General features: G+C 39.7%; 9 protein-coding genes across 19 annotated transcripts; 5 read left to right on the top strand and 4 right to left on the bottom strand.

The window, feature by feature from the left end:
- Positions 1-8,078: 8,078 nt before the first annotated feature.
- safb (scaffold attachment factor B) lies at positions 8,079-17,773 on the bottom strand. The gene is made up of 21 exons (XM_020638915.3): positions 17,496-17,773; positions 17,122-17,212; positions 15,145-15,209; positions 14,477-14,677; positions 14,320-14,379; positions 14,188-14,227; positions 13,007-13,430; positions 12,606-12,649; positions 12,405-12,514; positions 12,160-12,309; positions 11,716-11,804; positions 11,394-11,443; positions 11,211-11,290; positions 10,898-11,040; positions 10,496-10,625; positions 9,926-10,122; positions 9,554-9,731; positions 9,308-9,390; positions 9,124-9,182; positions 8,944-8,998; positions 8,079-8,815 (listed from the first exon to the last, which is right to left on the bottom strand). The coding sequence occupies exons 1-21, from the start codon at positions 17,646-17,648 to the stop codon at positions 8,698-8,700; spliced, it is 2,520 nt and encodes an 839-aa protein (XP_020494571.2). The 5' UTR covers positions 17,649-17,773; the 3' UTR covers positions 8,079-8,697.
- Positions 17,774-18,095: 322 nt separating this feature from the next.
- Positions 18,096-25,479, bottom strand: malt2 (MALT paracaspase 2). 2 transcript variants are annotated; one of them, XM_020638916.3, is made up of 17 exons: positions 25,324-25,479; positions 24,869-25,066; positions 24,456-24,622; positions 23,584-23,711; positions 23,281-23,425; positions 23,014-23,198; positions 22,519-22,615; positions 22,347-22,397; positions 21,894-21,977; positions 21,573-21,776; positions 21,146-21,323; positions 20,979-21,053; positions 20,709-20,836; positions 19,701-19,850; positions 19,411-19,568; positions 18,884-19,021; positions 18,096-18,609 (listed from the first exon to the last, which is right to left on the bottom strand). In XM_020638916.3, exons 2-17 carry the CDS (start codon positions 25,003-25,005, stop codon positions 18,172-18,174), a joined length of 2,463 nt encoding a protein of 820 aa, XP_020494572.1. In that variant the 5' UTR covers positions 25,006-25,066; positions 25,324-25,479; the 3' UTR covers positions 18,096-18,171. The 2 variants fall into 2 exon arrangements, with proteins under 2 accessions (XP_020494572.1, XP_020494573.1); XM_020638917.3 differs by lacking the exon at positions 25,324-25,479 and having other exon boundaries at positions 24,869-25,287.
- A 398-nt stretch (positions 25,480-25,877) lies between these two features.
- mrpl54 (mitochondrial ribosomal protein L54) lies at positions 25,878-27,417 on the bottom strand. Its single transcript, XM_020638997.3, has 3 exons — positions 27,201-27,417; positions 26,808-26,964; positions 25,878-26,438 (listed from the first exon to the last, which is right to left on the bottom strand). Exons 1-3 carry the CDS (start codon positions 27,322-27,324, stop codon positions 26,306-26,308), a joined length of 414 nt encoding a protein of 137 aa, XP_020494653.1. The 5' UTR covers positions 27,325-27,417; the 3' UTR covers positions 25,878-26,305.
- A 2,037-nt stretch (positions 27,418-29,454) lies between these two features.
- Positions 29,455-32,766, top strand: fam32a (family with sequence similarity 32 member A). Its single transcript, XM_020638983.3, has 4 exons — positions 29,455-29,645; positions 30,002-30,146; positions 32,307-32,360; positions 32,572-32,766. Exons 1-4 carry the CDS (start codon positions 29,572-29,574, stop codon positions 32,638-32,640), a joined length of 342 nt encoding a protein of 113 aa, XP_020494639.1. The 5' UTR covers positions 29,455-29,571; the 3' UTR covers positions 32,641-32,766.
- A 117-nt stretch (positions 32,767-32,883) lies between these two features.
- fh (fumarate hydratase) lies at positions 32,884-34,921 on the bottom strand. The gene has a single exon (XM_020638982.3). It carries the CDS (start codon positions 34,839-34,841, stop codon positions 33,342-33,344), a length of 1,500 nt encoding a protein of 499 aa, XP_020494638.1. The 5' UTR covers positions 34,842-34,921; the 3' UTR covers positions 32,884-33,341.
- Positions 34,922-35,841: 920 nt separating this feature from the next.
- On the top strand, positions 35,842-43,633 carry hdgfl2 (HDGF like 2). Of its 3 annotated transcripts, none has more exons than XM_020639015.3 (16): positions 35,842-36,091; positions 36,599-36,675; positions 37,207-37,348; positions 37,551-37,730; positions 38,028-38,147; positions 38,256-38,324; positions 38,434-38,611; positions 38,738-38,822; positions 39,439-39,736; positions 39,883-40,016; positions 40,131-40,198; positions 41,323-41,393; positions 41,487-41,588; positions 41,890-42,046; positions 42,142-42,259; positions 42,472-43,633. In XM_020639015.3, exons 1-16 carry the CDS (start codon positions 36,020-36,022, stop codon positions 42,566-42,568), a joined length of 1,968 nt encoding a protein of 655 aa, XP_020494671.2. In that variant the 5' UTR covers positions 35,842-36,019; the 3' UTR covers positions 42,569-43,633. The 3 variants fall into 3 exon arrangements, with proteins under 3 accessions (XP_020494671.2, XP_029134116.2, XP_020494670.2); XM_029278283.2 differs by having other exon boundaries at positions 38,431-38,602; XM_020639014.3 differs by having other exon boundaries at positions 35,843-36,091; positions 38,431-38,611.
- Positions 43,634-47,222: 3,589 nt separating this feature from the next.
- ap3d1 (adaptor related protein complex 3 subunit delta 1) lies at positions 47,223-75,028 on the top strand. Of its 7 annotated transcripts, none has more exons than XM_065955877.1 (35): positions 47,223-47,590; positions 50,761-50,856; positions 51,671-51,751; positions 52,091-52,171; positions 52,273-52,380; positions 53,232-53,361; positions 53,857-53,996; positions 54,294-54,367; positions 54,499-54,548; positions 54,766-54,815; positions 55,154-55,202; positions 56,709-56,854; positions 57,051-57,199; positions 57,326-57,556; positions 58,282-58,513; positions 58,669-58,814; positions 59,009-59,150; positions 59,591-59,662; positions 59,792-59,867; positions 61,234-61,433; positions 61,922-61,995; positions 62,369-62,392; positions 63,783-63,951; positions 64,202-64,345; positions 64,779-64,832; positions 66,131-66,235; positions 66,514-66,666; positions 67,113-67,160; positions 68,855-68,875; positions 69,233-69,422; positions 69,973-70,061; positions 70,759-70,844; positions 71,286-71,407; positions 71,926-72,005; positions 72,137-75,028. In XM_065955877.1, exons 1-35 carry the CDS (start codon positions 47,495-47,497, stop codon positions 72,230-72,232), a joined length of 3,804 nt encoding a protein of 1,267 aa, XP_065811949.1. In that variant the 5' UTR covers positions 47,223-47,494; the 3' UTR covers positions 72,233-75,028. The 7 variants fall into 7 exon arrangements, with proteins under 7 accessions (XP_065811949.1, XP_065811952.1, XP_065811948.1 ...); XM_065955876.1 differs by having other exon boundaries at positions 47,224-47,590; positions 66,511-66,666; XM_065955880.1 differs by lacking the exon at positions 64,779-64,832.
- Positions 75,029-76,204: 1,176 nt separating this feature from the next.
- Positions 76,205-89,821, top strand: cdc34a (cell division cycle 34 homolog (S. cerevisiae) a). Its single transcript, XM_020639002.3, has 5 exons — positions 76,205-76,636; positions 85,056-85,142; positions 85,379-85,476; positions 86,774-86,908; positions 87,069-89,821. Exons 1-5 carry the CDS (start codon positions 76,454-76,456, stop codon positions 87,292-87,294), a joined length of 729 nt encoding a protein of 242 aa, XP_020494658.1. The 5' UTR covers positions 76,205-76,453; the 3' UTR covers positions 87,295-89,821.
- A 6,604-nt stretch (positions 89,822-96,425) lies between these two features.
- LOC109987738 (C2 calcium-dependent domain-containing protein 4C) lies at positions 96,426-101,844 on the top strand. 2 transcript variants are annotated; one of them, XM_020638925.3, is made up of 2 exons: positions 96,426-96,581; positions 97,427-101,844. In XM_020638925.3, exon 2 carries the CDS (start codon positions 97,483-97,485, stop codon positions 98,740-98,742), a length of 1,260 nt encoding a protein of 419 aa, XP_020494581.2. In that variant the 5' UTR covers positions 96,426-96,581; positions 97,427-97,482; the 3' UTR covers positions 98,743-101,844. The 2 variants fall into 2 exon arrangements, with proteins under 2 accessions (XP_020494581.2, XP_020494582.2); XM_020638926.3 differs by having other exon boundaries at positions 96,434-96,585.
- The last annotated feature ends 5,742 nt before the right edge of the window (positions 101,845-107,586 follow it).

The raw sequence follows: 107,586 nt of genomic DNA, 5'->3' as shown, positions 1-107,586 counted from the left end.
TTATGAGATTTAGATTAAGAGATCACAAGGGGAGCAGGAATCTCAAAGAAGGCCATACTGTTTCCTTTGTTGCTATACTTTTCTTGCCTTGAAAAAACAAGGCACAAGAGCAGTGTGTTTCATCTGTAGCTTCCAAGGGTTCGCCCATGCTTAATCACATGGACATATACAGGTGTGTTATATACGTATCAGTTCAGGTGACTGATCATCACAATATACGCTATTCAGTGTCATAACCTCGAACAAAAACTATAGCGTGTATCAAAACAACGTGATGTGATAAGTAATTTTTTTTTTTTTTTATAAATTGTTTTACATGTTTTTTTTAAATACATAGTTACAAGAATAACAGCAATTCGTGTCATTTAAACAGAGTGATCAATGTCCTCTCCAATGGGGATAACTGAATAGAATTTGCTGAATACAGTAAATAGTTCAACTCGGTGCTGCAGCTGTCTCTCTGCCACTAAATTTGGAATGTGGGGGACCTTTAAGTGCCCCACTCTCCCTACACATTACCTGTAGGGAGACACAAGTTATCATTTTAAGTCTTAGAAAATCAAGTGCTTCACTGAGTCCATATGGTTAATTGTATTCAGTTCATAAATCCCTCCCTTCTTAAGAGCTTGTTAATCAAGTTGCCCCATCTATTTTTAGGTCAATAAATGGGAAGGAAGTGGCCGACCCACGGTTTGCTCTTTGTTTTAGACAAATATAAATGTAAAGTAAGTTGTGCGAAATGATGAGGGCTACCAGAGTACCTCAGCACATCTTTTATTAAACTCCAGTCACAGAACTCCAAACATACATCATTACTGATACTAAAAGACATGGTGTGTGCTATGGTTTTAGTTTATGTAGCCTTCAAAATTGGAAGGAACTGCCTGACTTCCCAAAAGTAGAAACATGAACTCCATTGAACCGTCTTCACAAATCAACTGCTGCTTTATAATTGCCTTCTCTAAATACAGCCTGCTGTGTCTTTTATCCTATATTCTCAAGTACATGTATACGTATGTATGTTTAGATGTGTGTGTGTGTGTTTTTCTGCCAGTGATTGTTAGGAAGGTGCTGCTTACTTGCCGACCAGAGGGACCAACCCAGTGATTAGAGAGAAGAGCCACGCCTCTCCTTGAGCCTCTGATCTCTGTGTTCCTCTTAAGAGGATCCTGTTTTTGATGGAGAGAGACACAGAGATAACACAGATATGTCATTTCCTTAATGGGGGTACACCCAGGCGTCGGCAGAATAAGTGAGACATTTCATTAAAAGCTTGAATAGTTGGTACAATCTATGTTACTTTCTGCAAAAAGGTTGGAGATAAAAAAAGCAGAGCAATAAAGATATTGAAAAAGGAAGACTCACAGATATATAGCACAGTGTTGTTATGTCACAGTGTTATGTCTTTTAGTATTTGAGCTTCAATTTGTTTCGAATTGACCTCTGAGACCTACAGAGGAAATTAAAGATCACTGCAGAAATAAAAAAATTTCCTGCAGGGGAGAAATTCCTTCTCTTTCCCCCCAAAGCTTCATCTTCTTCTTCTCTTGGAGCGTTGCAAACTTAAAAGGCTGCACATTCATTTCACATTCCTCTGCAGAACTGACAGTTTACGTAGGCTACAGCCTGCCTCTTACAGATGTGTTTTAAACTGAATTCAAATATTCAAATGGTTTAAAAAAGTTCTGTTGCCTTGTATGTCTCCGTTTCACAGTTTTTCTTGTGTCGTCTACACAGGTGCAACTCAAGTCACATATAATAACAAACTTGCAGTCAACTGCGCTCTCTCCAAATATCTGAAAGTGAGACGTAAACATGTGTTTAAACAGCCATGTAAGGACGCACAATCAAACAACAATCCTCAAAGTAAAAGACCTTTTTGATGACTCATTGGGAAGGAAAAAGAAAGCAGCATATATTCTCCAGGGGCCCCACGATGTGTTTGTGTGTGTGTGTGTGTGTGTGTGTGGGGGGGGGGGGGGGGGGCACCATATGTCTAGAGTATGTGGGGTTTACCCTACAAGGCCAGAAACAGGAGATGTGGCTGCTGAATTTCATGTTCACTGAGTGTTCTTGTTTAGATGTATATCATCCTTTCTTAAAGCATTTTCCTTGCACATTGTTACTTATGCAAGTAGGCCATAGTTTCATTGTTTTTTTTATTAACACATCACACTGTGTTCTTTCTTTATCTGTGTGTTTCCACTTTGTTTTATTGTCCTACATGTCCAGACACATCAGGAGATGGAAAGACCTTCAGAAAGTGTCCCCAAAGCCAGCCGGAGAGTAAAAAAATGTCGAAGACAGAAGAACAAGTCCTGAATCATGGTTTCACCAACTGTACAGGGTTCATTTCACTTGCGGCATTAAAGCCAAAGAGAGAGCTCTAATTAGGCAACAGCAGAGAAATGTAATCGCTCATTCGGTAACAAATTAGATGAGGGAAAGGATTTGGTGAAAGAAACAAACAAACAAAAGCTCCCCAATAAGAGCTCTGTCTTTTACAAGTCTCAAGACACAGTAAGGTGATAAAAGAGCCACAGAAAGGCTTGAGAAAGGGGTCGTGTGTGTATTAGTGGCCAGGGTTTGATTCTTTTATTCAAGGCTGAACAGTTTGTGTTCAACTTTTAACAAGAAAACTCAGTGATGCATGAACTGAGTGCAAGTGTAAGCATGTGTTAAGTGTATTTATGTGCACATGTTTGTGTGTTTATATGCAGCCTACACTGAGCCTGTCTTCTGTTTGTATTCACTGTAACAGTAAACTTAGTGTGCCCCTTTTATGAACCTTTTAAGTCTGAACTTTCCAGTAAAGGAAGAAGGAAGACATCAGATAGAGAGCAGGAGGGAAATCATCTGTAAAACGTTTTCCGTGGAAAAACAACCTGAAACAAAGTATAGAATTTAGATGAGCATAGATTATATTTATCAGCCGAGTCTGCTGTGTGTACATAATGCAACATGCGCAGAAAACATCCACAATAACCAGCATTTTACATTAACTGGATGTGTAGAAGTTTGTGTATAGTATTGCAAATGAAAAGCAGATACAATCTCTTTAGTCTGATCTGCTGATATATGAGAGCTGGATGTACGTCAGCTCTGGTATAATGTTGGCTGCATGAGGTATTAAAGCTCCTGTGGGGAGATTTCACTGTAAGGAAACTCACTGAATTTAAAACTGGTGTCTCTAAATGGCCTACAAATGTAAACAAGATCATCAAGGAAAAGATTGATTCATTCTATATAGTTATTATTCATGCCTGAAACCAATACTGCAGGGCAGGTGACAGACGATGTGATTAACAGCCTTTTTTTCCATCTTTTTCAACTGCAAAGATTTCAATGAATGAAACATTTGACTGTTAAAAGAAAGCAGGATGAGACACAACTTACACATTTACTGAACAAAATCAGCCAAGAGATAAGAGGTACTACCTTTTACACAGGGGGCGCCAAAATCCATATGAATCGAAAGCTCTGCAGAGGCCCTAAAGAAACAGATAATGTAAGATCAGCAGCAACAGTAAACATTAACCTTAATGTTGTATAATGCCAGACATATGAAATACATTTAGAAAACCTTAGTCCATACAGATGAACCCCAAGAGGGCACTGTCACAAAGAATTAGGTATGCAAATACTTTGCGTGTTTGCAAACACAGAGGGATATGCATAAAGTATGCATTCAACATCGTTTGAACAAACACACACGCACATGCATTCACACGGGAACATATGGGTAAGCAGCTGTACATCTGTTGCTGGATGTCTGTTGTAAGTCAGCTCCCACAGAGATCCACTCTCCTTTACACTCTGCATCCAGCTTGCAAATGCCCACACACATTTGTCAAGGATGAATGTAAATCCAACAGCGAGATTACCACATTTATCACGATATGGCACACATATTTTTCTACTGCAGAGTAGTAAACCTTTGCAATATTTACATTTCATTTCAATATATATCTATATATATATATATATATATATATTCTTTGCTCGTGGCAAACTACTTTTTTACTGTCATATACATTATCTGCTGTAAATATTTTTCTACATACGTATCTCTTAGTGGAATGCAAGTCTTTTGTTGTTTGTAGCTGTGGATGCCTGTATGTTTGCGCACTTTAAGGTGAAGCATTTCTATTATATTCTATTTCTATTTTAAAGTGTAGGCTGAGATGCACACAACATTATGCTCATTTGAGTTTCCATACATTACGCCAGCTCTTTTCCACATGTTTGTAGCTGGTTTTATCTGAATGATATGGGAGGAATGCAGCAGACTTGAGGGCTGCTGAATGAGCCCTATGTTCAGTCCATAAAGACAGCTGCTCATGCCACAGAGTGAGAGGAGACGCAGGTCGCTGTGCATGCAGCAGTCAGCAACAGTCTGCTCAGACAGGGCTTTCTCAACTCCCTGATGTCAGGCCAGGAGAAAGGAGAGATTTCATAACTATTTGATTTCAAATACTCCAGAGGGTGCATGAGTCTGGGCATGGGGCGGGAACAAGATCCCAAATGTGGAGTGAGACAGTGAGACACACAGTGCAATGGTCAGACTGACTGTTCTTTTTGTTTAATTATGCAATCTAGTCTTATCAGAGAATAATCGAAATACATGTACAATTTTACATCAGATGGTATTTAATGAATAATATACTGACACAGTTATTTAATATACGATTTTATATAAGATTGTTTACTGACTAAACTGATTCATAAAAGGGTTATTTTGAAAAGTTAGACATTAAAAAAGAAACAAGCTAAGGTCTGTGAGGATCATTAAAAGATTATTTTTAGATGATAAACAGAAGAACAGTTGATGAGAGACTTTGCTAACAGTGATTAGTATCTGTCAATATAGCCAAAGATGACAGAAAAGTCTTCAAACCTCACAGCTAGGTCTTGGACTGTGATGACTCCACCTGGCCCAGGTTAAGCCTTCACCCTCCTTTCATAAGTCTCACTTCTCTGAGCTGGATTTTAATTAAAGCCTGGGTGTTCAACATGAATGGTTGTAAGGAGCTCGGGATCAGAGTTCTGGCAGCTAACATTCATCTTTTGGTGTTTGTTGAGCATTACATATCTTTTTGAACCCTCCAGGGATTCAAGTGAAGTCTGAGACATTTCCTCAAGTGATGTAATTTAAGTCAGTATGGGTTTTGGCTCAAGAGTTTTAGAGTTTATCAATGAAAAAACAAATGTTCTAAATGGAACTGATGTTAGACGATGAAAGAAAATGTCATTTTTCCATAATAAGTCTAAAATTGTGGGCGGCTGTGGCTCAGTTGGTAGAGTCGTCACCTCTCCACCGGAAAGTCGAGGGTTTGATCCCCAGATGAGCAACATGCCCGATGTGTCCTTGGGCAAGACACTTAACCCTGCATTGCTCCCGCTGCTTCGGTGGCGGTGTATGAATGGATTAGTGTTGTACTTACATGAACGCTTGCTCTCTGATGTACATCGCTTAAAAGCGTTTGCTAAGTGAATTGTAACATTGTAGCAAAACATTTTCGGAATTGAGTTCATTTAGACTGAAGGTGTTTTTTTTTCATGACATATTGCATTTTTAAAATTTCAAATGGAGGGGGGGGGGGGGGGGTGCTCAGTTCTCTGGAAACATAGAGTTTTCTCAGCTTTGTTTTCCTTTAGCTGTCTAAGAAAGCCTCTGATGGATCTAGTTGTACTGGACCTGAGATGATGAGATCAGGTTCAGTACCTTGCAGGCTTACATAGTGACGAGAGTAGCACATGAGCATACCATTTAATGCAAACATGCTAAACAAAACAAAACAAAACAAATACAAACCTGCACTGGCTCCCCTGCCCTGCTGCAGCCTCTCACATTGACATACCACAGCTGATTCACAGGTGTGAACTATTCAAATCCATGAAATACTGCACTGACAACCTGCTGTGGGATATGATGTGAATTCCACAAAATATACGTTTGTGTATTTCTCACGTGCTTAGCACAGGTGGAGCTCTGGCACCTTCACAGATCTTCTCATCCACATAGGAGAGATAAAAAAGTGTTTTTGTGTTATTTAAAAAATGCAGGTTTGACCTGAATAACAGTACTGTGACTGACAGCCAATAAAAACTTAAATATTCCATATGTTGCCTGAATATTTTGACACGGTACAGAAAAAATGAGGGCAGGAGAGGAGAGACAGAAACAAAAACATAAACTTGGAGGACACCTCAGAGAGACAATTCATGAGAGAGCAGACAGAGAAAATAAACTCAGGCAGGAATCTGGGTAAATGATGTCAAGCAGCAAGGGGAGACACAGAGGATCAGTGATGCATTGTGCTTGTGTGTGTACCATGCATGAGTGTCGTTGACATTGACCTCAGTGTGGGTGCTTGCATTCACATATTCTTGCCTTTAAATGTGTATGTTCAGAATCAGAATCAGCTTTATTGGCCAGGTATGCTTAAACACACAAGGAATTTTACTTTGGTAAACTGAAGTGAGAACAGTTCTTGCTCTAACCGAATGAGTTTCCTTCCCATGGCCATGTTGACTGAAGCTGTTTATTTGACATCTGGCGAACTTTGTATGTTGGTCATTTTGGGCCACAACAGCAACGATACTAGTACAGTGCATGTCCTGGTTTCATCCCAAAACAAGTCGTGTTTCTTAAGATTTGCCATGAAGCACTGCCTTCAGACACAAATACAATGAGAATATTAATGCAGAAGCAGCAAAGCCCAAGACATTGCAGTTCTTTTTAATTTTGTAAATGTTGGTAATTTAGCTAATTATCCAATTGCACTGTTCTAAAACCTTTCAAAAATGTTTATTTATGGTCTCTATTGATGGTTATATATCTACCTCTAGTGGACAAAATGAGAAGTGCAGTAAACATACTGATACACAAAAAAATGGATAGCTATTTTCATGTAGTGCTTTTTTTAAAATTAGAGTGATTTTTTAATTTTCTTTTCTACTCAGTAGAATTAGTAGTTTTATTATTGTATTGTTCTATTTCTTTATTCTTTTGCTTTCACTATAACCAGGATCTGGGTATTGGAGGTTTTTGATCCCTTTCATGTTCTTACATGTTCTGTAAAGACAAATCTCCCTGAAACCCTCAGATATGAAATGGGTCACCTGTAATTCACAAAATTATAATAAACTAACAATTGGCTTAAAGATGTGCAACATTTTTGGATGACTCTGCAAAGAAGGCGTGCAATAACTTTTTAGTTTTTCGGTTGCATCTTGCAATGGATAATAGGAAATTGCCAAATATGCTCAAACTTGTGTTACTTATAAAGTACAGTTAATATGAAGCTCTAATGAACATTTCAACAGTTTACAGCCAGATGTGTACTCCTCCAGAAATACGAATACAAATTGGGTCATCATTTGTACTACATGACCTATGAGCTGTAATGTTAAAAAAAGAATCTATGAAAAGAGAGGAAATTCATTTTTAAAAAAGGAACTTCAGAGTCAGTAATAGATAAGGATCAAGGAAGTTAAGAGTAGAGCAGCAGCTGCCCAACACTTTGTGACATACATGAGAATGGAGCAGAGGTCAATGTGACATTTATAATCAAGATCACTTCTTGTTCTGGTTCGCATGCACATTATGCTATAATTAATGACTCATTGTTCAAGTCACAAGAAAAGAATGTTTTGATATCAATGTATCAGCTGTATTATTATTAGCAGGGAAACCTTTGACAGAGTGCTCTCGTAGAAGGGTTGGGATTTAAATAGTTCCTTTAATGTGTCAGGCCAGCTTCTATGTTTTGCCAATATAATAAATGTTTTAAGAAACTTAGTAGGAGAAAGAGTAAGGGAATGTTTGAGTAATCGCTCTTTTTAAAGATGACTTCTTTAATTGTCTAAAGACTTTTAACTGTGAATTTCACAACTGCCTTCCACATAACAACCAGCAGGTATTATTCTCAGGGATTAATCTGGGCATGGAAAATAAATCAAACCACATCCTGGAGTCAATAAAGGGCAAGTTAACATGTGTAAAAGAAACTTAACGAATATATGAAATAAATAAAACTTGGGGTGGAATGGAATCGATGCAATGTGAACACAAACAGGCTTCAGGGGAATTTATTATCATAATTCATTATCACACAAATCAATTACTATTTACAAAAGTCAAAGTTTGAAACTTACAAAAAAAAAAGGTAAATGAGAATGTGACACTTAGTTTAAAAAACCTTTTCTTCAGCAGCACAACTTCACCAACTGTCTGTGTAAGAAGAAATCATCCCAAAACTCTTTAAGCTCTGAACAAATTAACTGTAACAGACTCATTTACAAGAATGGAGAAACTTGTCAGACTCAAACTAACAGAGAGAAGACTGGTGAGGTTAGGTCCATCATCCAGGTGTTTATAAAAAACATCTGAATTCACAACACAGAGCTTGAAATGACTCTCCACCATAGAAATACTGGTGTGACATACATGTCATTGTTTGCAGATGGTTGTGTTATACAAACAATTCAGATTTGACTGAATGAGAATACGAGGGAGGGGATCACTGCCACACATACAGAGAGAAAAATGGAAGCAACCAAAAAGATTCAAATTGTGTCAAAAAACAAAACCTAGATCCAATTTAAAAACATGTACAAGACCAAGATGGTCACATCCTTCATGACATGACCTCTTGAAAGGGTCCCACTTTAGTTTTATTTTTTAGACACACATCAGTAGCGTCGACCAAAAGCTCCACCCTGCAGGCCGCTGCCTTGCATCAGCTGGTTCTGTCTGTTCAGAGCTCCAGAGAGGGACTGTGATGTTCCTGTGTTCATGTAGCCTCCACGGCTGGTGACAAAAAAAGAAAAGAAAAAGAGAGACGTACAATAACTGGTTACAAATAGTGCTTGCATCTAGAATCTGTCCTAAACATGAGTGAAATGGTGTCCTCAATCTGTGTGATATTCTCTCCTCACCCTGTCATTCCTCCTCGTGCGATGTGACTTTGGCCTGGGATGGCACCGTCTCTACCTGGAACAAAAAGCACAAACGTCAAACACACACAGAGGCTATAAGTCTGAAATATGCATCATGGTATCATAAAAGCATTCAGTCAAGCTAGCAGAACAGACAACACACAATAAAACTATGCGTACTTTGCCATGATCTGTCTCCATCCACCTTACGGCTGGAGTCCCAGTCTCGACTTCCTTCCCTAAAAGGTAAAAAAAACAAAAACATTTGGATTTAGTGTTAAGGAAAATGTAAATAGTAGAATCCATAGAGGTTGTTCTTATATTGCTTTAACTAAAGCTAGTTCTAGCTCAGTGTCGAGCTCACCTGGCATTCATGCGTTTGTCATATCCTCCACTCCAGGAGTCTCTGCCACCATCTCTGCTGTGTCTGTCTGACCTGTCGAAGTGCTGCAAGTAGAGGAACCGGACAGTTCAATATCTCACACTTAACCAAAGTGACTTTCACACAAGTGCAGGTCATACATCTAGACCATAGAGAGATGTTTTAACATCAGTGATCAAAACTCATCTGATGTGTTTAACTTGTGCGTGGAGGAATATTGTTTCTTACCTGGCCATCTCTGTCTGCACCAATACCTCGAGCGTTGTCCCGCCTGTCAGCCACCACGTTGTCTTGGTAACGGCCCCTGTCCCTGTGATCAAAGTCCTGATAACGATCCTGTCGACCTAAGTCTGAGCGGCCGTAACGGTCATCCATGGTCATGCGCTTCTCGGGCCAGTCGTCTTTCCTAAACAAGGAGCAGAGACATCAGAGTGATGAGTCGCTCTCTAATCAGTCGATTTACATCAAAGGACCACTGGAGCTCTCACTCTTGTTATGAATATTAATAACCACATTTGAAATGTGACTTAGAATGATGTGAACGACACAAATAGAATCATTAATTATCACTCTCAGGATCACACTGTTTCTGTCATTTACCTGCCATCCATGTCATAAGGCCTCTTAACAGGCCGCCGCTCCTGCTCGTAGCGCAGTTGCTCCTGCTGTCGTCGCAGCTCCTCGCGCTCCCGGAGGATTCTCTCCTGCTCACGTCGTCGCTCATACTCAATACGCAGTCTCTCCCGCTCCAAGATCTGACGCTCCAACCGGTCTGCATCGAGGCGCTCCTTTTCAGCCTGCGATTTATAAACAGTTACGGGTTCAGAATCAGAATCCGCTTTATTGGCCATGTTTGCTTACACACAGAAGGAATTTGTCTTCAGTGAACTGTGCTCTCAATGTACTAAAGTATAACATTACATATAAATATAAATAAGCTAAGAATTATATAGGCTAGATAGTGCAATGGTGACTACAACTTTTTCTAAAGAAAGGATGGCAAGGAGGAATATGAGGAACTTTAAATTAATCTAGATTTATGAGAAAAAAAATCTCAATGTAAGTTAACTTCTATCCCAGTATATGTTTAACGAGCACAAACATTGACAGCAATAAAGTGAGAGAGAGAGAAAAAAAAAACATTGTTCAAAAGTATTTATCCAACAGTACCTCCAGCCAGTTTCTCTTCCGGATCAGGTGGTTCCTCTCCTCTCTCTCTCGAAACAGACGGATACGCTCACGCTCACGACGGTCAGGACGATTGTCACGATCGCCAGGACGATTGTCACGATCGCGGTCCCTGTCATTAAAGAAGGACGGCACAAAAAATGAACCTCTCCACTACAAATGTGGTGTTTTTTTTAGGAGGAAAATCAGATTTGACTTTGGACACTTTCATGGTTAATTATTTAGCAGCTATCAAAAGCTGCAGAATATTTCAAATGTCTGGAAAAGAGCAGTGGTGTGGGAAAAGACAAAGTAAACAATTGTAACAAACATCTTAATTCTGTTTTATTTAGTTCAATGTCTGGCTTTTAGTGTACTTTTGAGCAACTTGAACATATTCCTTACGTTACTCTGCGTCTCTCCACTTCTCTGATCTCCCTCTCTCGTTGTCTCTGCCTCTCTCGCTCTCTCTGCTCTTTGATTTGGTCAAATGACAGAATGTCTTTCTTCTCCTTACTGGGAGACTTGCGGTCCCGACTCTTTGTGCTCTGGACCAGGAAACGGGATAAAAAAAGATTTAAGATAAACAAGTGAAAAAAAAAACAGTGTTTACAAGGTGAGAAGCTGTGAATGACAAATCTCAAACAGCAGCTTCCGGATGAGTCCATCAATGTTTGATTCAAACAACACCTTGGTGTAAGAGTTAATATTTACTAACCCGTTCCTTGCTTTTGGTTTTGACGCTGATGACAGGCTCTCCTTTGGACTTGTCCATGACTACGGTCCTCTCATTTCGTCCTGACAAACAAATAAATAAACTTGTTTAGAGAAAAAGAAAATATTTTTGTTTTTTTAATACTTTTACAAGAAACCAAGTCGGACATTATCCCACATTAATCACCTTTTCCATCTTTTCCTTCTCCCTCAGACTTCTCATCCTTTCCATCGGCTCTAAAAGAAAAGTTAAACAGAGTGAGCTCTACATAAATTCAATCAACACCCCCCTTCAGTTGCTGCTTTACTAGTTGATGGCTTCTCTAGTCTTGAGTCATACAACTCAGGGGCGCTAACTGCTACAGTAAAAGCTAACAACTGGTACATGCCATGCTAAAAATGATTCACACAAGACAGTCAAGAGGAAACTGGACCAAAATACTAAGCTGGTGTGGAGTTTATAGTGAGAGACGTCACTCAAACATGCAGAAGCTTGTAAGCAGTCCTACTTGGAGTCAGTGGAGTGTCTCCGGTCACTGCCGGGCTTCTTGGCTTCGCTCTTCTCGGCAGGCTTCTTCCCCACAGGCTCATTCTTAGCCTGCAATGTTCACATGTAAACAAGTTTATTAAAAAAGCTGGATGATAAGATAACATTTTACGCCGACCAAACCAAATATTGTAGTTTCTGGTAACATATGTTATATGTTACATTTGATTACTGTGCTGTAATATATATTTTTTAATTACAAAAGATACTCCGATCTTTAAAATAAGAAGATACATTATCATAAATAAAACCATGTTAGAATGCCAATAACTTTTCCCTTGCATTTCTTCTTCAAAGTTCAGGCTTCAATAATAGCCTTTAGCAACGACTTCTGAAAATTCCCAAGGTTCAATAATACCCATTTAGGTTTGTCAGTGAATGATCTCGATATTGCCCTGAGCCTTACCCGCTCCACCGAGATCATCTTGCCGTGCAGCTCCGTCCTGTGAAGGTGGCTGATGCACTTGGTGGCCTCCTCTGTGGTCGACATGGTGACAAACCCGTAGCAGCGAGCCCCGGGGCTCTTGGCGTTGGTAACCACCTTGGCTCCAACAACCTGCAGGAAGCAAGCACAATGATTTAGGGATAGAAAATAAATGTGTATATTCTACACCTAATGACAATAGTAAAGGATAGTCTGAATTGTATGACCTTGCCATATTTGCTGAACAGTGTCTTCAGATCAGTCGCCCTGGTCGTGGAGGAGAGACCACTGACCCACAGATTCCTGCTACTGCCTGCTGCAGCACCACCTCCAGCAGCTACACATAAATAGACAAAAAAGGAATGAGCATTTTCCCACTGATGGACAAGGAAATGAGAAGAAAAAACAACAGCAACTTAGTCACTCACTCTTTTCATCTTTTGACTCAGTCTTGCCATCGTTTTCCTCAGAGCTAGAGAAAAAGAAAAAACGCCATAAACACACAGCCGTGAGAATAACTGATGCACATGTTTATCCTTGTGTTGTTTATGACGTAATACATAACTGACAGTGATCAGCCCATCATGTACCAAAGTGCAGTGAGTCTACAGTGAATCAATGGGTTTATATGCTTTGGAAATACCAATAGGTTTCTCATTAATGGGTAATAAAGTGGGACAGGTGGGTGTAAGGAATGACAAATGAAAAACAGACATATGCACAGAACGCTTTTACCTCCAAAAGAGCATCCAAATTTGTTTTCTAGCACTAAGGAGCCAATGCAACAGAGATAGCCATTTTGGTTTCTAGAAGACAGAAAGCAACAAACCTCTTTTTCTGATCATCGCCCTCTACAGAAGAGGACTCTTTCACAGTCGAGGCTGAATCCGCAGCAGCTTTCTCTTCTGTCTTCTCATCCTCCTCACCCTTAGACCCCATTTCTGAATCAACAGTTTCACCCACAGCCCCCTGTTCGCTTACACTAACAGCCTGAGAGCTTTTGTTTTCAGTGTCTAATGTCTCTTCTGGGACGTTGTCTGTGTCCCCAACCTCTTTGGCGTCAGGGTCCACAACATCCCTTTCACTCTCCACGTCTGCAGATGCGGCCTCCTCGGAATTGGCGCCGGTGTCGGACACATTTTCTTCCGTTGTGGCGATGGCAGCTTGCTCTTCTTCATGGCTCGTCTCGTGGCTCTGGGGCTGATCTTCTTTAAGCGGCTCAGATAAACAAGACCCGGCTACTTTGTCATTTTCTACGGATTTAACAGGAATAGAATGGCACAGAGTTTAATCACTTCTGAAACACAGCAATGGTTAACGAGGAACTGGCAAGGCCTGGATTAGGAACGTCATGACCACTGGCCTGTGTTTTAGATCTATGTATTAAAACGATGAAGTAGACCCTAACGAGAGACTGGAAGAGAACCCAAAAGGCTGAAGGACAACTTAGCCACTAAGGCTCATTTCTCAAGTTGAACCACTGTTCACCTGATCCAAAGCAGACAAATATTCAGTGCTGAAGAGAGTCACAAGATCTGCAGTGCAGCAGGAGATTCTTGCAGCAGTTCGTCTTCTTTGAGCTTTCGACTTTCTCAGAGTCCAGCAGCGATTGAAAACAAGTCCAGGAATTTCACATCCAGCAAAGTCCATGAGTTTAAAAACTTGTAATACGTCTTGATGGATCTCGTCTTTCTTGGATCTTCATGTGGCAACCTAGAAACACTGCATTCACCTACAACAGCTCACACCTCCCTGACCTTGACATTTCATTGCTGTCAATGTGAATCACATCGTTAACCACTGCAGATTTACTACTCGAAGAACATAACTGGACGCTAAATATGATCGCCAGTCAGTTATCGATTGTGGTTCGCCAAATATCAACACATAGGCAGCAATTCCCTTTGGGCTTCCAGTCTCTCCACCTGATAGAAACTAAACAAAGTGTCTGCAAGCTCAACACTGTCAAAAGATGCCTCCACCTTGTGAATCAACCTTTTCCTACAGTACCTGTTTCTTCTTTGACGTCGTCGGCATCTTGATCCCGGGGCTAAAAGAAAGGCGGGACATTCAGGTTAATGCGACCATTTGTGACATCTCTGTGCCGCAATTTAACATGGAAACATCTGTACGGGAGCATACCGTATTAATTGGCGAGCATGTCGTATGTTCATCTTTTTCTATCACCTCTGGCTCCTCCATCTGGTTAATAGATACAAAAACAATGACGTTAAAAAACAGCCAGCAGAATGGATGAAAGTTTCACATGTAGAGACACATTCCCAGACTGGTTTCTCACCTCTGGACCTCTGGCTTCGTCTTCTGACTCAAAGGCCCTGTTGTCCTGTTCTTCATTCAACAATGCATCTTCGTCTAAATTCTCAGTCTCAAACTCATTGTCCTCAGCTGGTATTCCGTTGTCATTCTCCGTGTCATCGAGGACGTTCATGTCCAGGATGTCCATTTCCTGCATGTTCTCATGATCATCTAGATGCTCCTCCTGCAAAGAGAGAGAGAAAGGAGGGGGGGGGTGTGGTTAAACAAAGGTTCAGCAGCACTTCTTGAGCCAAACAACTTAAGTTCTGCCAATACCGGTATCCAAAGTATACTGCCAAGTAGTCTGAGCATTTACCTTATACTGTAATTTGAAAAGCCCAGGATGAAATTAACTCATATCAGCTGATCTTCAAACATGTTTCACTTTTGTTTTAGAGAAGCAAAGAAAAATGTTTCTTCAGTTATTTATCTTCTTAGATTTTCTGCCAGCACTGCATTGTTGTTTGCTTAATCATGTTATTTATCTGATCAAGCAAACAGACACTTCTGCATACATGGTGAGTTTATCAGAAAGGATGAACTATCAGAACAACTCTGCCAAAGAGGGCTGCTAACATCAGCAGCTCGACATGTTACAGCAGTTCTTAAACATGCAGACCGAACTAAATCTCAGAGCAAACTGTTACTCACGTGGCCATCATGGGAATCTTCCTCCATAGTGCTGTCCTCTGGTTCATCAGCCTCTTGTTTTGAATCTGAAAACATATGCTTGAGTTAAGAGTCTTGAAGTCTACCTTTAGGTGTCTTACAGGTTTCAGAGTAGACTTTTTGGCGTCAGAGTTAACTACAGGTGAACAATCCGGATGTAATCAAACACATCAACGTGGCAGACTCCTCCCAGCATTGTTTCTTAACCTCACAGGATACACCCAGAGCTAGCGTCACCTGATTGCATAGGGTAATCATGATTGGTCTATAATCAGGCAGGGAACACAAAAATCAGGTGTACAAGTCCCCAATTGGGTTTCAGGCATGGATTACATTTGTAGCACCTGTTTGCCTGTACATCCTTCAACATTTCTCTATAAGGACGCTTAATAACAATAAGTTGAGTACATTTACTCGCAATAAACAGAGCAAATGTCCCCCTCTTTGTGTTCTTGTACACATACTTTTACTGTATGGTAATCACTGTTATGATTGTTCGACTTCTATCCTTTACATCTTACTATTAGTACAAAAATCACTTTATCTGATGTAGACTTAGAATACCAAACTGTAAAAAGGAGAGGGAAACGCACAGTTTCTCATCACACATTTGATTCTCATTATGATTCAGTTTTAGAGGAGGGACCAGAATTTCCCTGTAACATTTTTTTTAATCCCCTTTTCAATTCATCCATCAAAGTTAATGGCTCTAAACAAATTTAAGGTATGCATATCTAAAACTATCAGTTCAACACAAGACATGCGTTCAGTATTAGTGAGGTTTAGTAAAGATATCGTGGTCTTTGTTTGCCTGTTTATGTACATCGTGCAATGACGGATGCTATTAAACAACAATTAAAAATACAATCATGTTAAGCAGCCTTCGTGGAGATTAATTGATAATTAAATTCAAGTGAAGTGGCAGAAACCATGTGTCACTTTGCAAACAGAGGTCCGAACACCATGCAGTGTTTTGTTGTGTACAGCAGTATGTTGTGTCCTCTTAACATCTCAACTTTACCTTTGACATGTTGTGTCCTCTTAACATCTTAACTTTACCTTTGACATGTTGTGTCCTCTTAACATCTAAACTTTACCTTTGACATGTTGTGTCCTCTTAACATCTTAACTTTACCTTTGACATGTTGTGTCCTCTTAACATCTAAACTTTACCTTTAACATGTTGTGTCCTCTTAACATCTTAACTTTACCTTTGACATGTTGTGTCCTCTTAACATCTAAACTTTACCTTTAACATGTTGTGTCCTCTTAACATCTTAACTTTACCTTTGACATGTTGTGTCCTCTTAACATCTAAACTTTACCTTTGACATGTTGTGTCCTCTTAACTTTACCTTTGACATGTTGTGTCATCTTAACATCTTAACTTTGACATGTTGTGTCATCTTAACATCTTAACTTTGACATGTTGTGTCCTCTTAACACCTTAACTTTACCTTTAACATGTTGTGTCCTCTTAACTTTACCTTTGACATGTTGTGTCCTCTTAACATCTTAACTTTGACATGTTGTGTCATCTTAACATCTTAACTTTGACATGTTGTGTCATCTTAACATCTTAACTTTGACATGTTGTGTCCTCTTAACATCTCAACTTTACCTTTAACATGTTGTGTCCTCTTAACATCTCAACTTTACCTTTGACATGTTGTGTCCTCTTAACATCTTAACTTTACCTTTGACATGTTGTGTCCCCTTAACATCTCAACTTTACCTTTGACATGTTGTGTCCTCTTAACATCTTAACTTTACCTTTGACATGTTGTGTCCCCTTAACATCTTAACATCTCAACTTTACCTTTGACATGTTGTGTCCTCTTAACATCTTAACTTTGACATGTTGTGTCCTCTTAACATCTTAACTTTGACATGTTGTGTCCTCTTAACATCTTAACTTTACCTTTGACATGTTGTGTCCTCTTAACATCTTAACTTTACCTTTGACAGTCCGTTTGGGAGCAGACTTCTTTGGGGCTATTTCGGGAATGAGTTTAATCTCATCGGGATTTCCCCCCTCTTCCTCGATCGCCTGTTTTGAGGAGAGCAACACCAAAAAACGGAAACTTTTAAAAGCAAATCTTGAGTCAAATCATTTTAATGTGTGTAAAAGACACTGAACCAAAAAAAAAAAAAAAGCCAAGGTTAGCTGGCTGGTAAAAGCTAACAGCATCTGTCTCATGCTAAACGTGGCTCTGACTTGATATTTGCCCCCCCCGACACGATGCACATAACGTGTCGAAGACGTTCCCTTCTGCAATTATCGTGTAAAAGAAAAGTATGTGCCTATTTGGGGTTTTTTTAAGTTAAAGGACCTTTTTCAGACGCTCCGATAGCACGCTCTTGACGCCTGTGGTGTCCAGGTTTCGTTTCTTCAGCTCGGCCTTCAGATCAATAACCCTCAGCTCGGACAATCTGCGGACCTCTGCCCCCTCCAGGATCTCTATGTCTGCTGATGGGTCAGCCATCGTTTTAGTCGTAAATATTTCGCCTCAGCTTGAAATAATTCAAATGTACACCCTTTTTTTAACTGATGCTACTCCTCGAATGGAAACACACGATCAGCTAACCAGCCGCAAAATGGAGGCCGCGTGAAGGCGCATGCGCAGTTCACGTCTAGTGCAGGGACTGCGAGTGGAGTCTGCAGGAGACCATTTTTGGTTTGAGTGACCATTATTCTGAGCAGTTTGTGTGAGATGCAAGAGAAAGATAAAATAATATATATATTTATATACTTAATATTGTTTAATATATGTTCTTTATGGCAAGCACAGCATATAACACGCGATCAGCAGTGTATAACTTCAAATGCATTATAATATAAAACAAAAATAATACAAAATTGATAAGAAAACCTTAAAAAAACGTTATTAAGATAAATTGACTATTTACAATAGCAAGTGTCCTGAGTCAGCTTAGTAGTAGTAGTAATCATTTATTTCACTAAAACACAAATCCACATGCTTGATCAGAAATGGGGTGTCATTATCCTTAGTTAGAATGAAAGTTGTACATGTCGCTGAATTTGTAGTTTGTCTCATTCACTTGGCTGATGGGCAAACTTTTGCTGGCGACAAGAGGTTTAGGCCCATCAACAAAATCAGAGCTGTCAGTCTCCTCTGGTACATTAGCATTTCTAAGTGAAGGTGAAGAGCCAATGGCATTGGACTGTGTGGCAGTGTCTTCATCATATGACCACGCATTTGATGAACTAACTGAGGCAAAGGCCTCTGTCAGGGAAGAGCACTCAGGAAAGTTGAAGGAGTCAGAGCTGGAGGACGAGGGGTAAGAAGCCTGAGGTGGTCGGGGTTCATGCAGGTTGAGTTTGGAGACCAGTGGTTTACCAACTGTCACTGTTTGCCTTTCCTGCACTTCCTCATCCATGTTGGAATAGATGTAAAGGAGGCAGATGGTGAATTTGAACTCCTTCTGTAAAGACAGTGGAAGTTCAAGTGAGTTTTAAGCATAGGAGAAAAATAGTAAGGATGCACTGTTCTCAGCTGTGATGTCTTTATCTAAGACTAAGTAATACTGTTTAAATGAGCTCAAACTTTTATGTTACGTCCTTTTTAAAAGGCATTTCACTCAAATATTTAGCGGGCATATCCTTTTTGACAGTGCCAAATATATATCTCCAGAAGGCACATAGACATTTATCAGGGTTTTCATTTGACAAATTATAAGACAATGACAAGTTTCTGACCCTGAGTCTCTGCAGGCTTCGGACGCGGGTATAGAGACTAGGGACCTCCGGTGAAAGAAGATTTTCATTAATTAGTATTAAACTGCCGGCTTCAAGAAGAGTTTCCTGGTTACTCTTCTTCAGATCAACGTCAACACCCTGCCAAAGAAACATAAATACAGTGAAAACGTTTCCACAATAACAATGCCAAAAACTGCTTTAAAAAGAATAATACTTGTTATGTGTTTATAGACTTGTATTGTTACTTTTCTTTAGCTTTCATTCTGAGTCTTCTCATGACAGGTCTCTCAAGTTTGTGGGTTGTCAATTACTTTAGCAATTCTCTATATGCCTGTAAAATTGTTTTCCCCGTTTGTCCTTTGTGTCACTGTTTCACTTGTTCTGTTATCTCACAAATAAAAAATAAAAAAGGATAGGAAACTGTGAGCTGCCATGTCACAAGTATGTTAAGTCTTTAGGGGTAGAGTGAATGTGCTATTGTGTCTCTAAAATCTAATTTCTATCAGTTATTTTCTGCATACACACACCTCAGGGAAGTCAGTAAGCTGAGCAGAGCAGGAAACAATCTCTTTGGGCTGCTCAAGAATCCGCGTGTAGATGACCATGACGTTGGAGAACTCTGCCGCAAACCCAAGCTGCACCTTGACCCCACAGTCAAACTGCAGGCAGTCACTGTTTGGTAGGTCTATGGAAAAACAAAAAAGACTAGTTATACTTTACTCTTTCATGCCAAAATTGAAAAACAAAAATCCACAAAAATGACAAACACTTCAGAGGTAAGGGCTAATTTAGGCTTATGTTTTTACAAAGAGAGTACCATGAGCTACAGCCCATTGCAGGTTTCGAGCTGATTGGGAGGCAGAACAGTCAGGTGTCTGTATCCGGTCGGTGAGGCAACGTCGATCTGAAAGGTTACTTCGCAGCTCCAGAGCCTGCCTCCCTCTGGTGATCGCACAACGACCCATATCTGTTAAGAAGTATGAATATTTAAATAGTTCGGGCTGAAACCTATAAAGTGCTGTCTCTGACAGGTTTGTTCCATCACACGTCAGTGCTGTAACAGGGCATGACTGGTTTGTGGTCTGTTCAATACCTATCTCATTAACAACAGCCAACATTTTGGTTGTCACAACATGAAAAGCTCAGACAGAACAAATAACAATAATGATGTCTCTAGGTGTGTCAGTAATACATGTTGAGGCAACAGACGCAAAAGAAACATCCTGGAGCTACAAGAGAGAATTTCATTTAAACTATAAAGAATGATGACACAGACAAGTTATGATAGCATGTGTTGTTCATAGCAGTTTAAATTCCCATTCAGATGGGCTTACAACAACTATCTGATACAGCATGGGTTCCCAAACATTTTTTTTTTTGGAGCCCACCCTACTTTTATTTAAGAAAAGCTTAAAAAAAAAAAAAAATTGGGGGGGGAGGGGGTGGGGTGGGCCGTTGGGGGGGCAGGCCGCCCCCCTAATATATTGTTAGGGGAAACACTGCAATGCAAATATAAATTTGACCCCCCCCCCCCCCAGGAGATCTTTGGTGCCGGACCCCAGGTTAGGAACCACTGAGATGAGATATAGTATAGTATATAAGTGTAAGCTGATCATAAACAAATGTGCAAATGCAGATACATACACTTTTACAATAAATAAATAAAATCAGCTGGAAACAACTTCTTTGCATACTATAATATTCAAATGTCTGATCTAATCAGAACTGCTTGACAACAAAGATGGCTTTATGCATTAACCAGTTGTAAGAAACAATAGTAAGCCTATATGAGAGATGTCATGAGTCACATTTGTGCTCTACATACCTTCAGCCACTCTGTCGAGCATGAACGTGACCTTCTCTTCTTCACAAACTCTGCGTTTGAGGAAGCTGATGAAGATGCCATTTGACACATCTTCCCTTTTCACTTCATATGCCTCAGCGTCTACACATCTAGACACAAGACGCATGGGGATTTATTTAGACATGTATGTTTCATCCATCAGACTCCAACAGTGGATGTGTTTCAAGAAAAACATAAAAATCAGACACCATGTTAGCTTGAGACTGAATGCGTCAGATGATGAGAACTTACGTGGCATATCCAAACACTATATTTGCCGTCACTTTGAGCAGTCCTGGTTGTACAATGACATCATCATGTGGGTTCCTATAAGAAACAAGACACATAAATATGCACACATATGGTACAATAAAGCTCTTACATTAATTCATCAATTAAAAAAAAAAAATCCTCCACACCTTTTGCGGCACATGTCCAGAAGGAATACGTTGAGTCCAGTCTCTTTCTGTTGCATCCTGGTGAGAATGTTCTGGACACACAAACAGTGCTCTGATGTGTAGGAGGCTGGAGCGTCGATGGGTACCATGAAACTGTTGCCAAAATTCTCATAACCATGACCAGCGAAGTAAAGCAAGCCTGTGGTAGAAGGACAAAGAAGTGTCATTAGCTTAGGATCAAAATCTTTCATTGAACTGTTTGGTTAAAAGGGATCTAACTAGATTTTATACTTTAATTGGACTTTTTTTTTAAAGATTTTTGGAGAAAAAATGGTTTAGTCCACATTTATTTGGATTGATTAAAGGGCTGAGCAGTTTACATGATTTGATAAAGATTTACATATGTAACAAGTTTTGTACATATGTTGTAAATAGAAAGGAGACAAACCATAGACTCCCTTATCAAGCAGCAGGAGGAACTCAGTGACAGCGCTGTGCATCTCCTGCCAGTTGAGGTCAATCAGGGAAACCACCTTGAAGTCCATTTGTCTGAGGAAGTTGGTCAACTCGTGGACGTCAGCAATTGGAGCACACAGCTGAGTGTGGTGGACGTAGTTCATGTTGCCAATCAGGAGAGCAACTTTGTCAGTTGCTGTGGAAGGTGAAGATACATTTAAAAAAAAAAATGCTCAACGGAGAAAGATGATGTGTCTGTTTAAAGTGTATATTTTTGTATTGAGACTTAATTTGTTTCTGGGTAAAAGCTCACCATAGAACTGTTTGGCTGATGATGGCGGTTTGGCCATCTGTTGTAAATGATGAATTCCATATTTCCTGGGGACTTTCTGTGAGTCTGTCAACGCAGTACATAAAAAAGAAAAAATAATAATAATCCAATGCAGTTTGATCTTTCATTATAGTGGTTTTTGTCTATTCTTTTTTCTGTGGTTCTTGGTTACCACACATACTGTGCACAATGCTGTCTATTAATAAGATGATCCCACTACAAAACCTAACAACAACAGCAGCAGATTAGCTGCTTTGACACATACAATGTAGGCCTACAAGAAACTCCAATGTTTACATTAATGTACATAAAAAAATAGAACAGAGCAGTTTGATCTCATGCTGCAAATATATCGAAAAAATACCAGGAACTACAATTCTAGACAAGTTCTTCTTTTTCCTCTGGAACACTTTAAAGAACATTTAATAAAAATACCTGACCCACGATCAACTTCCTCCCAGTCGGCCTCAGTGATGGAACTGGGGCCTACATAAACGAGCAAAGCAGGAAGTTATTCACTTATAACTGTGCAATGTCGTCAGTTACCATTTTTTAAGTCCTACATTAAGTTCTGAAGAGAGGTAAAAGAAATATGTGTGAGTCTCACCAACACTGACTGTTGCTGTGTCACTCCACACCTCGTGATACAAGTTGAACACCTTGCATCTGTACGGTCCTCTGTTTGCTGTGGTCACACATGGGATCTACGGAAGAATAGAACATAAGCATGTATTGGTTTCTTCATTCAAATTATTCATTTTCATTTCAATCAATGCCTTTGACTTTTCCTTATATCAATATTGGTACTTGATCCAATGTATAACTAATGCATTACCCTTTTTAAATCACCTTTACACTCACTCACATTCAACACTGTTTTTTATTTCATCCATCTCTGCTGACACATATGTGGATTTAAAACATATCTATTGTATAAAAAAAAGACACAGGTTTCAAAGATGTAACAAAAAGAAAATATGAGGAAATTATTACAGTGAGTAAAATAGAGGGGCTCTTTTTCAATATGTAATTGAAGACATCTCTGCTAAATTATTGTTATATACTTAATAAAGTAAGCCAGCAGACTTCGTGAAACACCTACCTTCAGCGAACATGTCTTGGGTTGTTTCAGTGCCACTGTGTTGTGGTACCACTCATACTGGGCAGGTGGGTTGGCCTCTGCTTTACACTGCAGGAAAAGAGTGTCGCCCTCAGACACAGTTTGAGACTGAGGCTGGTGGATGATATGCAGCCCACTCGATGAGCCTTGAAACGTGCTGCTGCATCCTAAGGACACAAGATTGAATTCATGTGAGATCAGATAAAATGAGGGAAATAAGGAGAACAGAAAGAAGGAGAGGGGAGATACCTGCAGAGAGGATGCAGCGAACTTGAGCCCACTGGGAGAAGACAAAGTTTTCTCTGTGGTTGACTCGACAGATGTAGTTACCCTGGTGGACCGGACCTAAAGGACACAGAACCAGCTCTGGTGTGCGTCCTGTCTCATCCAATATCTTAAACAAGAAACAAACAACCAATAGCAACTTAATAGTTGACATTTAGTAATACATGTAAGGACAATAATTTATAGATCAATATCAGAGAGCAGATTAGACCAAAACTTGACATGGGATCTAATAGTTGCTCTTTAATCAGAAAATGGTGGACTGACCTCTTCTTTGTCTCTGAACCACTGGTAGCTAAGTCCAGGAGGTCCAGAGGCTCTGCAGGTCAACACCAGCCTACCCCCCACTGTGGCCTGCTGGGACCGAGGCTGCTCTGTAATCTGTGTCAGCTCCACTACACACACACACACACACACACACACACACACACACACACACACACACACACACACACACACACACACACACACACACAGGGTTCTTTAACAAACTTGCACATGTGATTAATGATCAAAATATTAAGGAAATAAACAACTATATCTTCCTCCATCTTTCCTCCTGTTTGAAAGTTGTATGGTTCGCAGAGCAAAGACTATCCTGGTGCTTCCTGGTGTGATCACAGAAATAAACTGGAAGTCTTTAAACACTAAAAACTAATTCATGAAATCATAATTAATAAGTGCTATTTAGAGCATATCTGAATCTGGGAATGTACATATTATGGCCTTTAACCCCCTGTTCATCATAGGAATGTTTGAAACCTTTTTAACCAGGATCAGGGTTAGACACAATGTGATTAACAGCAGAGACGGTCCTGTGCATGGGTCTAAAACCAAACTGTTGATCACTTAGGATGGGATCATTTGAGAGAAACATTTATAGTTGCTGGTTAAAACTCCTGACTTGCTTATGACTTTTTTAGGCCTGGTTTCTGATATTCCAGTGAATTTGAGAAAAGTGTGGGGATTGTCAAGGGGAGGTAAAGTTACAGATAAAGAAGAGACAGTAGGCTGATGTGGAATTGTTTTTCGGTTAAAAACAATGTCCCAGGTATAAATTTGTTATATATAAAGAAGTATTTCTTGAGACACCTCCCATTCAATTTGCACATGTATGGCACAAATCACTTCTGCTTTACCCATGGAGGAGAGGTACTGCACAGCTTCCAGGTGGTTGATTTTTCCCAGGGAGTGGAGCAGGAAGTCCAGGGAGCAGAAGCGATCAGCGAGCCAGGCCAGGAGGGTACGTCCTGGGCTGCCTGCAGGACTCAGCACCTGAAGTGAGCAGTTGGTCAGCTCTCTGTCACTGCAGGAAGGAAGGGTAAAGAGGGAAGTCAGGAAGGGTGGTATAAGGCTGCTTATGGAGGAGAGGGCTAAAAAAAAAAAAAAAAAAAGTACAGAAATTTGGAGGGGCAAAGTTGTTTACCATACATAAAAAAAAAATAAAAAAAAAAGCATCCCTATACCAAGATGTCCAATTAACACAGCATGTGTGAAACCGGCTTGAATATTGTCCTGCTACGTTCTTTGTGTGATGCCTTCAATGTCTCACCTGCAGCGGAATTTCGGATGCTCGGACACAGCGTTCGCTAGTTGCCTCCATCCGCAAGTTGAATTGTCCAACATCTTTGACAGTCTCTTGAGGACTTCTTCATTCAAAGTACCCACACTTGTTTTCAGCATCTCCATCGTCCTCTGTGTGTCGCCCTCCAAATGGGATAATCCAAAGAAACCGGCTGTTAAACGTCACCTGTAGGGGTAAACTTAAATCTGATCCACACCTTTCACTTTCAACATCACCACGTAGCTTAAACAGTGAGTCTGGTCCACAAATGATGTACTGTATAAGCACACGTACAGCACGAGGTAGTCCTCATTCATGAAATCATTCGAGCAACTACGAAGCTACAAAATGAAACGAATTGTAAAACCAGAGTAATCTCCGCGACGTCGATGAGTAATGCACTACCACTTCCGCAAAGTTGATTAAAACAAGTTTGAACTTACCATCCAAATAAAGGAAACGTATTATAATATGAGGCAGTAGTGGAAAGGGGAACGAGTGCGTTTCGCGGTAAGAGTTGCCTGGGGCATTCTGGTGTGGCAGTCGTCTCCCAGAGAAATTGCTTTTCATTTCGCTTCCTCATTTCGGCAGGCTCGGATCATTTGCATGACTCGTTGTCATAGCAACGACATTGGCTGAAACCAACTTTCGCAGAGAAATGATGAGTGAGAACTGTGAGGTCATCAACCTGGCAACACCTGTGGATTTCTGACTACATTGTAACTACAGTTCATAATGTAGGACTATTATAGAGCCATAATGAAGGAAAAGGCCATCTCCAAAAAAAAAAAAGAACAGGGAAAGTTTGGAAGATATTTACATTTCCTTATTCATTATGAAACTGCCTTATTCCCATAAAAGTAAAAAGTGGAAGTACTTTGTGGAACGATATCGAAGAGATTTGGCTTCAGGCATAAACAAACAAATCATGAATTCAAAGTAGAATGCAGTGTTCTCAAATACTGTTCAACATCACCTCCTACAATTGACAAAACAATCACAGCACAAGTATCATTTATTTGTATTCATTTATTTTTATTACAAGCTTTTTAATTTTAATGTCATTAACTTCAGGACCACTACTGTTTGCTGTAGAAGAAAATGAATATACAGTATGTGATACTATTGAAAACTCCAACAACTACCTGTAATTATGTTTCCAAGTCTAGAATTTTTAGTCTTCCCGTCTTGAGCATATAATGTTTACTTGGTTTTCAGGAATTCACCACATCGACAGTGTGAGAGGGTCACTGAATATGCTGCAGAATTAAAACTAACACAATTGGTGATGTGGCAAAAAGTTGATATGATATTTCATAGAAATAGAAGCTGAATTTTGCATCTGAACGTAAACCATGTAAGGCAGTTAAGTCCTCAGAGTCCATAGAAATCCAACATACAGAAAGAAAAGAGTCCAGTGAAGTCCTAAAACTTTTTCCCTTTATGAAGTCTGTTGTGACGCCAAATGTTTTCCTTCCTCAAACGCTTCCAGTACTCCCAGGTGTCCGAATCGAGCTCATTCAGCTTCTTGGGTGTTCCCAGGTTCAACTGGAACAACCTGATTGGAAGATGAAAGAACAGGGCAGTCAGATCATAGAAGGAACATTTGAAGACATATGAAGAAACTATTGGCCAACACCAGCTTCAACTCAAGCTTTCAAAGACTGAGCTCCTTGTCATCCCAGCAAACAATGGGGAAGTTTTTCACATGTAGGTATAGCATAGTATGACTGAAAAGTAGTTGGTTTACATTTAAAAATGTGAACATAAAGCAACAATACTTAAATGCTTATATACCGTACCTATTAGTTCAACAATTAGCTTGGACAGGAGGAAAACAGACATCACAAAAAAAACAAAAAAACACTTGATGACTGAGAAAAACAAGGACAATATTGGCAAAGAAAATAGATAAATGTGCCCTCACCATTCTGGATATTGCTCAGCAGGCTTCAGCTGAGGATCTTCGCCTTGCTTGAGGATGTTGACACCTACTGCATAAGATGTGAGCCTGACGGGGTCTTTGCACACCTCTGGACCCTTCAGCTCCTCTTTCATCATGCCCTTGCCCCTCCCTTTGGCCACTGCAAAGAAAAGGACATTCATTTTTGTAATACTTGCATCAACATCCTCCATGTTGAAGGTGATTGAGGTTACGATGTGATTAAATATACAAAACAAGCCTCTAATTATTGCTATAATAACAATTAATTTTAAAACAGGCATTATGCTCATAGTTTATCTAAGTGAATGGACGAATCTCGAGCTGTTACAACACCCAGACAGAACTGAATAAATACAGTGTGTCCTCATCACTTACCAACTTTCTTAGCATATCCACATATCTGTTGTCTGTTCAGTGTGTTTGTCCTGCCCATGAACGCAGCGTTGGTTCTGATGCATTTAGTTAACGTGACTATCCTAAATAAGCCGCTGCTTGACATGTTTGATTATAATAAATGCAGGTTAGTTCAAAACGAAGCCCAGCATGCTACAGTTTGACTTTCAGAGTCCCGTCGACTTCCGTTTTTGTGTTTGTGGCTCAAGGAAAATAATCTGCAGCCGCACTCTGGACGGGAGGACACACTACAGGGAGACGCTACTAACAAACGTTTTGAGGTTATTTCACTTCATTCCGACAGGTGGCAGCACAGCTTTCCTCAAAAGCGTATATTATAAAAATCGAAGAAGACGACAGACTATAAAAAATATAAATAATCAGCATACATAGAAGTTTTTTATTTGCCTTATGTTTAATTTTAGCCTTTAGCCTAATTGTTAAAATGTTAATTGTTTATTTTAATAAAAAATAATTTTCTTTCATTTAAATTAGCCTTTTCCATATCCCTTTACATATTGCTGTTTATGTTTATTCTCTAGTCTACGAGTTTTTGTAGGAATATTTGGTTGTCTTTAATAAAGAATTTAAAAAAAAAACACAAACCAGAGGGAGATATTGACTTTTAAAATAGGACATTAATCCCACATGCAGACTCCTTTAAGGATTATGTGAATCTGATCTCAAAATTGAGGCATTGGATTGCCTTAAAGTTTAACAAATCTCAAGGGATGGATGGGCTCACTGCTTACTTTTATCAGTGATGTATATAAGGATGTAAGGCATTTATTATTCAAGGCTTGAAAAGAGTGTATTGAGAGAAAAGAACTGATGGCCAGCAAACAAGGGTTACTCATCATCAATGATTCACAAATCTTTAAACAGTGGACACAATCAATATTTTAAATAAAGATGTTTTAAAACTTAACCTATTAGTTTTACTCCTTGAGGAATAATTTAACACTCTCAGGTAAGTCATTGAAACTTCTTAAATACAAGAAAGCCAGATATTTCACTTTATTTGTTTTATTGTTTTTATTTTGACTTTTGCTTTCAGTTATTTACATCTCTTTCTTTTAGAACTTCTCTCATTGAACACCTGTCGCTGTACGTACTTAACCTGAGATGTATGCCTATAATGTCCTGATTTTGGAAAGTGCCTTGTTTGTCTGTACCTGCAATATGTTCAATGAAGAGCAAAAACAAACAAACACAGGCCTAGCAGATAGTATAGTTATTGGAATGAATATGCAGATACACTGGCAAAAATTGCCCCAAAACGAGATATGAAAATATCACCCAGTAAATCGGAAGCTAGAGGAATGATCAAAAACAACAAAGAATTGCAGAACATTTGGGACATATGCACCAAAGGCTGACACCTTAGCCTCGGTCATACAAGAGTTTATGTCAACGCTGCCAGGCAGAGGAATCAGGAGACCAGGTTCTTGTACAATATGTCAGACATTTTAGGAAAGAAGTCAATTGTGGGAAATGATATGAGCACAGAGCTAAAGCATTGTCCAAACATGATCCAGTTTAAAAACATGTACAAAGCAATGATTTTCAAAAGGTACAGGGATGAGGGAGAGCTTTAAGAAGGAAAATATATATATATAAATAATAATGATAATAGTAATAATAGTATAGCAAATTGTATATAGCTAGATTGTACATATAGAGAGCTTATAAGGAACACAGGAATTTGATTTAATAAATATTAATTATTGAGCTGTGGGAAAGGGGTAAGATTAAATAATGTTTATACTTCTGCCTACTCCTTTTCAGGCATATCAACTGAATATATGTAATTTTCTTATTCTTTTTCCTTTTTTGTGAAATAATTTGAACATTGTTTTTTGTTTATTGTATTTTCATGCTTTTCATTTTGTTTTGTATTTTTGATATGTTTGATTTTATTTGATATGTCTGAAATAAATTTAATCAATAAAAAAATAATAATAATAATAAATAAATCTTAGCGTTTGAGAGTAGTTCAATCCAGCAGATGGCAGTAATGCAACCTTTTGGAAGCCAGCTATAGCCTACCATTAAAACCCAAAGAAGTAGAAGAAGACGCTCTCTTAAAGGCAGCATTTGGGACTCAGTTAGAAAGATATTCACATACATAAGTAAGAAGCTGTCAGTAGGGCTCATTTTTCTCGTTCGTATATGACACAAAGTTAGCAGCCGAGAGAAAAGTAGAGAAATTATTTGACACACTCCAGTACAGTAGGTGGCGATATACACTAAACAAGATCCACCCACATAGCAGGAAAGGAAGAAGAAGAAGAAGAAGAAGCAGAAGAGGGCGAAGAAGAGCACGACAACAACAATTCTCGAAATCTCGAAAATGTCTGAGTACGCCACGGCCCAGAAGAGTGCCCTGAAATTAAAAGGTATAGGGGACATTTCCGCTGGGAAAAAGTAAGTATTGTTAAATATTGTGAATGTTTGTAAATTTTGTTATTGACCAACATACAGAGTTTTAACTTAAAACGCACCTTGCTAGCTCTCGGGCTAAGGAGCTTTTAGTCGGGTTGCTATATTAGCGTTACAGCATTTCATTTATTCACATTTATTTGGATTATAATAGTTAGATAAAATAATAATTCGGTAAACTCGTCGTGATAAAATACTGTTCAGTGAGTGGAGGAGTCGTAGTAGCTTTATCTGAGACTATAAAACTCTTCAGGGAGATGTTTTAGTCATCATTTGACCTGTCTAGCCACCAGTCAGTCATGTTTTGTAATCTTTTTTTTATTTTTTTTATTTTTTTTTAGGAAGAAGAAGAAGGCTAAAGAGAGTAAGCATCGACTGGAGCAGGTTGTGACCAATCAAGAAGATGAAGAGGAGAAAACCACGAAAGCATACGTTGACAAAAGGACACCTGCACAAGTTGCTTTTGACAAGATGCAAGAAAAAAGGGTGAGTTACATGTTTCCATTATTAACTCCCAGGCCCTTGCAGAGACCTTAAGCTGGTGCTCAAAGTAAAAAAGAGACATGTGCAGTGTTTCCTGCAGGAAATTCGCTTGTTATAAGCACCAAACATTTATTTTCCTGCATTCTGATCAATTATTAATCCGAAATTTTCTGCACTACTTTATGATTATGATCTAGTCTTGTTGTCCATTTAGGATCTTTTGCAATGTTCATTAGACACATTCATGTAACATAGCAATAAGTAAGGTCTTTTACCTGCTTTTTGTAACATAACAATGAGTAAGGTCTTTTTACCTGCTTTTTGTAATGTTAACAGACAAAGAGTAAGGTATTTTACCTGCTTTTTGTAAAGTGTCTCGAGATAACACTTGTTATGAGTTGACGCGATACAAAAATTAATTGAATTGAATTGAAATTCACACGGTGATGAAGACATTCATTTAAACACTTTTATCAACATACGGCCTGGACAGTTGAATTGTTTCTGCACTTTTCCAGCCCTGCAGTTCTTAACATAAGTAGGCTATGTGAAGTTGATATATAATTTAGTATTCTATTGTTGTGTTGTTTATGCACTTGTAAGAATGGTAAACATTATGTAAACTTAATCATAATCCCAAGTGTAATTAATTTATTTTCTTAACGTCCGGACCTCAACAAGCGCTGATTCCCAGTGCAAATCCATGCGCACTATTTATGAAACCATGACCACATGTTGCAAATGTGTGCGCACTGACTCTGTGCAACACACAAAAAAAACTGACCTGCAGAGTAAACAGACCTGCAACATAAATTAGAGTGAGGGGGCGATCGATCATATTAGTTACTTAGTTAATTGGTCTTAAAGTCTGATCGTCTCTGGGCGGCCGTTATTATACCTGGATGGCCTACCTAGGTGGTAATCACTGCCAACCACATGATCCCCATGGCCACACACATCCCCCTATAATGTCTGTTGCACTTACAAATGCGGTAGGATTTTTATTTTTTATTTTTAAACCTACAACTGTAGGCTGATGCCACTTGTGTTGTTAGGTGGATGCCTTTACTATAAGCATTAATGAAAACAATCGTCCTCAGGTGAAAGGTCTTCATGTGGCATAAACTATCAGCTGCCAGCTCTTTTTATATATAGTCAAATAAGTTTCATTTTTATTTTGTTTTTCATTAACAATGAATAGACCTTTGCAACTGCCCCTTCAAAATCACGATAGTAAAAAGGCCTGAACAAGGTGCACTTTGGATGTCAGGGCCAAAAGGGCAGGTGCTCATGCACTCTCAGCTCCCCCTTGTTCAAGCTCGTGCCTGATAACTGCAGTGACTGGTCAAGGATTGGGGCAGAGAAATAGAGAGTGAAAGCTGTAAAATTGTTGGGTATTAAAGTTTTTTCACTGTCATGTCTTTGGAAACCACTATCCCAGATATTTATCAATACAAGAGTCCTATAAGATACCATTTCACTTCCAAGCACCGATTTCATGGGGTAACAAAGTCACTTAATATGGGAGCGAATTAATATCCAAAAAGAATTTGATTTTCTGTCACTTCTTAAAATAAGAGTGCACTGGTAAAGATTTGTAGGATTGGGATTACAGTTTTTGGTCCTGCACGTTGTATTTTAAGGGACTGAAATTGGCCAATTGTTTGTTCATTCGTGAGCTGTAGGAAATTAACTATAAGGCTGTACACCAAAGTACTGGTTAGATCAGAAAAACTGCTAAGAGAAGTCCTAATGTTCCCCTTTTGAACCTTAGCACGGTAGAATAATTCCATCCTGAACTTGTTTCAATGTAGTCTTCATTAGTTCAGCAGGGTACTTAGTGATGTTTGTTGAATGTTCACATCCTGTAATAATGTTTATCAGCCCGTTAACCCAGAGTGCAAAGTTCATATCAGTATACACATTGTGAAGCACCATAATAAGAACAGAGCGTCTTTTTTCTGTTAGTTAGCTGATCACTACTGTATGTTTACTGCCCAACGACATGGGAGAATAGTGTTGTTGTAAATAGTTGTTTATATTTTATCAAATAAAATATCCACTGCCAATTCATCCAGACATTCAGTTTTTCAGAATTTTGATGTATAAATATTTCAGCTTATTTGTTTTTAACTTCTTTTTCCTTTTTTTTTTTTTTTAAAGCAAATGGAGAGGATTTTGAACAAAGCGTCAAAGACGCACAAACTCAGAGTAGAGGTAGGTAATGTCACACCGACCTTTCATAACCACATTCAGTCCATCTCAATCAACAGAAGATTCATTAAAGATGTTTGTTTTCCCCCAAATATATTGTAATATCACTTTCTGTAGAAAAAAGTTTGTTTAAATTATTTCATAGATATGAATAGAGCATGTCATGAATAAATATACATCTACTACTATATAATTATTATTTTATTTTTTTCAGGATTTCAATCGTCATCTGGACAACCTGACAGAACATTACGATATTCCCAAGGTCAGCTGGACCAAATAAGGGGAGAAGCAAATGTTCATTTTTTTTTCATCATGTTATTTTAAAGTGTGTAATTTTCTTTTCATATATTAACCATCAAAATGTTTTAAGTTCTTATGTATACAATAAAAGGTTTTCGTAAAGACATGTCAGGATGTGTTTTTTCTTACATAATTATTCCTCACATTTCAACAAACACATCACTGGATACTGACAATAATGATAAAAGTATGAGTTAAGATGACTTTAATAATGAGGAAAACATTGTCATTTCATATAATTCATGTTTTTAATTGCACAAATAATCTGCAAAAATGGCACATATACTGTAAGAAAATAAAAAGTACAGTCATGCATGTTGAACCATTTGGGAGAGCAGAGTGTGAACATCTGAAATTACCAACTCATTATGACAAGTATTTAAGACTATTCCAGAATAAAGTCAGTGAACAAATACACAGTGTTTGTGCTGTTGAGCAAATGGCACATAAGCTTTCAACAGAACATTGCAAATATATATAGTTGCAGACAAGTGGATGAATTTTCATTCTGAATAATGAAGTGTACAACAGTAAGTACACAACATAAGAAGCTGCAATAACAGCAGAGGACTCATGTTTTATTAAAATAGAACAGATGTTCATGTTTGAGGAAAAGTTTTTTTGGTTTTTTTTTTACAATTCCACTTGTTCTTTATGTGATGTATTTAGTTTCTTCCATGTTCACTTTGGCCCCAGCATCTCGCCCGGCTTCACCCACTGGTCGAACTGCTCTTCAGTCAGGTAGCCCAGCTCCACAGCCACGGCCTTCAGCGTGGATCCCTTCTTGTGAGCCGTCTTGGCAATGGCGGCAGCTTTATCGTAACCGATGTGCGGGTTTAGAGCAGTGACTAACATGAGGGACTCGCTCATGAGCTTGTTGATCCGCTCTATGTTGGCCTCGATGCCCACCACGCAGTTGTTGGTGAAGGAGACGGAGGCGTCACCAAGGAGCCGAGCTGAGTTCAGCACATTCTTGATCATCATGGGTTTGAAGACATTGAGCTCAAAGTGTCCATTGCTGCCTCCGATGGTGACGGCAACGTGGTTCCCCATCACCTGGGCAGCCACCATGGTCATGGCCTCACACTGTGTGGGGTTCACCTTGCCAGGCATGATGCTGCTTCCTGGTTCGTTCTCGGGTAAGATGAGCTCTCCCAGGCCGGAGCGAGGTCCTGAACCCAAGAAGCGAATGTCGTTGGCGATCTTCATCATGCTGACTGCCACCGTGTTCAAGGCTCCACTCAGCTCCACCAGAGCATCATGGGCTGCCAGAGCTTCAAACTTGTTGGGTGCTGTCACAAACGGCAGGCCTGTGAGAGAAGCAACAGTGGAGGCCACTTTCTCTGCAAAGCCGATGCGGGTGTTGAGTCCTGTTCCTACTGCTGTGCCTCCTGCCGCCAGCTCGTAAACCCTAGGCATGGCAGCCTTCACTCTCGCAATGCTGTAGTTCACCTGCTGGACATAAGCGCTAAACTCCTGTCCGAGCGAGAGAGGGACAGCATCCTGAGTGTGCGTGCGCCCAATCTTGATGATGTCTTTGAACTCTTCAGTCTTGGCAGCCAGAGCGTCGTGCAGAGTCTGCAGGCCAGGCAGCAAGACTTGGTGGACCTCTGTGGCTGCAGCAATGTGCATGGCAGTAGGGAAGGTGTCATTTGAGCTCTGACTCTTGTTCACGTGATCATTAGGGTGGACAGGGTCCTTTGAGCCTAGTTTTCCCCCTAGGATCTCAATAGCTCTGTTGCTGATCACCTCATTGACGTTCATGTTGCTTTGAGTCCCAGATCCAGTCTGCCACACAACCAAAGGGAAATGATCGTCCAGTTTACCAGCTGATACCTCATCTGCAGCCTGGATGATTGCATCTGCTATCTTTGGATCGAGGCCGAACTCCTTGTTGACTTCAGCGGCCGCTCTCTTCAGGATACCGAAGGCCTTGATCACTTGGATGGGCATTCTCTCAGTTGGTCCTCCAATTTTGAAGTTCATGGTTGATCTAACAGTCTGAGCACCGTAATACTTGTCAGCTGGGACCTTGAGCTCACCGAAAGTGTCCCGCTCGAGCCTGAACTCTGAACTGGCCATCCTGGACGTACAGATTGGGAGTTTGGAGTTCACGAGGACTCTTTGTAAAGTCAGGAGTTTGCAGTTAAACTGCTGGACGCGTCTCAAAGACCGAAACATGGTTTCTCGTTAGAGGTGAATCCGGGGGGAGGTCAATACAACCCTCCAAATTGTAACCTGTTATTGGGTGGAAAGGAAATAGACCGCACGAGAGCCAATCGCGAAGCATTAAAGGCGGGACGTCCGGTGGGACTGTCGTATCGCGTGGAGATGACTAGGAGACCTCATCCGGATAAATAAAGCTTTTCTCGACATTGAACGACTGAGTTTCCGGTGTTACAAACTGTGGTATTTTACTTTGTAGTATAAAACTCTTCATAATTTAGTCATTTAAAATGCACACATCGCTTTAATCCAAAAATTAAAGTTTTAGTTTTTCATGCATTTACGAATCAATGGATCCTACCTGTAAACTCAAGTTCAAAATGAAGTAAAAAAAAATGTTTTTATTTTCTGTCTCAAATTCTTTTCATTTGTATGTAGCCTACTCACTCATGCTCATTAATTCAAGTAGGAAAAACATATACAATTGAAATGTTCTGTTCAGTGCACTATGTTTGTATAATGTGTTTAAATAAACAGAAACATATTTTAATTGTTGTTTTAGCAATTAGGATGTAAATTTCAGGGGTTGTTGTCTTCTTTAAATGTTATTTGTATAGCTTTTTAAGATCCTCCATAGGAAATAAGCTCCTTACTTTGCCTTGCTTATTCTAAAAACAAGTTAAGGGGCCCTCTATACTGTGACTGGACAAGCAATTACCAGTTTTCTAACACAATTCTATTTTTCCCTGTTTTTCTCAACCAGTTTAGTTGTTGATTCGAAGTTTGTAATTCTATGGTTATTCTTAATAGTGTCCATAAATTGTATTTATTTATTTTATTATTATTATTATTATGATTATTTTACAAATGTTTGAAACATTTAGTGTTTATAGACGTGTATAGCATGGTTATTTAATTTAAGGTAATTTTTCATGTTTCGTTGACAGTTATTGATAGTCCTTTATTTTGAAGACCAGGAAAGACACATCACCGGAAGTACGTGTTGAATTACTGCTGCCTTCACTCTGCTATCTCTTCTCGCGGTAACGATGGTACACTGTTAGCTTGCTAGCTAACCCCATCGTTTCCAGGTTTCGTGTCGACCTGAAAAAAAAAAAGCAAACCAAGTGAGAAGCGGACAGACTACGCAGGTGAATACTTTTTAAATCCAGGCAGCACAGAGGAGCGGGACAATGCCTCACAACTTCCAACCTGGAGACCTGGTCTTCGCTAAAATGAAGGGGTACCCCCACTGGCCAGCCAGGGTAAGCAAGTAACGTTAGCAGCCGAGGAGGAGGGGGGGGGGGGCGGAGGAGGGGATGAGCTGCTCTGCATGGGACGCTGGAAAGCTTTTCTGTGTATCATTAGCACTGTCTTACATGGATACATGTCATACAGTTACAAAGTTAATTCATTGTGGGGCTGACACACTGTCTGTCTGGAGAGTCAGTGAACGAGCTGCACAAACTAAATAAGATGATGTTGGCCTAACCTTCATTTGCATTGACGTTAAACACAGAAGCTAACATTGTTGTTTTATTGACCTGACATTTAAAATAAATATTGTTTTTCTAGAAGAAAAGCTCTTATCAGGGTAAAACTCTGCATGGTGCATCACATTTCCAGAAATCTACAAATATCCACGTTGTGTTGTTTTGCAGTGAAACCTGCCTTCAGTAGACAAACCTGACTGTATCATGATGTCTGGGTCTAACCAAACTTACCTCCTTGTAAAGTTTTAAATCGTTATTTGACACTTTGTTTGTTTCCAGATTGAAGATGTGGCAGATGGGGCTGTGAAACCTCCACCTAATAAAATCCCAATTTTCTTTTTTGGAACACATGAAACGTGAGTATGTCAGAAGTTACTGATACACAAACATTATGACTAGAATGACTGAAATGCACTTGTTTTTAAATTAAACCTTATAACAACATTGGATACATTTATTGTCCGTCTTGTTAGAGTTGTAATTTGTCAGACATACTTCACTACTTTTTGAATTTAAGCCCCTTGACTGTTTTAAAGTCTTAAACTCTTTGACAGCCATGGTGTGAGACAATAAACAATCACTACTTTTATCTCACACTGTTGCTCGTCAGTCTTTCACTCAGGTGTTTTGTCTTCTCTGGGTTTCCTGTAGAGGATTGAATTCTGCCAAATTGAGTGTTCAGTGTGTTTTAGAGAGAGGTTGAAAGGTCTGCTCTGGCAGCAGACACCATCTGTTTGACAAGATGGCACCTGCAGTATATTAATCCATCACTAGAGGGCACAGTCTTCTGATTGACGATCTGAAGTCAGTGTGTAGAGCGTCCTTAATAATACTAGGAACTTGGTTTTGTATAAATAGTTGTTTAAAAATCCCTCCTTTTTTCACAGAGCATTCCTTGCAGCAAAAGACCTTTTTGCCTATGAAAAGTACAGTGAACGCTACGGGAAGCCCAACAAACGGAAGGGATTCAATGAAGGTTTATGGGAGATCCAGAACAATCCACATGCCTCCTACAGTGCTCCACCGGCAGTAAGTTTTCCTAATATATGAATTTATAATTAATGAAGCATCTATAATTCACCATAACCTCCTAATCTAAAAGATACAGTACAAGTAGAGTTGGAGCTGGATTTTGATTTTTTTTTTTTTTTGACAGGCTTTGTAGGCTGCAGTGTTTTAAAAACAAGACACCTGTGTTATTCCATTATTTTTTATCATGATTTATCTGCAGCCAGCCAGCTCTTCTGACAGTGAGAACAACAATGCTGGAGGAGGAAGTGATGAGGACGAGGACGAAGAAGTAGCTCCAGAGCCTCCGAAAGTGGAATCTGGAAGTGAGGTTGACTCAGATTCTGGGAGTGAAGACCAAGGAAAGGGAGTAGCGGTGAAGCGAAAGCCTCCTCCTGCTAAGGTAACTCATGTTACATTTCAAAGCAAGTGGAATAAAATCTCCACTTGAAGGTTATTAGAAAATTACATTCTTATTCACAGTAACGTGACATCAGCAAAACTAAAGTCACCCTAACATTTAGCAATCCTTACACATTTGTTTTTGGTTTGTCTTCTAAAGACTGAAAACAGAAGGTACTGGCAGTAATGACAAAAGCAATAAGGAGCCTTGATTAATGGAACTCAGATCGAAAAGATCTGCAGATTCATTGCTGATACATAAAATTTGCCATGTACAAGCTTGTGTTTTCTATTTTAGCGGCCTCCGCCTTCAAAAAAGACACGAGGCTCATCCAGTGACCGAGACCACGAGAGTGGATCTCCCTCTGAATCCGAACCCACACCTTCAGAGTCTGACTCCGGGAAGAACAGTGACCAGGTAATTACAGCCACAAACACACAAGCACACACTAAACAGGCTGTGATTGTTGGATAATCTGAAACGTTAGTGCCTCTAAATGTAACGCCTTTTCTTTTCTACCAACAGGACTTCACTCCAGAGAAGAAATCTGGTGGACGAGTTGGAAAGAAAGCAGGAGGCAGAGGGAAGCAGAAGGTGAATAATCAGCCACTTTTGTGTCTAATGAATGAATTTTCATGGCAGTTTTTTTTTTTTCTTCTTTGATCTCTAACTTTATCCCCTTTTCTCTGGGATGTTCCAGAAGGCCATGTCTGGGTCAGACTCAGAGTCAGGATCAGGTTCAGAGAAGAAAGCAGCAGACAGCGACTCAGAAGATGAGAAGCCGCGACCAGCGCTGTCGGGTTCTGATTCCCAGTCTGGCTCAAAGTCTGACTCAGACTCAGATCCACCTCCCAGGAAGGGTCCTCAAGCACGTAAGAAAGGTGTGGAGTCAGTCTTATTTATGATTAGCTTGATCGATTTTCGAGGAAAAAGTCTCAAATGAAAGGATGTATTTTTACTGCTCATGTATAGTAAATGTACATTGTTGTTGTTTTTTTCATCTACAGAGAAGCCTGCACCAAAGCCTCGTGCACGGAAACCAAAACCTGCCCCAGCAAAACGAGCGCCTTCATCATCCTCGGACAGCGACAGGTCTGATATGCTGTAAAGCAATCTTGGAACCCATCGGCAATCATCGTCTGATAGATGATATATGCCTCTGGGAAGGGATTTGAATGTCTGTGTAATTCTAGTGAAGCCAGCGGTCCTTAATTTACCGGAGTAGCACCCATTCATCTGTTGAGTTTCAGTTCAACAGTAGACTACAAGATACACAGCTGCTTCACTCTCGCTCACTTATGCAGTAGCACCAGAAATGAACTGATTTTCTTCTGACTTGCTTGCAATTAAATTTGACGGAATAACATCATGATGCAAATTTGTAAAAAGTCAGACATTATGCTTTGTCAAGAGGAGAAGAAAACATATTTTTACAGTTTGTTGAATGGAGGTCAGATCGATCACTTCTGATGCGTTTCAGGTAGTCAGGGAATCTAAACACTGATTAGCTTCGTGACACAGAGTCAAGCAAAGTGTAAAATGTTTGCTCTCTAACTAATTATTGGTTGCACTTCAATCTGTTAAAGTAGATAAATAAATCCCCCCCCCCATGGGAGTCGTAATGTTAAAGCGTGGATAAAGGCTTTGCTTGTTTTTTTTTTGCTTACACATCGGTCTGTTTTTAAAAGGCAGCTTTGTTTTTTGACAGTGACAGTGAAACTGACCACATCAGTGAATGGAAGAAACGAGACGAGGAGCGCAAACGAGAGCTGGAGGAGCGCCGGAAAAAGGAGGAGGCAGAGGAGCTCCGCAGGTTACGCGAGAGAGAGAAGGAGGAGGATGAGCAAAAAAAAAGAGACAAGGATAAAGGTAAAAAAGGGAGCGACAGTGACAACAGCAGTAGCTCAGACGAAGGTGTAGACGATCACCCGTTAAAGAAGTCCAAAAAACCTCCTCCACCCCCCATCCCTGCGCCGTCAGACTCTGATTCTCCACCACCAGCTGAGGTACAGTCATATTAAATAAACATAATGAGAGTTTCAATAACAATCATCTACATCACGTGTTATGTTTGGCCTACTCAAAGCAATGTGACAGCTGGTCTGTTTAAGTGCTGCTGAGGAGTCACTTCTTTTTCTATTCCCATCAAAAGGCAAAGAAACCAAGCAAGAAGCCAGATCAGCAGAAGAAGGCAAGAATAAAGAAAGAGAAGGAGAGGAAAGAAAGAAAGGATAAAGAGCTAAAAGATAAGAAAGCCAGGCGGTCAGAGGAGAAGTCTAGAGCCAGGTGAGTGCACAATAGGAACTTCATTAAAATGTAATGTACACAGATCACAGAGTCGCCTCTCACTCTTTTTCTCTCACACTCTCTTGCCCCCCCCCCCTCCTCTTTCTCTCTCAGGTCTAAGCCTGAAAAACCCAAACGCAAACCAGAGAGGCAGCCAGAGAAGAAAGTAGAAAAGAAAAAGGGTCAGTGTTTTATACTAGGGCTGGGAATCTTTTGGTGTCTCACGATTCCGTTTCGATTCTCGGTGTCACGATGCAATTCAGAATCGATTTTGGATTCAGACTGATTCTGGATTTATAGATCCATGGATTCAAAGTCTATTTATGAATTAGTTCATACTTGAGGATCTACTCCAGTCATCTGTGAGACTGGCGGACTTTCTTGTTGCTCCATTTGGCATTCTACTGAGTTAAAGAGCTAGCATTAGCACCTAGCAGGGAGTGACTGGTTAGCCAAAATAAAAATAAAATTTTTGGAAGTTATGAATCAATTTTAAATCTTCAAAGAGAAGAATCTCGATTTTTACATGAATCAATTTTTTCTCCCATCTCTATTTCGTACAGCCGCACTCAGTTTCACAAGCCCTAATCTTTTATTCTGTAGCTGAAACATAGAGGGGATCGAGCCTTAACGGTTGCTGCCACGAGGATTTGGAGCAGTTCTGCTATTCACATATGAACCTCTCAGTTGATTGATATTATATTTCTGGGCTTTTATTTGATAGGACAGTGGATAGAGTAGGAAACCAGGGAGGGAGTGGGGAATGACATGTAGGAAAGAAGCCACAGGTCAGATTTGAACCCTGGTTGAAGAACAATAGTCTCCGTACACGGGGAGCAACCTGACCGCTAGGCCATCGGCGCCCCCAGTCGATTAATATTTTTAAGTCACTGCTGAAGACACACCCCTTCTCGATGGCCTTCAATTGAAGTTGACCTCAAGTCTTCTCATTTATTTTAGATTGTCCAGCAACTCTTTTATAATGACTCAGTTTATGGTTTTATCTCTGCTCTTAATCTCATGTTTAATCTTTTATTTGTGTTTAATTGTTTATGTGGGCGCACTTAATATTTAATTGTAATTTGATTTGAATTTGATTGTCTCCCCGGTGCAGCACTTTGGTCAACATTTTGAATTGTGTTTTAGAAATAAACTTGACTTGAAGCTGGTTAAAAGTCTCAGCCTGGCTGAAGATGACTTGCATTGTTTAAAACCTTGTATTGATGACTTTAATCGATTGTTTCTGTGAGTGGGAAAGTTGTAACTCAAGACAGCACCTTGACCTGCCTCCTGTGTCTACATACAGAGGCAACGCCAGAAGAGAAGCTACAGAAACTCCACACAGATATCAAGTTTGCACTCAAAGTGGACAACCCAGTGAGTGACAGCAATGACTTCGGTTAAATACAACTTCCTTTCTTTCTGTGTTTTTTCATCAACATGAAAACTGAATTTTTTGTCTGTTCTTAGGACATAGAGCGGTGTCTAGAAGCCCTGGAAGAACTTGAGGCAGTGCCTGTCACCAGCCAAATCCTCCATAAGAACGCTGAAGTGATTGCCACACTAAAGAAGGTGTTTGATTGACAGACCATGATTTTTTGTTGTTTTGTAACTTATCGTGCATGAAGCCAGGGTACCACACAGAGTCAAAATTAAGGAAAAATGAACATAGGGCATCAATTGAATATGTATGCAATGGAATAAGTGGGGTCTTTTATTCAGTGAAATGTGCATTTAAACATACGGTACATATGGTATTTCAACTAGTCTAAGGGGTTGACAAATAATCAGGGCTGTCAGGCTGGTCTTTATTTGAATGTTGACATGCGTTTGTCTTTCGTTTGTTTGTTTAATTTCGTTATGGACACTATAGATTCGGCGGTATAAATCCAGCACTGCAGTCATGGCAAAAGCCAGTGAGGTCTATAACAAGTTAAAGCTTCGCTTTGTGGGCAAGGCGGAGATGCCAGCCAAACCTAAAACAGACGGCCAGGAACCAGAAGAGGATGAGAAGCAGACAGAAAACACAGGTAAAAAGCTACCACCTTGGAACTTGCTTCTGTCTGCGTTCTACATAACTCTCTTTTTTTATTTTCTCATATTAATGGAAATTCTCATTGTCTAGACTCCACTCCAGTCAATGGGGAATCTGAAGAGAAAAAAGATGATATGGATGTAGATGAAAAACCAAAATCACCTGTCCAGGAGGAGAATAATGATGACACAGCATCAAGTCCAAACAGGTGAATTTCAAATATGGAGCAATACAAAGTATCCTAGCTCTACTGGCATGTGGCACAGACAGCTGAAATAAGAGTAGATCGTCTTAATGGGATCTGTAAAATGGGACATATTTAGGTTTAAGCAGATTTTATAACTCGACAAAGTAGGTGCGAGTCTGCTGCCTGTTTCAGTGTACAACTTATTCATTCCAACATTGTGCATTTCTCTTCAGGTTGAGCCCAGACAGCCCCACTGAACAGACTCACATGTATGAAGAGGCAGAAAACTCTATCTCTGCAGAGACAGAGCCACCTGCTGTAGAGAGCTGAATTAAAGACCCTTAAGCACCACTGCAGTGGACCAAGTGCTAAAGATGGTGGCCTCTTTGTTTGACTTCATGCGATGCTCCTGGGTCAACAACATTGCAACATACACCCGGCATTTCCTAATGTATCTGTTACACCAATGTCGATGTTTTGGTCATTCGTTGTACGATGATATCAAACCAGAAGGCCCTGTTGCTCAGTTATTTATCACAACAAAAAGGACAAGCTAACTAGATTGTGGCGCTGTGTTTCTGAAATGTACTTTTTCTTTTATACGACACTTGCCCGTCCTGGATCCTCACTCTGACCCCCCCCCCCCCCCCCCCCCCTCCCTTGCTCTTGGCTAATTTGTCTTTCTACCACGTGAACTCTTACTTTGGTCTTTCATACCTTTATGTATATTAAACAATGACATTTTTAGCACTTCTAACCAGAATTTACCTTTGGGGGGGGGGTCTGAGATAAAATTTTGATGATTCTTGTTGGGGAAATTGGGCAGAAGAGGAGCCATGATGTTATGTTTTTTTCACTTGAAGATATGTGCTGCCCTTTGTGTCAGTTGGCTTACTGTTTTATAAAACAAAAACATAACAAAGGCCCCATGACTGAGTGTATGGTATTGTGCGAGCAGAAAAGTACTATTTGTAGGTCTTTTATGTTGGGTTTTTTTTTTTTTTTAATTATCTGGTCTTCTTCCAGTTAATCCAGTCTGAAATGTAAAGCCATTAACGGAGTCACAACTGTTTTCCAACTGGGGTCCTCCCACTTTTTTCTACCCTTGTTTGCAAGTATTTGGATCTACAGTACAGTTGTCTAAAATAGTAATTGCTGTGGAGTTGAACACCTTGCACTCTCGTCTCCTCATAGTGTCTGCTTTCAGTAGCTTGCATAATATATGGAGTAAATGTACATATTAAAACTGCTCTTTAAAGCTATTGAGATCTCATTTAGCTGCAGCATATTTTGCCATTTTACGTCATATACATACAACAGGTGTTTTTAGTGCTATGTAAATTGGTAAAGCATTTCTATCACTGAGTTGAGACTTGAATAAAAATCTCAGCATGGCTTTGTTTCTCTTCTTTTTTTTTTTTAAAAGTGGCGTTATTCATTTTCTGGTGGTGTATAAGAAGTAAAAAATAACATATATTTGAAGATTTCTGCTACCAACTTAATATAACGGAATGTCCATCCAAACTTTAAAGCAGGCTGGTGGAAATGTTATTTATTGATTGACTAATAAGATAAAGGTAAGATAAGATATAATTTATTCATCCCAACAAGGAAATGTAGGTGTTCCAGCAGCCAGCATACATAACACACAACACAACACATATACATACATATCCCACCCATACAAAAAAACATGAGCCCACAATACAGTTTGATATATGATATATGTAACAATACAGTTTAATATATGTAACAATACAGTTTGATATATGTAACAATACAGTTTAATATATGCAACAATACAGTTTGATATATGTAACAATACAGTTTAATATATGCAACAATACAGTTTGATATATGCAACAATACAGTTTGATATATGATATATGCAACAATACATTTTGATATATGATATATGTAACAATACAGTTTGATATATGCAACAATACAGTTTGATATATGTAACAATACAGTTTAATATATGCAACAATACAGTTTGATATATGCAACAACACAGTTTGATATATGATATATGTAACAATACAGTTTAATATATGCAACAATACAGTTTGATATATGCAACAATACAGTTTAATATATGATATATGCAACAATAGTTTGATATATGCAACAATACAGTTGAATATATGATATATGCAACAATACAGTTTAATATATGCAACAATACAGTTTGATATATGATATATGCAACAATACAGTTTGATATATGCAACAATACAGTTTAATATATGATATATGCAACAATACAGTTTGATATATGCAACAATACAGTTTAATATATGATATATGCAACAATACAGTTTAATATATGATATATGCAACAATACAGTTTGATATATGCAACAATACAGTTTAATATATGCAACAATACAGTTTAATATATGATATATGCAACAATACAGTTTGATATATGCAACAATACAGTTTAATATATGATATATGCAACAATACAGTTTGATATATGCAACAATACAGTTTAATATATGCAACAATACAGTTTAATATATGATATATGCAACAATACAGTTTGATATATGCAACAATACAGTTTAATATATGATATATGCAACAATACAGTTTAATATATGATATATGCAACAATACAGTTTAATATATGATATATGCAACAATACAGTTTGATATATGATATATGCAACAATACAGTTTGATATATGCAACAATACAGTTTAATATATGATATATGCAACAATACAGTTTAATATATGATATATGCAACAATACAGTTTAATATATGATATATGCAACAATACAGTTTGATATATGATATATGCAACAATACAGTTTGATATATGCAACAATACAGTTTAATATATGATATATGCAACAATACAGTTTAATATATGATATATGTAACAATACAGTTTGATATATGCAACAATACAGTTTAATATATGATATATGCAACAATACAGTTTAATATATGATATATGTAACAATACAGTTTGATATATGCAACAATACAGTTTAATATATGATATATGCAACAATACAGTTTAATATATGATATATGCAACAATACAGTTTGATATATGATATATGCAACAATACAGTTTGATATATGCAACAATACAGTTTAATATATGATATATGCAACAATACAGTTTGATATATGCAACAATACAGTTTAATATATGATATATGCGACAATACAGTTTGATATATGCAACAATACAGTTTAATATATGATATATGCAACAATACAGTTTGATATATGATATATGCAACAATACAGTTTGATATATGCAACAATACAGTTTAATATATGATATATGCAACAATACAGTTTAATATATGATATATGTGACAATACAGTTTGATATATGCAACAATACAGTTTAATATATGATATATGCAACAATACAGTTTAATATATGATATATGCAACAATACAGTTTGATATATGCAACAATACAGTTTAATATATGATATATGCAACAATACAGTTTGATATATGATATATGCGACAATACAGTTTGATATATGCAACAATACAGTTTAATATATGATATATGCAACAATACAGTTTAATATATGATATATGTGACAATACAGTTTGATATATGCAACAATACAGTTTAATATATGATATATGCAACAATACAGTTTGATATATGATATATGCGACAATACAGTTTGATATATGATATATGTAACAATACAGTTTGATATATGATATATGCAACAATACAGTTTGATATATGATATATGTAACAATACAGTTTGATATATGATATATGCAACAATACAGTTTGATATATGCAACAATACAGTTTAATATATGATATATGCAACAATACAGTTTGATATATGATATATGTAACAATACAGTTTGATATATGATATATGTGACAATACAGTTTGATATATGCAACAATACAGTTTAATATATGATATATGTAACAATACAGTTTGATATATGATATATGCGACAATACAGTTTGATATATGATATATGTAACAATACAGTTTGATATATGATATATGCAACAATACAGTTTGATATATGCAACAATACAGTTTGATATATGATATATGTAACAATACAGTTTGATATATGATATATGCAACAATACAGTTTGATATATGCAACAATACAGTTTAATATATGATATATGCAACAATACAGTTTGATATATGATATATGCAACAATACAGTTTGATATATGATATATGTAACAATACAGTTTGATATATGATATATGCAACAATACAGTTTGATATATGCAACAATACAGTTTAATATATGATATATGTAACAATACAGTTTGATATATGATATATGTAACAATACAGTTTGATATATGCAACAATACAGTTTAATATATGATATATGCAACAATACAGTTTGATATATGATATATGTAACAATACAGTTTGATATATGATATATGTAACAATACAGTTTGATATATGATATATGTAACAATACAGTTTGATATATGATATATGCAACAATACAGTTTGATATATGCAACAATACAGTTTGATATATGATATATGTAACAATACAGTTTGATATATGATATATGCAACAATACAGTTTGATATATGATATATGTAACAATACAGTTTGATATATGCAACAATACAGTTTAATATATGATATATGCAACAATACAGTTTGATATATGCAACAATACAGTTTGATATATGCAACAATACAGTTTGATATATGATATATGCAACAATACAGTTTGATATATGCAACAATACAGTTTAATATATGATATATGCAACTCATATATATGCAAAGTTTAAATGTCTTCTGATAATAATAATAATAATAATAATAAATATAATGAGGAATTATCTTTCACTTTCACATTCACATTTTACATCAAATGGTTTGCTTTTGTGAGAACTGGACTGGACCTTTAATTCCCCGGATTCCCAGATGAGCGTCTCACGTAACACTAAGTCAGCTGACTTTTGGACGCCATTTTTGTCAGCCATTTCCTACACTGATCCATTGCCAGCGTCTCTCTGCGAGGATACAGGACGCCCCGTCTGGCCTCATCAGCTTCATCCGCCCCGGGCTTAGGTGAAAAACAGCAGCCGATCCTGCCGCAGCAGACCGTGTTTTCGGGTGGATGAGACACAGTCTAGAGGGTCGCTCTTGCACCCACTAGACCCCCGCTCCCCCCTCCCTCCTCCTCCACCCCCCCAGCTTGGCCCCTCTTGAGACAGAAAGCGGGACAAGTCACAACCACAGCCATGGCTCTGAAGATTGTCAAAGGGAGCATCGATCGGATGTTCGATAAAAATCTGCAGGATTTAGTACGTGGCATTAGGAATCACAAGGAAGATGAGGTAAACGACCACCGAGAACACACTGACATCCAGACAATGTTGAACCTTTCTCTCGTTTATTGACATTTTGACCATCACCGTTATCATCCAGCAGCTAGCTCACCTTAATAGCTGCTGGTCTGCTAAAGCTAGCGTCCACCCTTCAGTCACTTCAATGCTTATTAAGTTACGCTTTTTGTGTGTGTGTGTGTGTTCATTGTGGTGCTAACTTTACGTTCACATTGCCTGTCCTGTTTTAAGACATGGTTATAGTTAATGACAGCTAGTGTAACCCAAGTTAAGTGTCACCCAGCTGGAGGAAGCAGCTCGATAGATTATCGCAATTTAGCAGGAGATTACTCTCCGTTCAAACCAGTGGCACCACAAGATACTGACTTTGATCAATTATCACCCAAAGTGAGATGTTAAAGTCATACAGAGGAGATGTTATAGTTAGGAAAAATGTTAAAGGATGAAGGTGACACCTATTTGGAGTTGGAAGAAAAGTAGTTCCTTCATCTCTGAATGTGGATGATGTGATTAATCGCGTCCTGTGTTGTGTGTTTAGGGACGCCTGGATTATCTGTCTGTTTCAAAATTACAAAGTTGCCATTAAAGTGCCAGCCCATTATAAGCGATTAAAATATCTCCATTAGTGATTGGAGGTGATGTCATTACTGTCACTGCTCATCACCAGCAGCAGCAGCAGCAGCAGCAGCAGCAGCAGCACCCAGACCCCCCCAGCGGGGTGGTGGTGGTGGGAGAAAGGGTGGTATGGAGCCTTTAGAGGGCACTGTTTTGGTGGAGAGGACACTTTTTTTCAATTTGTCATGTCTGCCAGCTGTCCTTACAAGCTCTGCTGTGGCTAACTTTGTTCCTTCCTGTAAAATGCCAGGTTGGTAGTTAGATCAAGATACCTGGGGGTGACTGCAACGAGCTGTGGTAACTGTGCACACCTGTCTCCCAGCTGTCGGCCTGGTGTGAAATGTAGAGGGAGGGTGTCTTAACCTATGGGGTGGCGTTGGGGCTTTAGTTCTCAACAAGGCAGTTTTGTACTGCTTACCATCTGATTAGACATCGAATGTACAATCAGCTACCAAAGCTGAATCATGTCTATACACACTTCACTCAAATGTTTCACCAATGTGTCATAATGTTAAAAGGACAAAGTATAAACCGCGCAGCTTGTCATCAGTCCTCGATTCAATGTATGGGCTAAGCTGTTTGCCGGTAGTAACCCAACCTGGCCTGCCTAGATAATGTGGTGGTTGCCCAGTCAACGGTGGACACTTTGCTGAAATATTAATATGCTACGTGTCTGCACTCCTTGAGGGTGCCTTGACTTTTTTTTTTTTTTCCTGGCCCGGCCCACCGGTTTCTCATCCACTATATTAGTCTCTCACATGTATGTGTGCTGGGTCTTTGCACAGTTCGTTCATTCATTCACTCACCCTCTCACATTTTTTTATTTTTGTCCAACAACAAGCTTATTGAAGAAATGTTTGAATGTGACCTGAGTGTAGCTCTGTGAAATAACCAGTAAGGATTTAAGGCTGATGTGTATTTTCATTTGATGTAAAACTTGTTAGCCTTAGCTAACGCTGAGAGTTAAAGAATAAGGGTGTTGGAGTTCATTTTGTTCTCTATCTGCATCTGCTGAAAGATTGTCTTTGTTGGCCCTTTTACAACTATTTCAATTATGTCAATGAGTTGTGAATTGTTCATTGAAAAAGTGTGTGTGTGTGTGTGTGTGTTTGTGTCGGGTGATCATGTGTTGACTCCCTCCAGCACTGCTAGCCTTAGCGGCAGCAGCACTGTTCACCCCCCCCCCCCCCCCCTCCCCCTTCCTCTACCTCCTCCTGTCACTGTGCTGTCTCATGACTGCACACACATGACCAGCACACACTCACACTCTACAGAGCTATACGTGTATGTGTTTGTTTTGCAAGCTTGCTCTATCTAGAGGTTTATCTCAGCTACTTCTCCATTCGTGAATGAAATGTACTTTCAGCTGACTCTTTTTCAGGAAATGTAGTGTAATGTAGCAGGGATTATGTGGCAGCATTTTTTTTTTCTTCAGTTTATTCCTTCATTGAGGTGTGAGGCTTCTGGAAGGGAAACACTAAAGAGCTGTGGACTCACTGTGCATAAAACAACCTGCGTGTCGGGACAATGTAATAAAAATGAAACAGTTAAATCATCTGCTCATAGTTTTTCTCTGTAAGCAAGCAGTTGGTTTCTGTAGTTTGGTGTGCCGTGAGTGACGATAACATCATAGCAAAATGGTTTCCCCCTTCAGATTACACAGTTTAATGTGTGCCAGTTATTGTCCATCTGAAACAAAAGGTTCTCGGCCTACAAGCAAGAGACAAAGGCCAAAAAAATGTCTTAACCTTTATCTGCGCTTCAGCTTGCAGACTCCCATCGGCAGCATTTAGCAGATATCTAACAGATATTTAACAGACATAAAAGTGCAGCCAGCAATCTATTACAAATCAAACATTTTACTTTGAGCCACAACTCTGCCTGACGCTGTGTCGCGAAAGAAGCGATCGATCATCAAACTAATCATCAAACAAACATTTTGAAAGTTGTTTTCTTCTTCTAGAGGACAGACCCAACAAAGCTTGACGTTTCACCCTCTGCAGATCTGCATCATGGTGTTTTTTTTTCTTCGGCAAATTTAATTGCGAATTAATAACAGGACAATCAGTTTCTTTTTGGGGCGTGTACCGCTGAAGTGAGACAGAGTGGAGCCGCTGTGTAACTCTGCTGTTGAACTGAGGCTCATCAGATGAATGGGCGTTACTTCAGGATATTATGGACCTATATACTGTACTTAACTCTACATTTACGCATGCAACGTAAAATAATGATAATGATAGTCAATGATTGCCGATTGGGTTCCGAGATTGTATTGCAATCATTGCAATAAGAGATGGAAAATGCATAATGACATGACAAAGTTTAGAAGGTGTTCTTGACTTTGGACTAGATAAACAATTATTCATCTCCACCTTTGCTGGCTCATGTCTAAAATAGTAACAACAACAACAGGACCAGGTTAGACCAGGTTTTTTTTTTTTCAGCTGGTTCCTGGTGCTTGGTAGCTGCCTCCCACTCCGGATATCACTTCTCCACCTAATCTGATCTTGTGTCTGTTGTTTGTCCTCTCCTCTGTCTGCCCTCAGGCCAAGTACATCTCCACATGCATCGATGAGATCAAACAGGAGCTCAAGCAGGACAACATTGCCGTCAAAGCCAATGCAGTGTGCAAGCTCACCTACGTAAGATCTCTCAATATCCTCCACTGACACACTTACACTCTTCATCACTTCTAGTTGATACACTAATGCACATCTTGATAAAAATCCTTCAGTGTTCATTAAAACAATCATTTATTCCCAGAGGACTTTCAAGGGAAACTATTCTATTTCCACCATCCCAGATTAAGAGAAAGATGCATGACAAAATATATAACAGTGGCTTGACAAGCAACATCCCGGTATAGGATACATTACCTGACATTCAGACAGAATATAGAAGAATGTATTCATATCTTGTTAGTTCAAAATTTTAAAAGCAAACTAGAGTAGATTTTTTTTGGTACGGTCAATAACTGTTGTGTTTCATACTCTCATGTGGCATGCTGTGTGGATAACTAGAGAAGGCACCTGTAACTCTTTACATCATTTATTTTCTATTCAAACAGCATTATGCTGAATCAAAGCCTGTTGATTCTGCTCAAGGCTTCATCAGGGGCCAAACAAAGTGATAGTTAGAAGCACTTAGTGAATCTTGACAAACAGGTACAAAGCTGCATAAGCATGTTTAGTTGTACAGCCTAAGATTAGTCACTGCCAAGTTTAATAGCTAGAAGTGTTCACCTGTGTAAAAGAGTGTACATTTTCTATTCAAACGAAAGCACTCGTTCTTTTTATAGTCCGGTCCCACACTGAGGTTTAGATGGCCTGCTGCAATTGTACTCTTTGAGAGCTTCAGCTCAAATCATTTAGCTCCTCTGTGCACCATAGGGGCAGCTCAGAGCCCTCCTCCATTTATTCACCCACATCTCTCTCTGTCTCTTTTTTTGTGTTACAGCTTCAGATGCTGGGCTATGATGTCAGCTGGGCCGCTTTCAACATTGTTGAAGTCATGAGCTCCTCCAAGTTTACATACAAGGTACGACTGGAATATGATGAGCGTCTTGAAAAATAGATCAATATGGGTATGAAGATAGAACTGTAGTTTACAACAAAGTGTAGATTGGCCTGGAAATGAATGATTAAGATACAACGATGTCACAAACTCACCTTTTCAGCATTATTGAAGTTACGAGGTATAGTCAAATATTCCTCTTTGTATTTCTTGGCATATCTTCTGTACTGTGGAGGAGAGTCTCCATGGTGCTACTGCCTGAAGATGAATGTTTGTAATGACTGTATTGTACTGAAATAAAACAGAATGCAGTCAAAGTGTTGAAATGAATCGCGTCCTTTTTTCCCCCCTTCCTCCCTACAGAGGATTGGCTACCTGGCGGCCTCACAGTGCTTTCATGAGAGCACTGATGTCATCATGCTGACAACCAATCAGATCCGGAAGGTAAGTGATGTTCTGGTTCTGTGCCCTTTATTAACTTTTCTGTATTTATTCCTCTGCAAACCTTTTCTCATTGTCAATCCTCTCTTTGTCCTCTCTCTCAGGATCTCAGCAGTCCCAACCAGTATGACACAGGTGTTGCTCTGACTGGCCTCTCTTGTTTTGTGACCCCTGATCTGGCTCGGGACCTGGCCAATGACATCATGACACTGGTGAGTCAAAAGGAGGATGACATGGATTTTTCTGGTGGCAGTCCATTATCCCCTTTTTTTAACTTTTTTTCGTATCTTTATTTCCTTTAAGACTCAGCAGTAGAGATGCAATGGATCACAGTTGATCCGTGATCTGTTCGGATTATCCCTCATGGTTCGGACTGCATGTGATCCACGGTTGGATGGACATTATTTTAACATGGTGTAAAATAAATGAACTGCCGCTCATCACTGCGCAGAGTCTCAGTGACTAGTAGGCAGCGTTTAAGTAGTGAGGGTACGCACCATAACGATACGCTGTAGGAATAAAAACTAAATTCAGTCTTTTAAAAATGTTTTTACCAAGTTTAGTCTAACTTGCACAAAATGCACTGCAGTAGCAGCCAACACTGTTGACGCTCATAAGAGAAAAAACAGTTTTTGTTGATTACAGCAGACTTTTTATCCAGAGAGCTTTGTATTTGTCCTTAGTTTAATTTAATTCCAAAGATGCAGTTCTTCATATTAAAGTCTGTTGTACTCTTTTTCAAAGCATTCTAAATAAAAAGGGAGTTCAGGTTCAACGGCTTGTATAATTATTATTATCATTATTATTGGAATAATAGCCATGTGTATAGAGTGAAGAAAATTGATGTTGGGATCCATTGTTAAGATGCAAGGAGATGCATTTTGATTTGTAGTGTTGTTAAAATACAGAACAGACAATCTGATCTCTGACAATGTCCATGATCAGAACCGAACCAAGAGATTGCTGATCAGTTAAACCCCGACTCAGCAGGCAACACGATTTGTCTGCTCTTTTTCATTGAAGTAAAACTGCCTCTTCTGTCGTTACTTTTTCTCACTCTCAGATGTCTCACACTAAACCCTACATTAGAAAGAAAGCGGTGCTGATCATGTACAAGGTGTTTTTGAAGTACCCGGAGTCTCTGCGCCCAGCTTTCCCCAGGCTGAAGGAGAAACTGGAGGATCCAGACCCAGGTATCCAGAAAGACACTGTGTTTGTCATGTGATGAGACAACTGTGAAAGAAAGGAGCATTGTTTGCTAGATTTTGTGGAATTCTTGTTTTGGGACAAATGGGCTTTCTCCTTATTCAGAGTCACTAAATCTTAGACTCTGCTGGCTCTCCTGGGGAGAGGTGTTCTCCGTCACCTGACCCCGATGAATTATTCAGCAGCTAAGCATATAAGATTAAGGACGCCTCATTTGTTCTTCTGCCACAACTGTCTGGGAATTTGCAACAATTCACATGACTTTTTTCTGTCGCACGGACACAAGCATCTTTATGTAGGACGTTTATGTAGCTGTAATGCATTTAACAAGTGTTGCTCTTATTGTATGTGTGTGAGTGGACCAATTTTAAATGGCAGGAGGTTCAGAAGATGCCACCCTTTATCATAGTCATTGTGTTCTTACTATTTTTTTTAATACTTACTCATCTCCATTCCTGTCTCATGTATTTTCTCTTCTTCAGGTGTCCAGTCTGCGGCAGTAAATGTTATCTGTGAGCTGGCTCGGAGAAATCCCAAAAACTACCTGTCTCTTGCCCCTCTCTTTTTCAAACTCATGACCTCCTCCACTAATAACTGGGTTCTCATTAAGATCATCAAGCTGGTAAGTACAGAAACGGCGCAAGCTGTTTTATACTCACTGCTAACACTTTTTACAGTGTATTGTTTCTTATTGATTACCTTTAATGTATTACGCCAAATATGATGAATCCTATGTTTGAAGTATCATCAACACTTGCATTTCATGGCAAGCTCTTTACCTTCATTTAAAGTTCACATCCATTCCCTTGCAGTTGTTCAAAGTCAGTCGTGACATCAGTGTGACTCTACCTATCAATCAATGATTATGAACAGGACAGATATTCTGCTGTGTCTCACACTTTCTGTGCTTCTTTCACAGTTTGGTGCTCTCACACCTCTTGAGCCTCGGTTGGGAAAGAAACTGATTGAACCTCTTACTAATCTTATCCACAGGTGAGATGAAATCCCTCCACTGTAAACTTGTTCACGTTCTGCCACGATGGATTTATATTGATAATAATCTTCCCTCCCTCTCTTCTCGATGTCTCTCTCCCCCTGTCGTGCCCTGTCTTCATCTCTTATAGTACCTCTGCCATGTCTCTGCTGTATGAATGTGTCAACACTGTTATTGCAGGTCAGTACTGGTATTCTGTGTGCAGGGTAGCAGTCCCCTTTAGCTTTATTGTAGAGTTAGTTATGCCGCCAGAAATTTTGGTTGTATGGCCTAAATGTGTATGAGTATATGTATGTGTAAAAGTTTTTTATTTTTTACAAATTCTACTTCTTGAAATTAGTATTTTCTAATTACAACATGTTTGATGTCTAACTTTCTGCTCTGTCCCACATTGCAGTGTTGATTTCCTTGTCGTCTGGGATGCCTAACCACAGTGCTAGTATCCAGGTAAGCCCATGAGGTCGGATCATTCATCTGCACTTTCATGCGGTCAGATGTTTATCCTAACCCTTTCCACTCCAGTTGAACCACAATGCATGCTTTCACCAGAGACACAGCAGCCATCATACAGGCAACCAAGACTCACAAAGCTGCCAGATGCATGAAAATGTCTTTTTTTTTTTTTCTCTATCACAAATAGGCCACATTTCCCTGCTTTCATTTGTCCCATTTCAGTCCCTTGAAGTGCGCTCATATGACAAGACTGAAACTGGTGTGGAAAGGTTTGCATTGGTGTTAATGTCTGTTCCCTTTCTCCCTCCCCTTTCTCTTGCTCTCTCTTTCAGCTCTGTGTGCAGAAACTGCGAATCCTGATAGAAGACTCGGACCAGAACTGTGAGCCCTCTGTCAATGCCTGCAGTGTGTCATTTTCTCATTGTCTGCGTGTTTCTGACTGTGGAACAGTCCATTCTTGTAGATGACAACACCGTTAGAGCCCTTAACTCTGGATAACTCGAACATCATCACTTTCCCACCCTCAGTTTGCTGGCCTGCCTAGAATGTATCACTTAAGTCACACCCTTTCATGCGTACAAGGGCTTGTAGCTTCAATCTGAAAGGAGGAGAAGTTAACCTATTTGCTTTTCTAAGTAAGCGCTGTGAGACACATCCAGGTGGAGCTGGGAATACTAAATCCAGACATTCGAGTTATCTGGACACCCATTCATATGTAGTTGTGTTTGGAGTAGATTGTAGAATGCTGATCTTAATAGAGCAGACTGTGAACTTGTGGTTTCAGGTTTTGTTTATCCTTTCACCGTGCTTCTAGTTGGCTCTCATAGTGATGCTTTTGATGTGACATGTTCCAGGATCAGAAAAAAAACAGGATGCTGACGGAGCCAATTGAAAGTGTCAAAAGGAGGAAGTGATGTTGAAAATATTTGGAGTTCATTTTTTTTGGGACAATTAAAGTAGAATTAGGATATCACCGTTGATATGCCTACAACCCCATTAATAAAACGATAAGCAGCCAGTTAAAATAGAATGATCAGTCCCCATTCATTTGTTGTTTTGGATACATTTAATGTTGTAGCAAACCCCCAGATGCAGTTGATTTATTCAGCTAAACTTAAAAGTGATGTAAATGAACAGAAATTGATTGAAGGAAGCAGTGTAGAACACTTTCTCATCAGGTTTTCTTTGTCCATCTCAATTTTCATCATTCAGTTATACCTTTCTCATTCAGAGAAAGTTGCAACAGCTGCTGTGACTTTTCCTTAGCAGAGGTAGATTCAGAGGCCACGTCTTTGTCTGCTGCAGCTGTTTCTGTGTCCCTGGTCATTTCTGCAGTGCATGCACTTTTGTGACCAGCCTGACCTCACGATCACACTTATTGATCAAACAACCGGAGAGGCATTTGTCTCTGCCAGATTCTGTGATGGACAGAAGTGCGGGATTCAGCAGATTTCTCAATCTTTAAAAGTCTGTTTGGTGAGTGGGGACTGCTGCCGGGAAGGACAACAAGGGAGAAGGCAAAACAAAACTTCTGTGTCCAGTGTGTGTGTGTTGTATCGTGTGACTGTTTTTGTGTCCTTTCCATTGTCATGTTTGTTTTTTTGTTTCTTTCCCTTGTGATGATTAGTTTATTTCTATATGATTTAGAGAGCCATTATCATGCCATTGAAGATAACACAAAAGTCATTTTATCGCATTGTATTTTGATATAAATATTTAGGGAAGTACATTATTGCTAAACAGTTATTTCTGTACAATGAAAAGTTCTAAACATTTTTACAGCATTCACAGTCAAATGAGGCTAATCAGGTAAATGTGTGTAAAGAGAAGAGGGTACATGTGTGTATGAATTAAGTTGTATTGTGTATTTTCTTCTTTTTTTTGTAGTGAAGTACCTGGGCCTGTTGGCAATGTCAAAGATCCTGAAGACCCACCCCAAGTCAGTGCAGTCTCATAAAGATCTCATCCTCCAGTGTCTAGATGATAAGGACGAGTCGATCCGCCTGAGAGCTCTGGACCTGCTCTACGGCATGGTATGAAGCACACACACACACACACACACACACACACACACACACACACACACACACACACACACACACACACACACACACACACACACACACACACGCTGTTTGAAGACCTGTTTCTTTCTGTCTTAATAATCTTTAACATTCGCATTCATGCATTTAAACTTGATGGTTATTGACCTGGTGTCTGCCCGCTCAGGTCTCCAAGAAGAACTTGATGGAAATTGTAAAGAAGCTTATGCTGCATGTGGACAAAGCAGAAGGAACCACCTACAGAGATGAACTTCTCACCAAGATCATCGACATCTGCAGCCAGAGCAACTACCAGTACATTACCAACTTTGAATGGTCAGTCTTGTACCACAAACCTTCCTCTACTTATGTATAAAACCAAATGTGTTAATTTTTTTTTAAATGTCAATTACCATTCTGTTGCATGATTTTAAACTGCTCCTTTTTATATGTGCTTGACAGGTACATCAGTATCCTGGTGGAGCTGACTCGACTAGAGGGCACGCGCCATGGCCACCTCATTGCCTCTCAGATGCTGGATGTTGCTATTCGGGTCAAAGCTATCCGAGTCTTTGCTGTTGCCCAGATGGCCACTCTGCTGGACAATGCCCACCTGTTGACGGGCAACGTGCAGCGAAAGGGTATCTGTGAAGTGTTGTATGCTGCAGCCTGGATCTGCGGGGAATTCTCAGAGTACGTCGATTTGTTATCTCTCACTCGCACACCAGTATAAGCTGATATATGTGAAACATTTAAACCAGAATAAGGAAGTAGCTGAACCAAGCTTTGTCAAACTTTTTTCCACTTTGTACACAATAGGGATGTTAAGTAGACGTAACCCAGCAGCCATGCATAATAAATCGCTGACAATAAGATATCACATGACTGCAGCTTCCTGTCACAATGAATCCATAGGGACGTGATTGACAGCCTGGTTTAGATATCTGCTTGTTTCTGATCTCTGTGATCATCTTTGTACAAGCTGGCTGAGTCTTTGTAGCCTTAGCAGACTCATTGTTGTGAGGACCTTTTGCTGTTTACACACAAACACATCAATGCTAGCCTTTGTCTATATAAGTTTTGCTGTCACTTGTGTTGTCTTTAACCTGTCAAAAGTAACAAATATCTCCAATATTCAACACGTCAAATGATTTTGTGCGGGGGTTTTGATGTTGTGGATTATTTTAGTCGATGGAGGCATTTTTGAGACATCTTTAAACCACATGCTGCTTTAGTTTTCATTTTATTGTAATATGAGTAACAAAACTGGACCAAAAGAAATTTGACAAGCATTTCCTCTTTTCATGATATCGTGATGAAATAAAGCATTAGTGCCATGCTTTTAAAGTGCACCAGTATGATGGTTAAATCTAGTTTTTAATCAGACCTTATTTGAATGCCCCTTCCCGTCTCTTCAGACACCTGGAGAACCCGATGCAGACGCTAGAGGCCATGCTGCGACCGAAGGTGGCCACCCTACCCGGTCACATACAGGCAGTTTACGTGCAGAATGCAGCCAAGCTGTTTGCCACTGTGCTGAAGAGCCAGGAGGGCAACACGGAAGGCACAGCAGCACAAGAAACCAGCCAGCTAATGATAGACAGGCTGCCACTGTTTGTACAGAGCGCCAACCTGGAAGTGCAGGAAAGGGTAAGAGAGATATGAATTACAAATAATTAAGAAGATGCCCGCTTTGGCATTATATACCTCACAATGTTTCCCAATATCTAGAAAAAGAAGATGTAAAAAACAATATATTCCTATGTGAATCACCATGTCTTTGTCACCTTTTGTCATGTCCTCAGGCGTCTTGCATCTTGCAGCTGGTCAAGTACATCCAGAAACTTCAACAGAAGGATGTAGAAGTAGCAGAAGAGGTCTGCGCTCTGTTTGCTGGAGAACTCAACCCTGTGGCCCCTAAGGCACAGAAGAAAGTGCCTGTTCCTGAAGGGTTAGTTTGTTCTTTACTTAAAGAAACATACACATATTGTCACAGAAATGTAGACGGCATTATTACATAGGTCCGTAAAAATAAAACAAGCTTGTTCATGCCATTGAGGTCCAACAACATGATCAGCTGGAACTCTTAATGTGTGCATATTTTTCCCGTGACAAGCAAAGTATAACTGTGTTTTGTCTGTGTAGCCTGGACTTGGATGCATGGATCAATGAACCTCCATCTGAAAGTGAGTCTGAGGACGAGCAGCCCAGGGCTATTTTTGCCAAGGAGGAGCCCAAACACTCCCGCCCCCGCCACACAGAGGTGGATGAGAAGGAGCTGGCAAGGGTAAGCTGGTTGCTGAATTGAACAAGCAGTATTATTTCATTGAACAGTCTATAGGTATTCAGTCGAATGGAGAAAAAAAAAAGACATCACCTTTTAGATACCTATATTATTTAAGGATATCTTGACATCTTTTTAAGGGGAACCTTTTGAATTGTTATAGTTTTTTAAATTACATTAAAATGCTTTACATTTCTGCATTTCACATTTTTAGGGTCAGTCAATGAAAATTCAATTTAGATACAGCTAATGAAATCTTTTTGTTTCATACAAGACTCAGATTTAGACATTAAGCTGTTTTTCAATCTAGTCCTAATAATGCAGCACCTTACATCCAACAAAAAAAAAAATCTAATCTGCTGTAAATCTTTCTCCCCTTGTGCTTGCTTTGTTGTCATTTATTTATTTATTTGACGCATCTGTTTTTGTTTCCACACTCACAGAGGAGAGAAGCAAGAAAGCAGGAGCAAGCCAACAATCCTTTCTATATCAAAGCCTCGCCGTCCTCTCAAAAGGTGTGATTACCCCACATATACCCAGTCTGTTTGATTCATTCAGGATTCAAGTTCATCAAAGAATGTCTTCAGAGTCTGTTACTGTAAACAATTCCTGTTGTGTTATGAATGGATCTCTCTTCTGTGTAGGTGTACCAGGAAGCCCCTGGCGTGGAGCACATCCCAGTTGTGCAGATCGACCTCAGTGTGCCTCTCAAAGTTCCAGGTGGGAAAAGACTACTTGACACTCAATTCACACTTATTAAACCACTATTTAGGCTGTGATTGAGGCTTTAAGTAGCTTTCTCTTCATTCTTATGTTCGAACTTTAAATTGTCACTTGAAACATACATCTTCTTTATGAGTCCTTAGAAAAAAAGCTTAGAAGATTTTAATCTTTCCACTATGCTGTGTGCCTTTTTCAAAAGAATGGTGTTAGCGAGGTTCAGATCTCGGCTCTTTTTATAACAGTAGAATCAGGACGGTCATTTATTAACGTGGGTGCTGCTCAAAGTGATCTCAGTCAACAGCTCTCTCACCTCGTTCAGTTCGCACTCTGGTGCAAGTGAGTTACTATGGTTACCTCTCTTGTCTGTCAGACTTTGTCTCGTCCCTACTTGTAATGAAAATTCACATTCCAATCAAGCTCAAATATGACCACTTCTTAACTGCATGACCCTGTTTCAGAGAAATAAACCACAGCGTAGAATATATTAATGTGTATATGAAAAACAAAAAGTAACTCAAACCTAAATCCAAGAGATCACACAGAACTACAACTGGCCTACACTAAGGTCTTAGTATACAACATGTGCATGGATTTACGTGACCATGAAGCATTCTTAGTTTACAAGATAGGTGAACTCGAAAAGTAAAAATAAATAAAAGGGATGCGCTGTCGAGTCCACGTCTGCACATCGGAGAACAACACAACATGACAGCTACTTTACTGACTTTGCAGCTTATTTTGTGTCATGTTAGTCAGATATAGACATAACACTCCAGGATTTCTCCGTAGTGGAAGGCTGTCAAAGTTGTGTCCCGTGCTTGTGCTCGTTCATGATCTGTACCGGGCCGAAGCACACCTCTTCAATTAAGGGCCAGGGCAAAGGAAGTGTCTGACACTCGAACTAATCAGACGAACTGGACTTTAGGGGTGAAGCGTGCATAGGCGCCCATAGACTACTTTTATACAGCTCAGTACAGTTTTTGTGCTGAAGAATAAGAAATATATCAAAATGTTGAAGTGATTCATGAAATGATCTCATTCATCATTGATATAAAAATATGCCTGAATAACACCAAAAAATGCCACAAATGAGGACCCAGAATTGTTCTACTTACATTAATTTGGTGTATAAATTGACCAGATTGCAGGAAAGAAATGTAAGGTTCTAAAGAAAATTCTGATGGAGACCTGCTTACCCTTCTTATCTGATTGTGCCAACTATTTAGTGGAAAACATTTTACTATTAAATTTCATAAAACAATACTTTATCTTCATCCTGTCTTACCAACAAAAAATGTATTTTTAGACACAATTTGTAATTCTTAAAAGGTTGTAACACAGGTCTCTGTCTTCCGTCCCACAGGTCTGCCTATGTCTGACCAGTACGTGAAACTGGAGGAGGAGCGTCGGCAGAAAGAGAGAGCGGAGAAGAAGAAGAAGGACAAGAAGAAGAGGAAAGAAAAGCGCAGCGGACGAGGGAAGAAACATGATTCAGGCCCAGAGAGCGAGGAGGACATCACGCCTGCGCACATGGTCGACATAGTTACCGAAGAGATGCCAGAGGTATTCTTTAAGGAAATAAACTTTGCACAGTTTGAAAGGGAATCCAATAACTTGTATGTTTTGAGACATACAAAAGATATAAACATTAGGGAATGGTTTGATATATCCTTTAATCATGAGCCTTGATGCACATTAATACAAATAAAGTACCAATGGGATGTTTTAAATATTGTGCTGAAATGATAAAGTGAAATCTGAACAACTCTGGAGTAAATTGTTAAATGATTTACTGAATATAATTTTTTCCCTCTAAATGGTCGTGCTTTGTTCACTAATAAGGTCAACATTATAAGTAGAACTGAGGAACTACACAGATGTGGACGTATATCTTTGACTGAATTAAATACACTAATTGTCACAGTTCTCGTGGAACTGAAAACAAAACAAGCAAAGTCACATTAACCGTTATCTGAGCACTTTGTGTGTTGTGGAAATATATTCATTTAGTTACGACCTCTGTATTGATTGATTCACTGTTCTTCCTGCAGAATGCCTTACCCAGTGATGACGATGAAAAAGACCCTAATGACCCTCATAAAGCTCTGGATATCGACCTGGACAGGTGAGTCAACACTACGTGGATCCTAATACAACAAATCTATCTCCATGTGGATTTTATTCTTGATTAAAACACAATGTTTATGTTTTTAAAACCAGTCATTAATGTCTCTAAATGAGCTGAATAACTTGAACACTTTGATTTTTCAGTCCAGATTCAAACCCGAAGAACACTGAAGTTAAATCCCTTGTGATTTAAAAAAAATATATATATTTATATTTTCTTAGCATTTATTCCTGATCTCCCTGGTCATATAATCACAGCCCATGTGTCTGAGGCCCTCTTCTTCCACCGCACTCCTTCTCATGGCGTTCTGCTTTCTGCTTCCTCCTTTCTATGCCTACACACATCCATTACTGCCTCTTTGCGCGGGCAGTTTGGTGGAGACGGCTCGGCGCAGGTGAGTAGCACCCCAGCCCCAGGACCTGGGTGCCAACTGTACATGGATTGCCTCTCTGTCCTTCTCACCCTCTCTGAATAGCGGTCTTGCTCCTCCTACTAACATAGCGGTCCTTTCTTTCCTCATTTGAAGTTTGCAGTACTTGCTTCCTCTTTTTGCTCTTTTTCCATGTTTTTAGTATCTCCAGTAGCTTAGTTTAATACCCAGAGTCCCTTTTTTCTCTCAGCCAAACTTCTTGAACTTGAGAATGAAAATATCAGCAGCACATCACTGTCGAACCAATTCTATGATTTCTCTGCCCTGATCAAGAAGAATTTAAGAAAATAAGATTTCTCTTTTGTAAGATTTGATGGTTTCATAGAATTACGATGCTGCTTATATTTTCAGGACCTGATCTCGCCACCTGCCTTCCTGGTTTAGGCTCCTAAAATCATGATAGCAGTTTTCTTGGAAAATAATCCTCATCAATATGCTTTTAGGAGATTTATCCCAGGGATTAGGTGCTGAAATTGTGTGCTTACAAGTCCTCCTCAGTTTAGTAGACCAGCCATGCCTTCAAATTCTCATCAGCAGTTTTTGAAGTTGAAACTCTTTTTGGAAACAACAGGTACACGTGCCTTTTTAAAATTCTACATCTTTAATCGTTAATATTTGTGGACTTGGGAAGGACGAGAAATAGAAATTAACTTACACTTAAACACACACCCCTTTTAGAACATGTAGTTTTGTTCACCACTGTGTGTTACTAAAGTACAGGGTCTTTGAAGGACATATGTGTAATTAACATGAATGGGCTTCTTAAAATCCTTCCATGAAAGATCTTCAGTCAATGCAAAGTGATCCAAGAATTGCTTTTCTTAAAATTAAAAAAAAAAAAAATTTAATACAGAAATGCATCTTGCAAACAATGCATCTTGTAAACTGGAATAAACTACAAATGTATCACCTTTATTACCAAGTTGGTGGATTAAGACCGGGAGGTGTGTGTCTTTACAGAGATTAACCAGAAGGGGTCTACATTGCATGTCATTATTGCATTAAAGAGCGAGGCTTGGAGTACCGGTAGTACAGTTGAAACATCTTATCCATTCACAATAGTGAAGTTTATATAGTTTGTTGCTTTCTGGGAATTTCTAATGCTTCTAGCTGTGCCAGAGGAATGGCTTACCTCACTGCTTTGAATGAGACCTGGCTGCTGTGTAAAATGTGCCTGAATATGATTGCTGCACTTAACAACCCTTCTTTAATGGTCTCTAAGATTATATCTTACTAAGGAGTATAAAAAATATGTTTCAGATGCTGACACTAAATCCAGATGGAACTTAAAGACCCCTAATTTCACTGTGTTCATTTACTCAAAAGTCATAACTGTGCATGTCTGTTTGTCCAGGCCACTTGCAGACAGTGAGAAGCTCCCGGTCAGGTCACACCGGGCAGCAGAAGCCCTAAAAAGCCCAGCAGAAGACGGCGAGGCAGAGAGTGCTGCTCCACCGGAGCTGAAGAAGAAGAGCAGCAAGGACAAGAGAGAGAAGAAGAAGGATAAAGACAGGGATCGGAAGGTAAATGTCAAATGTCTCTTTCCATCAAAAGGATTCATCTATTGTGTTCTTGAAAACACACTCTCCTTATTCTGAATTCTCTTTTATTCTCCTCATTTCTGATAAAACTGCTTCCCAAAACCAGTAGAGCTTTTCAGAGAAGTTGAAGGCAAAGGGATTAACTTCAAGGAGCATTAATGTTTCTGACTGTAGTGGTTGTGGTTTCAAACCTTGTTTTGATACGTAGCTATCTTTTTTTTTTCTTTTTCAGAAGAGCAAAGAGGAGAAGAAGAAGAAGAAACACAAACATGAAGAAAAGGAGGAGGATCTTCTCGGGGGTCAGGCAGATGAGCCTGTGGTCCAACCAGAAGAAACCAGTGAGGTGGCTGCACTGCCCAGCTCCACAAGTGCTGAGGTATGTCCTTACCATAGGGTGGAGCAGGACCATTCTGCTACCTAGCAACAGAGACTATATTTACAGTCTGATTTGACCCAGTGTTTTGGATTTAAATTGAAATAATCTGTTTCAAAAATGATGAAAAATGTTACTGCATGTGGTCTATTACTCCAGCTAAAAGATTACAATGCAAAATAGAAGTATTTGATCATTTTCATTGACTCAACGCTTCCATTGCTTCTTCCAGCATGTCTTTCAGAAGGCTTTAGTGATCAAGTATCAGTTTCCTCGTAGCTGACGGTGCAGGCTCATGCCAAATACTTGATTTATTCATGAAATAGAACAGTCTAATCTGTGGATCCATTTTCATGAATAGTAGAAAGATACAGAAACCTGTTTGGCCTCACCCCTCTCACTTCCTGGCACTCCTCTCCTTCCCTCCCTCCTCTAGGTTTCGGATCTGGATTTCTGGCTCTCAAACGCTCCAGTGCCCTCTAATACCCAGGTTGAGTCACCTCCCCCCCCCCCCCCCCCCCCCCTCTCTCTCTCTTCTTTTCATCTGGCCAGATCACACAGCCTCTCTCAATAATACCATGTTTCATTGATCTACCTCATTAGTTGGTGTTTGCCATTAGTTCTCCCTTTATTATCTTTTGATTTGGATAAGATTTCCATTTTCCACAGCTCACCTTTTAGACACAGTTTCCTCTCTTTCACAGGTCACATAACACTTTCCTCTCTCACCCTCCAGCCTTCCTTTGTTTTCCAGCATGTGTGTATGTACAGTATGTCTGTGTGTACACTGTATTTTGATATGTCATATTATATTCTAAAATGTCAGGTTCTCTTCAGTTTGTTTTTTTTGGTCTCTGTTTAATATCTTCTAACTTTTGTAATTTCATTTCATTCTTTTTTTTATTTAGAACATGTTTTAAAAATAAAATAAAAGTATTGCATATTATTAGTATTATTACATAGTATTGCAAACAACAATCAAAGCATTCTTTCTGTAGTGGCTCGATTGTTTTTCCTTAACCAGTCCATGTTCAAAAAGGGTGTAGGATGAAGATAAATAACTTGTCCAGTCCTATCTCTTTTATCTTTAAGGCTAAGCTTACAGTCAAAGTCAAAGAATACAGATAACTAAGTAAAAAAGCAACAAACATTATGTATTATTTATTTATATATATATATATATAAGTTAGCTCACTTTCAAAAAATGTAGCACTGTTCCTTTAACCATACAAGATGGATTTTGATATTTAAAATAGGTGTAGGTTGTTTGGAACCTTCCATTTATTCTCCGCTGTATATGTTGCATCAGAGTAAAAAAAAAAAGGGTGCCTCAGAAACATGACCTTTTAAAAGACACGCTTCAACATGTTCATGTGGAACACTTGTTTTTGTATAGGCCGTCATGATAGCACTATAGAACAGTGCTTTCTTTACGGGACACTTACATTAGCACTAGTGTAGGCTGTCACCAGATGTTTGTAAATCAGGCTCTTTAATCAACACATAGTGCACATTGCAGTGCAAAGATACCCACAGATATAACACGTGTGCAGGTTCCTAACTCAGGCTCATCCGTGTTTGAGCACATTTTGCTTGCGAGTAGTCTTTTGCAAATCAGAGCACAGGAGGTTGCTGCTAATCATGAATGACTTTTTTAAGGAACGAATGAGTGAACTCACTAACTTATCCTGAACAACACCAAACTGGCAAAAAATTCTGAAAATTTGACATGATAGGAGGCTAACTCCTAATGGCTCAATGTGGTTTTTTTTGTGTGTGTGTGAACAGGAAGCAGCAACAGTAGCAGAAGCAGCCCCCGTGCCTGAGGCGGCCTCATGCACCGCGCCAGACTCTGAGCCTGATGAGCCCAAAGACACAGAGCTGGAGGAGACTGTGAGTCACCAACAATGCAGGGATAATTACAAAATAACAAGTTTGGCTGCTTTGCCAAAGATTCCAATTCACATTGACCTGACAGGATGCAGCACATTGGTGCATCATTTACACAAACTTGAGAGACAAAGAGATTGCAGAGACCTGCTCGTTCTCATGCGGGCTCTGGAGCAAATGTTGTACCAGTTTCTATGTTTTTATAAACGGTTCAGTTTGTCCCCTATTGCATTTCTCATAATTTCTCTCCATCTTCCTTGTGGGTTTTTCATGATAAGAAGTCCTCCAAACACAAGAAGAAGAAGCAGAAAAAGGAGAAGGAAGAGAAGGAGAAGAAAAAGAAGAAGAAGCATCATCACCATCACCACCACAGTGATGGAGGGGCAGAGGAGTCGGTGCAGAATGGCACTGTGGAGGAGGAGGAGCCGCTGCCGGTCAGTGATTGTAGCGGTCATTTGTTCCATCACATGAATGAGATCAAATCAGTCAATTAAGTGTTAAATGAAACTCATTTAGTGAAAGTAAATTCTGTCATTCTGATCTTTACCCTGATTATAGTTGTTTAGACAAAAAAGTTATCCAGACCAGAACAATTGATGCAAATAGACGGTGTCATTTATCATCATTCTTATTTGTACCTGGCTAGCCCCACTGTTTAATCGCTACACACACACACACACACACACACACACACACACACACACACACACACACACACACACACACACACACACACACACACACACACACACACACACACACACACACAGAGTTCCTTGCTTGTTATGCATCAACTATGTGAAACGGGCTTCTGTTGCCTAGTTAGCATACTGAGTGACAGAGAACGCCTGATCTGACCTGAGCTCTTCTCCTCTTTCAGCCTATGTCCAATTACTGCCTGCTGGCTGAGAACTCCTACATCAAGATGGTGAGTGATGGTGATTGGGATGCTGCTTCGTCTGTCACTGAGATAAATTCTGATTTATTTTTTTTTTTAGATTTTATTTTTGGGTGTTTTGTGCCTTTTTATTGTAAAGTTAGTACAGTGGATAGAGTCGGTAATCAGGGAGAGCGAGAGTGGGGAATGGCATGCGGGAAAGGAGCCACAGGTCGTATTCGAACCTGGGCCGTCCGCTTAGATGACTACAGCCTCCATACATTGGTCTTGTGCACTAAACGCTGCGCCACCAGTGCCCCCATAAATTCAGCTTTTTATCCATATTTTAATAGTTTGTCAATGAGATATCAGAAAGAGATATGTTTTAATGACAAAAATTATAAAGTATTCATGTTCCTAAAGGGATAGTTTAGATTTTTTGAAGTGAGGTTGTATGAGGTACTTACATCACTACAGGCGAGGTTGCTTGTAAAAATAATGTTGAGGTCAATGTAAGCTATAAAAAAATTTAAAAAAAAATTGCTTTACATTTACGTCAGCAAACTACTTGTTTGCTCTAGTTCGCGACCACAGCACATTTGTGTTCTAGCGCACTGATCAGCTGTTTAGGTCTGCACACTTCAAAAGAGACAACAAATACATTTAAACAAATAAACTTGAGATTTTTAGAGCGACAGTAACAAGCTGTTTTACTGTGGATACAAGAGGATAATTTAATGGACTGGAGTACTCTGAGGAAAAACTTCTGCAGATGGAGACTCAGCAGGTCTGAATGAGAGAGAACGGAAGCCTTTGGAAACTGGGAGATGGGAGAGATCCCAAGTTACCTGGTGATGGAGGTGTATAAACTGTGGGCCCATGTTCATGACCCCAGAGAGTTGGACTCGGTCAAAACAGCACTTCTGGACTTTTGAATTGGAGGATACCAGCGACTCACACATGGCTGCACGCTGCATCACTCACCATGCAGAACTCCCTGTTGTACTGAACGCTGATCTTTTAGACCTTCAAAATTTCACGAATGAAATTTAAAAACCAGAACCTTTCATCAGTGTGCTGTGGGTGGAAGAACACGTATGTGCTTCGATAGCGGACTAGAACTGAAACACAGTGACTTCCTGACCTAAAATGTGGTAATGGTAAAGGGCTGCAAAAAAAAATCTATATGCAGACATTTACCCCGATGTTGTTTTCTGTTGTTTCATTTGAAAATTAGCTCAATTAGGTGGTACACCAGCCGGTCTGTAGCGATGTATGGCCTGGCTTCCATGCTAGCACTCCGCCACCTATTATTGACAAGTACCTCAAACAGCCTCACTTTAAAAAATCCCTTTAATGATAACGCACCTCATGAATGAGCCAAATATTATAAGGATGATGTAAAGGTATACACACTTTTGTCTGGTCACTGAAAAGGATCAAATCTATTTGAGAAATCTGACAATGTGATGACCGTCCTCAGCTGTTGCCGTGTCTCTGCATCCCCTTATCTCTGCAGTGATGTCAATACCAATTACCAATTCCAGGTGAAAGAAAAGCCTGGATTCCTCCTTACATGTAGCCATATGTCCTGCACCTAGTGTGGACACACGCATAAACAAACATGCTTATTTTCACCTTCTAGGTTATTTTAACATTTAATGTTTAAGTTGGCAAAGACAACATTAGAAGTTTAAAAAGAACAATGTATGCAGATCTCTCCTTTTTTCTCTTTTTTTTTAAAGATGATGGAGGATGCTGATCAGGTACTGGTTGGATTTCTGTCAGCGACAGAATATTATAAAAGCTCTTCTCTAGATGTGTTTCTGTCTGCTCTCGCTGCTCTTAACAGTCTGAACTCTGAGGCCAACTATTTTCATGTTTCTGTAGAGGAATTCAGTCTTTTATTATTATCTCTTTTCTGAAACAGCGATGTGTGCTTTGGTGTTGGCTTTATGAATCTAATCTTCTGTGTTTGCTCTTTGCCTTCTTTTTATAGTCAGATCTCCATTGTTGAAATACAAGGAGGGAAGTTAGACAGCTGAGTTTGATCGTTTATTCCTTTTGCAAATGAAATCAATTGAAAGATGAAAATAATTAGTTTTTCCCTCTCTCCAACTAAGGTGAACGACATCCAGGGAAACCTGCAGGATGGCAGTCAGGTGGTGGTGTCAGTTATATTTGAAAACAAGTGTGAAAGCTTCCTCAAATCCATGGAGTTCAATGTCCTGGACTCTCTCAACTGTAAGCTGCAGAGGCCAGAGGGGTCAGGGCCACATGACGGCCTCACTGTCCCCTTCCAACTTCCACCAGGTTAGTGATATCTGCAGAATTCAGAGCTTTTAAAGAGCAGCTGATTGTCTAAACCATTGGTTCCCAACTGGGCGTCTAGGCCCTCCTGGGGGCGGGGTACCAAAGATCTCAAGGGGGGTGTAAGGCTTTGTCTGCTTTGGGGTTGTCATTATTAGATTTGCACATATTTACTGAAATGAAATTATGATGACACACTTGCTGTATAGTTTATAAGTTCTTTGGTAAGAATGCGTATGTAGGCCTATGATGTTGGGGCGTTAAAAGACAAATATGAAGGTTATACAAAAAAAAAGACAGTTATCAAAAAACAAACAATTAAAATTTGAGATATTTTTTCTTTTGTTTTTTCGTGTGGGTCCTGGTGATACAATGGGGGGGGGGTCCCCAAGTGAAAAAGAACCACTGGTCTAAACAATAAAAACCTGTAACATTTAGATTACTGAAATGTGTGTCCCTTATTTTTCAGATGAGAAGCATATTATTCTAAATCTACTTGGTGAAGTTTGATGTCTGATTTCTGAACTGGGATTTTTTTTCTTGTTTCCTTCAGGGGTGTCCAACGAGGCTCGTTTTGTCTTCACTGTGCAGAGCATCGTAATGCCACAGAAACTTAAGGGAACCCTCACCTTTATAGTAAAGGTCAGAAGGCAAACACAAATACAGTGCATACACACACATCAAAACATGCACTAGTGTCTTTCTTTTTGGTGCTTTGGTGGCATATATGAAGCCAGTCATAGCTTCCATCATGCTTAAAGGTCACATATAATCCTCCTTTTCAACAAGTTTAAAGTTTCCTGCTAAGTATCCACCATAAACAATTGGGCATGGAGCGAGAAAGCGGAAACCTCTTCCCGGGAGGGGCGTGGTCACAGCTCACTTGCATTTAAAGGTGTAGACACAGAAACAGCCAGTTTTGAGCAGCGCTGGGGTTTATAGGCGTGCTAAAATACAGGATCAGAATGATTTTTACGTTGGAAAGGCAGACTGAGAGGTCAGAACAAACATCTAGCTGTGGGAGTGGAGCACAGTTCCTGAAAAGTTGAGCAGGCAAAATACTTTTCTCATAATATGGGGCTTTGTAGACAGGCTAGGGAGTGTTAAAAAAAAACTGTGGTAAACTGTATTTTGCATAGTATATGACATTCATGTAATTCTTCTAGTTGTGTTTTTGAGGCTGCAGGGCATAGTAGTGTAGCTGCCGTGTGCTTTATTTTGGTAACTACGGTAACCCCTCATCTAGATACTTCTACAGGTCTGCACAAGTAAAAGAGAATCAAGATGCTGCCACGTTACTTTTTATTGATCGTCTGCATTTGTTTTTGTGTTTCCACAGAATGAGGACTCCTCCACTCATGAGAAACTGGACTTTAAACTGCACTTTACCTGCACCTCCTACCTAATCACTACTCCTTGCTACAGGTTGTTTTTTAGTTAAAGATTCTATCTAACATACCTTCACACCACTTTTAAACCCACTTTATAAGCTGTATACTGATCATTCTTATACTCTACTATAATGTATTTTAGGGACTCCTCAGGATCATTAACATGCTGAGAACATTAAATGGCAATGTGCCAATTACAATTAGTTTTAGACTGAGGAATGGGCATATTGACTGTTTGACCTGAGGACTGTTTGAAAAGAACAAACTTGTGGACTGTCCAGATGCTGAATGGGTCAGCCCTTAGAAATGGACTCAGTAAATTCAGTTTCTATCTGACCATAAGACTATTTGTTTTCTGTGTAAAGTTGAAATGTGTGATGGATAGTGGCACTAGCCTCTAAGTTGTCTAAGCTCTTTGTTACGTGTAGGCCAAGTGGGAAATTAAGATAAACGTTCTTTTGTTTTGTTTGGTCAGTGATGCGTTTGCGAAGCTGCTGGAGTCGGGCGACCTGAAGGGCAGCTCTGTCAGACTGGAGGGAGTCAACATGCCCTTCCACCACCTACTGGCTAGGATCTGCTTCCACCACCATTTCTCTGGTATGTACACACCACTCCAATTCCTATTAAATACAAAGGGACCAAAATGTTAGCGTGTTCTGCTTGTAAAATTAATCAAATAAAATGTTATTTTAAGGGAATTTATTACCATAATAACAAAGTATTTGAAAGTACAAAGAGTACATTTCTAGATCGGTAAACCATTTACATTACAAGGAAATCTTAAGAATATTCTGAGTAGCTCTCCTGTGAGTTTAATTTGTTATGAGATAGAAGCAATGCAATTGAACTTAGATCTAATATAGGGCATGAAACTAATGAGTTGCAGAGAGAGTCTATTTGCTAATTTTCAGTTACATATATTAATTTCCCTTGTTGTATTATACCATTGAAATAATAAAACACATGTTCTTTACACCAGGACAAACTAGTCTTTAAAATTAATAATAAACTAAAAATGAGTCCAGCACTGGTTTACTTTTAGCCAGCACTTAACCTTTGCACACAATTATTTTAAGAGTTGCTAACACCTGTTTATTTTTTCCATTTGGCATTAGTTGTGGAGAGGATCGACTCCTGTGCCTCCATGTACAGCAGGTCTATCCAGGGTCATCATGTCTGTCTGCTGGTCAAAACTGTGAGTGAACGCCTGAAAGTCTTACCTTATCCTCCTCCTAATTCAAAACAAGTATGATGATCAGGTTTTTGATTTAGTTAACTATTTGTGTGTGACCTTGATTTCTTTTCTCTCCTTCCCTCTTCTCCCAGTCTGATCAGACAGTGTCCATTGATGCTAAATGTGACGAGCCGACGCTGCTTGGGAATGTGCTAGATGAGATCAAGCAGACCTTCTCTCAGTGCTGATTGTGTCGACAGCCCCAGGGTGCCCCCCCCTCGACCCCTTCCATGCCACTCCCTCCCTGGCTGAAAAGCAACATAATCATGTTATGAAACAATGCGGCTGGCACTTCCAGTATCGCCCTATTTATTAGTCCTCAGATTCGCAAGATTTCTTTCCCTCCTTCCCCTCTTCTTCACTGTCGCCACATTCCTGTTCCTCTGCACTCTGAGCTCTGTGGTCACTCTTGATGTTGTTTTACAGACTCACTGTGTACATTCACCATCCTCTCTGCAAAGCAGCTTAAATTTGACTTCCTCGTTTCCAAACCTCAGCAAGCCACCCTGTTCCTCCCCGACTGTGACTCTATACTGAGCTCCTGTTTCTGGATGCTCTGCTTACTCTGCTCTTTGCTGTGCAGCTCTCTCTGCCCTCCACTCTGTTGGCAATTCAGTCTGTGACAGTCGTGTAATGTAATGTTGACAACTGGACTTTTGCTGTTTATGGTTGAATTGTGTTTTTACTGTTGAAGGTTTTTTTTTTGTCTTTGGTTTGTATTTTGTTGTTTTGTCTTCTTTTTTTGTTGTTGTCTGAAACCTATCTGCGCCTTCATCTCGCCCCCTTCTTTTCACTCACTTGCCATCAGTCGGCGTGCTGCTGGTCTGTGTTAGCCTGGAAACTTTAGACTGACTCTTTCTCAGACTGGTCCTAGCTGGAAAAATGGAGACTCTTAACATGCTTACCCACCACTGACCGGGTGCTTGGAGATGACCTGACACTGAGCAACTGCAGTTAGCACAGTGCTGAGATGAAACCAAAACTACATATAAGGCATGGGTTTGAGACTTCTTTCCAAGCCGTTGCCCCATTTGCCTCCTGGCAGGGCTCAGAGCAGATCTTCTAGTGTAAGTTGAACAGAATCCTTATGTGGCGCTACGGGTGATTTCTACAGTAGATCAGTGTTTTGCTCTGTGCCTTAGCCGTGCGGTCTGATCTACTCCAGCTCATCATGAGTCTTGTTAGAGCCCCTCTTCCCTCCCCTGAATATACACTCCCTGATCAACTCGGCTAAGCTGCATTTTGACACGCCTGTAATAAATGCCCTACATATCATTCCTTTCATGAGTCAAAGAATTTAAAAACAGGAGTATGAAAATGATTGAATCAATGAACCTCTGGCACTTGAGGGAAGGTTTTACACTGTAATTTAATATTACTATTTCACCGTGGGACAGTTTTCTGTCAGGGCTGTGTCACTTTTTGTGAGCACCATCTCAAATGGTTTGATTGTACAGCAGTTGTTATATTAAAAAGATACTATTATCTCTCCAGGATGAGCCAGTCGAAGGCTTCGTTTGTACGATCAAATGACAAATTTAAGGACATAAGGCAGCATAAAAAGAGCTGCCCATGTTACGTGACTGTCCTGCCTCCTATTGAATCATAAGAACAAGCCAGTGTGAAAGGATGACTAATGTTACACTCTGAACCTGTCTTTTATGTTAAAAACCGCTCTGCATATCAGGGTTCTGAAGTTGTTCTCTCAGTTAACACGGAGACAATTAAATGGTCAGTGATTTAAGGTTCTCTTAATCAGTTATAGGCGATGTGGCTTCCACTATACCGAAGCATCACTCTGTACTTTACGTTAAATCATGCGAAGCATTTACGCCTGTGCCACTCCACAAGTAGCTTTACCCGTGCTGGCATGAACCCAGATTAACCCCAGTGTTCCCTTTCCCTCAAAAAAACTGCCTTACCTTTTTTTTTTTTTTTTTTTTTTTGTGCTTTGACATGTTACGATGAGCATAAATGGCCATTTTTTGTAAACAAATGGCCTCATCGCAGAAGTCTGAGGTACTTGATGTTATAGTTTGTTTCTTTCATGTCTTAGGACATTACCCGGTCCAGCACGACTTAACCTAGTAGTAGCAAGATTAAAACTGACTTGGTAGCGTCTCTGATCATATTTTCTGGTAAGGCCATCTTTACATCTGTCTGCTATTGTAGATAACTATGATAATGATGTCTGTGACTTGAACACCAGGTCAGCCATTCCATAAGATCTTCTTTCCAGTAGTAGAGTTTAAATGAAGAGGTGATGAGCTGTATTTCAGGAATGTCAACAGAAAATATGTATGTATCCCCTGTTCCTGAAAATTACTGATAAGTGAAACTGAAAAAAAACCTGACTTCCCTAATCATACATTGTCCTAATTCTGATCTTTTTACCTGTGCATAAAATTGATTAAAATTTGTATATTGCATGATTAGGAATGTACACTTTTTATTTCCCTATTTTCTGTTCCATTGACAATGCTTACACAAACAAGAACTTGTCATTCCATTTGTTCTATTTCTTTATTTTTTTTAATGAAGTTTACTTGACCATTCTTTATTTTTGATGGTATTGTGTTTTTAACTATTCTGAGTTTAAACAATATACAAGAGATATTATTGAATGTTTTAAATTATTATTCACAGAGGAAGGAAGGGTGTTCTCTTAAGTGTCATGACACTGAGGGCATGGGGCTCCAAAAAATATCATTTGGGTAGAACAGACTATGTGACGCAGTGTACTGAGAGGCAACCCACTCTGTCTTAATTCTTGGTTCAGTTGTAGTGATTTATTTTACCAAGTTTGACTTGTGACATTGAAATATACTCTCATATGATTCTGAGTCTGAAGGTCCGGTCTTTTTATTTCTCCATATTCAATTATCAAACTGTACAATGTAAAATGTTTCAAAGAGGACAACATAAGATATCTACATTCCCTTTGAAGAAAGTCCACTGAATCAAAAATAAAGGCTAAAAGCAGCTGTTGTAGTCTTTTTTTTTTGTAACAGTATATTTACACCCAGTGATTCAAATTAGAAATGTACGTGTAAAGCCACAGGAGGTTTTGTTGTTACTTTATATATGCTGTATTTTGTTGTTTCTAAACAACAATTCAGAAACATACATTGGCACTTAATGTTTTTAATTGTTGATATGTAAAGCAAATTGTATTAATAGAACTTCAATTCCCAGAAAGTATTTCGTGACAGCAGGGCGATCGAGATCATTTTGTTGTGACAGCGAGCAGCTGAGTTGTGCAGAGGTCAGTTGAGAAGGCCACAGCTTTTGGTTTCATTGTTTTATAAAAACTACATGATTTGAACACGAAAATCGCCCAGTCAACTTTCTTCTCTCTAGCTAGAGAGGCTAGCTGTAGTTAGCATCCGTGTCAAGGTAAACTGCAGAGAATGGTTTCCTGTGTGAAGTTACAAAATAAAATCCAGATCAAAGTATAACCTTGTTGTTGCCTTAGAGGTTACATGATTTGTCTGTTAAACACAAACTATTATGTCATTAGATATTTTGTTCCCCAGGACTGACCTGGGGAAAACTGTTTTTTAGTGTTAGTGCTGCAAACTCCTGGAACATTTTACAACAGGACCTGAATTTGAGCACTTCTATCCCTTATGGACACTTTAGAAATATTATTTTAACCGCCCAACACCTGACTGTAACTGTTTTATTTGATTTTAATTGCCGACTTATCACTGTAGTAATTTCAAGCTTTTAAAATTATTTTACTGTATATATTTTATTGTTATTATTGCTCTTTTATTGATTTTATTTTCTGTAGTAGCTTTATCTTATTTCTCGTTGTTTATCATTTATGTATGTTTTCTCGGCATCATTGTAAATGAGGGTCGCCCTCAACTTAAACAAAGGTTGATGATGATTTTAACACGCTTGTATTTCGACAGTAAGTTAATTCACAGCTGTAATATAAACTTAGGGGTTACATGCGGAGCTAAAAATAAAAAATAAAAATAACCAGCGATATGTATTCAGTTTGAAATAAAATATACACACACTAAAAATCTCATTAATGTGAGATATAGATTTATTAGTTAAAAAAGGGTTCCAAAAATGAGACTTGCGGTTTTATTTTGAAAAGCGTAGGCAGGAAGCAGCTGGTGTGACGTGTGACTTGATAAGAGTAGGTTTACATGGGGAGTTAATACCTGGGGCTGCCCGGGATTGTTCACAACAACAGAGGAAGCCGCTCGAGCTCAGTGACCAAATAAAACAAAGTCGCGATTTTTTTTTTTGTATCCTGTTTGAAACCACGCTAACGGAAACTAACGTCACCACGTCGCTTCACCGATCGCTGTTGTTTTGTTACCGAGCTAGTAGCTTTGTCACGGCTGTGGTAGGTCCGCTCTGTATATTTAAACATATCCTAGTGGAATATGGCTCAGCATGGACATCATGTAGCCAGTTCCCAAAAAGCACTGATGTTAGAGATGAAAAGTCTCCAGGACGAGCCGGTCGAAGGGTTCAAAATAACTTTGGTGGACGAGTCGGACATGTACAACTGGGAAGTGGCGATATTCGGACCCCCGAATACACACTACGAGGGGGGTTATTTTAAGGTAAGTAGCTAATGTTAGCAAGCAGTCGATCTATTGTTCTGTAGCCGGTAGATTAAAGCCCACATTTGTGTAATTTACTCCTAGAGGACAGTCCAACATTTAACATTAGCCTCCAACAGCAGGTCTCAGTTATTCATGTTAACTTAGCCTCCTTGTTTAACGCTGCTGTGTTAAATAATAATAAAAAAAAAAAAGGTCTTTGTTCAACTTTAAACTAACTCAACTCATTAAGTGTTAGTTCATTGTGTTGTTGCCAGCTAGTAGCCACCTGTACTTATGTTTGTTTGTTTTTGTTAATTTGTTAAAATGGAGCTCCATTGGGCTCCCTCATAATGTCCAGGATCACGTCTGACAGAGTTGTTCTTTTTGTCCTAACAAAGGTTTTTTCTTTTTTTTTTTTAGCTCCACTCAAGCTCTTACCTTTATAGTGATTAGCAAAACTCTTCAGCTATTGCTAACTAGTTCAATCAATTACAATAGCTTGAAGTTGAATACTCTTTTTTCTTTTTTTGGTTTCATATTCAAATTCACTTAAGTCAGCCAATCCTTAATGCATGGTTACCTTTCTTGTGAAATAAAGACAGCCCCAGTCTTCCTTTATTCTAATTTCTTTTATTTTTTATTTTAACTCGTGGTAACAGATGGACCTTTTAAATGTTTTTCTAGCACACTTCCTCCCTTGAGAGTGAAGATGTGTTGGTTTCTTCAGATGTGTAGTTCCTGTTTTTGACTTTGTTATTGACAAAGAGGGTTGGCAGTCTCCACCAAGTTAGAAAACTACTGAAATATCTCTGTTGACACAAACCTAAGGCTGTTTTGAACTTTTTTTAAGAAATGACAGCCCTACATTTATTTCCGTGGCATCATGACATTGATCCCTGTTCTGTCAACTATTTGTTGTTTGCTCAAGTTTTGGCCTTGAAGTTTCAGCTACAGTACCTGATTTCCATATTCACCTGGAGTCTCACTTCAAAGCTAAATTCTGTTTTAAATTTAGAGTAGGCCTACATTTGTGCCATAGCAGTATGCCTTTTTTGTTTTTTTAGTCTCAAATCTAACTAAGGGAGTGAAAATCCACAATAGATATTGCAGGACACTCAAGGGAAGTCAGGTTTTCTATTGATGTATTATTTGGTCTGCAAATATTAATATTCTTCAAACTTGACCTACATTTAAATACATTTTACATCAAACATAAAAATGAATTTCAATGGAAAAGATTTACATTTATTTTAAGGCAAAACAAAATAAATCAACATATATTTTGTAAATAATGTCCTTGAGAAGGTGTTGCTTTTTTGTAGCGTTAAGTTCGGCATTAGCCAAAGTGTTGTTATTGGAGGTAGCTTGTTGTATATCAGTAGAGGCTCAGTTTGTTGTCAGAAAATCTCAGATATTCCAACACATATCTCTTCTGTGCTACTTTGCTTTGTGAATCCTGTTCTTGAGAAAGCATGCTCAGTTTTTTTTTTTTTTTTTGCCTCTGGTCTTTTTCAAGCCTGTGAACACAAGCAGAGGGCCTCAACCAGGCTACCAGACAGTGTTCAGGCAGTGTGTCTGTGTGGGTGCTCTGCTGCGTTCAGGATTCCTTTGTCGGGCTAGGAATGCACAGCCTGCCTGTGAAATCTACCACATGGTTGTGACTCATTGTTCTGTTCTGGGTTTCCATCCAACCAGTTTGCCTTATTAAAAAAAAAAAAAGGTAAAAAATACCCACCCTTTCCTGACCAGGTAACCCAAAAAAACACATAGTTGTGACATGCTGCTGCCACCTGCTCCTGCCACCTGCTCCGTCAAAACAGGGAAGGTCATGATGTCTCATGAAACCAGGCTGAGTCAGGTATTTATTTCTCATGGGTGTTGCTCCCCAAGAGTCACACCATGACGAATAAGTCATGACTGCTGACACACAGTGGACAGAGACATATTGAAACGTCATTCAAACATCGTTACATTTCTTTCAAAGTCTGTGGATTAGTACTCATACTCTTACTTCTATCATAATGTACTGATCGTTGTCCTGGAGGGTTCACAATAGTCAATCCACTGTTTCTGAGACATTTCAAAACTTGCGGTTCTTTGTTTTGAGCCTTCCGCTCCGTCATGTGAAGTATCACTGCAGGCAATGAGTGCCTGATGATCACAGAGAGAGAGAGAGAGAGAGAGAGAGAGAGAGAGAGAGAGAGAGAGTACACATGTAGTCTGAATGTTGATACAGTGATGATCTAACAATTATTTTCATAGTTGATGCAGTTCTTGCTTAACTAATACAGTTTTTTGTCCATCAAAAGGTCAATCACTGTTTCCCAAAGCCCAAGAGGACTCTTGTTTTGACCATAAACTACAGATAATTAGGTTCATGTCAGAGGGCATCAAGAAAAGCAGAAAAAAAAGTTAGTTTAATTTCTGTTTGGAGAAAAAAAAACAACTCAGACCAATGAATTAATATTTAAAGACTAATCCATTCATCCTTAATGCTCTAAAAATGTCTGATTTATGTTGTCAAATTCAGTGATAATGTGAGGCTTGAACATGAAAACATTGTAATGGACACACTAAAAGTATAAAACAAAAGCTATAGAAAGATTGTCAATTACATCCTTTATTGTCTCAGTTCATTTTTCGCTCTCTCTTGAAGATCTCAGTCTTCTTTACTTGTGGTACCTTGACCTTGAGTAAGTCTCATCAAACCAAAAAGTATGACGATTATGTTTTGTGAAAGAATACAATCACACCGCTTCTCTTTTCACTACAACCTTAAAAAGGTAGTTGCTGTATTCAATGTAAGAGCTAATAATATTGAACAAAGTAATCACAGTCCCCTGCTTTTTTTTCATTTTGGGATGTTCCAGCCTCTCAAAAATGCTGAAATTTTCTGAGGGGTGCTTGGTTTTGAATTTGGCCCTCCAGCCACTCTTAAGGTTTGTATCTAACAATTTAAATGTGCTCGCAGTTTTCTCATGTAATATAGTTATCTACATTGACATTTCTGAAGGAAGTAGTATTCGTTGAAAGTGTTTTGGGTCACTGCATTAGTTCGCATAACCCATCTTAAACTGTTATTTTCACTTCCCAAGAACTCCCTTCTCAAGCTTTAAGTAATTACTGTACTTTCCAAGAGGCCCCCTCTTGGAAAGGATCAACCAGTAGGCTTTATCTCACATGGCACAGAAGTACAGCATAATTAAACCTCTGGTATAGTTTTGCTCATAAGATTTTCAGCTTTGGGTAAAGTCTTGTATTTTTTTTAATCAAAGTTTGAATAGATAATGGAAGGAACATTGCTATAGCATCCATATGTGAAAGTAACATTTAGCACAACCCCCCCCCCCCCACCATGTTTTCTCAGCTCTGCATTTTTCTTGCTTACGAGGCTAACAAATCCACGAGGATGTACATAGAAACTTAACAACAAAGTACCACATCACTTTTTCCGGTGACACCAGAGTCTTGTTTGCTCACACTAAGCAGCGTTGACCTCTTCCTGCTCCATTCTGTGTCATGCAACAGAATGGCAGAAAAATGTGCTGCGCTCTTTCTCTACAACGTGACGGCATGTGGATGTTCTTCATAGAGAAGTTTGTGGTCTTGGTTTGCAACAGGAACTATTTTCTGTTTGTATTGACAGAGCTGCGCCTGCATATATAGTACACTGCACAGATCCTGAGATGTGGGGAAAAGGAAGGAGAGCCGTGTTTAAATTGCTGCTGTGGCAGCTATAACTGTCATTTCTGTTGCATGTAATTATACTATAAATTGGATCTTTGCAGCTGAAAATATTCTGAGAAACAACACATCTTTCAAATCTCAATTATGTGATTTTCCCAGAGTGGCTCACTTAACCCTGACAGACCTTTTCTTCACAGCAACCATGATTTAAAAAGAAAAGAGGGGTGTTGACTTTTGGTTTTGGCCCGGGCTTGTCTGTCTGTCTAGTTCTGTTGAGCAGCTGACTCTGTGTTTTGTGCCTTCCTTCCTTTCTTTCTTCCTTCCTCGGCAGTGGAGGGGAGAAGGGTACAGCAGGCTAGAGGACCCAACCCAGCTGCAGAGGGGCTTGACAGGGGCCGGGTCTGGTTAAGCTGCTGGAGTCATGTTTCTCCGCCTCTGGCTGTGTCACAGAGAAATGAGAGCAGGGCAGAGGAAAGAAGCACAGAAACAGATCAAGAGCAGGCAGAAGCCTTCCCTCATGCAGTGGTGCCTCTTTGAAAGGAGAGCCTGCAGTTAATATAAGTGAGCGTGAGGCCCCTGTATACGTGTATAACTGTCCCCTGAAGCTCTGGCCATGTGTTCTTTTTTTCTTCCTGTATGGGCCATCAACATGATAATTGTACTTCAGAATAATAGCTCTGCAGGCTGCATGGTTGATACTTCCTTGTGTTGTGATTAACTTTTGATTAGATTGTAGCACATTTTAAGATTTTATCTTTTACTTTGTCGCCCTCATCAACACCCTCCTCCTTAGTTCAGTTAACGAGGCAAGGGGTTCCTGTTGAACGCGTGTGTGTGTGTGTGTGTGTGTGTGTGTGTGTGTGTGTGTGTGTGTGTGTGTGTGTGTGTGTGTGTGTGTGTGTGTGTGTGTGTGTGTGTGTGTGTGTGTGTGTGTGTGTGTGTGTGTGTGTGTGTGTGTGTGTGTGTGTGTGTGTGTGTGTGTGTGTGTGTGTGTGTGTGTGTGTGTGTGTGTGTGTGTGTGTGTGTGTGTGTGTGTGTGTGTGTGTGTGTGTGTGTGTGTGTGTGGGGGGTCTGGAGAGAAGGTAAAGAGGTGCTCAGGGAGAACAGGATGATTTGTTCTGTTCAGGGTCTTCACATTGACCTGGTTTACTTCGCCCTGCTGTCATCTACCAGCGGGTGGGCGTGTTCACACTCATTCCTGTTCTCTCTTTAAGGCAGATTGTTAGCTCACAAGCCGAGAAAGATTTTCAAGAAACATTTTTATTCTATATTCTCTGTAACAGGCCTGCCGCCTTTTTTTTTTTTTTTTCCATGATGGAAATCTGGCTGCACTTCATGTCTAACAGCCCTCAAATGAGCCGCCCAGAGTGAATCACCTTTTGACCGTGGATGCAGTTAATTCTGTGCTCAATCCAATTATGAAGCATGACATGCAAGTCAGCAGTAAGATGTTTCGACAACTGTGCTGAGGCTATCAGCACTTAGCGAGGGAAAAGATGTTTTATCTGAAGTAAGGCGTCTTTTCTTACTAAGAGGGCTAATATGTGAGTAAGGACAGGAATAGAGATCTATTCAGCCATGCTCCAAACATGAGGAGAAGCTCTGGCTACTCAAAGGGGAAAAAAAAGCTAATATTGACTTTATAAGAGCTTGCTGCATCCTCCTCCCAGCGTGTTTCTCCTCTGCTGTCAGTTCGTTGCTGATGAGATGGGAGAAGAGCTCCCTGCTTCTGCAGAGCAAACAAACAAACTAAGCAGCCTGTCTTTGTTTAGTCCAGCTCCGTCACACTTCTCTACCCCCATCCACTCTTCCTCCCTCCATCAATCTAGGGTTCAGTGTCACCTGTGTGGGCAGGTCAACAACACTTTCCACCCCCCCCCCCCCCCCCCCCCCCCACACTTCAGCTTCCAGGGTAAACTCACATCTTCTGGTCTGGCGAAAGGCTTTGTTACTGCTAAACCCACATGCAGCATTCATCTTTCCATTGTTCTCCATCCTCCTGACTTTAAACATTTTATTTTGATGCATCATTGAGCTCCAAATGCAACTGTATCCATCGCTCGTGTTACCATACAGTTGGTGGCATTGTGATTTAAAGCCTCCTGGTAAGCTGTATTGTGAAATCATGCTCTTACCTTCTTACAGGGATCAGTGTTCATGCTTACCCTTAATGCATATCCCCACATCCCTGCTTTACTTGTAAAGGGCTTGCATTCCCAGGATTGTGATGAATGACGCCATAGAATGAGAAATGTTGATGCATAGGTCTCCCCTTTTTAAAAAAAAAATTCAATTATTAAAAAAGCAATTCTAAGAAGTTGGCAATATTTTACTGCTTCAATTGAAGACTGTGGTTGTTCCAGTTGGCATTCGAAGGCTATGTTTCCTTTGATTGTGTGAATGTGTGTGTATAAACAGTTCTTGGTTATGTTGGTGTTTGCCTGTGAATGAAAGATGTCTTCTTAGAAGTCACAGGCTGTTGTAAGAACTGTTCCACACATTGTTTTATTGGGTACTTGAAAAACTAACATAAATCACTTTTCACACTGGAGGTGTTGGCGTGTCTTTCAGTCGAAAAACCGTCTAGTCATCTTCTTCTTTTTTTTTTTACAACATCTTCCCTGTTGAATCAGACCACATATTTTCTGAATTGGTTTGTTTAAAAAACGCCCCCACTGCCATGTGCTGTAGTTGTCTGCTCACCTTATTGGGGTCAACAAAGAGGTGGGCATAACATAGTAAATGAAAACCAATATTTGACAGTCAAGACTTTTCCCAAATCTAACAAATCAGATTATTTTTCTGCCTCGTTCAGAGCAAGTGGGCAGATATTATCTTGATGTTTATTGTTTGTGAAGACAAACCGAGCTCTCACTGTTGCTGCCTCCCCACCTCTTTCTCCTAGCTGGCTGCTATGTGTCGCACTCTTGCCAGCTTGTAATGTGTGCAATGTTGGCGTGAACCCTGCACTCTGAAGGGCTGCCAGCTCTCTGACAGGGTCACTCGGACCCTGGGATTTTGTGTGTTTTTTCCTGCAAGCTGCATTCTCCCAGGACTGTGTCAGTGTTTCCTGTCCAGTCTGGTGACGGCAGCTTCAGCCCTTTTCTAGTTGTGAAACCAGCAGCAGTTAAAACACCTAATACGATGAGTGTTGCTCTTGTACTGTAGTTGAGGACATTACTTACACACACAAACCAGATGTTGAAGTGCACTTCTAGCAGACTTGTTGACGAAAGCAAATTTGTTGACTGTAACTTCCTGTAGCATTTATACGCAGCATGTGTCTACTATGTGCAGCCTGTTGTTAATGCTACACTGCAAGCAAAAGGGGGTTAAGATGCTAATATGGAGCAGAGTTATTATATGGAGCAAAACCCCCTTTATTCTAAGGGACATCCCCCCACTCCAACTGCACCTCCTCCCTGCTCTCATACAACCAATCTCCCCCCCCGCCCCCTCTGCCTCCTGCTTTTCTGTGGCGAGGACCAGCTGACCATGCCGAATCAGCAAATGTGTGCGAGTGTGTATGTGTGTGTATGACAGGGGGGGGATCAGCATAAGGTCTCATGCTGTGAGTGATGTGCGTGTGTATAATCAGTGTAGTCGGTGTGTGTGTGTGTGTGTGTGTGTGTGTGTCCCATCCCTCCCATAGCACTCCTTCTGGAACAGGAGGAGGGGTCCTCCACACATAGCAGGATTTATACAGTTTGTGTGAGTGCGGGAGGGTGTGGTTTCAGTTTGAGTTGATATAATAGCAGAGCAGGGGTGTGAGTAGTGGATTGTCTTGGGTTGCAGTGACAGCTGGAGCAGACAAACCCCCACAATGTCTTATAAGCAGCAGCTCCCCTCACCCATCGGTGTTTCTCTAAAGCTCCACACACTGAGCAGCTGAATGCACTGCAAGGTCTCCTTCCCTCCACGCGATATTACATTACACTGTCATTTGCTCCTCCATGCTCAGCCACCTCAGAAGAGTTTGCCATGACTCTACAGCGGCTATTTTTAGGTGTCTTTCAGTCCCCATTGAAGCTGACCAGCATGATTATATGGATCTTGATACAGCAGCCACGTGTTGACAACAGTGCTGCAAACTTGTAGAAAAACATGCAAAATGATGCTTATAGCTGCCTAGTAGCTGTCCCTGTGTGTGTGCCTGTGTGTGTGCGCCTGTGTGTGTCCCTGTGTGTATCCTCTGTGTGTGTGCCTGTGTGTGTGCCTGTGTGTGTGCGCCTGTGTGTGCGCCTGTGTGTGTCCCTGTGTGTGTCCTCTGTGTGTGTCCTCTGTGTGTGTCCTCTGTGTGTGTGCCTGTGTGTGTCCCTGTGTGTGTCCCTGTGTGTGTCCCTGTGTGTGTCCCTGTGTGTGTCCTCTGTGTGTGTGCCTGTGTGTATCCTCTGTGTGTGTAGCTTCTGTGGCATTGTACAGACATGCATGTCTGGATTCAGTTACCCTTGGGAGACTGTGTCAACCAGCAGAGTAGTTTTTAGCCAAATTATGTGTGGCTAAGTTTTCTTTTAGCATTCAACACTACTAAGGGGCTACAACTTTGTGCGTCACACTAACTATAGCTACTACAACCACACCTTTTAGTGTGCCTCTTTGCACGTAAGAGACAGCAACGCTTTGCGAACAGTTTCTCCAATCAGTCATAGCTTTGAGGGAAGAAGTCATGACTTGTCTGTTGGGAATGGAGAAGTGTGAATGAACTGCCTGCTGCTCACGTTGCTGATATATGTCTCCTCTTGCTCTGCAGGCTCGCATCAAGTTCCCAGTCGACTACCCATACTCTCCACCTGCTTTCCGCTTCCTCACCAAAATGTGGCACCCCAACATTTATGAGGTAACTATGTTTGTATCAATGCTTGGACACAACTTAAAGCAGTGCCAAATAGTTGTTGTTTATAAAGTGTGCTGCTATTAGAAGGGGAAACACTAGATCTTTGTGATATGGCTACATGATTTATAATGTATGGACACTTTAGAACCAACTGATAAAGATTAATCCTACTATTTGAATCATTTAACTAGTTACAAATCAACTGTGTTTTGACATGGTGTGTTCACTTGTGTCCCCAGAACGGAGATGTTTGCATCTCGATTCTGCACCCTCCAGTGGATGACCCACAGAGTGGGGAGTTGCCTTCAGAGAGGTGGAACCCCACACAGAACGTCAGGTAACCAACACTGTGTTTCTAAGTTCATGTCAGGTTATTTTTTTCATGAACAACACGCACAAAATGACAAGCTGCATTACTGTGTCAAGAGGCTAACAGAGGCACCCTTCAATTGAAGAAGCTACCAGACAGCTTCACTCTTTCCAGTCATTGATCTTGATGTCAAACTGTAAATTTGTGATTTTATTTTTTCTTCAAATCATTATTTAAATTTTTACACTGTCTCAACCAAAAACATTGCCCTTTGCCGTCTTAACTGGTCAATTGGGCTTATTTCTAGTAGCTTTGCACCTTAGCATGATAATAACTAAGCTACCCTTCTTTTACTGCTCACGTTTACTCCTTAGCCTAATTGTTCGTTTGGTAATTACAGACTAAATGTTTCTTGTAACAGTCTATATATTTGTTGCAAATCTGTAATTATATGTAATTTGTTGAAGTAATAGTAGCATAGTTAGATTTACTAGCAGCTGTTTGCCACTTGATGGGTGGCACACAAAGACTAGAAACTGCTGCTCTTACCTTCCTGTAATGTTTTCTAAAGTATGTGTGCACTCATTTTTCTGAGGGCATTAGCTGTTCTTGAACATCCGTGTTATAGATGAGGAGAGGGACCAATTTATTCCTCTAGATAATGTTTTTTTTTTTTTTTAATCTGTAATACCAGAGTCAAAACTGATTAACCTTTAAGTCACATAATATTTCCAACTAGAGTTTATCACTCTTTTTATTTTGATGTCAGATTTTATCGTATCCTTGAGTAGCAGTCATTATACACCCAAACATGATGTTTTATTCATCTTGCTTTAATTCATTTAATCACTCAACACAGATGTATTTATTGAACACCTGCTGTTTTCAATTGCTTCTCCCACTATGTGTGTCCACGGTGTTTTCTTTCATGCATTATGTACTGACACAATCTCTCACAGCTGGATATTACTGTAAGGATCCCCCTGTAGCCCTGAACTGCTGCTGATCACTAAAGAAAAATCCAAAACAGTCTCAACATTTAGTCTGTAAACAGAGAGTCAGTGCAACTAGTTGCTTCCCCTCAGTCATTTAAGTATGAACATTGTATAACACTATTGTCCGTATTTATGAGTGTCTTTTGGAGAGACAAATAGACTTTTCCCTTTCTCTCTCTCTCTTTCTTTCTATCTCTGTACAACTCTTTGTTCCTGCGCTTTCAATTTGTCTGTTCTCAACTTACCTCCGTCTTCCATTCCACTCCTCGCTCTTCCTCTTTTTCCATCTCCTCCTTCTCATGTATTCTAATGTCTCTATGCTTTCTCAGGACCATCCTGCTCAGTGTGATCTCCCTCCTGAACGAGCCCAACACCTTCTCCCCGGCCAATGTGGACGCCTCGGTTATGTACCGCAAGTGGAGGGACAGCAAGGGCAAGGACAGAGAATACATCGAGATCATCAGGTAGACAGGAGAAAACTTCACACCCACAAATACAGCAGCTCCCCTTACACCTCACATGTGAACTGGCTGGTGTAGTAGGTGCAAACAGTACAAGCACTAAAGCTTTGTGGCCTCTTCTGACTGTTTTCTGTCCTCTATCTGCTCCATGTCCCCCTCGCAGGAAGCAGGTGCTTGCTACCAAAGCTGACGCAGATCGGGACGGCGTCAAGGTTCCCATCACGCTGGACGAGTACTGCGTCCGCACCCAAGTCCCGCCCACAGACGACGGCTCCAATCTTTTATACGATGACTACTATGATGATGAGGAACTGGATGATGATGATGACGAGGAGGATAACGAGGACTGTTGCTATGACGAGGACGACTCAGGCACAGAAGACTCCTGACCTTGCCTGCCTGTCTGTGATGCCCCCCAACTCCCCCCATCCTCCTTCTCTTTTTATGAACTGAAGTTTATTCCCCTTTTCCTCCTCAGTTCCACCTTAGCACTGTCCCCCTGTCCACCTTCTGCCACAGGGGCAGTCACAGTATGCACACTAAAACCTGATGCATCCAAGAAAGAAAGCTACAGAGTCTTTTGTTTGTTTCTTAAATGTTTATTTTTTTAATTTCTTGTCCGCGTAGAGGTTACACACACAGGAGCACAACTTGTTTAACTGCTGACTTGTTTGAATTTCTAAAACCTTATTCTTCCGTAAACATTGAGCTGAACAAGCCAATCTGATGGCCGAGTCGCGCCTTGTCTGGACTTCAACATCAGCAGAGTGGGATGTAACGTCCCAGGTCAGATCAGATCAGAGTCAAACAAGTAGAGAGCATTTGCAAAGCAGTAGAGTTGCCGTGTAGTTTGTGTTTTTTTTTTTTTAAAAAGCATCACTTCTCTGAGCCATGTGTGTGACTTCTGGTTAGCAGGCTAAGTTGAAGCTCTGCAAACCCTCCACCTTTTATCCTTTGAGCCTTTAGGGGCTTGTGCTGCTCCAGGGAACAGGGAAGTTATCCATTTCAGAAAAAGCTGTTCACATTCCCTTGTGCCTTCCCTCTCTCCCTGATATATCACAGATCTGAATGACTGGTGGGACAGACTGTGCACATGGCGGGAGATATTTCAGGCTCACATGGTCCCAGGTGGGGGTACCGTGCAAACTGCGCCCTACTGATGGAATAAGTTTCAAGTTATTTATAGCAGCACCTGTCAGATTTGTTGGGGAGGTGGTTGGAGCGAGAAAGGTGAGATCCAACAGCTGAACTAAAGAATGGAATACAGATCAGAAACCCACAAATGTCCTCCACTGCCCGCCATGCAGCCTTCGTCATACAAGCACGTGCTACTCATGGCCTGGATGCATTAAGAAACAGCTAGCAGAGCCTGCTGTTCCTCATGAAATCCAATGTACTGTATCAACAAAAAAAACTATGCAGTCAGTGCTTGAGCCTACTTAATATGCAGTGCTTTAAACATGGCAGTAAAGCTGAGCCTTTCAACAGTTTGACCAGAACTCAAGCTTGAGTTTTCAAAGCCAGCGACGTTCCTGTGAGCACTTTGGACTGACTTTGTCCTCAGCTAGGGATAGATCTGTGGAGTTGTATCGGTCTTTTTTTTGCTTTCTGGTTGTTTTCTTTATTCTAACTCAGAGTAGCTCAAGTCCCCCAGAGCAGAAGAAAACAAGGTTGAGATTGTTCACTAGCCTCTGGGAAAGTTCGCCCCCTAGCAGTAGCTGTGTGTACACACATTTTAATTCCCCCTCTATGAAATGCTTGACTGGGTTGCAGCCATCTTGACTCTCACCTGTATAAATGAACCCTGTTACTTCAGAGTAGAAGAGGTAGCAGTGTGAGTGATTGAGACCTATGGGAATGGCCCACTGAAGGGGTGTTGTTTTCAGTGGATCCCATTTGAAAGGCTCTCTATATCACCATCCAGCAATATTTCTGTGTTAACCATGAATATTCGCTGATTGTTGATAAGATGTGCTACAAAGTGTTGAGAAGAATTGCATAAATGGGAAGGCATGGGGCTAGGGTTGACCTTGGAGCATGAACAGGAGACTATGGTTCTTAACTAGCATGCTGTTATGATGTGTTTGTGGTTTTAGAACTGCTATAAGGGTCGGGATTGTGTCCAAGGAGAAAGGTTCTCTTCTTAATTTTATCTAAACTGTTGCATTAAGGGCTGAGGGTTGTCCTTTTTTTTTTCCTTTTCTTTCTTATGCTTTGATATAACTTTTATTTCCAAATTGTGGTGTGAGCTAAATTGTTTTCTATCTTATTTGTATTAAGTGCTACCAATATTGATCTGATTGTGAAAACCCAGGATTGTTCATGAAAAATCAAATTTATCAAAAAAGTAGAAAATGTACACAGCACGCCATACAGTAATTTAGCCTTTCTAAAGCCCTTAATGCTCTTTAAAGATTAATCAATACCCACTAATTGACTGATATACATAATGCAGCCTATGAATGCCCCCCTCCCAATTTTTTTTTGATGTTTTAGGGTGACTGGGATTTGTTTTGTGTCATAGTAATGTTAAAAAAAAAAAAAAAAAAAAAAAAAAGTGTCTTTCCACCCCACTTGTTCCTCCTGTTTTCTGCGCTCTGATTGGTGGAAGCATCACTGAGAGGGAAACCCCCAGCAGAAAACTACAGAAAGCTACAAGAACCTCAGGAAAAAAATTAAACATCAACCAACAAACAAGCATCTTTTTTTTTTTTTTTTTTTTCCAGCAGAGTGAACCTTAACCCTGGGAGTCTCACTTTTCGGCATCAAAGGACTGTTTACAATCTCTACCTTAATATGCACATGTGGATATTTGACGATCACTTGATGTTTTTTTTTCTTCTTGTTTATATTTTCTTTTTTTTTTCTTATGGTTTGTAAATCTATTTAAAATCTGAAATAAAGATCTTTATTAGACATTGTCAGTACTTTACATAAGCTCGGAGGGTGAAGGATTGAATTAGAGAGTTTTGAAGGCCTCATTGGTTTCTGTGTTCTCTTGAAGACACTGGAACAGCCACAGTGATTGACATAATGAAACTCGGGGCTTTCTCTGAGAGGTAAGACGCGTGGCTTTTTCCTCATTTTGACTTGATGTTTTTTCCCCAACATTTAAGTGAAACTGTTCAGAGGAGAGTACATAAGATGTTTACGCACTAGTCACCCGGCTAGACTTAAGCGGGTGGTGGAGACTTTAAAGGATTTCCTGATGCTTTCATCGTTTACAACTAATAATCCAGCTAAATAGACCAACTAACTAAATAGACATGGTTTCTTTTTTCTTGTCTTCTGCTCTATTTTTCCCTCAAGGGAATGTCAAGTCTTATGGACACTTGGTAAGACATTTTTGTATATTTTTTTGCCATGCTCTGATAAAGCCTTATTGGTAAATTTGGCCCTGCTTTGCATGAAAATCTTCTCTACTTTTTCAACGTGCTGTGAACAAGATCAAAATTGTTCAAACTTATCAAAGAATAAACCTCATGTATTAACACACTGAAGAGGTCTGCATCAGAGCATTTTAAGAACAGTGGTGACTAAGTTTAACTCAGGCGGTTTCATTATAAGACTTAACACCTCTACTTTAGTGCCTGAGGTCTGCTGGTTTGAATGTTTCCTTATTGATCACATCATTATCTGAACCAGTGGTTCTCATCCTTTTTTAGTCATGACCACAAATAAAAAAAGCTTTGGTGTTCACACAGCAAGCATGCAGTCTGTGGGATGAAGCGCATTCAAGAACGGCCAGTGTTAATATTCACTGATACAGGCGCTGTAATATAAAAACGCTCCCCTCATCTTAATGCCTTAAAAGTCAGACACTCAGTGAGGACACTTTGTGCATCATTTTGTTTTGTTCAACATAAACCCTTTCACATTAATCCTCCCAGTTTACTATTACTCTCGGCAAATTATTTAACTGCAACCAATAACACATGAAAGTATAACCGAATTCATTTTTTCTAATTGGAAAAATCCAATAACCATGTTTTTAGATGACTTATTCATCACATATTTTTACAGTCTATGGATGGAACAGGTTATATTGTGTTGCATCATGTAACATTAGAGCTGACACATCTTGCTGAAAGCATCTTTACTGATACCAGAACACTCAAATCATCCTTTTAACAAGCCTAATATCATCCAGGTTTGTTTTCTGTGGAGAAAAGTAACTTGAATTATTTTGCATGGTAATAAATATTCTTTAAAAATGATTGCTCTTATCCCTGAAACCTTCTCTCCAAAATGTTTCCTTTCTTTGTGCAGCTTCACTGGAGAAGAACGAGGTGCTTTATTCCACTTAGAGATTTTTTTCTATTTTACAAGATCTGATTTGTTTAGAAAAAAAGGTTGGTTTTTTTTCAAATAAAAAATCACTATGTCCATTCTTTCAGATGTTTTGAGGATCCTGCATGAAAACTGAGGAAAGACGCTGCTTGATCTTGCCGTGATAACTTTCCAAATACTGTAGAGCAATAACTTGGATAAATTCTAGCAATAAAGTGGGTACAAAAGAGCTCTGGCTCTCTTGTATGTTTAATCTTTCACTCTTACAGATAAAATCCCTCATTTATGGTAGATTTGAGATCGCTTGTGCACATATAAATCGTGTGAGCAGTGAGTGTGATAAGATCTGTTCCCTGCAGCTAACCTTAATTTGGGGGTGGTGCAGGCCTTAAATGTTTTCTTTTAATGCTCTTCTCATATGAACCCCTGCACCAAACTGCATGCTTTGTGTAAGGATTACTTTTGCTACTGCGTCATGCCTCTAGAGGTCAGCATTGTATGTTTCTTGTTACATTTGAGCTGTGTCAGTGGTTTTAAATAACTTGAAGTGACCACAAAGATTAAAGAGTTAAGAGTCCAAAAAGTCACTGATAAAAGTGTAGTTTTACAGTTTGATTCTGTCAATATACAAGTCTACTAAAGTGTGTTGGTCTGTTTTCTCATCTCAAACTTCAGTGACTCTACCAGGACGACGAGCTGAAGCCCAAAATATGCCCCTGCATGTGTTCTCCAGTTGGGGGAGCTACTATTCCTTTGAAATACACAGAAGACAAGAGAAGTATGGTGCTGTGTAAGATACCAAAGTTTCCATTGATCTGTTCCAGAGTTTCAGTAAGTGATGACAAGTGTTAGTAGACTGAAGGTAAATCTCAAATTCTGCACTATTATATGCTGCTCCAAAAAGCAACATGCTTTTTGATCTTTACAGCCGAGCTGACCCCTCTGCGTGAAAACAAGAAATACTAATATGTAAACTACAATAAGAGAGGTTTTACCCAACAAAAAAGCAGACTATTATAAAGGAAGATAGTTTCAGCTTTCAGCTGGCCTCTAGGTGTGTAATAATTCCTTTTTGGCAATTAATGCTTTAATTTTCAACCTTTTAACAACACTCAAATCAACTATCAGTCCGACTGAGCAGAGATAAAGTGATTTTTGCTCTAGACTGCATTAAATCTGTTTCCTGCATCAACAGGTGTGACCTTGCCCTGCTGTGTCTGATCCAAAATGCCAGTTCAGCAGACCAGAACAAGCAAGCCCCTGAAAATGGTTCTGGCATTTAGATGATTGCTTCTCTGTCTTTGGTAACTGGTTTACTTTGCACAGTGTCTTTGTCTGGAAAAGGAAAACCCTTTTCTCAAACTGCAGGTTAAAACAGAAATACTGGATCTGAACCCGGTGTTGCAACCTGAGGTAGTTTGGCTTCTTCAGGCTCCTGATGGTTTCATTGAGTCAGAGCCCTCACTGACCCCGCAGCAAGCTGGCTGTCCCGAGGAGCGAACCAACCCTTTGATCTCTAACGGACACGAGAGGTTTGAGGAAAGAAGGATATAGAGGAGGGAAATTGGAGAAGTGGTCACTGAGGTTAGATTGATTTATATGTCAGGATATGAGATGTCACCAAGGCAACAGAAGTTGCGTGGAAGCGGGTTGACTGGAAGGAGAAAAATGCATGGCAACAATAAAAGTGGGGAAGAAAATGAACTCTATGACGCTCCTGATGTAACGAGGGAACATGTGTGCAGAGAGTCGATACAGACACTGTACGAGAAACAAACCTGGAGGTGCATGAAAACCTCCTGCAGAGCTTTTGTTCACACTTGTTTCTGAGTCTTGTTTTTCCAGGCGGTCCATTAGACGTCAGCGGTTGGTGGAACGCTCTATAGATGAAACCTTCACCTGCTTCTTTGAACGTAAAACCGTTCCTGTCACTGCCAGCGTGTAGGTACATCTGTCTTTTTTCAGAAGGAACAAGAAGCACTCTGAAGTAGCTCAGTGAGGAAGGGCACTTCTCTCCTGTTGGGTGTGTAAGAGCTTGGGTGTTACAGATAGAAATGTAGAGTCGGGCCCTTTAATGAGAGCAGAACAGACACATTAACCTTTTCTCAGGCTGTAGTCTGTACTCCACGCTGAGGATTCACACACGCCTGTATACTGATCTCATTATTTCCCAAAAGGAAGCTGTTAAAAGTGTGAGCATGGAGCAGTGTGACATTCAAATGGTTCATCAGTAGACACTGCTCAGATTTTAATAGACTTCAACAACATTTCAAGCTGTGGCAAACTTCTGTATTGAATCATTGATTCATTGATTGGTCAACAGGCGAAACAGTTTCTAACTATTCTGATGACTGAGAATTTTAAAGCTTTTTTTAAGCAATATAGCTTCACATTTTTACAACTTCCTCTTCAAAAACTGTTTTGTAACTATAATAGGCCTACATTTAGTATAACAGGGAAATTAAGGTGCTTATGCAAAAAATGTTTACACAGCATTTAGATATTTTCACATCTTTAAAGCTGTGAGGAACTTTTGTGCCCCTTCAATCATATATTGCTTTCTTTTAACAGTTGTATCGTTATGAAACTTTGCTTTGGAAACTGTAAAAAAACCTGGGACAGCAACAGGTGTTCAAATTTCCTATATAGAAACAGTCAGTCAGTCAGTCAATCTCTCTGATTGCTATTGTAAATCATAAAGAGGCATCATTACTAACTTCAGTCTCTTTTATTACCAGTTAAAAACTCCTCACAGGAGCTTTAAAAAGCTCAGACGCTATGATGCCAGCATGGAACAATGTGTGTTTTTGTGTTCTCTACAAAAGACAAATAAAAAAGATTTAAAGAGGCTTGAAAAAATTATCAAGATATTCTTCATTTTCAACCAAAATATTGGGTCATAAAATTAATAATGATCATCCTCATCATCATCTTAATGAAAAACAATTAACAGATGCATCTTTGTGCAATCTAAATCACCTAACAACTAATTGAGATTGCGTCAACTTTGCAACCTTGTTTTGCCTGACAAGTTTAACAGGTTGAGCACCTATGGGTTCACACAGAGTGAGCACTGCCCACCTCTCAGATGACACACAGCCATGGGTGCATGAGGGCTCAAACGTGCCTCTGCAATCTATATGGTAAGTGGCTCTTTTCACGGGTTGATTATATGAGACAATGACCTCAGGGAGGACCTCAGAAGACGAGACGTGTAATTATCTCCGCTCAGAGCTGGAATAGCTGGCATTCTTTACATTTCATGTTGAAGCTGTCCTGATGTGTTAGTCCTTGCTCCTTTAGGTTGAACACTGATGTCCGGGTTCACTTTCACCAACACGTGAAGAATGTTATGTTGCAGGTTTGTCCTCCTCTCTGGATCCGGTCTTCATTGTGTTTGCATATTTGCACAGATGCATGAGTAAATAGACGTGGATTTGTTTGCTTTGGTAAATGTTAGTCGTCTGTATGTGATTGTCTTTGAATGTCATGACGTGTTTGGTTGTACCTTTGGTTGCAGGTGGATCATTGTGTGACTGAGCTATAACGTGGTCCAACATGAACATTGCTTCTTGTCAACTTTGAAATTACAGTTTACTGACTTTGTTTAGTTTTTTTGCTCTTGATTTCCTTAGACCTTAGACGTAGGCATAGATTTAGCAGGGAAAAATGTAACATTGCTTAGCGATATTTTGATGAAAGACATGCAACAGTTGGTTAGTGTTTTGTGTTCCTCAGGCACTGATAATCAGTTTTCATCATGAATATATTAAGGCATGTGTTAGTACAAATTTTCATGAAATTCATTAATCTTGTAACTTCATGAAATGTATTATTCAAGTCTGTCTACCACGTGTTAACACTCCTACCTTTAGGTGTCTGAAGCTGTAAACTTATATGGGTGAACCATATGTTGTCAGCAACTGTTTGCTAGACAGAGAGTCTACAGCTGATACGTATACAAATCAGTGTCATGTCATCTTTATTGTTTTATGGTGATGCACCCAAATGGAAAGGAATTTGTGGGTTGCACCTTTTTGACAGAATATAAGCAACACTGTGAACACTGTTACTTTGTCAGCACTTTGTCAGTCAAGTGATTTGGAAGCGTGCTTGTTTGATGAAGTTGTCTGACCTCGGCCGATTAAATGGTGTTATAATCTCCAGTCTGTTTCACGATTTCTTCATTGGATTTATACAAACAGAAACAACCCCCACCTAACAGCATGCAAATGGCATACAGCTCCCTATTATTGGATGGTACGATCCACCACTTTGATCCAGATTTAAAACATCTCAGAAAGTTTTAAGGGGTGAAAAGACTGAATGCAGGAGTACAGCTTGATATGCAGCTTTCAATTAGATCAGATTAGCTCCAGAACAATCAAGCTCATCTCATTCTCCTATGAATGAGGTATAGTGACACATTAAACAGAGCTTAATTGCATGTCTGTTAATAAGCTGTTTGTAAAGCTTTTGTTTTCTCCATCTTCTCCCTGAGCTGCAGTCACAACTCTGCACAGCTCTAGGCTGCATTTTTAAAATGTCTGTCAGGTTAATGCAGTTCTGTTATGTTATGAAACTGATCTCTGATAAAACAGGGACTCCTCTCTGTCCATGGCTATGGTAGGCTACTAAGATCAAAACTAAGCAATCTAGTCAAATGGTGCTTTTTGTCCTGGCAATCAATGAAGTCAGTGGGGCCCTCCCTCTTTTAGACAGACAAATGCGTTTGTTGCCATAGCAAAGTTTCCAAGGAAACTGATCAGATGGTTTAAGCCCAAAAGATAAACGGAAAAAAGGATCGGAGGGGAAGAAAACGCTGCTGGGAAATTCTATTAAACCACATGGAAGAGAAGTGCTGCAGTTTCCTGCTCAAATATGATGTGTTGTGATAACTTATAAAATGTCTGTTGACACATAGTCTACTGTAAAAATGAGGGGAAATTAATTCTGATGGTACTAAAGCCGAGGTTATCTCTTCTCTTCGTGGTTAATACAATTTGAAATTTTTAACGTTGAAACAACTGTTTTTAGTCTTTTTTAGGGCACAAATATTCCCATAAAACTCGCAGTTTATGAAAATCAAAATTGGACACTTCTATTTGAATCGTGGAAGTGATTGTGCTGACAGCAAAATGAGCCCATGTCTGTAGGATTCCTTCCACTCTGATATGTAACTGCTGTATTGTTTCCTAGTTGCTTTAGCTGGGCAGCTCTTACTTTGATCTCATTGGTTAGGTGCAGCCCGAAGCTGTGTATAAAGCGCGTGCCAGGAGTTCTGGAGCTGAGAGCGCGTGAGGGCGCAGAGCGGCGCGCGGAGAGAAAACACCTGTTACTGACTGAGCAAGCAGACAAAGAGGAGCGTGTGCTTTCCACTAGTGCTGTGAGTACGTTATTTGAACATTTTTAAAGACAGTAATAGTTTGAAAACTCGAGATAATGTAAAGTTAATGGATGAAAGAGGATTTGAAACTACGGACTGCTGGTTCGTAAATGAAGCAAACCTTCTGGCACCTGTTGAACTTATGCGTCCGTATCTTTAAAACAATATTCTCAATATATGTTCCACTAAAACTCCTCAGTCAATGTGATCTAAGAAGCAAAAAGATATGATATCCCTATCACGAGTCTAAAGGTGTTTTTGAATTACGGCAAGATCATCTATAACATAAATAGCCTACTTTCCGGCACACATCGGGTTCTTTATCTATTATGTGAACTCAGATACTTAATGTAGTTGTAGATTTATGAAAATAAAGAATGATAGCCTACATTAAATGTGAAGTAGTGATACAACTGTTGACTATATCGACTATAGGCTATTTATGACCACTTCTGCTCCCTGGCTACTCTGCTGTCTAACAAATTATGAATGACTCCTTTGCTAAAAACATGTAAATAAAGTGGACTTTTGGCTACTTTTGTATCTTTTAAATGAATCATGTTGCTGCCTTTTGAGCTGTGTTGGCCTTTCATCAGTCATTCTAAGCCTTGTAAAACAGCTGAAGCTCTTCAGAGATTTTTGTGAGAGTTTTTTTTCTTTACTGTTTAGTCAAAGTTAAGTATACATTTAGTGTGCTGCATTATTTCTCTGTTTAAACAATGAACTATTAAGGTTTCAGCACAGACAGCAGAGCTACAATACCAAGGTGCTATTTTAATCTGTGTCGTGTTCCCTGTGGAGTTACTGTCCTCTGATCATATACCTCTCTGTGGTATTAATTGCAGACACACCTGACTACAATTACTTCACACACCCACACATCCCACTGTCAGGTGGGACCATGTGGGTCCTGGATAAGATCCGAGACTCGGTGGAGACTGGCATGCTGCGACAAGGAGAAAACGGAGACAAGAAAGGTGTAACTTCATCCTACAGCAACGTCCTCACCCCTGACAAAATCCCAGACTTCTTCATTCCCCCAAAGCTGGTCAGCAGCCCTCCAGAACCTGAGATTCCTAACATAAAGCTCAGTGAAGGGTTGCAACCCTCAACTTCTGAGCAAACTATCAGTATCGGGAAGAAGATCAGCAGCCCAAGAAGTCCACGTCTAGTCGCCAAAATCGCTGGAGACACCAAGAACTTGCTGAAAGCAGCAAACCGTCACATCATCCAGATAGAAAGTGCAGACGATGTTGTGACTGGAGACACCAATGCAGACCCTCAGTCGCAGACAGCAATGTCACTGCCTTATGTCCCCAAGACTCACACACCTTATGGCTTTGCAACTTTGAAGGAAAGCCCCCACACTCGTCGTAAAGAGTCGCTGTTCCACTGTGAGCACACCAGTCCCATCACCTCTCCAAACACCCAGAGGAAGACCCAGGGAAGAGGCAGCGAAGGAGGAAACCACCTGAATCCCGCCGACTTCAACACATCTCACATGAATCCTTATCGATACTTCAGCGGTGGGGAGAGTGACACCTGCTCCTCGGCTGAGTCCTCTCCCTTTAGCTCTCCATTACTCTCCCGCTCTGCCTCCCTGCTCAAGATCTTCACCCATGAGACGCAGGCCAAAGTGGTGAAAGCCAAGCGGACATTCGCTCGCCACAGCTCGCTCTCCACTGATGAGTGCAGCTCAGCCGAGCCAAGCCCTAATATCCAGCGACGGCTTAATGTACCCTCTGTGCACAGCGGCGCAGGAGTTTCAGACAACAAGCTCCATCGAGAGCACACCATCAGCCTGCACAAAGGAGGGTCAATGAGGATAAGTGCCAACTACGACTCCAGCACTTCTCGTCTGCTCATCCGGGTCCTCGCTGCAGAGAGTCTTTACGACAAGCACTTTGACATCAAGAGCATCAACTGCTGCGTGTCCATCTACCTGAACCCGGGAAAGCTGCAGAAGCAAAGGAGCAACATCATCAAGAATAGTCGTAACCCAGTCTTCAATGAGGACTTCTTCTTTGACTCTATAAGCTCAGTGCAGGTGAAGAACCTGTCCATGAAGTTTAAGGTGGTTAACAAAGGTACTAGCCTGAAGAGGGACACACTGCTGGGACAGAGAGAGTTGCCACTGACAAAGCTGCTCTCTGGGCTTTAAAGCCACAGGACCTGGAGGTCAAATAAGGCAAAAGCAAGAACACTGACATTAGATGTTTGCACTGTTTTTTGTTGTTGTTGTTGTTGTTTTTTTTATATATATACAAAAACAGCTGTTTTTGTTCTAATGGATTCCTGCTGTCAAAATAATGTAGGGATAATAATTCCTAGAATGAAAGGGAGGCTTTCCTCTGAGAACATAAAATAAAATCAGCCCAGAAAATGAATTGGACGACATTCATAAACTGATGAATGATTCATGGGTGGGGATCGAGGCATGCCAGGCTACTTCACCCCAAAATGAAAGCTAATTTAACCAAGCAGGCCTCGGCAGCAACAGATTGGTTCTACAGATGAAAGGTGTTTTTTTTTTCCTGGACTTATCTGGACGTCAGCATCCTCAGTGAGGTCCTGTTCAAAGGTTAGAGCCACCTGTGCATTGACCCGTCTCCATGTCCTCGCCTGCACCCGTCATGTGTGGAAGGGTTTTCTTATGAAAATGTGACATAAATCCAGCAGCGCAGGATGTGATTCTACATCAGCTACAACATGTGTGCAGCACAAAGATGCTTTTGTGAGTCAGTGTGAGCTTTGAAGTAGCTCTATATCCTGATGTGCAAATAGCCCTTTGATCCCAGTTGCCATGGCCAACCTACTACAGGGGGGGATGAGGGACAAAACAGTGAGCCACAATGGCCATATTTACATGCACAGCAAAAAAAGAAACCCTCTTAATGAATAAATGCTGCAGAATTGAAAATTGAAAATGAAAGTTATAATTAGGTTAAAAGGGCCCTTTGAAGTGGTTTGTTTGTTTGATAAAAATATATATATTAATGTTAACATGTAGTGTTTTCTACCACAATTATACGTGGGGATTCCTCAGTCTAAAAAATATATATGAATGCATTATTTTTCTCATAAAAAACATTTTTTTTTGTTTTTAATTAATTTTCTATCATCTCCATGAGGTACCTACAAGTTTCATTTTCTTTGACCAAACTTTAGGAACCTGTATTCTGCAATTTGAAGGTTGGAGCTTGTTTTTAATCTGTTGTGTTTTTTTCTAATGCAGTTTTCATTTTAAAATATTCAACATTTTGAAATAAGTTGATTCATATTTTGCAACAGGTTCATATTTTTTCATGCACTCGCAGGTTTGTTTTACCTACTCTCTTAAACAAAATACGGTTTTGAATCGTAAACCTGATAAACCAAAACATATCCAGTGTGAGGTGACTTGATTTTAACGTCCTAACCACCAGTTGTTACTCATATGGCATAAAAATGTTTCATGTCTTTATTCCAGTTTGGACTCATGAGGGACCATGAGTGCAGGTTTCATCTGCAGCCTGTCACGCATGTCTCATCCAGTGTGGGCACCTAGATTAAATCTGTGCAACCAAGCAACAGCGTTTTGCCAAAATAAGTACACCAACATCTTCTCTCTGCATTTAGACTGCTGGTCTGCATTTTCTGCACAGATTCTCAAAACACAGAAAAAGTGACAACAAGTTTTCTCAACAGATGTCTAAAAATGTCCATCATTTGTCAAGATGCTTCAGTGGAACATATCTAATCTGTTTGCCAACATTTTTTAAATAATCTAAATAGCACCAGAAGAATACATTTTATTAGAAGTTGCTGTGATAAAATGCTTAATAGGTGATTGAAATGAGTTGTTGTCTTTTTAGTTTAAAGTATTCAAGGATTCAAAGTATTTATTAGATAGCGGTGGGACAAGAAACAAGGTTAGTCAGTTTTATTTACATCCTTCATAGAAACCAAATAAAACTATTGTTAATTTATGCAACCATTATTGGTAGTGGACAAACACAGTTTGTGTGTGCATGTAAATGCATGAAATGTTTTACATGAGAAGACAAGTGTATTAGTGTTGCAGAGCAGAGAACTAGTTGTGATGTTAATATGTTGATGACAAACTTGTGTTTGCATGACATGCTCAAATTTGATTGAAACCCTAAAGCCTTACTCTATTTGTGTGTGTGTGTGAGAGAGAGAGAGAGAGAGAGACAGAGAGACAGAGAGAAAGAGAGAGAGAGAGAGAGAGAGAGAGAGAGAGAGGATTGGTGTGTTGAACATTATATTTTGTCCAAAGCTGTCAATTTTCTATGTACACCATGTAGTATTTTGTTAAAGGCCACCTGCTATAAAATGACTCGAAACAAATGTTGAATTTGTACTGTATATAAATACATATGTTCTTGTTTCTACACTTGTTGGTAAAATGCTAATTATGCAGCAGCGGGTAAGAAGTGTGATGAGAGACGTGTATATCGTCACTTAAAACCTTAATGAAGCCCGGGGGAAAAGGCATAATGTCAGGAAGGAAATGAGGAAACAAAGGCAAACAAGGCAGAGGAAAGCTAAATTATGTGTTTTGACAGCTTTCTGCTCTTGTGGTGTTCTTGGCCGTATCGAGGAATTACGTGTCATTAAAAAAATGACACGTGACTGCAGTCTTGAGTGCTCAGAATGGACTTAGGAAAGGTAGTCGAAACAGAAAAGTAGTCAGAGTTGTCTGAGTGATGCAAAATACTGAAGGTTTTCACACTGCCTCAAAGCTGTAGTTTTACTGTGGATTCATCTTACCTGGTGTTTGTAGCTCACCTGTAGCACTACTATTGATATGCTCTCTGTTCTTAATATACAGTGGCACTGCTGGTTGTTTAAGTGTGAAAGTCAGTGATCTTTATTCCCCTGTTGCAAACATACAGTGCCTGCTTGTAAACGTAATGTTTTTTCTATACAAACGTTCCTAGTTATACTCAAACTAGTTGTTATCTTACTCTTTCGGAGGTTTTTCTCGCATGACTTACACACTTAAATATTGTCAGTACTAAATTTCAGTGGATCCTTATATTGTATATTGGCTGGTCACCTTGTGCTGTGATTCTAGATGAGGATTGCAGACAACACAAATGTTTATAATGATACTCCTGAAATATGGATGATGTGTTCTGAAAAATGTCCAACTGATGTCTTATTTTTGAATAACTCTTTGTTTGTATTCTTTAAAATGTGGCTTATAATTGAAGAGATTTACAAAGCAGAGAAAAAAAACAATAAACAGTTATCTGACTTCTGACGGTTCAGTCTGTTCTGTTCTTGGTTAGGCCTACAGGGTAGGATGACTGCTCAACTTTGGATTGACCCTTTTTTTAGTTACTTTTACTCTACTGATTTGCCAAAAGCGTAGAAAAGTATTTAAAGAACGTTGCATCACATCTGCACTTTTTTTGCATTTAAAGCAGAAATGCATTGAACAAAGTCAAGAGGAGATAAATCCGTAAAGCCAACAATGTTACATTTTATTGATACTAATAATTACTAACGATTTTCTGATGTAAGTACCGTAAGGTGTGCCCAAAGTCTTTCCGTCTTGTCAGATTTACTCTGAAATATTAAAATAAAAAGTGCTTGAAAAGTTACTTGACAATAACATTTCTTTTAAGACACTGATTCAAACTGGAAGCTGTTTTCATACTGTTGTATCAGGCCTGTGCAACTAGACCTTTTTTTTAACCTTAAAGCTGTCTTGACATCACTCACTCTGTGATCATCTGCACACATGGCATACTTGATTTATAACTCATTAGAAAACTTATCTCAGATATCAAACACATTGGGTGGTATTAAGTAGAATTACCATATTTCACATTGCTAATCCCTGATCTATAGGTTTAACTTTATACCCCTCCTAAGTATTGTTCTTTGTAAGAGAAGGGAAACTACCAGTCAATTCAGAATATGGATGAGCAGAATAAGGCATTAGGTACTTTACAATGAATAATAAAGAGCCAATGTGCTTCTAATTTGCATACCTACAAGCATCCCATAGCTAACTCTAAATCTTCCTCATAAATTGTTCCCAAATCTAGAAAACAAATTATGGAAACATACAAATTTTTTTTACAAATAGTGTGTAATTTTTCAATTACTGCAGTCGCATATCTTTAAACCTCAAGACCTGACAATGTATGCAAATAAAAACTGTACCTAGATTTCTGTGATAAATAAATGTGCATGTTGTGCACTGCAGGCTTGCACCTCAGGGTTCAGCTCATCACGGTAAGAGGGGAAACAGTGCCTGTGACTGATGGAGTGAAAAACACTGTGCCCCTCGAGATAAATTCTCAGTCAGGAGAACATCACTCCCTGTTATTTCTCCTCTCTTGTGTCTTGATTCTCGTCCTTTCTGGCTCTCTAATTACATTTTTTGTACCACTGTCATGTTAAACCTTTGCTCTGCCAAGCTGACAGTGGTCTTGTCCTCCTACTTCACGTTTTACTCTTTTTACTCTGAATTAACAGCATAAACAAAGAAACCATTAAACATCTTATCTCTACTATGTTCTTTTTAATTAGCTGAGTAAATACATTAGGCTATATGATCATTATTAGCCTGAGAGTGTGTGGGAGGAGAGAGGGAACAAGATACACACCAAGGAAACACTGATATTACCTGCTGCTTAAGTCACATGTCTTTTCTGTATATTGTTCCAACAATGGATGTAGCCACCTTGACGTTACCCATTGAGAACAACAAGCCTTTAATTCAGCAAATGGCCACCTCCAGATTGTTCCTGGTGAGAGGTTAACTAACAGGAAGTTATTAAAACTTCACAGTCAACTCCTGCAACTAAAATAGCTCAACAGTGACCGCCCACTTTTTCAGCGGCTCTGGTTCTTGAGATAAATTCCCTCATTCAAATCCTCCATTGGCATTTCACAAAATCGTTTTATCAAGCGACTGAAGCCTAGAACCAAGTCAACCAGCTACCCCATTACTCATGACTATAAAACATATGATCCGGCACAAAAAAACAATTGGAAAACAATGAAAAAGGCAAAGGTACAAGACCTTACTTATTTTTTTCTGGAGTCAAGCACCTACCCATACCATAACCCATTGATAATGACACCGCTTCCTTAAATGTAACTTTTTTGTTGTTATAGAGTTTATTCTGTTAATACAAGTGTTGTAATATCTTGTAATTTGGGTTGTGAAAGTTATACATTCACTGCCGCATAGGAGGTTAATAGTACAATTTCTGCTAGCTACTGTACCTAACTAGTTAGCCTGCTCGCAGAACTTTATCTTAACATACAGCGCTGGGGAGTGGGAAAAACATTTCCAAGGTAACGGTGAACTCCACCATCAGAGACGTCACTGTGACTCTCTATGATCGATAAAACGAGCGTGCAAAATATAGTCTTCTGGACTGAACTTTCACTAGAGATACATTTCACTTAATCATTAAAAAAAAAAAAAACAACAGGTCAAATGTTTTATGTGAAAGTTCTTGTTTTTATTGATTTATAGAAAGAAAATGTCATATCTGCAGCTCTTTTGAGCTCTATAGGCAGGCTCTGTCAACTCTGACTCATTGCTTTTGTTTTAAAGTCCCTCAGTTTCAGAAGTTTCCAGATGTTTCCAGGTGCAGCAGGTTGCTGTTTCAGCCTCTGATTAACCCACTGAACACTACCTGGACTCAGATAGCATAGTGGAGCTTATACTCTGCTAAGGAGGAGCCACATATTTCCCAAAGGAGCTGATAAAAAACAAAAGCTTGTGTGTGGTTTATTCAGAATACAAATATACACTACGGCTGCAGAATTGGCTTAGCAGGGCTTTGAGCTAAATAGCAACATGGTCACAAAAAAAAACAAAAACAATAAACCTAGTTTGAATTTATCTAAAAAAAAAAAAAGCCAGTGAGTGAAGCTAGACAGGTTTTCAATTTGCCTGCATGATCTGACGTAAGTTTATTTCATCCACTTTATTGAACAGTTCACTGTCCTTAAATAACTTTTCCTGACTGAACATTTCTTCATCAGGATCCTTCACAAGCAAAGCAAAGACACAGATATTGTCTTCTTCCTCTTCCTCTCTCCATCCCTGCCATCCATAATTCATCACTCACATGTGTACGCATCCACAAAAAATACTATTATGTTTCCTGTGTCAGCTGCGCATGCTGTTGCCTCCACCCGTTCCCTGTTTTCAATATCCTTCATGTGCCATTATTTATTTCCATCCACTGCTGAAATGTCTCACACAGCTTGTAAATTGATTTATAATGCTGTCTTCTCCTCATTTGGTGGAGGATTGGGAAACACAATGCAGGATGGAGGACCTGAGGATGGGTGCAGGTTCAGGATGTGATGATGCTGCAGCAGTGAAACCTGTTCTCTGTCAGGTAAATTTGATTGGGGGCGATTTTTATCCCCGTCTTCAGGGAGGAAAGGTCTAGGGCTGTTATTGGCTTCAAGGTTACTATGGCAACCACAGAGCTGAGCGCTCTCTGAGTGAAGGAATGAGGTGTGTGTGTGTGTGTGTGTGTGTGTGTGCGTGCGTGCGTGTGTGTGTGCGTGTGTGTGTGTGTGTGCGTGCGTGTGTGCGTGTGTGTGTGTGTGTGCGTGCGTGTGTGTGTGCGTGCGTGTGTGTGTGTGTGCACGTGTGTGTGTGCGTGTGTGTGTGTATCGTGTGTATCGTGTGGGGGGGTTTGAGTATGGCAGTTTAAATTGCCTTCCAGTTTAATTGTAGCAGCAGCTGCCTTTCAGAATTAACCCTTGAACAGAAGATGAGATTTTCTGTGTTAATAGGTGACCTTTACTTTGTTTGCAATGTTTGTGTTTGTGTTCATCCAAAATAGTCATGTAAAAATAAAAATAAAAGTATTTTGGGGGCATTACAGTGGATAGAGTAGGAAATAGAAAAGACAGAGTGGGATGTCATGCAGAAAGAAGCCACAGGTTGGACTCGAACCCGGGTCGTCCATTTGGAAGACAACCATTGTATATGTGGAGGGACCTAACTGCTAGGCCATCAGTGCCCCTAAAATAGTCCTTGTTTTTGCTTTAGTCAGATGAATTTCAACAAATAAGTTCTTCTTATTTTGTATTTCTTATGCCATAGGCTTACTGATGTTTTACCAGAGACTATAAACCGTGAACCAGCTCATGCAGTGATGTTATTTCATGAAAGAGCAGTTTCAAGTATTGGCAGATCTATGAGCAGTCTTAAACACCTGTGGCTTTTCAAGCAATGTGTAATGAAAACACTTATAAAGGCTGCTGTTCACTGGTTCAGGTAAATTGAACAAAGCAATCTTTAATTTCATTCGTTACACTGTTGAGGCCAACATGTCCACAGTGAGAAGTGTCACTGTTTCCATTGAGATGAATACCAGTGTGGTACTGTGCACAAGAGGTGTCTTACATAGGATCCTTATACTCCAAATAACAAATACACAATTACATTATAGGATGCACACTAACACCCCCAAACATCAAACAGTCCTGCAATTAAAATCACATTGACCACACTGTAAATCGCTTTGCACACATGCACAAATCTCCTGAAATGTGTGAACATAAGTAGCCACATTTTTCCCCTCCGCTCCATCCAGAATTTTATTTGTAATATGAAATTTCTGCAAGTCAGGGATGGCTGATTTGTGAACGCAGCAGGTAATCATTTGGAAAACTCAGGGGGTGATGGACTTTATATTCTGCAAACTCTGGATGATCTTTGTGGACATAGTGAAACTGTTTCTTTGTGTTTTGTTCTTGCCAGTATATTCTTCTCAGCTTTTTTTTTACCTTGATGATGCAAAAAAAAAAAAAAAAAAAACCCTATCACTATAGCGTTGGACTCTTGCTTGTCCTTCTTATGCCTTCTTATACAAAGATCTAAATCCTAGAACAAAGATCAGCTCAGGACCAAACTACAACTATACACAACAAAAGTACCAAATCTCGGTTGAAGAGGCAGCAAGGCAGCAGTCCTTATTCCAAATGACTCAGACTGAAATCAACACGGGGGTTTTCAAACAAGGCCAAGAGCACTTTGTTTTTAATTAACCTCACCTGCCGAGCAAGACAACAGAAGGGGGGACACACATAGCCGTAATATTTGAATCGTGAATTTTGCAGCCTGTTTCTGGTAATGGAAATCTTTTGTGCTGTTGCAATTAATTTGCCCTTGTTGTCCACCGTACTGTATAGTTGTCATGCGATTACTACTAAGACAACACAAGTTTTTCTTTCCTGAGATTCGTAAAATCGAGTTTGTATGATTATAGAACACTAAGCATAAACTGGAGGATGATTTCTGATCTATAAATAAATGTTGCTATCCAAATATCACAGGAAGCCATAGAAGCAGGTTAGGGTTGTCCATGAGGAGTGCTGTGCTGTACTTATCACCAGGTTGCAGCAGCATTAATGATCAGCTGCTTCTTTGTTGGACCTCCAGTAACCCTGCCAAAGTGTGCTCCCTGTGACCCCTAACCAATAAGATGGCTGACCCTCAGCCACCATTCTGCAGCTTAACCACTGTGATCACTGACACTTCAGCACTAAACTCTGTGAATGTCATCAGCTGGAGACAGGAGAGCTGTCATAACCTCCTGACAGTGTTACCATAACAACCATGGGGACATTAGACACAAATAAGATACACCGAGGGGAGGGGTCTTTTTTTTTTTTTTTAAGGAACATCAGGCGAGTGATCAGTGTTGCAGAAAATACATTTTTAAGGACCATGGCTGTGTCTGAAATCACACACTACTCCCGATAGAGAGCACTAGGGCACACACCAGTATGAAGTGTTGTCTGACTTGCAAGTGAGCATTTTCATACCATATAGTATGCTCATTATATCCCACAATACATTATGAAAGGAAGTGCACAACCAGTGGTCACTGAGCAAAGGTTTGACAAGCAAAAACTGACGATTGAGTGCTTTATTTATTGTTTGTTCCATCAAATGTGAGCAAATTGTGAAAGGTAGATCATATATAATATTAATTTGTTT

Source organism: Labrus bergylta, chromosome 6, assembly GCF_963930695.1.
Source record: "Labrus bergylta chromosome 6, fLabBer1.1, whole genome shotgun sequence".
In the NCBI taxonomy this organism is placed as follows: Eukaryota; Metazoa; Chordata; class Actinopteri; order Labriformes; family Labridae; genus Labrus; species Labrus bergylta.
The sequence above is the reverse complement of the archived record's forward strand: the minus strand, read 5'-3'. Positions and strand labels throughout refer to the sequence as shown.

What these genes read in the sequence shown, in the direction of transcription:
- fh (XM_020638982.3), bottom strand. Translation starts at nt 34,841, where the DNA reads ATGTTTCGGTCTTTGAGACGCGTCCAGCAGTTTAACTGCAAACTCCTG.
- malt2 (XM_020638916.3), bottom strand. Translation starts at nt 25,005, where the DNA reads ATGGAGATGCTGAAAACAAGTGTGGGTACTTTGAATGAAGAAGTCCTC. An exon ending in CTGGACATGTGCCGCAAAAG is followed by an intron (nt 21,054 to 21,145) that starts GTGTGGAGGATT and finishes TGTTTCTTATAG; the next exon opens with GAACCCACATGATGATGTCA. An exon ending in GCTCGACAGAGTGGCTGAAG is followed by an intron (nt 19,851 to 20,708) that starts GTATGTAGAGCA and finishes ACTTCTTAACAG; the next exon opens with ATATGGGTCGTTGTGCGATC.
- cdc34a (XM_020639002.3), top strand. Translation starts at nt 76,454, where the DNA reads ATGGCTCAGCATGGACATCATGTAGCCAGTTCCCAAAAAGCACTGATG. An exon ending in GGCACCCCAACATTTATGAG is followed by an intron (nt 85,143 to 85,378) that starts GTAACTATGTTT and finishes TTGTGTCCCCAG; the next exon opens with AACGGAGATGTTTGCATCTC. An exon ending in GAATACATCGAGATCATCAG is followed by an intron (nt 86,909 to 87,068) that starts GTAGACAGGAGA and finishes TCCCCCTCGCAG; the next exon opens with GAAGCAGGTGCTTGCTACCA.
- fam32a (XM_020638983.3), top strand. Translation starts at nt 29,572, where the DNA reads ATGTCTGAGTACGCCACGGCCCAGAAGAGTGCCCTGAAATTAAAAGGT. An exon ending in GACATTTCCGCTGGGAAAAA is followed by an intron (nt 29,646 to 30,001) that starts GTAAGTATTGTT and finishes ATTTTTTTTTAG; the next exon opens with GAAGAAGAAGAAGGCTAAAG. An exon ending in ACAAGATGCAAGAAAAAAGG is followed by an intron (nt 30,147 to 32,306) that starts GTGAGTTACATG and finishes TTTTTTTTAAAG; the next exon opens with CAAATGGAGAGGATTTTGAA.
- ap3d1 (XM_065955876.1), top strand. Translation starts at nt 47,495, where the DNA reads ATGGCTCTGAAGATTGTCAAAGGGAGCATCGATCGGATGTTCGATAAA. An exon ending in CCAATGACATCATGACACTG is followed by an intron (nt 52,381 to 53,231) that starts GTGAGTCAAAAG and finishes TCTCACTCTCAG; the next exon opens with ATGTCTCACACTAAACCCTA. An exon ending in TGATGGAGGATGCTGATCAG is followed by an intron (nt 68,876 to 69,232) that starts GTACTGGTTGGA and finishes TCTCCAACTAAG; the next exon opens with GTGAACGACATCCAGGGAAA.
- mrpl54 (XM_020638997.3), bottom strand. Translation starts at nt 27,324, where the DNA reads ATGTCAAGCAGCGGCTTATTTAGGATAGTCACGTTAACTAAATGCATC. An exon ending in TGGATATGCTAAGAAAGTTG is followed by an intron (nt 26,965 to 27,200) that starts GTAAGTGATGAG and finishes TTTTCTTTGCAG; the next exon opens with TGGCCAAAGGGAGGGGCAAG. An exon ending in GCTGAGCAATATCCAGAATG is followed by an intron (nt 26,439 to 26,807) that starts GTGAGGGCACAT and finishes TCTTCCAATCAG; the next exon opens with GTTGTTCCAGTTGAACCTGG.
- safb (XM_020638915.3), bottom strand. Translation starts at nt 17,648, where the DNA reads ATGGCTGACCCATCAGCAGACATAGAGATCCTGGAGGGGGCAGAGGTC. An exon ending in GGAAGAGAAACTGGCTGGAG is followed by an intron (nt 10,123 to 10,495) that starts GTACTGTTGGAT and finishes TATAAATCGCAG; the next exon opens with GCTGAAAAGGAGCGCCTCGA. An exon ending in CCTTATGACATGGATGGCAG is followed by an intron (nt 9,732 to 9,925) that starts GTAAATGACAGA and finishes CTCCTTGTTTAG; the next exon opens with GAAAGACGACTGGCCCGAGA.
- hdgfl2 (XM_020639014.3), top strand. Translation starts at nt 36,020, where the DNA reads ATGCCTCACAACTTCCAACCTGGAGACCTGGTCTTCGCTAAAATGAAG. An exon ending in TCCTCAAGCACGTAAGAAAG is followed by an intron (nt 38,612 to 38,737) that starts GTGTGGAGTCAG and finishes TTTCATCTACAG; the next exon opens with AGAAGCCTGCACCAAAGCCT. An exon ending in ATTCTCCACCACCAGCTGAG is followed by an intron (nt 39,737 to 39,882) that starts GTACAGTCATAT and finishes TCCCATCAAAAG; the next exon opens with GCAAAGAAACCAAGCAAGAA.
- LOC109987738 (XM_020638925.3), top strand. Translation starts at nt 97,483, where the DNA reads ATGTGGGTCCTGGATAAGATCCGAGACTCGGTGGAGACTGGCATGCTG.